The following is a 144,179-nucleotide window of genomic DNA, read 5'->3' as shown; positions in this document are numbered from 1 at the left end:
GTGCAGGTTGGAGGCGCGCAACTTTACAAACCATAAAATTAAATTCAACAGCAATATCTAAAAATAATTTTAACAAAAAGAGCATATCTTTAGAATTTCTGATACACAGTCTCGAGCGCTAAAGATTACTCAACGATTTCAAAGCGAGTCGAGGCAACACTGTACAGAATAAAATATTTCAATCTCCACCTCGTAGGGTAGTCGATTTCTAAACTATGCTGTTTTTAAATATTTTAGCCCAAACGGCTTTAGCCAGAATGCTCTTGAAAGGACTGTCATATAAATTTCAAAAGCACCATAGTTGTACATGCTTGAATTCACGATGCGCCGTAAGTATTGGCATACATTTTTTTGTTCTTTTCAGTCTTTTCTCAGTTAATCGTATGAATTCGGCTTCACGAAACACTTTTTTGTATTTTAATTATTAACGTTCTGTGTGTTCATTTTATTTATTAAATCTCACGCACCTAGCGGTCAAGCCGCATAAAATTCCATTCAACACTAAATTCACAAAATATTTAAAAACAGCACATCTTTATTATTTTCGATAGACAGACTAGTGAGTTGCAGATAAAAATGTTGTATTCCATACAGTGTTGCACAGCTCGCTTTGAAATCGTTGAGTTTGTAAATGAAAAATTCATTATTCAAGGTTTACACAACATGAAATAGATCATAAAACAAATTGGACATTCAAAGTTTGTGCTTCCAGGTGTCCATGTTCGGATGGAGGCCTACGTTACTCAGAATTGGATGGCTCTAGGTACCGTTGTTTTCTCACAATGCGAGAAACATGCAGATTCTTTGTTAATTAATTTCTTTAAATATAATACTTTAAATAGTATCGGGTGACAACAGCTCAGATGAATGCTGAAAATATTGGCAATGTCAGTTATCAGTCAATTAAGTGTAACGTACCGAATTGAATGCATAAAGTAATTAAAATTAATGATATGCCGTCTTTTATGACACTATTTACTAATTAAAGATATGATTATTAAAATTCACATTCATTAAGTGTATTTCATTAAGTAATTCGACTGGTTTAGATAATGAGAAATTAAGGTCAATAGCCTGTTTTACAATTTGAAAAGTGAGCCGACATTTATAGTTAATCGGCTCAAAATGCTGAAACGAAAGTATTAGTTCTTGTGGGCAAATTGTTCCTTTGGACTGAAAATAACATGTCGTCTGCAATTTCCATGGCAACTGATATCGTTTTCTTTTTCTCGGTAGCGCTGCCACAACAGAAAAGTACAACTAAAATATGTCACAAAATGGCATATTTTTGCGAAAATGTGTTTGTTTGTTTTCCTATTTATATACGATTTTCGTTGCAAATTTTCGACTTAATTCTATCATCACCGATACCTATTTAGAGCAGAAACCGAGCTTTTAGTTGTTCGTTAAAAGACTTGAGAGATCAACGTAGTTCCCTTGCTAGATAATTACAATTATCCTGCCCCAATTGAATAATTTCTCATTATTGTCTGCAATAATGAACTCTGTACTATTCAGGCACTAATGAAATTATGTTCTACAATTCGTTAAAATGTTTTGCGCGAGAAAACCTGGGGAAAGTGCAGAATCGCCGACTGCTTGACGCGTTTTTAAGAATTGCACATACTCGGCATCCACATCGGTATCACATCGACCTATTTTCACTTAAAAAAAATCATCCCAGAATTGCACAAAAATGGCATCCCGCACTCTCTTGACTTTATCCATGTACACATCGACCTATTTTCACTTAAAAAGTCAAAGAAAATTGACAAAAATCCAATTCTTCTTACTCTTAAAGAAGCGCCAAACGAACGCCAATCAATTAAGTGGGCGATTCTGCACTTTAGCCGAAAATTTTTTTTTTCCAACATCCACCATTTCTTAAAATATTCTTATATCCGTGATTCTACTCAAGCAATAGTTTTCATTTTTTTTTTCGCCCTGCACCGTCTGCCTACCAGCGGCCGAGCGGTAAAATCGCGGAACACTGGTAGTTCGGTCCGAGGTTCGAATCCTGCGAACGGGCTGTCTGCATTGACGTTTTTGTGGTTTTCCCCATGTGTAACGTGTATACGAGGTAGTTTCCATTAGAAAGTCCTCTGCGAAGGCGTATAGATAGACCTAGGCAGGTGGCCCTGAGGCGTTGCCGTTATCACATATGCCAAATACCCAATGCGCCTCTTTCACCAATACTAGACGATTTCCCTTTCCCATCCTTTCATAAACTCGAAAAATACATAAATTTAGATTCTTTTTATTGTGTTTTATAAACTAAACAAAGAAAAGTGGAAAAGTCTTCATAAATATCAAAACTTGAATAAAAGTAATTTTTTTATATTTATAAATTAAAATAGGTAATTAAAAAGCTCACCGCATTCCCCCTGAAACTATCAAACTTATCTCCCCCAAGGAATATTTCCTTTGTGGTTGAGAACCCCTACATTGAAGTTTTAAACTCATTACCAGAATACAGGTAGAAATAAAAGAAACATAAAGAGCTTCGTAAAATTCTTTGAGAGATATAAGTATATTTTAAAGCAGGGTTTCTTAAACTGCGAGTCGCCAAAAATTTTAGCAGTTTTGATATTTCTTTAACTTATAATAATTTTAGTTACCAAATACTTTTAAGCAATGTAACTGAAAATAGATAAAGATAAGACAATACAGACAAAAAAGAAAAAACGAAAACGTTTCGACGTATTCTTTAAACTGCTTTAAAATATACCCTGCTTTAAAATATAGTTTCATAATATAAATATTCATTTTCTTTGCTTTGCACGTGACGCTGTCATTTCGTCTGTTACTTATTTAAAATTTTCACATTGTTTTATGTCTTAAAGTTAATGACCTGAAACTGCAATAGTATATTACAGTGCAAGTGAAAAAATTCACAGTTTCACTCACGCGCGTGTCGGATTTGTGCAGTACTTATGGGGTCCCACAAAACTATTGTGAATATTATGGGGTCCTGGGGGTCGCGAAGAAATCTCAGTGATAAAAGGGAGGTCGCAACTGCAAAAAGTTTAAGAAACCCTGTTTTAATGTAAAGGTAAAGAAGTAGATTTCTACAAATTATTGCAAAATTCAAAGAACAAATGTAGATGTTTTAAGTTACCTATTTATTCTTTTTTTGTGTAAAACACAAGTAATTGGTAAACTATCATATTAACGAGTAAAAATGACGGTGAATCTTCGGATTATGGTAACTTGGCAAATTTTCGGCGAAACTTTGGCGACCAGCCCTGCTACAGCAACCTGCTAGTTTTTTTTTTTTTTTTTTTTTTTTTTTTTTTAATGAACATTTTTTTCCAACAATCTGCTAGCCGAATGACGCTTATGCTAGAACTTTTATTGAACATAAGTGCTTAAACATGACGAAGATTAGGTGCGAAATTGGGAGAAAGTGTAGAATCTCCCACTGCATGCCGCGTTTTTAAGAATTGCATATACACGGTATCCATGTACACGTCGACCTATTTTCACTTAAACAACATCCCAGAATTGCACAAAAATGGCATTGCGCACACTCTTGACTTTATCCATGTACACATCGACCTATTTTCACTTAAAAAGTCAAAGAAAATTGACAAAAATCCAATTCTTCTTACTCTTGTAAAAAGCGCCAAACAAATAAGTGGGCGATTCTGCACTTTAGCAGCGAAATTGTTTTTAAGTGCTTATTAGCTAAAATCCCGATTGGAATTTTCCGTAAAATGTCACATTACATGTCTCATGATCCCTCATTTCTCTGAGATAAAATAATCTGTGTTTCGAACTGCGTACTTCTCAGATTATTGCTAAAGTCCTAGCTAGTAACGTTTATCGCCTTACTAAAATATTGACAAACTACCTGTTACCATATTTCAAAGATTATCCAAAATGACTTTCAGTGAAAAGAGGACACGCTGTGGAACGAAACACAATTAAATCTCGCACATTCAAATCTATGCGTACATGGGGAGAGGGGGTGATCCAGAGCATTACCTCTTCACACGCATCATAGCAACACGTCTGCACCTGAGAAAACCAAGACTAGAACAAGATGCGATTTCGTGCGTCCAATGCGCAATCAGTAATAACCATGTGAAGAAGCGCATAGCCCAAATAATGGATATTCTGGCACCAAGGGGTCTAAAAACTCTGCAACGAGTGATACTACTCAAATCATTTTGCAAACAGCAGCATCTCCGCACCAGAATGGTACCATGGGCCCTAGGAAGGCGTTGCAACTCTGGATAACTAGTATAAGGGGCATACTTAGTGTAAGTAATAATAGGTGATCCTTACTCTTATACTTAACCTAACATCGAGTTTCAAGTATCCTATAGTTATCTATCAATCTATAAAAGAAAATAAGAATTCACTTCCTAAATTCCGGTTTAAAGATTCTAAATCAGCTGTCAGGGTAATTTGCCCTGAAATTAATAACTCTGGATAACTAGTATAAGGGGTATACTTAGTGTAAGTAATAACAGGTGGTCCTTACTCTTATACTTAACCTAACATCGAGTTTCAAGTATCCTATAGTTATCTATCAATCTATAAAAGAAAATAAGAATTCACTTCCTAAATTCCGGTTTAAAGATTCTAAATCAGCTGTCAGGGTAATTTGCCCTGAAATTAATAACTCTGGATAACTAGTATAAGGGGCATACTTAGTGTAAGTAATAACAGGTGGTCCTTACTCTTATACTTAACCTAACATCGAGTTTCAAGTATCCTATAGTTATCTATCAATCTATAAAAGAAAGTAAGAATTCACTTCCTAAATTCCGGTTTAAAGATTCTAAATCAGCTGTCAGGGTAATTTGCCCTGAAATTAATAACTCTGGATAACTAGTATAAGGGGCATACTTAGTGTAAGTAATAACAGGTGGTCCTTACTCTTATACTTAACCTAACATCGAGTTTCAAGTATCCTATAGTTATCTATCAATCTATAAAAGAAAATAAGAATTCACTTCCTAAATTCCGGTTTAAAGATTCTAAATCAGCTGTCAGCGTAATTTGCCTTGAAATTACTCTTGACGTAGCCTAAAGGAAAGAGGCACTCATAAAGCTTCTCAGCAACAAGGATTTTAATAGCGTGGCTGAAATACTTACGCATTAGAGTATGTGGGCTCACCAGCGACCGAGCGATAAAGTCTCTGAACACTGGTAGTTCGGTTCGAGATTAGGCCTATGGAATTACACCCTCAGTTCGTGTAGCAAAGCAATCACGCAATTCATATTACCCATTCTTCGCATCTGACATATCTTAGACACCAATTTGTAGTAGCAACTGTTCCCCCTCTCTTTATTTTTTAGCTTGTAATAGCTACAGTATTTTCGTTAAGAGTTCTTTCAACTATGTCTTGGAGAAAAGGAGTACCTAAAAATCTTGAAGGGCTAAAGTAGCCTAAGGTATGAAGACAGACCTTTTAGACTGAAACATAACTATAAAAAGGAAATAAGCAGTATGTTTGATGATGAAACGGTTCCAGGGAAAATATTCTTCCAGAAAAATCCCCCGATTCTTTCATAATGATGAGAACTGTAAATAAATGTACAGGACAGGACTAAGGGTGGGAAGCACCAACACATCGCCATTGGCAGAACTGGTGTCGCTCCTTCACACTAACCGTCTTAAGAAGAACACCTCCACAGGGTATACTTACGCCACGCATCGGTGTTAATTGAAACGTTATCATTAAGGCATAGAGAACTTGTGGGCCGAAAGATACAGTTGCTGGTGGCAATAACATTACAATACCATACCTTACAGTCTTTGATGGTGAAATATAACTATCAGTATACGTACACAAATAAACAAATAGAACTGAATGGAAAAACATTAAACATAATTAACTTGGTTAAGTTATTGTGATATTAATGGGATGTTTTGAGGACATTGTAGCAGTTCATAGATGGTTCACAGTTCATTGGCAGTTCATGAAAAGTTCATGGATTGAGTCAGAGTTCATATATACAGTATAGTACACCAGTTCCAGTTATGCGATTTTTGATGTGCATAACTGTGGTCGTATTGTCTAGGTACTAAATCCTTGCTACACTAAGATAATCTATCGCGACAGAGAACGCGACGAATAGATACGAAAACAGAATGTGATTTGGTGATGGAACTTTTCAAGTTTGGTTTATTTAACAATGGCAAAGCTCGCGAGGGGTATTTTCCTAAGGGGAGGGATGTCTTCATGAAGGACTTTTTAAGTGTTGGTTGGGTTATTTTGGCACAAAGCCCATGGGGGTTATGTTGCGCCAAACAAAAGGTTGTGTATTTCCAAAACTTATAAATAAAGACAAGAAACCATGCACTATTCAATGCACACTGCATGGAAATTTAAGACAACATTACATGCAAGTATAAAATAGCAAGTGTATAATAAAACCTGCAAAAACATCAAACACATAAAATTCTTTTACAAAGAACTAGGATATGAAAGAACTAAGACCATGAAATGCAAATAGAAAAACTCTATAGTCAAAGGATAAATTTTCATTATATGAATATAACTAGATCCCGGTGGACTTTCGAAGGAAAACTGGTTCTTATACAAGTTACACATTGAGGAAGCCACGAAGACGTCCCTGCAGCCAGCCGATTTGACTGGAATGGAACACAGGTCAAAGCTACCAGTGTTCAGCAACTTTACCGCTCAGCCGCTAATGAAACTTTCAAATCATATCCATTGCACTTAGGTCAATGCAGATATTGGAAGTTCTGACCGTGGAAATCCATGCAGATATCGGAATTTCTGACTATTTAGTAAATATAATGCTACTTATATAGACGTTACTCACAGACAGGAAAGAACGAAACACAGGAGAGATTTTTCTCTGCATTAAGTAAGAAAATACAATCGTGACAACAAAAATCATTTATAATTGAAGTTAAACTATTAAGAGAAAACTATTAATTATGTCTATTATAAGAACGCTTTCTCTTCCGCAGAAGTGAAGGGCTGCAGCACCCGATCAGTGCTTGAAAAAGATGGTGCAATACTAAGGTTATTGTTAGAAAAGAGTGTTAAAAATATTGTTAGAAAAGAGTGTTTACTGTTAGAAAAGAGTGTTAAATTGTTAAAAACTAAGGCTATGGTGTAGAACTGGGTGCCCCTTCGATTAGCGATAAATTTTGGGTATGAAATCTCATTTCTGGTTACCACTGGGAAAAAATTGCCCCAACTGGGATGGGAAAAAATTGCCCCAACTAGGGTGGGGAAAAAATTGCCCCAATTGGGCTGGGGAAAATGCCCCAACTGGGGTGGGAAAAAATTGCCCCAACTGGGGTGGGAAAAAATTGCCCCAACTGGGGTGGGGAAAAAATTGCCCCAACTGGGGTGGGGAAAAAATTGCCCCAACTGGGGTGGGGAAAAAATTGCCCCAACTGGGGTGGGGAAAAAATTGCCCCAACTGGGGTGGGAAAAAATTGCCCCAATCGGGGGTGGGAAAAAATTGCCCCAATCGGGGGTGGGAAAAAATTCCCGCTGCCAGTTCCTATTAAAACATTTATCAGAACTACTATTTCGCCTAATTGATTTGGCATACATGTGAGTGTTCCGAGTAGAACAATGAGTTTACTTTAAACTATGTTCTTTGAAATTGTAGAAGATAAGACACAGATAGGAAGGGTATAATTACCCTTTATTTTCCCCAGTTTACTGCTATTCCGGCATTTCGGGATACACATAATTGACTGCAATGCCTATTCCAGGAGACCAAGCGAGTTTAGTTGTTATAATACTTAATTTTATGGTTTAAATGCGAAGAACATGATATTTAATAAATAAAGGTAACATACAAAACGTTAAAAGAGCGCCTCTTTAAGCGTGATGTAAAATCTGAAAGACTTCAGATTTTTTTTTTAATATTTATTTGATTTTTTTTCTTTTACAATTATTATTTGAAAATTGTGCTACTAGTTAGTAATTTTCTTTCAAATAATAAACAAAAGCAAAAGATCAGATTTTCACTTTGAAGGTAGGCAGTTAAAAATATGACACACAAATTTTGCAATCGGCCTTTTTTACAGCTTGCTAGAAAGAAACCTTCCTTAGGAATGATACTCATAGGATAAAATAACACTCACTATAAATGTTAAATGATAGTACACAGATAAAATGAATTTTAAACCATCAATTTACGCTAACACACTTTTTTAATAGCACATATAAGTAAAAGATATTTTTTTGCCGTTATAACATAGAAAAGAGATTTTTCTTCAAGATTTTTTTAATGTTTTCCAATTTGATTCTTTATAGCGAAAGCGTATGAACCGTATCCTAAATGATCTAGTTTTCGAAAGATTTCTGTTAATTCCCAACAAATCAAGTGAACTGTTGATTAAACGTAATCGCCTTGAATGAGAAGGAATTAATACATTTCAGTCGAACATATCAAAGAATTATTTGCAATTTCTAATTAACCTCGAGGCATCAAATTTTGAATATTGAACATTTCCACCCGAATATGGACATTTGGAAGCCCAAATTTGAAATTTGATTTATTATCGATTTTACATTTTGTAAAACTTTAACGAATTTTTGATTAACAAAGTCAACGATTTCAAAGCGAGCAATGGCAAGACTGTACGGAAGAAACAATGACACTCCACACCGTGAGACTGGGTTTTAAAATTTTTAGCCCAAAATGAAATTAATAGCCATTTTTGTCATTTTGCGTTGATTTACTATAAACGGCGAATCACTTTTTAAATTGTTGCCACCCAATATTAGAGCCCTGTATTATATTTAAAATATTAAATAATGAAGAATCTGCATATAAATGTATGCATGTTTCTCGCGTTGTAATAAAACAACGGTATCTAGAGCCATCCAATTCTGAATAACGTAAGTCACCACCCGAACATCGGCATCTATCTGAAAACCCAAATTTGGAATTTCTTTTATTATCTATTTCATACTTCGTAAAACTTTAACGAATTTTTGATTAAGAAACTCAACGATTTCAAAGCGAAGAATGGCAAAACTGTACAGAAAAAATCTCCAGCGCGCGAGGCTGTATATCGGAAATTCTAAAGATATGCTCTTTTTAATAATAACCTTATCAGGAACTTTTTTTTTTCAAACTTTGCCTAAAAAGCATTTGTCATTCTATAGAATGCCTAGATATTATACGCAATGCCTAGGGAAAGTATGTAATTATTCTCATATTTCATACTTTGCCTAAAAACGTCTTGCATTATATACAGTGCCTAAGCATTCTATAGAACACCGGCGTTTCATACTTTGCCAGTAACATATATAATACGAAAATGTAAGAATCGAGTTTCATTTTCGTGTTACTATGGAATTTATATTTCATCAATCATCTTCAAGAATTAGATATAAAATATACAAACTAAAATAATATGTATTTGTAAGCCAATGCACATGCGTAATATGATGCGATATAAGGTTTACGTAAAAAGATACTGAATAATTTTTTCGAACAACTTTAAAAGAAAACTAATAGAATATAAAAAAATCTGATGTGTGCACGACATGACTTGCTTGTACGGAATATTAAATTATACGCAGTTTTCTTGCATTTCATTTAAACTTATTGGATTAAATTAAATCTACTTCGTCGATAGCGCATAAACCACAATAGAATAAATAGCCTTTTAAAATTCAGTGCATTTGTTTACTACAGAGACACTCTGTCCCTAGGTTCACTTAACAGCGTTACATTTCGTTCATTCTTTAACTCAGAATGCACAAAATTCATATCATCTTAAGAATTATCTAATCGCTTCCACATGTTCTATTCAAATACCATAATAAATCTAAAACGATGTATAAAAGAAATTAAGCAAAGAACAGCAGCAACAAAAAGAAACAGTTTTTCACAGACGATTCAGTATTTCTCATTCAATTAATTCAGTTCTCACTTCGCGACAAGGCAAAAATACATTAAAACTCAAAATGTCTATTGAAAATTATTAAGCAAATTTTAAACACTTATTTCCTCGAATAAATTTCAGAATGGATTAAGCATGATTTAATTCGCAATAATAAAAGAAAGCGTTATCTTTGTTATTGCGAAGGTTACTTTCTCTAGATTGGCAACAAATCTACTATTCTGCTGTTTCAAATGTAAACAAGCAATGGCTGCCATGGAAAAATTATTAGGCTTAGCGGCACTTAAGCAACTTTTAAATTGTTGATAATTCTAAACATATTGCATACAGATATACTAAATGCATAAAAGACCTTAACCCGAAGATAAGAACAACATAATTCAATCATTTTTAAAGCAAAAAATGCACAATTTACAAACATATAAGAGTAAAAACCTGAGATCACTGAGCCGAGTAACAGAGTGGATATATATATACATATATTTATATACTTCGGGTGCGGCCGATTGCAACCAAAATACGAGGTGCACATCTACATGTTATAGTAGTCCTATATACAAAATTTCAACGTTCTGAGGCTACTCGTTTTTGAGTTATGCGATATACGTACGCACAGACGCCGCGAAAAATTCTCTTCAGAATTAATTTTAAAATAGTTTTACAGTTTTTTTGGAGGAAAAAGAGTCCTTTATCCTGCCCTTACGTGCAGATTTCACGCAAAAACATCGTTAAACTGCATTGGATAGCGGTGAAAATGGATATTTGCCTTGAAATATGATGCCTGAAATTTTTCGCGATTACAATACTTCCTTTTTACTTAAAGGTGCTGTGGCATTCACTTGAGTGGCTCTACATTCAAAGAAGCATTAGTCTGCTGCAAATAACAAGAAATATTAAACGTTCAACAATACAATTGAGATAATCAATTCAACAATACATTAATAATAGTGAGCAGGGTACGTGCACAATTGCTTACTCATCTAATGGAGGCAAGCCTCCAGATACATTGCTCACTCCTGAATGATGCACAAAAAGATGAGAAGTGAAGAAACATATTAAGAAAGCAGGCATATTACGATTAGCAGAATGAATGCAAATTACATAGCTTAGCACAAGAATATGCAATAAGAGGTACCTTTTCTGTTAGTATTTCTATTGGGAATAAGTAAAATTGGTGTGTAATGTACTGAACAAAAATTTTTAAAGTTAAATGTATCTATGACATCTAAAGATAGATTGCAATAACTGATAGCGCTTAATTCGTGGAAATGAATGTAAATTTATTTTATGTTATGAGAAAAATTTGAACTTGATAAAGAAGTACTGACAACGTAAAACAAGTATGTCGTGTGTGATTATGGCAAAGCCTCGAGGGATATTTGCCTAAGGGTAGGGATGCCTTCGTGGAGGACTTTCTAAGGGAAACTGGCTCGTATAGACGTTACACATGGGGAAAACCACGAAAACACCCTTGCAGCCAGCCCGTTCGCGAGATTCGAACCTCCGACCGAACTACCAGTGTATAGCGACTTTTACCGCTCGGCGCTGATGGGCCCGAAGTTTAAATAAAGCCAAAGAGAATCATTATTGGACAGCAGAGATATTTCAACAGTAATCTAAAACACAGAGTAAACATTTGTGTGTTTAATAATTGCTTAAAATTTAAAATGGGAAAATTAACTGACACTACATCTCTGAGAAAACGGAAGATCAGTGCCAGTTTTGATGGAGAACACCCAATTTTTCTTTCTCTACCATCCTCCCCTCGACTGGACATTCGGCTTGCCAGTAATATAAGTGCCACATTTCGGAGAGACACTATCCACTTACAAACATTTAAGTTTCCTCCGGGTTTTGAGCCCAAGAGATTCCCAAATTAAGAAGGCACTGGATAATGCAGTACTTTGTTAAAGGTTTGCAATGAATCCTTTAAAGGTAAATAATTTATTTTTTGCTTATCTCATGCAATGGTCTTTCTTTCCTCTATTTCGTTTTTAATATTTCATCATTTATTTATCCATAATAACAGACTAAGGACTGCCATTGAAACCTTGGCAATAGGCAAATCCGTGCCGATTTTCTCTATAGTAAGTCCGCCCTTTATTAGAAATAATAGAAACTCGGGTCACAAACATTATCTGAGCAAAAGACGCCACCATGATGAACGGTGTCTCAAGTTACGAACACTCAAGTTATGATCTTCAAAGGTGTTTTAATGAATGCATGCTGCTTAATGCTTAAATATTTTTTTTTTTTTAGTCCAAAGGGATTTGAATCCCGAAGGACTATTAGTTTCGTTTTGGCATTTTGCGTCGGACGGATAAATGTCGGTTCACTTTTCAAACTGTTGCCATAAAATGTTAGAGTCCTGCATTATATTTGAAGAAATTAAATAATGAAAATCTGCATAAATGTATGTATATTTCTCGTATTGTGATAAAACAACGGTACATAGAGTCATCGAATTTTGAATAACGTAATCCTCCAACGAATATGAGCATGTGGAAGACCAAATTTGAAATTTGAAATTTGTTTTATGATCGATTTCCTATTTCTTAAAACTTTGACGAACTTTTGATTAACAAACTCAAGGATTTCAAAGCGAGCAATGGCAACGTTGTGCAGAAAAACCATTTTTATCTCCAGCGCGTGAGTCTCTGTATCGGAAATTCTAAAGATATGCTCGTTTTAAAACTATTTTGCGATATTGCTGTTGCACTGGATTTTATGGTTTAAGTGCGAGGAACATGATAGTTAATAAATAAAGGTAACACACAAAATGTTAAAAAACGCCCCTTTGGACGTAATTTAAAATCTGAAACATTTCATATTTTTTTTTTTATTTTTATTTTTATTTTTATTTATTTTTATTTTTTTTTTCAGGCAGACACTGACGCTTGGGTCTTTCCTGTGATCAACGATATTATGTTAATGTATTATGTGAAGGCAAAATGGCAGATGACATTAAAGATTTAAAATTTTATTTGATCCAGTTTAAAATAGTCTTCCCGGGTCGTAGAAGTTCGAATGCACCAGAGAGTTCCCCTACAGTGTTGCCACTGTTTGCTTTGAAATTGTAGTGTTTTTTTTTAACAAAAATTCGTTAAAGGTTTGCAAAATATGAAATAGACAATAAAACAAATTCTAAATTCGGGTTTCCAGATGCCCATATTCGAGTGGAGGACTACGTAATTCAAAATTGGATGACTCTAGGTATCGATGTTTTTTCACAATGCGAAAAACATGCATACATTCATGCAAATTCTGCATTATTTATTTTCTTTAAATATAATACAAGGCGATAATATTTTGTGGCAACAATCTTAAAAGCCATATATCGCATAAGTGATACAACTGAAAATGCCGTTTCGGGACTATTAATCTGGGCTAACTCCCATTTGGACTAAACATTCTCTAGAATTTAGTGTGATAATTAAGTGAATCAAATATTTTAAAATTCTATTTAATAAAAGAACTTAAAGGAAAGCAGAAAACTTTAAATTATGTACGATTATGTAAAAATGGGAAATTTTCCTTTATGAAGCATTCTCTCTATTAAGATATAAGCGCCAACTAGACACTTCCAGCGAAAAAATATACTCCAATCCTCACTTCGATTGAAGTAAAAGTTTTGTAGAAGTAAGAAATATAGGACTGTTATTTCAATAAATAGAGATGAAACTGAATGACATATCTAAAAACTCTTTTTATACACTTATTTGAAATCAAGAACACTGTTATAAGAGGTTAAAAACAACGTATTTCGTTTAACGTTGTTGGCTTATGAACAGCGTTGCTGCCGCAGGTGTCTTGTTGTAGATAATTGTTTGGTAAGTGTTGTGCTTTAATGTATAGATACAAAAGTTTAACTAAAACAGATTTTTAAATGGTAAATAACCTTTAAAGATAGGTGAATTAAAAAACTTAGTTTGGAACAAAGTATATATAGGAAACCTATTTAAAATCTCTATACACAAAGGCGTCCCTTTCCTTAGACAGATGGTTCTCATGTGCTTTGCTGTGTTTAAATAACCTCACCATTAGAATTTAACGATTCGTTTATTTATTTTACAAGTATCTGTACTGCACTTCCTCCCTCCTCCCCATTTCAGACAGTATTAAAAAAATTCAATTGCGGACTTATAGCCCCCCCCCTCAATGGCAAAGTGATTAAAACCGGCGAATGTTGAGAGTTGGACCTGACTTGATTTCAAGGGAGAGAGTTGGTTGCATGTTTACTTTCCACATGAGTAACGTTAATACCAGTTAGTTTCCTCTTGGTAGGTCCTCCACAAAGGCGTCCCTTCCCTTAGACAGATGACTCTCGTGTGCTTTGCTGTATTTAAATAACCTCACCATTAGAATTTAACGATTCGTTTATTTATTTTGCAAGGTGTGTCCTGCACTTGCTCCCTCCCCCCTATTTCAGACTTGGGAAAATAGTAAAAAAAATTGTATCTCATTTAAGAAATTCAAATAATAATAATAATAATAATAATAATAATAATAATAATAATTAAGGTAGGTTATTTGTGGACGTCAGAGTTACAAGAGCTATCTGCCTAAGAGGTGGAATGCCTTCGTGGAAGATATTCGGAGGGAAACCGGCTCATATTCACCCTACACATGACGAAAACCCACAAAAAATTGAAATCCAGGATCAAATCGAAACCAACTACCAGTATTCAGAATCCTTAACCACTCTGTACCTGGTGAGGAAACTTACGAGTTAAGAAGAATAAAACAGCACAGCTTACTGCGACCGGCAATGAGAGTTCTTTAAGATGCCAGTCTGGCATTTCAGTACTTCAGAAATCAGATCAAAAGTGGACCAAAGTCAGAACCTACATTTCGCGTAAATGCTGCGAGATTATTTCAATATACAATTTTAGTTAGTTTAACAAATTGTGCCAAAGCATACTAGGGCTATCTGCTTAAAGAAAGAAATGTCTCCGTGGAGGACTTTCTAAGGAAAATTGGCTCGTAAGCACATTACACATGGGGAAAACCACGAAAACGCCCATGCAGCTCGCCGGAATCGAAGCAGAGTAGAACTACCAGTGTTCACCAGCGGTTTTTCCCAGGACTTAGAAGAGAAGGGCTAGCTCATAGAGCTTTTCCCCCTGAAGCAGAAAGTGAGAAGTGATGACGTAGCCATGATGACACTGAGCGCGCCAATATAATTCACAGCTTGGAAATTAGCGTTTTTGAACCAGCGTTTAAAATGAGCTGTGTGTGAAAGATAGCTATAATTTGGAAGAGGCAATGTTACTGCTTTATGCATTTTAGACTGAACGATTAAAAAATTTAATAATGCTTACTCAATTTTAAAATGATAGATAAAATGTGCTACTCTTTTAACATAAAGTTCCGTGGTTTTTTTTTAATTTTTATTTGCAGGTTTTTTTATTTAATGCACGTTTATTTCTAATCATTTCTTTATTTGCATGCTAACTGAGAGAATTTTTATACTGCTTCTAAGATAACTATAATAGCAGCTATTTAAATTTACTCAAAAAACAACTTTACATTGACATAGGTTTAAACATATATGACATATATGGCAACATTTCTGCTAACCTACGTTTGATTTTTTGCCTAATTGTAAATTTTACATTGTTATAATTCTCTTCCGATTCAATATAATAGATATTTTTTAAATAATTTTGTAATTTATACTTATATCTATATTACAATTAAATAAATGTATATAAGATTGTTACCTTAATTTTGACAAAATAGCTTTATTCAGAGTACCTAAAACAGAATTTAATTTTTCAAAAGTGTGAGTAAAGGAAGCAGGTCTTTTTATACCAATTACTTTGATGTTTTATACTATTATATTTTATCTAGAATGCTAATCTAGCACAAAATCTAATCAATAATTAGTTACAAAGGATACAATAAGAATAACTTTAACAAGTACTTAGCAAAAATTAGTTTGTTAAATACTTGTTATTCTTGTTGGTACTATTTTAGTACTATTCATAATACCGAAGATATTATCGATTAACTCATAGAAGTCAGATGCTTTCTGATTTCCTGTGGGGGTAGAGTATACCTTTTGCGGTATTTTTTGAAAATAATGTTTTCTCTGGAGCGACTTTTTGTTTTTCGTTTCCCTTGACCATTAAATAATTTGGTTTTAGTTTGTGACACAATTTGATTTCTTCTCAATCTCTATTTAAAACCTCTTTAATAATATCAAAATTTAAAACAGTTACATCTTCTAAAACAAATCCTCTATCTAAAACGCGGTTTCTCAGTAATTTGAGGCAGAGCGCGAAATGAGACCTCTGATTAAAACAAACTGCACATTTTGAAAAGAACCAACTTAGTCCAGTTTAGAGTCATAGCAGAGTTTTCAATCTATATGAATTTCGTAGAAACTGAGAACGCATATTTTTTCTACAGAATACAAATATTCGCCTCTTTCCTTCTTTAGAGTAAGAACATTACTTTGAATTCTTGGACTACACTAAAATTTAGAAAACACTAAAAAATAAAATAAACACCATTTCTTTAATTTGATAATACTAGGTAAAGATATTCCAATTTTTTTTTTTAATTTTTTTTATTTCCAAATATCATAGCTTTAAGATGACAGAGCTCTTATGACAATGCAACGTGAAATATTTTCACTAGTCCACCTGATTTTTTTCTTCTTTTTCAGTAATGCATTAATCTGCGTCTTTATAAAAATATACTTTAGACATTTTTCCAAATTCTCCGATTTGTGAGTTTTATTTCAAAATCATTAAAATTTGATTTATTATTGTCATCATCAATTTCGATTTATCATTGTCATCATAATTTACTTTCGGCACAGCATTCCATTTCAACAGTTTCTTTTTGTGGCTATCCAAACAAGCGATTTTTCATATCATCTTCATAAACAATGCATAGAAAATGTTCGCTGCAGATTTTTCCGCTCTTCACATTAATAGAATCTTCTCTTTGACATTTGTGTATCCATTCTTTCGTCAAAAGCAAACTCTCATTTGGATCCTTTGGTTCCATGAAATAAAATATCTCATCCTTTCATACTTTTGTAAGTGCTACGGCACGTTACTGTTGCTCAAAAAGACATATTACGTAAACGATACTTTACAATATAGAATTAAAAATAAAACTGACTAAAATTGCATATATATAAATTATTTTACATATATACATTATTAGAAAACAGATATATATATTATTAAAATTAATTTGGGATATGTAACCTCTAGAAAATCGTCTCGCAGCTCAATGAAACTACTGTTTTAAACGCGGGAAATCAGGACAGGTGGCATCACAGCGACGTCAGATTATTGCCTGTTACGTCCCCCCATCAGGCTCGCGTCGGCGAGGAGTCAAACAAAGAAATGAGCTAGCCCTTCTATTTATCCCTGGGTTTTTCCGTCCGTCGGCTTGTAGTCCCCTGCTTTCAAAGCGAAGCTGTCTTATAGTAATCCAACCATGCAGCCCATTCGCCTCTGTTCGAATCGCATTCCCTTGTTACTCTAAGTATATTTGTTACCGTGAAAGACCGAAATTGGAGAATGTCGACTTTCACCGGAGAATATCAACATTCACCAAATACGTCGGTGAAAGACCGAATATTTCACTACATTCTTGTATATTCGGACCCTCACCGGTGTATGTCGACAATCACAGATATGTTCTGGTGAAAGTCGAAAAGAGAGGTCATAAAGTGCCATAATAGTTTAAGTTGTTGCAATATATAAGATTTGAATCACATAATTTAGTAAGTTTTTTATTACCGTTATTTTATTTTCTCATTTAGAACGCACTGTATAATTAAGTAAGTTTTTAACTTCTATTATTTTCCTTTCTCATTTTGAATGTATTGTGTGTTTTAGGTTCTCATGTTCTTAAGTTCTTATTTCAAGTCTCAAGTGCTTTTATTCGCGACTGAATTGAGGAGAAGAAAATATAATATTGTTATATATTCAACATTCACCATTAGTACGTGGTGAATATCGACATTGACCGGTGTAAGTCAGAAATAAGAGTATTTGGAAAATATTTCGGACGTACACCAAGAGACTGTGTGAATGTTGACATTCACCGGTGAAAGTCAACATTCTCCAGATTTCGGTGTTTCACCGTAACATATTCATCAGACGCATGTAGATAGCCGCATTCAGATAGAAGTATGTAACTACGGCAAAATTCAGCAGGGCAATTAATAATGCTAATATTATTTCAACTATACATTTCCCACACGGTCACATGGTACGCTTCATATTGAGGACTTTGGCGTCTTCCTGTGCAGAGCTAATGCTCTCAAGACACTGTATTAACGTCTTAGTTGTATGTACGAAATATGTTTTTGTAACTCAACGTGTATTTTAGTGTATCATCATGAGTGATATAACTTAGGGCTTCGACTACTCTCATGTATATAATGTTTTTAAATGCAGGTATATTTCTGTTTACCTGAGGGCATCAACACCTCTCCAAACGAACGGTTTGGTTTGGTTTTATGAGATTACGGCTAGTCTCGAGGGCTAGCTGCCTAAGGGATGGGATGCCTTCGTGGAGGATTTTCTAAGGGAAACTGGCTCGTGTACACGTTACACATGGGGGAAAAACACGAAAACGCCCATATAGCCGTTTTGTCCAACAGAACGAATCAGTATAATTCAGTGAATCAACTCTTGGAGAATCAGGAGTTGCTTATGCTAGACACTTGTTGGCTCCGGAAAATACCCGAATAGTCTACGAAAGCCGCCCGGGTCTCCGGACCCGCATTCACCTGTCACCTGTGTTTGAATCCGGAAAAACTACCAGTATTCAGCAGGCTTTAACCACTTGCGCTACGATTAAACTTCACGGTTGCGGTGCCGTGCGCTACGATATAACAAGCGGTAAAGTGTCTCATTTACGCCGCTCCGCGTCTGCGAGTGCAATCCAGAGCTGTAACTCGAGAAATAAACTGTTTGAAATTATTCATTTCTTGACTTATTTAATAACTTCGGACGAATGGTAATATGTTTCGCAGAGAAAACCTTTTTAACTAACAATGAACTTATTTACTTAGCATTCTAAACATTACAAAAAGAATAACATTCCGTGATTTATCAACCTCAAAGCAATATATAAAAAAATAACTGTTGCCACAAAAATCTACATTATAATGCCCCAAAAAATCTACATTATTAAATTATTGTGTATTAACCGAGTTCATGCACGTTCCTAAACATAAACAATCTCGTTGTTAGGCGACGTGTGCACCACGTTATTTTCATTTTTGCGATAAATGCCTATCGACGTGGTGTTCACGTCGCTCGCGGTTTGAGACAAAAGCGTCTCGACGTGCGTGGTAAGTCTTTTTAGCGCAAGTGGTTAACGCTCGGCCACCGATAAGGCGAAAAGGTTTATAAAAATTGAGGTTAATTTGAAAAAAAAAAAAAAATTAGAATGACAAATGATTATTAACTGAGGCATTAAATGAAACAAAAGTTATAACTTCATTAAAATTGTTACTCAATCTACAGTTTAAAAAAAAAAAAAAAAAAAAAAAAAAAAAAAAAAAATTGAATAACGCAAATACTAATTTATAAATGCTTTGCATATTGATTTAAAAATAGTAATAAATCTCCCGGATTAAGACATTTAGAGGTGCTTAAAACATTCTGGTGTCCCCTTATATATTTACGCTTGTGGTCTTAATTTAAATGTACTTGCTCATTTCGTGATAAAACTGGCAATGAAAAATTTTACGAAAATATGAATACAGTACATTTTTGTTGGTCTAATAAAAAAGCGAAGCACAATTTTAGCAACTCCAAGAGATTCAGGCGCATAACTTTGTCAAGTCCGTCAAAGATGAAATATTTTGGTGTTCTCGAGTCCTTTTTGGAATGCCCCTTTTGCTCGATGTTCTAAGCACCTACTTATTTTGCTTAATGGTTAATCGATCAAGAAACCATCTAATAAAAATTTTTGCTTGAAAATACAATGCTGAAAAAAATAGGCAGAGAAAATTTATGTAATTTTAAATGTTACAATTACTTCTAAAGGTTTACCTATTCGTTTCACTTGCCCCAGTGTGACTACTTTGTTAAAATATATTAAAATTCTCTTCTGCATCTCTTGTACATTCGTATTTCAAGGACTAGGCATTCAATCTGCATAACTGCATTTTAATTCATTTCACTTCCACTTTCTTGTTGGCCCACCAGCGGCCGAGCGGTAAAATCGCTGAACACAGAAGTTCGGTCCGAGGTTCGAATCCCGCAACCGGGCTGGCTGCATGGCGTTAACGTGTATGCGAGCTAGTTCCCTTAGGAAGTCTCCACGAAGGCTTCCCTCCTCTTAGGCATATAGCTCTTGAGTGCTTTGCCATAAGCAAAAGCATCCTCTTCCTCTTAAGCTTTCTTAACATCTCTCTTCCTTTGGTCCTTTATTTCAGATTGAAAACCAGTTCCCTGCACACTCTAGGAGGATCTTGTAGATTTTCCGAACCGATTTTCAGTCGCAACCGTTGGAATTCACATTCTGAGTCGAATTCTAAACAGCCTTCTGTATTAGTTTCTAATGAGCATTTCTGATGTTCACTTCCCCGGTCAACTCGTGGTTAAGTTTTCATTAATTCACTTTACGAGTTCTTGTCAAGCTTCGTTTTCTGCACCGACAATATCGAGACAATTTCTTTAAAATTTATTCTTTAACTGCTCACCGTACTGAACTGTGTTGAAGACTGGAAGAAAAGAAATGCTTAATCTTTCAAAATTAAGCATTTTCATGACTTTAAATGAGTCGTTTTTAAGTAATGAATTTTTAAGTAAGAAGTAAGATTTTTTTTAAGTCATTAGAATTTTTAAGTAATTAAAGTGCGTCATTCATTAGCGAACCCACACTTGCCTAGTCTTTTTCTGCTTTTACTTGAAATTCTAGTTTTTATTATTAATTGTTCACATTTCCTATAAAACTGTACTGAAATATCAGGCAATTTTAAGCAATTCGCATTAAACAATTTTTCGTAGAAATACAAGGGTGGATCCAAAAAAAAAAAAAAAAAAAATGTTACAAGGGTAATAAAAATTATTTATTAAAAATAGATACAAAATACAAAAGGAAATTAAGAGGCACACTTGTCTATCATTTTCCCACATAATCACCAAACCTATTTAGGCATTTATATGACCACAGCACCACTTGTTTAACCCGGATTTGCAGAAATCATGTACCTGCCCATTGGTGTATTTGGTGTATATAATTATGGCAAAGCACACGAGGGCTATCTGCCTAAGGGTAGGGATGCCTTCGTGGAGGACTTTCTAAGGAAAACTGGCTCGTATACACGTTACACATGGTGAAAACCACGAAAACACCCATGCAGCCAGCCCGTTCGCGGGATTCGAGCCTCGGACCGAACTACCAGTGTTTAGCGACTTTACCGCTCTGCCGCTGGTGGGCCCCTGCCCTTTGAGCCACTTCAGGGTGGTTATTTTCACATCACTGAAGAGAATCTCATTTCAGATAGATGCTTCTTCTATTCTAAGGAAAGAAACTAACTTGGGCTAAACCTAGGCTATATGGAGGCAGACTCCCGACTTCCCATTTAAACTTTTGCAGCAATTCTTGAGTATGGGGTATCGAGATTGGCGAGCATTGTTCTACAGGTTTGGTTTGGTTTATTAGATTATGGCAAAGCACTCGAGCTGCCTTAAGGGAACTGATACACCTTATAACCCATAAGATCTTCGAATATGTGACTGTTGCAAGAATTGGGATAACTTATTTATTTTAAGAGCAATTACTTCCAACTTTTTACCGGATGACAACATAATATAGCTGCTTTCTGAAATAGTAATCATAAAAATATTTGTGGCATAATGATCTTTCTAATTTAATCCGCTTTGTAACAAACGTTTTCGTCGTGTTTCCACCTTGCTCGCACAGTTTAAAACATTGTGTTGCATAATTTAATTCCATACTTAATATATAGCTCTTATAACATTTGGAAACTACTGTGAACCAAAAATTCTAAGAATTTCATGTTAAATTTTTATTTTATTTGGAGTTCAGTTTATAAAATGTATTTTATTAAAAAAATCTGTAATGTTTTTGTGCGTAAAATTTTTAATATTAAAATATTCGTCAAATTTTGGGTTCAGTTAGAAAATAGTGCCCATATAAAGAATTCCAACAAATTTCAAGTATGTACCATTAGCCATTTTTAAAATATCATGCGCGGCAAAACATGACGAAAAATTTTGTCACAAAGTGGAGTAAATTACAATAATATGTGTGGCAACACAAACTTTCTGGTTACTAGTTCCCAAAGCAGCTATATTATGCAGTCATCTGTAAAAAGTTGGAAGTAACTGCTTTAAAAATAAATGAAATATCTCAATTCTTCCAACAATCACATATTTGAATATCATAAGGAGTTTAAGGTGTATGAGACCCCCTTAACGAAGGGATGCCTTCATGGAGGATTTTTTAAGGGAAACTGGCTCGTATACATGTTACACATGTGGAAAACCACGAAAACACCCATGCAGCCAGTCCGTTCGCGGGATTCGAGCCTCGGACCGAACTACCAGTGTTCAACGACGTTACCGCTCGGCCGCTATTGGGCCCATTATTCTACAGGATGCGTTTACGTTGGATGACTTTACGTAATCTTGTCTGAGAGGCACAGTAACGATCGACAGTCATAATATGTCCACCCTCCAGATACTGAATCAGAACAACGAATTGCGGCTAGCACCTGCAAGCGAAACCACTTTTCTAAAAGTCTTGCGATTTAAATTGCTCTGAAGCTTCTGCGAACTTACTTCACCTACCCCAACAACCGCTGCTAAACAACTAGTTCCATCTGTCTACACTCTGGAAAAAAGTAATAGCTCAAATGCTAGTATTTCAAATGCTGAATGAAAGAAAAGAAAATGCTGAATGAAAAAAAGAAATGTAGCATTTCAAATGCTGACACTCGGCCCACCAGCGGCAAAAGCCGCTGAACACTGGTAGTTTGGTCCGGGGTTCGAGTTCCGAAGAGCGGGCTGGCTACATGGGCGTTTTCGGGGTTTTCCCCTTGTAATGTGCATACTTTGATACATTCGTCTGTATACTGGCTAACAGCAAGAGATATTTTGCCCTACCCTTACCAGTACCTTAGAGATTCCAGTTTAGGGCCTGCATCTGTGAAATCTGTAATTAAATATATCCTTTAAATGAGGTGAATTTGTCGGGGAAGAAGTTTTGAACGCTTTGTTTCTTGAAAGCATACTGAAGGCTCGAGAGCTAGTCAGGTAAGTTTTGTAACTTGGATAGGAGGCGGTTTTCCTTAAAAAGGCCTCCACGGGGCATTCCTCCCTTTTCGTGTAGTGTATTCCTAACGGCGGAGCACGTAATAAGTAAAAAAAAAATGCCGATGATTGTAACCTCTTTTTTGGGGGGGGCTGATTCATATGCGTCTATAAGTAGCGAAGTCATCACAACGTATTACTCTTATCTCTCACAAGCGTATTCTTGTTTTCTAATTAATATTTTTAATAGTGCCATTCTGTTTCACCCCATTTTATTGAAACAATACCCTAAAAAGTGTGTTTGTCATGCTTATGAAAATTATATCACAATCCAAATGAGCTAATGACGAAATTATACTTAATCACAGAAATGGTGATCTCAGGGCCTATATTTTTCTGGAGGAAATTGTTTGGTATGTGTTCGATAAAGGTGATACATTTACAATTCCTTATCTCAATAAACAAAATTGAAATAAAATGATACATTTGCAAACTTTTATATGTACATTCTGAAAACAAAAACGTTGTTGTTCCCCTTAGAAACTGTTAAGAATTAAAAATATTCAGTTTAAAAGATGCGAGCAAGATATGCAATTTAAAATCCTATTTTTTTCTTTCATGGTTATAACTGCAGTCAGTCCTATACTGTTAAATTCGCAGTACGTAACTGAATGTATTGTCAAAAATACAGCCAATCTTTGCTTAAACATTTTAGAATTTTTATATCAAAAACCCAAATATAGTTGTTGAATTATATTGAACTACTGAATTGTAATTAATTGCAGAAGCTGAAAATAGTGTTATTGAGCATTAAGTTAAAACATTTAAACAGTCAGTTAGTTCAGTGTGTAACTCTACCAAATAGTTCAAGACTAATCTTGCATCGAATCTCCGAGAACGCATCGACTGCAGAATTGTTCTCATGATTTTCCCCTTGCATAACGAAATTTTTGGCTCGATTGCCTTAAAATGTTCTACACGGAGTTTTCCATAACATGAATCCTCTCGCAAATTCCCCATAGTTATATAACATATTTTGAGTATTGGACAAACACAAACGTTCAGATAAAGAACATTAAGCAGGTTTATTTATATAACGATGGATTCTTAATATACTGTTCGGTGGGTTATGCATTAGGATTATTCAGATCATGGTACCAATTTTTTTTTTTTTTTTTTAATTTAAAGAAAAAGAAATCCTCGTGCACCACAAAGTATCGCACGAGACTTACAAATCGTAAGTGAAAAAGGCAGAATAGTAAGTAATATCATCAGTTTTCAACAATACAATGAAATCATAACAAGGAAAAAAAAACACAAGTAAATACAAAAGTATAAAAATGTATAAAGAAATCATTAACAGTGTTTAAAATAAAAGTCAACAAAATCATTGAAAGCTCGGTAGGCCGAAATCGAGGATACAAAATCATAACATTTCGGCGGCCAATGAATTTCAATCTACATTTCAAAAGATTTCTTGCTTTATCAAGCAGTGGGCAATCAAAAAGGAAGTGGAAAACACTCTGCTCAACGCTAAGATTGCAATTACACAAATTGGAAGATATCAGCTTAAATCGTTCAAGATAAACATTAAACTTACCATGTCCAGACAAAAATTGCGTAACTTTAAAATTGAGCAACAAGTCCTTACTTTTCAGTCTTTCAAAAATAGTTGGGAAGAATGCTTTTGTAACAGATCCCTTATCAGAAGAGATATAATCACAGTTCCACCGCTCAATCGTTTTAGCTTTGAATGTTTTTTTAAATAAGATTTTGGAATATTTACATCAACGTTAATATCATTTTTAGTTGCATTCTTAGCAAGCCAATCAGCTCTCTCGTTTCCATAATTACCCGAATGACCACGGACAAATGTAAAAAACACTGAAATACCCCTCTTCTCCAGATCTCCGAGAGACTGCTGTATATTGACAATAATATCATTACATAAAGAGGTATTTTTAAGAGATTCCAGGGAAGAGAGTGAATCCGTTCAGATTAAGTAGCTGGAACCACTTCCATTCTGGCTAATTATCCACTTGATTGCAAAATTAATACACAGAAGTTCAGAAATATATACAGTACATTCATTTCTAATGCGAAATTGGTGACACTCAATTTCAATATCATCTTCAAAAATAACATAAGCAAAAACCAACTTTATCATCAATCCTACTACCATCCGTATACAGCACAAATGAGAATGAATTAACATCAGTGTCCGTACTATCCAGAATCTGTACTGGTTGTCTTACAGAAGGATGTGGTAGAACAGACAAGGGCAATAAACGATCAAAGTGAGAATTGGAGTAATTTGCAAGACTATTCTTATAATCTATAAAAGTCAGAATAAACAAATCCAGTGGTGGAAATCCGGCAAGAGAGAAAACAGCATTGTAACTAATAGTTCGGTAACCGCTTATAACTCGCAGCAAAATTCGTCTTTGAACTCGAAGCAGGCGTTTAGAGTTAATTTTCTTTTTTAGAGACAATCCCCAAGCTCTACATCCATATGAAATAAGGGGTACGATGCCTTGTTTATAAATAATTGCGCTAACATTCGATTTAACACCAAAACTATTACAAGCAATTCGATTCAGCCCACGCTGAAGTCTCTCACATTTATTAGAAATGGTACCATAAAAGCCATGTTTGCTATGGTACCAGTTTTAAAATGTGCATAAACGTATGTATGAAAATGTATATAGATTTACACTTAATATCGTTTGTTAAAAAGAATCTGTAATAAGTAAATAACCGAAGATAATCAAATTGTAAGAAAACTAATGTGCTTATATTCGATACAATTTTAAATGTATTTAAAAACCTTGCTTGCTATACTTATCTTGAGGTATAAAAGCCTTGCTTGCTATAATTATCTTGAGGTATATGTGCAAGAACGGTATTAGAAAAGTGAGATATCCAAGAATATCCTGACATCAGATTGAAAGGTTTCGTTTGATAAGGTACAGCAAAACCTCGAGGACTAAGCTAACCCTGAGGGCTAAACCAAGTTAAGCTTAAGGAAAGTGTTGCTTTCGTGCATGTAATGCCGGGAAAGATTGGTTTGGTTTCTGTGATTACGGCAAAGTCTCGACTGTATCTGCCTGAGGGGCGGGAAGCCTTCGTGGTGGACTTTCTAAGGGTTAGGTTAGGTTATTTAATTATGGCAAAGCCTCGAGGGCTATCTGCCTAAGGGGAGGAATGCCTTCGTGGAGGGTTTTCTAAGGGAAACTGGCTCGTTACACATAGAGAAACCACGAAAACGCCCATACAGTCAGCCCGTTGGCGGATTGGATCCTTGGACGAACTACGAGTGTTCAGCGATTTTAAAGCGCTGCTGAGCACAAATTGGAAGGAATGACATAATTTTAAAGGACTTGAATATGCAACATTTATACTTTAGTCACATAGGCTAACTAGGATCATTATGTAGGTTTAATTAGCGGTGTTGAGCACGGTGGCTGATGGAATGATTCTGATGACAGGAATAGAAGAAATTCACAGTTCGTTTCACGATTACCTTTTCCAAATGAACACTATTTCGATACTGATGATCACTAAAATTTGTTCAAATGCGCAACAAATATTTGAGTTCATTATTACTGCAAACATTATTTCTAGATACAAGAAATAAATTTTTCTCAAAATAAGAATATTTTATCTGCTACTAAGTATTTCAGACTTCGGCTTAATACCCAGAATAAAATTAAGATTGCAAGATTTATAGGTAGTGGATGTTATTTTATGGTTAATTAATGCCAAGAATTCTAATTTTCGAGCTTGGCATATAATCGACCAACTAAATGTTTTACATCAGAACATCAGGTACATCTAAATCCATTTAAATTGGATTAAGGTGATAGATTTTTGCTAAAGTTCTATTTCTGTATGAAACTGCGAACTGTTTTTAAACCCATCAGGAACTGAAATTTCTTATTCAGCAAAAATTTTGCAAGTTGAGGTTACTTGAAAAATACTTACCAACTTTATTATTGCAAACATTATTTCTAGTTAAAAGAAATATATTTTCCTGAAAATATTTCATCTGCTACTAAGCATTTCAGACTTCGGTTAATGACCAGAAAATTAAGATTGCAAAATTTAGAGGCAGTGGTTGCTATTTTATGGTTATTTAATGAAAGGAATTATAATTTTCGAGTATGGTATATAATCTACCAACTAAATGTTTTACATCAGAACATCAGGTACATCTAAATCCATTTAAATTGGATTAAGGTGATAGATTTTTTCTAAAGTTCTATTTCTGTATGAAACTGCGAACTGTTTTTAAACCCATCAGGAACTGAAATTTCTTATTCAGCGAAAATTTTGCAAGTTGAGGTTACTTGAAAAATACTTACCAACTTTATTATTGCAAACATTATTTCTAGTTAAAAGAAATATATTTTCCTGAAAATATTTCATCTGCTACTAAGCATTTCAGACTTCGGTTAATGACCAGAAAATTAAGATTGCAAAATTTAGAGGCAGTGGTTGCTATTTTATGGTTATTTAATGAAAGGAATTATAATTTTCGAGTATGGTATATAATCTACCAACTAAATGTTTTACATCAGAACATCGGGCACGTCAAAATCCATTTAAATTGGATAAAGGTGATAGATTTTTGCTAGAGAAGTTCTGTTTCTGTATGAAACTGCAAAGTATAACTTTTTTTTAACCCTATCAGGAACTGAAATTTCTTATTCAACGAAATTATTTGAGATTATTTGAAAATATGTACAATCTTTTTGCTAGAGGTTTTATTATTGTATGAAACTGCCATGTATAATCTTTCAAAGCTATTGAAAAGTGAAATTTCTTATTCAGCGAAAATATTTGAAAGTCGAGGTTACTTAAAAATGCTTATAAACTTAAAACAATTGAATAAACGAGAAACAAATTACAAGTTGTTCAAAGGAAAATGTGTCCCAGATCTTTTGAATTTATAATTGCTTATTTTTACAGGACTTAACAGTGTTCTTTACTGAACTTACTTACTTTCTTACTGTTCCAAAAGCAATACCTAGCCACATAGACACTGTTTAGTTAATAAAGGAAGTGTTTTTAACTAAGCAAATTATCTGATGAAAATATGTTTATTTTATATTTTCATCAGATAATTATTTTTGTTCATTTCATTCGAATGGTTTTATCACATTATTGGTATTTTATTTCCGACTATTAAATCAAATAATTTATTTGTTTAAATTACTTCCATAGGGACTCTTTTAACATTTTGTGCGTTACTTTAAAACTACATTATAATTTTCACCTACCTGTAATTTTAAAGATCTTGGATTAATTAAATAAGTATAAAATCCTAGTATACGGTGCAGCCTTGGCGCGACTTTGAAAATTATCGCCAACACCAAAAATGATCCAAAGAAAGTCTGTATATATATATATATATACTATACACTATATGCTATGTGTGTATATACATAGTATATATACTATATACCTAGTATATACTATGTTTAACTATATATTTTCTTTGAATGACCCGTTAACTACTCATCGTGTATGTCCCGTTTTTACTGATCATAAAGTAGCCAAATCCCGTGTGCACCGGATACTAGGATTAAACCATTAAATGCTAACTTAAAATATCTTGCATATATTTTTTAAATGATAATGCTGTCCACAAGTACACCGCTAAACACTTAAAATGTTAATATATACCAGGTCTAAATGGTTTAAAAGAAACTCTAAAAAGTGAAGTTATAAGGTTAAAACTTAAAAACATTCAAAAATCATACATCAAAATTTCACTTAAAAATACAATGTTAAGAAAAATGGTAAAAATTAATATGGATTTAATGATTGCAGTCTTTCATTAAGATATGGCCATTAGTTTCTGTTAGTTTCACTGCTATTGAACATACCTCTTTAAACATTAAAGTTCCACGAGCTGGTCACATTGCTTCAGAACTGTAATTAAGTTTCACCCTCATTCAGCCTTTTGTAGACTTTCAGAGTCAGCTTTTAGTTGCTTTTGTTTTTCGCCAAAGTCAATTTTTGATTCTGCTGCACTTCACTTTGCCAAGTGTACTTCTGTGACTGACTTTCCGAATTGGTCTTTTTTTCGGTTCCACTTTACTTTCTTGAGCGAACTTTTGACTGGCTTTACGAATCGGTCTTTCTTTCTGCTGAAATTTACATTCCTAGTCAAGTTTCAGTAGCTTCTGCGGTGTTTCGCTTTCAGAGTCCTCATCTGATCAAGATTGTGGTTCAGACTTTAGTACCTCTTGCTGCAATTCACTTTCTGCGTCATCTTCTAATCGAGATTCACACCCAGACCATCAGTTTTTGCTCCGATTCACTTTCAGAGTCCTCTTCTGACTGATTTTTCGGTCCAGGCTTTGTTTCTTCTTGCTGCGATTCACTTTCTGAGTCATCTTCTGACGATTTCTTGATTCGGACCTTAGTTGTTCTTGTTACGATTCACTTTCCGAGACATCCTTTGATTGATTTTCTGATGCAGGCGTCCCTTTTTGAGCCAGTTCACTTTCCGAGTCAGCTTCTAATTGACTTTCTGAGTCGGTTTGCTGAGAACTTTCCTGCAGATTCATTTCTAATTGAGTTTTCTGCACCGAAAATACTCTACATCGTTTGAGCCCGAAATCTTTATTCTGAAATTGCTTACCGTGCATAGACCTTATTAAAGAGTTGTTCAAATTAGTAGATTTGTCGTCGCTTTCAGGATTAAGCATTCTCATGAATTCAGCTTGATTCACTTTATAAGGATATTTAAGTAGGGAAAGTGATCTAGTTTCACGTACCAATTTGCGAACTCATTTTTTGCTCTTCTTTGGAACTCCTCAAAGCCTTCCTTTTCGTTAAAGGATTTGCTAAAATGTTCAACGAAGAATTTAGACCACAAACTTGGTGCTAAACGCAGAACTTGCTTTTGGTTCACATCGCAGTGACTGTACTGATACAAAGTTAATTCAGCGTAAAAGGCTCACGAAGCCGCAATTTGATGAAAAATATCTCGTTTGTTTATAAGAAAATTTACCGAAAATTCATCGTAAACCTTAGCGAAATTGACTCCACCCCCCCCCCGATTTAAGCGATTCTTCAAATCGCAATTTGGCACCTTTCCTGGCAGCTAGCTGAAAGATGACAACCCACCTTCCAATAGGTTCGGTAAATTTAGATTTTGTGGTTTTTATCTCTATGATATATTTCCTGAAGCTGCACTTCCGGTACCTTGAATTTTCTCCACACAAAATCGAATAGATCTTCAGCGCAACAACACTCAACATTTCGCGACGCCATTCTAATGCAGATCAGGATATCGCCGACTGCACAGTTGACCAAAATACTTGTAGTGCTTCCCTTTTAAAAGGTTAGACACTATTTAAAATACCCGGATATGCTTAATTCACTGGTCAAACAGAATGTTCCAAATGGTGTCATGTTCAAATTGCTGGCCTTCATTGATACATTTCTCAGTACGAATCAAGACTCATTCCGTACTTGTCACCAAAATGTGCAATGGGATTTCTTCGCCCTCCGCTTTAATCTGATCCCAAAATGTATCATGGTGACGTGGTTTACGAACGGTACATCTTATCTTCTATCCACCTTATCTCCTATCACCTATCCTCATAAGAAACAAGTAGTATTAAAAAAAAAAAAAAAAATTCCTACTTAGGTCAACAAAGAAAGATTTTTTAAATACAAAAATAATAATAATAATAATAGGTGAAAAAACTGTATTAACATCAAGTGTCATCCACTACAAGCAGAGTCGTAGCTAGGGTTTTCAGCGCCCAGGGACAACTGAAGATTTCGCGCGCCCTACTGCTTGCCAAGGATGGAAAACATTTAATTCTAAAATGTGGTAACATCAGTTTGGCGCCCCTTGGATTCTGCGCCCGGGGACAGATGCCCCCCTTGCCCCCCTCTAGCTACGCCCCTGACTACAAGTCTAAAAAAATGTATTTGAACTTGTGTGGATAAACAAGAAGTATTTTATTAACGATTGAAAATTAATTAATTAATAATTAATTAAATAAAAAGATTTTTAAAGTCAATTCCTACTTAGGTCAACAAAGAAAAATTTTAAAAATACAAAAAAAAAAAAAATAAAATAAAATAAAAAATAAAATAAAATAAAATAAAATAAAATTAATAAATAAATAAATAAAGTAAAAATTTTTAATATATGAAAAAAAAAACCGTGTATTAACATCAAGTATCATCATTCACTACAAGTTTAAAAAAATGTATTTGAACTTGAGTAGACGAATAAAATGTATTTTATTAACGACTGAAAATTTGAACAAGATATAGGGAAAGTGTGAGTAGGCATTTAAAAATCGAACGGCGTAAGAAGCATGGGAAACTCGATTGGTCCCCTGCGTCCTATCCACTGTCCTGGTACCTTATCACTCACCACTAGCACTTACAATACATTCATATGACATTGCCTTTAATATTTTTGTGGTGAACATTGAAACGCTTAGAGCATTGGAGCTGAGGATTCTTCACCACATGCAACCGCGTAAGGTCGGCCTTACTGTAAATCAGACATTGCTCTGTGAACCTCGGATTTTTCTCGTAGACGTATAATTGTTAACCTTGAAGGCGGATCCGTCCCATTATCACATCTCTGTACCTAAGCGTCAACAACATTCTCAAACTTCCAGTACCATTTAATAACCCGCTTCCGCTCTTGGAAGCGCAAACATACCACCCGCCATGTCAACGTTACTCTCTTGGCACTACCTGGATTGCACAGCTCGATCGACGACTCTGCTGCCATATGTGGAGAAAACATAACATTACGTTTCCTTATAAATTTAACCCTGTAGCTAAGAAAATACATTTTATATGATAGTTCAAAGTGTGCATACATTTTTATGACGCACCCTGTATATGACACCAGGAAGGGTCAATCTGGTTCCTACCGTCCACTAATGGGCTATTTAAGCTTTAACGCTTTCGCATCGAAGTCGTCCCAAACGCCCGAGGATTGAGATATCGGCAGGCCGCCCGAATGTCTGAATAAATTTCTACCTAGTGCTTTCCCCCATCTCGTTAGTGCATTGCTTTCGGGAGTTCATCCTAATCATCGACGACCTAACCATTCTTTTGAAGAGAATAAAAGTAAATCTGTTATTTTAATGTACCATCTTTTTCCATTGTTTACTGTCAGTGTTTAGCTGTTGATTCCCAAAGTTGCAATCCTGTCCCAAGGGGAAACTGCACACTGTGGTGAAAGCATCCAAGAAAGAAGTTGTCGCTTTACGTAAGTAAGTTATAGTTAGTTCTGTAGCATTCTACTTGTCATGGGGGAAGGAAAACCATTCCAAGAGATATTTGCCCACACGGGCCTTTCCGATGTTTGACGAAAATAGATTGGATCCTCTTTCGATGCGAAAGAATTAATGGTGGGCGGTAGAGGCTTTTGTGCATCTGGTTCTAAAGTCCGTTCCCCCGCGAGCTGCTCTTTTCTGTTTCCATATTTCTGTTTCCATATTTTCTGTTCCATTTCTGTTCCATTCCTTCGCCATTTCACTTAGGTGTTGTTCTGTGACTATAGCGCGATGATGGGATTATCACATCTTAACAAAGAGTGACGCTAGGAGAAATCTTTTCTAGAAACGAGTTTCTTCTTTTCCTACCATCGAAAGGCTCCTAGCGAAATATTTTCGCTGGAACCGATGTCCCAGCTAGCTACGCGGAACGTAACTTTCTATCTCATAAAAATATGAGCACATATTAATATATAAAGTGTTCTCCCGCCTTCTTAGCGTTCCTTCGTGGTGTAATGGGCAGCACACTCGGTGCGTATCGAGAGGACAGTGGTCCGAGCCCCGGCGAGGGTATAGCTCATTTGTGTCCTCTCCTGCTTTCAAAAAGTATCTAATCTCTCTACACTGGCGCCTGAACTAAAAACGTTGGTGGATGATTATTCTCCACCACCAGGATTTGGCGATTGAGTCCGCTAATCCCCGTTAGCCTTTTAAAACGGGGAGTATATAAGGTTTTTCTCCCACCTTCTTAGCGTGCCTTCGTGGTGTTATGGCCAGTATATTTGGCGTATATCGAGAGGTCTGTGGTTCGAGTCCCGGCGAGGGCATTGCTCATTTTACATGTCTCCTGCTTCAGAATGACCTAATGTTTCTACAAATAAATGGATAAATTTAACTTTATGTATTTTAGTAAAGCTGCACTCAAACATTTACTTTGAATTGACGCTAAATTAGGTTACTGCGAAACCGGTGAGCGGTAAGGGCATTTTACTACCTACAAAGTGGGTGGTAGGTATAGAAAGGTTGACTACCGCTGATATACACGATGTCCATAAGCAACCTTACGCTATCTTCATTTTAGCAATCATTTATTTAGTTCCTTATAATTATGGTTAGTAAAATTTTATGCTCATTCTAAAAAGTGAAACGCAGGTAGTTTAACTCATGTATGATAAATTTGAATAAAATATGTTGTAGAGACATTAGGTTGTTTGGAAGCAGGAGAAAAGGAAAAGTGGCAATGCCTTGCCGGAAATCGAACCGCGGACCTCTCAATTACGCGCTGAGCGTGCACACTACTACACCACGAAGTCTCGCTAAGAAGGTGGAAAAAATACCTTATAATGTAATCATAATACCTTATAATGTAACACCTTATAATGTAATAATAATCTGACAGATACTGACCTTCAGAAAAGAAAACTTATCACTCTCCTCGGACGGTCGATTAAAAAATAAATTAAGATAGTATGAAGTTGATTTTTCTTCCATTTAATAAAAAACAAATGTATGAAATTGATTTTTGTAATGATAACGATGCATGAAGTTGATTACTTTTTTTCTATTTCTATTTTGGGATTTACTTTCATACGTGCTTTTGTGATTTAGTGTTCTTTACTATAAAATTTTCTTGCGTTTGTGTACAGAAAGCACTTTCACACAAGTAGTTTATAAGCATTTTTTTTTTTTTTTTTTTTTTTTTTTTTACGAATGCTTAAAATACTTGAAAAGTCAACTAATTTCCGATCAATGGCAATAATTACTTGCTTTTAATTTAATTTCTTTTTCCAATTGAAATTTTGTTATTCATGATTTTATTCAAGTCCCCGTAAAACATTTTTAACAATTTACATTCAAGTTACTTTAAAACAATTTTCAGAATTAAACTGTGGGTTCTACCTGTGGGTTCACTCTTTTTAGATACTTCTACTAAAATTAATATTAGGAGATAATATAGTCAATATTTCTTTAGTAAATAAACTATTATTATCTTACTTTGCAGCTATTGCGCAAGTATTAGAATAACTTGTTTTCGAACTAAATGAATTTGAGATCATACAACAATATATATATATATATGTGTATATGGTATCACTCTTCCGGATTCAGAAATGTATGTGCGTATATAGGTATGTGCATAAACACATCCTTCGTACGTACATATAATAGAGTGTAGGGGAAAAGTACTTGAACAATGCAAATCTCTGCAGTAATTTTATTTCAAATGGTGTAAGTTAAATTTAATTCCGTACTGTTCTGTTATTAGGACCGGGTGCAGAAATGTATATATGTATATACATTTGTGTCTGTGTGTGTTTACACTTATATACGCACATACATATACTTCTGAATCAGATACTGATGAAAAAAAGAGTACTTTAAATTCTTACATAATAACTAGTTCTCATAACTCATGTAATAAATAAAAAAATACTACTGTTCGTTATCACCCATAACATGCAAATGTCAAGATATGCAAATGTTCAAGGAGGGAAAAGTATTCCAACTAAATGATTGTAATTTCAAATTTAAAGAAACCAATAATAAAAATAAAATTGGTTCTTTTCCATTTTAGGGACTGTAAAAAATTGCAGCGAAAATATATGCGCAAAAGCGCCAAATTTAGTAAACGTGCTCATTTAACCTCGCGCCAAATCTAGCGAATGTATTTTATTGACAATCAAAACATGCCAAGTTATAAGGTATTTCTCCCACTTCCCTAGCGTGCCTTCGTGGCGTAACGGTAGCACGCTGGACTGATGCCCGTGGTTCGATTCCCGGCGAAGGCGGTTGCTCATTTTTTATATTGGTTGCCTGCTTCCAAATAAATCCTAATGACTCTACAAGTGGCGCCCGAACTAAAAGGGTTGTGGATGATGATTCTCCGCACCCAGGATTTGGCGACTAGGTTCCCTAAAACCCTAGTCGCCCTTTAAAATGGAGAGTATATAAGGAAGGTATTTCTCAAACTTCTGTAGCATGCCTTCGTGGTGTACTGGTTCTGCGCTCTGAACCGGTATTTCAAAGGTCCGTAGTTCGATTCCCGGCGAAAACTGTTGCATATTTTTCATCTTTTCTGCTTCCAGTTAACCTAATGACACTTAACCTAATGTTAAAGTTAGAAATCCGATATCAAAATAAGTCATATTTTTTTAATGAATTGAAGAACGTTGTACATTCTTACGGCCATGATTGAAAGAACTGCTATAAAGGCCGCCGCATGGGGGTGGCAAAATTGTTCACTGTATAAGGGAGCCTAGGCCAGAGGGGCGCCGAAATTTATTCTTATCACAAGAATTAAAACACAATGCTGGATTTTTCCTCTTAGATATGCGCACAATATCACGCAGTAGTTACATTTTAAACTACTAAAACATCAAATAAAACGCAATCCAAAGCTCAGAGAAAGCTAATCCGATCTCACTGCAAATTCGCTACACTCAACAAAACAGTTATGTAAACAACTGAACTGAGATATTTCTCCCCGGCGTTTTAAAACTTTTCAATCGTGCACCAGTTTCTGTAAAGCAAAAGATTAGAATTAACGGTCACAGCTAGCACAGTAGTCAATTACATTTATTCGGATTAAATATACTCGTACATTACCAGATATCTATTATTACAAGCACCGCGTGCTCCAGTATTTTTACTTTTTCGGCGTAGCTTCTCTTAAAACTCTTCATACGCTGCATTACACGGTGAAATAAAACGATTTTAATTAAAATTCTACTAAAAATTGCTAACTAAAACACAAAATCCGGAACAATATATTCGTTATTCTCTCCAGATCTAGGTTTCATATATTATTCTGTTGTCTTATTCATCTGTATTAATAGCTCTTATCTGTTGCTGAGGTATTTCCTTACTTCTGCAAGCCTCATGACCTATCTGGTGGAACAAGTGAGGGGGGGGAATTTTTTATTATAAATTAATTTTAAGAGAAAATATATTTTAACATGTGTGCGTTTAAGAAAAAAGAGCAGCGAAAATTTCGCAAAATCACAAGCACATAAATTTTGGCAGCATAGTTTTGTCAAAAGTAGCAAATTTCCAAAAAAATTGCGCGATTTGGCAACACTGCGTTGCAGCGTAAAGCTGATTCGCCGGTTGTGGTTTTGGTTACACCAAAGAACAAATCTGTTGTGTACCGCGGGCTTTTGATTTTAAAAGTTCTATAACTTCACGTGTGTCTTATTAGCAGATGATTATGGATATGGAGAAGGAAGCTTCAAAAGGCTTGTTTTGTATGTATTCACTTATATATTTTTTTTCAACTATACAAAATATTAATATTTGTGTTCCGTTTGTACACAGGAATTCAATATACGAGTAAATTAAAATTTTTGATGTGCAAATGTAGTCGAATATGTTTAGTTTCCTAAAAAAGTGCCAGAATATTTAAATGTGCGAAACTAAAATTATAAAACGTTAGTTTCCTTGAATTATGCGTTTTCTTAGTCTTCAATACAATAAATCCAGATGTAAAGTATAACTTCAAAAATAGGCTGACCATATTTTCGTCATGTCACATATTATATTAAGTTGACCATTATTCTTCAGAACCGTGTGCTTAAAATGCTCGTTAAAAATGGGACAAAATGCCATAACGCACAAAATACCTTAGACGGAGTTCACGCTGTAAATAAACTAGAAACTCTTAAATTTGTTTTTGGTTTGCAAGTAGAAAAAGGAAATTTTTTAGTAAAATTTCTCAAATGATCTTTCTGAAAATTTCTAAAATCATGTATTTAACAGCTTTTGACACTATAACATATTTTCTGAAGCAGGACAGAATTCGAAAGGAAAAACCTCTTGGAAAACCAACAAAGATATCCTGTAGAATATAATACAGTATTATCAATTAATTACATAACTGGTTTTCTCTTACTTGAAGCAGAACTTTATTAATCTGGTAAGATGTTTAGACCAAGACAGTTTAATTATAATAATGTTTTTCAAACTTTTAATATTAGGTATATTTGATAGATAGTAAGAGTTAAGGATACGGTGAATATTTAGCTGAAATATGCTAATCAACCTAAATGCTACTATTTATCCAGTGATGTTAAATATTTAAAAAGAGAAAAATTTCCACACTTTTTTAAAAAAATTCAGGACTTTTATTGATTATTTATAATAGGGGTATTTCCATTCCATTTTATTTCTCTCTTCCTGTTAAATAGTCTTAAAATTTGTTTTAATTAAAAATAAATAAAAGTTGTAGAATGATAGAAGCTTTTCCTAATGTGAAATAACCCTTCCATGAATATGTTTCTTATCATAAAGTTATGCATATGCTTTAAAATATTAGATTATGTTAATTAAAAATTGTAAAATAAACAGATTTTTTTTGCTTTCACAAAATAATAGAAATGTTCAAAGTTAAGCTTTCCTGAAAATTCTTTTTCTTTTTTTGCTATCTTTAGAACTGATAAATTATGACATAAAAATAGTAATCATTAATATATTTAGGGAAAATTTCTTTTCATAAAACATATATGCTTCTGCAGAGAGCCTCTTTCTGTAACTGTTAACTGGAAGTCAATATTTCTTATTTATTTTGAGATTAATTAATATAGCAATTGGATTATGTGGATGGTCTTTCACTTTGTTAGAGATTTCTTACTGGTAACTTTATGCTTCCTAGTTTTCAATTTTTAGCCTTTATTAAGGAAAATGTTTCCTAGAAATAAATAAATTTCATTGAATGAATTAAACTTAAACTCTGTGGTTTCAAAGCCCTATTTCTATATCCGGGTAAAAATAAACATTCCTATTTGAAAAGCAAGCGAACGTCATTGAGAAACAAACGCCAGTGGTTTCAAGGCGTGACCACCAAGCCTCTAGAGGATTGTAAGCATTGTGACACAATGCTCTAGTGGTGCAGTGGTCGCGCCCTGAAACCACATAGCAAATGCCACATATATAGAGGTTTTTTATATATATGCAGTTTAATTACTGCAATTATTTATTGTTTATGACAGAAATCCTGATGTGCGATGACTAACTTTTGAAATTTAAAGTTGTATATATTAATAAAAGGAAGTTATTTTGTCTCATCGAAAACGAATTTTAAAAGGCATCCGATCTGAAGTATTAATACCTAAAACATATATGATTTTACAGTCATTTTGTGTTATTTAGATGTAAAAGATCAGTAATCAATTCATTTTCACTCAAAAATTTCGGAAAAAAGAGGAGAAAAAAAAATCTGAAAATGGTGGTTTCAGGGCACGACCACCGTGCATCAAAGGGTTAAACGAGGGTACAAAGAAAGACAGCTGCCCTCTTCCTAAAATTGATTATATTCTTGGACACCATTTGGATTATGTAATGCGTTAGCGACATTCATGTGCCTCATGGAGACTGTGCTGAGAGGTCTTTCCTGTGAAGCTTGTCTCATATACTTGGATGATCATCATCGTCGGGAAGAGTTATGAAGAACATTTAGAAAATCTTAGAAAGGTACTTCAGAAAGTGAACGAAGCCAGTCTAAAGTTGAGTCCTGCCAAATGCAAATTATTCAGACAAGAAGTGACTTACATCGGACGTGTCATCTCTGCTGAAGGTGGGTACACATCCAGAAAAGGTGTCAGTGGTTGAAGGCCGGAGACACCCCGAAAATGTGCATCAGCTGAGAAGTTTCCTGGGTCTTTGCAACTACTATAGGAGATTTGTGAAGAATTTTTCATACATCGCAAGACCACTTCACAGACAGCAAACAAAAAGTTTGTGTGGATTTAGCATTTAGCAACCTGAAGGAGGTTCTAACATCTGTTCCAATCCTAACACGTGTTTTGCTTGCCATAGTTAAGGCTATAGGACATTTCCATCATTATCTCTGCAGCAGAAAATTCCTGCTCCACATGGGATCATGCATCATTGACCTGTCTTTTAAATTTCAAGAATTTTGAAATCCAAATAGCCTGGTAGATACAGACTCCAGGAATATGACATGACTGTCTGTCATCAGAAGGGATCATCACATGTAAATGTCGATGTGCCCTGTTTAGAAGACCCTGCCCTAAAAAGCTGCTCATATTGTGTCAAGGTCAATGGGAAATACAAGCTGCTTAAACCGGTCGTATGAAATCAACATCGGCTGATTGAGACCTATGCAGTGACAAAGAAGTCAGGAAAGACCAGCTGCAGGACAGTGACATTAAACCTATAATTGACTTAATGGAGTTTTCAAACACAAAACCTACCTGACAGGACATTTCAATCGATAGTTCTACGGCAAAATAATACTGGGCTTTCTGGGACTCGCTCCATATTTGAAACAGTGTCTTATACCAGAAATTTGAATTGGACCACTTTGGGTACATCCAAGATGTTCAGGCATGGTTCAAAATGATACATGATTTTGCACAATAGCGAATTAACTTTAACAGAGAAGACTTTGCAGAGAGTTCAAGAGTTCTATTGCAGTAATGCAAAGGATGACGTGCAAAAGTGGTGCCGATCTTGCGATGCCTGTGCTGGTCGGAAAGAACGAAGAAATGCAACCAAGGGAAGCTACAAAATTACAATGTAGGAATACCTTTTGGATGTATTGCCTTTGACATCCTGGGACATCTGCCACAAACTGTTGATGGCAACAAATACGTCCTTATTGTCACTGGTTACTTTACCAAGTGGCCTGAAGTGTATCATCCTATTCCCGATCAAGAGGCTATCACGGTAGCAGATGTAATGTTACAGCACTGGATTTCCAGATTCAGATTGCCTCTTCAGTTACATTCCTGTAAAAGAAGAAATTTTAGCTCAACTGTAATTAAAGAACTCTGCAAGCTACTTGTCGTCGACAAAACCCAATCGACACTTTTACATCCTCAGTCAGACGGTATGGTAAAGAGGTTTAATTGAACCATCCTTAATAACCTCTCCCTGATGGTTTCCAAAAACGAAAAGGACTAGGACAAGACACTACCACTATTCTTACTGACCTATTGCCAGTGCTGTCCATGAGACCACTGGCTTATTTCTCATCCCATATGCTCTTCAATTGCGACCTTCGTCTGTCTAGTGATCTCTTGTTTGTTGTCCTTTGGATGCGCCTTCATTCCCTGAAGAGTACATCCAAGATGTCCAGCTATGGTTCAAAATTATACATGATTTTGCACAAGAGTGAGTTAACTTGGCAACAGAGAAGATGAAGACTCGATATGACACGAGAGCTACAGGACATCGATTGAAGGAAGGAGACAAGGTTTGTTTGAGGAATCCGATTTGATGGAAAGGACTCTCTCCTAATAGTCACCTTGGGATGGTACTTACACAGGCTGAACAATGTTGTAGTTCTGATCCCTAAGTCATCAAATTCCAAGCCTAAAGTCGTTCATTATAACAGGCTAGCTCCTTACCATAGTCAATATAGTGATATGTTCTATGGGAAATAAAAAGCCATTTTGGTAATATTTAATAACAGACATTTGCAAGTAAAGGTGAAAAGCATAAGTGTTAGAAAACAAACGTGAGCCACTACACTATAGGCATATTCTATTATCAATAATTTGGCTCTACAAACAGCTTTTTGCTTGGCATATGTCGCAAACTGAAACACTAAAGTTCTCTGCCAAATTTACACCTACCAAATAACTTATAACCCTGATGCCAAACTGGGAAATAATTTTTCATTATTTTAAGCTTTCATCACCAAGTATTAACTCATGACATATTTCATCAGTGAGTATTAACTTATGACAGTTTAGAAATAACTTATACCAAATAACTACCAAATAACTTATAACCCTGATGCCAAACTGGGAAATAATTTTTCATTATTTTAAGCTTTCATCACCAAGTATTAACTCATGACATATTTCATCAGTGAGTATTAACTTATGACAGTTTAGAAATATCTTGAGCAGCAATACCTAAGATTTTTTTAAAAAAAATACTAGTAACTATATACCAAACAGGATGGTAATCGGCTAATCTTTGGAATATGGTAACAGGTAGTTTGGCGACATTTTGGTAAGACGATAAAGGTTACTAGCTAGGACTTTAGCAGTGTACATGGATAAAGTCAAGAGTTTACGCAATGCCATTTTTGTGCAATTCTGGGATTTGTTTTGATTGAAAATAGGTCGACATGTACATGGATACCGTGTATGTGCAATTCTTGAAAACGTAGCAAGCAGTTTGCGATTCTGCACTTTCTCCCAATTTCGCACCTAATCTTCATCATGATTAAGCACTTTTGTTCCATAAAAGTTCTAGCATAAGCGTAATTCGGCTAGCAGATTGTTGGAAAAAATGTTGAGTAAAAAAAAAAAAAATGCCTTTACTTCATGAAAACAAAATGGCGTTCAAACAAAAACTAGCAGGTTGCTGTAGCAGGGTTGGTCACCAAATTTTCGCCAAAAAATCACCAAGTTACCATAATCCAAAGATTGACCTGGTAATCTTTTATGTTGATATTAAACTGGTATATTGGATATTGATGTTATTCATCTGTGATCACAGTGTCCCAATCATTAATCAACTAACACATGGCGGAATCTAGTATGGTTCTAAATTCAGAAAATATCGCTACTGATAGTGGAAAAAGTAGAGAGGTTTACGAGAATGAAAAGATTTCAACTGACGATTTAGTGGGAATTTTCGAGAGGGCAGTTGGAGGACTGGCAATTGAATAAAGAATAATATCTATCTGTAAAAATAAAGAGAAAGTGACAATGCAACTTAAATAATTTACATTTAGAGAAATGTTTAATATAATAAACATTTCTCTAAATGTAAATTATTTTAAGTTTCGATGGTTCGCTAAAACCATTGAAACTAGTCCTGTGAAAATTTGCAGATGTAACACTGATTTTTTTTGTTTTGTTTGAATCCTAAATTAATACTTGCTCAGCGGGTTATTTTATCTTAAGCAAATAAATATCGAAGTTTATTTATTTATTGTAAACTTTCATTCTCTTAAAGTCATAAATGCATCATTATTTTGTAAACAACTATTCATACTTTTAATTTGATAATTTCTACATGTTTTCTTACTAAATGTAAACTGATGACCTAAAATTTGGGATTGCAGACGAGTCCGGATCTCGGACTTTATACTGTATTTGATAATTTGTCTTTACCTGATTTTGGTGACTAATTTTTCCTTCTAACTTAAAAAGATAGGATTGATTGTGAAAAGAGTTCTAACTTTAAATTTTGCTCATTTTCTTATTTTGCTAAGTCAATTAATTTCCCAATAAATACACTAGAAGAATGGTAAATTAATTAATATTTGGGTAAAGCCATGCTGATAATTACCTTGAATGAAGTGAATCTTTAAATTTAACTTAGAATTATATGTATGTAGAGAGGAATGTTTGACACTGTATAATATGAATTTTTTATTGTAATTTTTGAGAGTTTTAATTTGTTTCATTGTGCTTTATTTTTTAATTTATTCGTTCTGACTGGGAATAAATATTTAATGTAATGTTTCATCAGAAAAAGAGCACTATTTCCTTTTAATTTAAAAATTTTAAAACCTGTTTTATATTTTGGCAGCATCTGTTTCTATTGATATTGTAAATTTTATTATTTTTAGCTTGTTATCAATGCCTGTACCTCTTTATGCATATGAAAATGAGCCTGCCCATGTTGAATTCTGTGAACGGGAGTCTGATGAAGATGATGAATATGAAAATGTTGAGTTTTTTTTATTGAAGAAGATATGGATACAAATGCTGATGAGTATGTTCTTTCCGCAGTACATTAATGTTGGCATATTCTTTATTGTATTGCCTCACCAGTGGCCCACACTACTGAATACTGACAGTTTGATCCAGTTTGGGTCAAAACTCATGGGGACAGGCTGATAAATACAAGCCAGCTTGTCTCAAATTGTCCTCCCTCTTAGGCAGACAGCCCTTGTAGCTTTCCCATATTCAAATAACCTAACCTACCTTTATCATATTATTTAATAATGTGTTACTGCAGTTGGTTTATGTTTTAAAGTTTACAAAATATATTGTTTAAGCATCATTTAATGCATACGGTACAAGCTTAGCATAAAGAACATAACTCATATTTTTAAAACATTGTAGTAGATGATGAAATCAGGCTTGTGTAAATCGAATTCAAAACCATAATATTTTATTCCCCTTTAGGTGATTGGGTAGTGTTCAAAATGTTTTGTTTCTGCACTTTATATAATGTAGGATATAATGGCTGTACAAGCTGGATCCTAAGATCACTTCTGTAATTGTAAATGTAAGCAGGATCATTTAGTTTGAAATATTTGTATCTTCATTTTTTCATAAGTGACTGGCAGAGTCAGGATCAGTAATCTTAAGAGTGGGTTAAGTATGTAAATGATGATGCTTATCTTGTCTTAACCATAAATTAGAACTATCTTTTGGTCCACATCTTGACACAATAAGTCTGATATAATTCTTTTCAGTCTATATGTTGGTTAATGATGTTTTCAAACTTGTTTTTCTTAACAGTATTTAATTTAGCATACAAATTCTTGACTTGAACTTTTTAATACTTTTTTGAAGGATCTTGGGACTTAAATGGTTGTCCTGTTTCCCATGAATAATTCAGAACTCAAATCCGCTATTATGATGATGTGACTGAGTTTTGGTCTAAAGTTAATTTTATGCTTTTTAAGATATGACAAAAATTGCTACAGAAAATTCCAAGTTTGAGTCAAGTGACTACATGAGTAAGCAAAAGTGATTGATAAACATGTATGATTGTGTTGATGTCATGATTAATATGTGTTACTGGCTGCAGCAATTGTACTGATAGAGTAGAATTGGTTTGTCACAGTTAAATCATTATGCTGACATCGCACTGTGCGAGTGTTATTGGACTCTAGTACTGTACCTGTTGAAGCCATTGAGCACATGTGTTTGGTTTTTGTGTGTATTTTTATTTAAAACTATGCAGTAAGCATACTTAAGTCATTTTGGGAGGAAAAAAAAAAGTTCTTCCAAAGTGCAGATAAAGTGGAGAAAGGCAACTTAAAAATTTTCAGAAAATTGTGTATTGTCTTCTGTGTGCAATTTTGACTTTTCAGTTACTCGTGCAAGCCATGGTGACTGAAGGTGACATATGGAGTCTAATTAACATAAAAACTGCATTAAAAATAAAATCTACTTCAAAAGCAGTGCCCTCATTTTTCTATAAAAAATTATGGCAATTTTGTTACAAATGCAGGGTTTTCATTCTCATCATTTCTGGTGAAGCACTGATCTGTGTTTCGATCAGTGTTTGCCAATTCTGTCATAGGAAAAAAATTACATGCAGAAGGAGTAAAGCAACTGCTCTGGTTAAGTGCATAGTAGATTGTACAAGAAAGGAAGCTGAGCATCATTGCAAAACAAATGGCTTGCATTGTGGATGGAGTTCAGATTACAATATAGGTTACGGTATGAACAGCATAAAGGGAATTAGTTATAGCTTTCAGTAGAGAAATTCAGTCTTCTATACTTCTGTAAGGTTTTTTCCCTATTTCCTTCACATAGCTGCTCAAAATGTCTAAAAATAGCCTTAAATGTTAAATAGCTTTTAATTCATTTGTACACTCTAAAAAGTGACGCATCAATGTGGTATTATATGAATGGGGCGCAATTGTATATGCCCATACCTTATGATAACTTTTGGCAGCTAATGACTGACTAGTTGGAGCTCCAGCTCATTACTACAGAGCATCCGGATGGTATATAAAATAACAGGGCATTCTAATGCTAAGGCATAATTTCCATGCCAGTCTGTTCTGTCAACCCACATGGACTGTACCAATGCTTTGCAGATGGCTTCTCAAGCATTATGAGCAAATGTCACCATTTGAGAGAGGACCTGCAGTTGTATTAACAACAGCAAGATGGTCAAATAGCAGGGGTTGCTAGGAAATTGGGTCAGAGCGATGTTACCATTTTTGATGATGTTGTTAGGAACAGGCGAAGCATGGTTGTACGGAGCTTCAAAAAAGTAGCGGTTGACTGAGAGTAACAACAGAATGCGAGAACAGCCTGATTGTCCAATCGGTGCTTATGAATGATTCAACAAGTAACCAGAACATCAGAGTGACTGTTAATATAAAAACTTGGTAAATGGGGGCTGAAATCATGGCACTGACTGCCCCTCACTGTTCCACACCGTCAAGCATGTCTGCTGTGGTGGGAAGTGCATTTGGCCTGGGATCTCGCAGACTGAAATAGAATTATATTCAGTGATGAACCCCAATGACCAGTGAAGATGTTTCTGGAGATGCCCAGAACGGTGGTGGCATACTCACCTAATTGTTGTTCTCCACAGAGTCTATCAGCCAGAAGTTATGGTATGGTTATTTCATTTGTTAGCTGGACCTCGGTGGTTGTCATTACATGACATCCTTACAGCATCGAATACAAGATTCAGCACCCCATAGTGTTGCCATTCCTTTCACGTACCTCTGAACATATATTTCCATAGGATAATGCTCAACCTTGCACCTTTTTACTTATGGTAGTCTTTGTGTTTTTTCAACACTTCTATGGCAGGCATGGTTGCCAAATGTCTCTTTTCAATAGAGTATGTCTGGGCTCTGATGAGCAAGCATCTTGTACCATTGTAGATCAGAGTGATCTAACTTGAATATTGGAGCATGTATGGCAAACAATCTTGCAGGGGGACATTCACCAACGCATCAGTGCCCATCCGGGTAACAGCTTGGGTGCTACTTTGTTAGACGGTTGCACAGATTTTTGGCGATTTACGTTGGCGCATATGTTGGCACGATTTTTACAAACGTCAGCCATCTTGAAAAACGCTGTTTTCAAAGTATTCGAAACTTAAAAAAAAATAAATATCGTTAGAAGTAATAGATTAATTTTTTGTTGAAAATGCCGTTTTTTAAGATGGCAGGCAAGTGTAAATAAATACATTTACTATGAGTATAAAATACTAAAGTAAGGTTATTACTTTCGGTTTTGGTTTGGTTATTACTTTCATATAGCAAAGAAGAGAATAAAAACACTGCTATAAAACATTGTGCCAACGTTTAATTAGATTAAATTATTACTGAAATTGAATATCGAATTAAAAACCATCATCCAACATTTAAAAGAATTAGAATATTATTAAATTCAAATACTTTAAAATACCTTATATAAAAAAATATAAAAATATAAATGTATAGAATATAATTAACAGTAAAACATATGTGACAATAATTATCTCAGCAATTTTTAAAAATAGTGTATGAATTTTTTTAACAAAAATTGAAGTATACAATTATAAAATAAAAGAAAAATATGTACTTACATTTTTCTTGAATCATTTAATCTGTTGTTTATTGATAAGTATCACAAAAAAAAAATCGGAATCATAATTTAGATATCAATGAAAAAAATTTGGAAAATGTAATATCAAGGGCAGGAATAAAAAAATTAAAAAAAAAAAAAAAAAAAAAAAAAAATTATAAATAGATAAAGCAATTTAGAGCCAAATTAATGGATCATGAAGATGAAAAATAACAAAAAAATTTGAAAAAAAAATCCAATAATAGGTATTGTTTTTAAGATTTCGAAGATCCTTTAACCGCCCCTCCCTGAAGTACATGCCAATCTTCCCAGTCTATGTCTCTAATAATTTCAAGAAATTTAACATATGGATGCTCATTCAATGCAGAGCAAATTTTCCTAAACAAATACCAAGCTATGTATCCTTCAAAATCTCCTCGACGATTGTAAACCGGCAAAGAATTTTTGAAGTCACGCCATTGTCTTTCAACTGTGTTAGTATGAGCTCCGGTTTCAGGATCTACGAAATGGAGCGAATGGTTAACTTGCAAGTGATTAAAACCTTCTTTGCTCAAACGGTCATAAGCTTTCCAGCAGTCCGAAATAATCTGGGTTCCCGGTTTGATCCAATCCTTAATTAAAGCGAGAAGAGTATCCGCTGTTCTGTCTGGCACAGCAACTAAAAAACAGCGACCTGATTTGTGCTCTATTCCCCCAAAAACCCACTGCCCTTCAAACACGTGAAGAAGAAAGTCAAACACGTGAAGAAGATATTGCAATTGCTGTAATTGGATGTATTCATAAACATCATATTCCACTCGATAAACTTGTCTCAATTGCAACAGACAGGGCAAAAAGAATGACCGGCGTAAGAAATGTATTTGTTATTATTTTGAAAGGAAAAATCAGTAACAAGATCTTACTTACCCTCGTATCATTCATCAAAAAGTGCTTTGTGCGCAGACATTTCCAGAAGAAATTTGCAAAGTTATGGAATTCGTGATTATATTATTATGAACCCCATTATAACTAAAGTTTTTAATCATCACCAGTTAAGGAATTTTTAGTTGAAATAGAGAGCAAGTACTCAGATCTTCTGCTGAATAATAAAGTGCATTGGTTATCAAGAGGAAATGTTTTGAAACATTTTGCATCCTTATTAACAGAAATTAAAGCATTTCTCCTTGAAAACAGTGTTTATAATCTAGAACTAATGAATGATCAGTGGATCCAAAAATTTTATTTTATGGTAGACATTACATCTCATCTAAATCAGCTTAATGAAAAAAACTACAGAAGAAAGGAAACACAATTTTTCTGATGTTGTAAGAAGCTATTTCATTTACGATGGTAAGTATTTCATTTAAAAGCAAATTATCTCTTTTTGCTCAAGATTTTGAAACAGAAACTTTGATTCACTTTCCAAGCCTGTTGAAACATCCCCAAGAAAATAGATCTAATATTGACATTTGCTATTTCAAATTAACAGTTTTAGATACGAGAGAAGTTTTTCTCAGCAGGTTTCAGGAATTCAGAATTAGCAAAGCAACGTTAGCCTTTGTTTAAAAACCCCTTAATACTAGTGAAACAGAATTGAATTTTTCTGTTTAGTATTCACATTGGCAACTCTGAAATCAATTGCTGGATTAAAAAAAATATATATATATATATATATATATACGGAACTTGAAATTTGAACATCTCAGACACAGAAACATTGAGAAAAATAATGTGTGCTTAGTTCACAGCACGAGTAACCTGGAGAAGGAAGATATGCTGATTTTTAACATGTGGAATAATATTATTCCCGACACATATAATCAGCTTAAAAAACTAACGTTTGATGTTTTCCTTATTTGAGTCTACATATTCATACGAACAATCATTTTCAAACATGAACTTTTTGTCAAGAGTAAATCGAGAAGTCCTCTTATTCATGAAAACTTGGAATAATGCTTAAAATTAAAAACAACATACAAAATGCAAACTTTTCAAGGAGATGCAAGGCCATTGTTCACATTAGTGTTCTGTTAGTCATTATTGTGATTTAAGTTTTTTGCTATCTTACAATTCTCTTTTATCAATAAATAGTATCATTATTAAGTATAATATCAAATTTTATTCAACATACATATATAGTTTAACTAAGACTTAAAAACTGAAGTATTGAGTTAATTTTAGGGAGTGTTGTGGAGCGAAAAAAGATGTAATATTGAGAAAGGTACAAGATGATTTAGACATATACAGAGAATGAATGGAAGAAGATACACGAAACAAGAATACAAGTTAAGTATGGATGGGAGAGTTGGAAAAAAGTCGAAACTTAGCGAACGTACCTTAATCAGATCGAAAACGTTCTCACTAAAAGCCAGCATCTAATTAAGTGTATAACAGTATAAATATCTATGTAATTTAAGTTTAAAAAATATGGCTTTGTAAAGAGATTTCAGTGTTGAACTGTTGATAATTGACTCTGTTGACTAATGAGTTTGCCTTCACTGGCCAAAGGAACTGGTGAACTGAGACAACTTTGTGTGCCATCTCAAACCTTTCCTGCAGCATGCACTATGCCCTAAAAGGCTGAATTGCTATTATGCCCAAAAGTGTGTATACATGTAAAGGTTTGAAACACTTTTTTTATTACTGTTTTTGAAATTATTAACTTTGTGTTTCATGTTCAGTTTCAGCAGTTTTCTTAATGTTGATTAAAGAGTTACTGTTTATTACATTTGCTATTTCGTATTACTGCACTAGAGGTTATGATTCTGTGTACATTAATTAGCAGCATGTTTAAATTCTTGGTTAAAGGTCTTCAAGTTAGTTTAATAATTATTTATTGTGTACCTTTTTCATATTCATCTTAAATTTCAGAAGAAATTTACGTCCCAGTTTAGTGCTTTGAAGCAACATATATGTAAATATTGTATAGCATATTCCGTTATGTACTGACTATTGAAATGCATTTTTATTTCTTTTTTGCAGGACATTTTGCAGTTTGAACTCTATGTACTACTGAGGGGGGAGGGGAATTGATATCTAATCTGAAAATGAAGTATTTTTTCATAGGCAATGATTCAGTTTTTGACAATTGCATTCTAAATTAGAATTTTAAGCACATGTGTGAAAACAGGAAAGTGCTTTCCAGGATTTAATTTTTTAAAAAGTGGAATTTTTATTTTGAGAAATCATCTTAAATTTATTTAATAGAGATCATGGTAAATGATTCCAAAATTTTTTGTGTATATTTTACTTGTTCCCAGAACTTTCTGAGTTGTCCTGCTGCGGATAGTTTCTACATAACCACTAAACTTCTGTGATTCTGATTAATTCAGGCTCCAAAGAATGTGATGTTTGTGTCATTATTTGATTTTTAGGAAAGTGATTATTCTAAACCTCATGTTTATATAAAAATTAACTGTAGTTTGAAAATATGAGTCTTGGATGATAATATCAGTGGCTCTTTTAAATAGAAGCTACAACTTGCTTAAAAATATCTTGTGCAGTTAATGCCACTAAATACCTTTCAACATAAAAAATGTCTTCAGAATTATTTTTATTTCTTGCATTTGCTGCAACCGTGAAAGAAAAGAAAAATCTTATTATTAAATTTTGTTGCTGTTAAACATATCTGTAGTAGAAGATAAGCATGTTTTATTTATATTTTTTATGTATTGTTTTATATATTTAGAAGTATTAAATATGTATATGATGCACAATTTTGAAATCTACAAAATAAATTTTGTTGTATATAAAATTAAGTAAAATAACAGACAATAACATTGCAAAATTAAAAATTTACTCTAACAAACACTTAAAAAAAGTGAAAATAAAATGCATTAAAAATTTGAGTAATATTCTTAAAAGTATCTCTTCATATGGTATTAATAAATACAGTACAAAGTCTGAAATCCGGACTGGTCGGGACTTCAGCGATTCCAGATTTGGGATTTTTCTGGATAATAGATCATCAATTTAAATCTGGTAAGATGGCATGCAGAAATTATACAATTAAAATTCAATACAATTCTGTATCAATGATGGAGTGTGAATCCATTGGAAGGAAATGGGCCTGTTCAGGAACGTGCACGAACTCAGTTAATACACAATTTAATATGTTCCTTATAATGTAGATTTTTTGTGGCAACAGTGATGTTTTGTTATATACAGTCAAAAGCCGTTAATACAGACTCGTCGGGACTTCGGCGATTCCGGATTATAGATCATCAGTTTAAATCTGGTAGGATTGCATGCAGAAATTATAAAATTAAAAATATGAAACCGTAATTTATGAAATAAAGAAGAATTATGATCTAAAGGGTATTAAAATTTACAAAAGAAAGCTTAATATTCATTTGTTTACTTTATGAAACATTTCTTTCAATGCAAGTTGTTTAAGATGCTTCCACAAAAAATTCAAAAAGTTCCTTTTTATTTTTTCTTGTCTCATATATAGTGGACTTTCCAATGCCATATTCCTCGCATAATTTTGAGACGGATATGCCTTTATCCATATTTTGCAGAAATTCCACTTTTTGTTTAATGGACATGAAAACTTAGTTTCGCTATGGATATCCTTTGGCAACTCCAGAATTGGAAACACTTTTCGACTTAATTGAAAGTTCAAGCTTAGTTTTTATAAAATTGCCGTAATAAAAAGAGTCTGCAAAAAATAATAAGCTGGATCAAATTAGAAGAGCAGAGCGCAGCGCAGTCTGCTGCATTAATTGAAATGCCTTAGAATCAGTAAAGATAATTTTAGCCTAACTTAATAGCATCGATTATACATTATTGGCTGTGTATCACAATCTTGACGACGAAAGCCAAGCTGTTTCGCTAAATTTTGTCTTGCTCCTATAGAGTACTGAATTAAGCCTGAACTGTATTAGTTTAGTTATTTACTATTCTAATAATTTTGTGCATCTCCAAGTCAGATAATGGTGATTCAGTGGGTTTACTAATTTTAACACTTTTTCATTTTTAACAATATTTTAATTACTATATACAGAGCGTATTCTTAGGCCGCCGCCTTCAACATGAACAAACTTTATTCTCTTACAACTAAGCGAGCAACAGCGCCCTCTAGCCTTTTTCTTCAAATTACACAACACTCCCCACCTGAACTCGGTGGAGAGTTCATCTTTCAATAATAAATCCTAGAATATTCAATTAATATTTCGACAATAAATCCTGGAGAAATGGTTAAATATAACAAACATGCATACATAATTATAAGCACATAAAATTTTACAAAACATTAAATGATACCTATCAGCAAGGTCAGGAGAATCAAACCTAAAAATACAAAATACAAACATTAGTTAAGTTCCATATTATATAACAATTGTATAGGCTTTTTTTAAGGTACCAGTAGGTGTTTTAATTATGCAAGATCTTATTTTACCATCTCTGCCTGGCATTAATTCCAAAATTTTACCTATTGTCCAAAGATTTCTGGGATGTTTGTCGTCAGGAATCAAGACAATATCGTTGATTTTAAAGTGAGATGCGTTAGAGTGTGGAGGACAAATATTGGCAAATCTCAGATTAAAAAGATACTCTGATCTCCAATGCTTCCAAAAATGATTTAAAATATCTTGATGGTATTTATATCGTTTAATAATTGAATTTCTTGACCCAATCAAATTATTTGATGTTATTTTATTAGCAGGCAGAGATAGCAATCGTCTACCAACCAGAAAATGAGAGGGTGTTAGTGGAGAAGGTTCATTGGGATCGGTAAACACGTAGGTAATTGGTCTACAATTAATCATTGCCTCGATTTCAATGAGCACTGTTTCAAGCTCTTTCACAGTAAGGGATGATCGACCAATAATTTTTCGCAAGCTGGATTTTATGGTTCGTACCATACGCTCCCAAAACCCTCCCCACCATGGACCCCTCTCAATAATAAATTTCCAATTTATGCCTCTAGCAGAAAATAATTCTTTCACAGATGAGTCACTCAAAGTTTTAAAAATATGTTTTAGTTCTCTATCAGCTCTTTTAAAAGTCTTGGCATTATCGGAGTACACGATGGTACACAGTCCTCGGCGAGCTAAAAATCTTTGGAAAGCTAGCAAAAAACTTTCAGTGCTGAGATCAGTTACTATCTCTATATGTAAGGCACGAGTGACCTCACACGTTAACAACAGCATGTAAACTTTACCTTGCCTGTCTTTCGTAAAAAATGGACCGGCGAAGTCCAACCCGGTCACAGCAAATGGAGGCGACTCTTGGATTCTGTCTGGAGGAAGTGGAGCGATATCCTGTACCCCAGGACGAGCACTATATCGTTTGCATATCACACATTTGCTGATGATAGTCTTAACACGCTGTCTTCCCTTAATGATCCAATATTTGTCTCTGATCTGAGTTAGTGTCGAATTAACTCCAGCATGGAATACCCTTTCATGCGAGTCCGTGATGATCAACTCGGTAAACTTGCATTTTGAGGGTAATAGAATAGGATGTTTTAAATTCTCGTGACAGTCTGCAAATTGAATGCGACCTTTCAACTGAAGAATTCCCTCCTCATCAAGCCTTGGATTAAGGGAGTAGATGGAAGAATCGAGAATTGATTTTTTATCTGATAACTTAATTATTTCCGCTTGATACGATTCTCGTTGCGTAATTTTTACCCAATAATGTTCAGCTGCTTTAATCTCAAAAGCACTTAAAGGTCCATTCTCTGTAGACCTTTTCCGAAGTCTCCCAATAAATCTAAATACATAGGCAGTAATTCGAAGTAATTTTCCTAAAGAACTGAATTTTTCTATATGCAAAATTGGGGATTCATTGTTAATTACAGGTGCAGTCAAAATAATACTTTTAAGAAAAAGTATTATTTTGACTGTTTAACTATTTGACTGAATTAAAGTATCCAACGATTCTGAATTTGGTTTTAATTTCTTTTGTTTTGGAAAGTTTTCAGTAGGAAAACGTAACCAGTGTGGCCCATGCCACCACAGATCATTCTTAATTAGTGACTGAGCACTAATTCCTCGACTCAGTAAATCGGAAGGATTTTGTTTTCCTTCGCAGTGGTTCCACAATTTGTTGTTGCATATACTCTGTATTTCTGTAACACGATTGGCGATAAATGGTTTCCAATTATTTGGCGAACCTTTAATCCAAGTAATGGCGATTTCGGAATCACTCCAAAAATAAACATCCTCAATTAAATCACCAAACAATTTTTTCAAATATTTATACATTCAAGCAGCCACGAGTGCTCCCATTAACTCTAAACGAGGAAGCGTGATTGCTCTTAAAGGTGCAACTCTGCATTTCGACATGATAAAGGAAGTTTTAATTTTAGAATCACTCGTACAATATCTGAAATATGCGATGGCCCCATATGCTTTAGGACTAGCGTCCGAAAATAGGTGAAGGCTTATATTCATTGGATCGTCATCAAAGAAATTTCGCTGAATCGATATTTCAGTTAAATCATTAAGTTCCTCCCGCCAAATGTTGAATTTGTCCTTAATCTCTGCAGGAAGAACCTCATCCCAGTCAGAACCGGAACACCAGATTTCTTGCATAATAATTTTTGCCCGAATAACAAAGGGTGCAATAAATCCAAATGGATCGTATATTTGGGCGATACTTTGCAAAAGTTTCCTTTTTGTAGCAAAATCGTTTCCAGAAGAAAAGTCAATTAAATTTTTTAAATTTAACTTTATATTGTCTTCAATGGAATTCCAAATCATGCCTAAGAAATTCGATTCACTAGTTAATTTGTTATCTGATTCCTTAATCCCATTTAAGACCCATAAATCGTTTAATGCTTTAGAATTAGTTCTTAATTTTCTGAAATTCATCCCAGCATCCTTAAATATATTAACCGCATCTACAGATAACCGATATGCATCTTCAACCGTTCCTGCTCCAAAATATAGGTCATCGACATAGACAGAAGAATTTAACATTTGGAAACTGTCTGGCATTTTATCTTTATATTTTCGAATGTGATATTTTATAGTGGCGACCAAAATGAAAGGAGATATAGTCAAACCGAAAGCTACGCGACACATTTGCATAATCTTAAAGGAGTCATTATTTTCATTAAACCAAAGAAATTTTAGAAATTTTCTATCACCTTCAGCAATTCCTATCATCAAAAAGGCTTTTTCAACGTCTCCACAAAACGCTATCTTAAACTTACGAAAATTTAACATAATGTCTAGTATATTTGGATTTAGATTAGGTCCCGATTCAAGGCAGTCATTTAACGAATTCGTGTCCTCTGTCCTTGAGCTAGCATCGTACACAATTCTTACCTTAGTAGTTTCACTAGGTCGTATCACTGCTCGGTGAGGCATAAAATATCCCAAATTTGTATCATTATTTGGACATTCCTCCACAATTCCTTCTAATATCTGGTTCTCAATTATATTTTAATATTCCCGAAAAATCTCCGGAGTTTTACTTAGTTTATTGTGAAAGTTTGCGAATCGTTTCTTAGCTACCTCAAAATTATTTCCTAGATTATTCGGACTGTATTTCCAGATTAAATTTGCCTCATATCTTCCGTTTTTAAACTGCAAATTTCTTTCAAACTGGTCTGTTTCGCAGTCAATATCGGAATAATCATCAGAATCATTAATTCCCATATGTTCTAATTCCCAAAAACCTTTTAAATCTTTCAACACAACAGTGTTTGTCATTACCGCTAAATTTTCAGAACAATTTTTGTTTGTTTTATTTTTCTGGATTCCTGCGGCAACCCAACCAAACACAGAACTGACTGCGTACAACCCTTCAGATATTTTAATTCTTTCAGAATAAACTACATTCCAGAATTCATCCCCTCCAATTAATATCTCAACATCTATTATTTTTTCTTGCACAATCGGCGATCTGCAACCCCATATGCTCCATGAAGTCTGCAATTTGTTTACTAGGCACACTGATGGACGCCGAGGAAATAACATCCGAGATCAAACATTCAATTTTTATTTTATTATTTTGTTTCCAATTCTGAATTTCGATTTCAACGACCGGATAGGAATGATTCATTGCCTTCGTCGCACCAAATGAATAAACAGAAAGTCTTTCATAACGGATTGGAGTAAGTTTTAAATGGTCGGCCAATTTTTTCGTTATAAAGGATCTGTGACTGCCTTGATCAAGAATTAATCTAGTTAATTTTGATTTATACTTAGAACAAGCATAAACTGTACAAGTTTGTAATAATATTTCCCTAGAATTACAGTCATTATTATTATCACCTTGAGGAACAGAAGCAATCAATTTTAAGTTTTGAACTTTATTTCTTTCCTCAGAATTCAAAGTCAGAGATTCAGTTTCATTTTTGGAATAACCTTGTTCCAACTTTTTGTTTACAAGGGATTTATTAGTACAAATCGATTCATTGTGATACATACCGCCACATTTATTACATTTAGTTTTATTTCTGCACCTTTCTGATGTATGGAATTTTTTAAAACAAGAAAAGCAGCGGTTTTCGAATCTTAGTTTCTTTAATTTATCAGAAACACTCACTTCGCATTTAAATGACTCGTGCAAATTATCACAAAAGATGCATTTTTGGTTAACTGCAGTATGAAATGCAGCCGTGGGTGTATTTTTTATATATTTTCTAGTTTCATATTTTGATTGATAGACTCGCGGAGGCACAGGATTTTTCCTTTCGCTTAATACTAGATTTGAAACTTCCCTGCATTCTATTTCCGTTTTAATAAATTGTGTTAATTCCGAAACTTCAACTTTATCTTTCGATCCTCTTTGCCGATTAAATTCCAAAACTAAATTGTCCGGAATTAATTTTAATAATATTGGAATTAACAAATGTCCATATGAGCCAGAAGTTACTTCTAAAGTTTCCAAATTACGAATCGAAACTTCTAATTCGTCATATAATTTACGTAAAGCCTTTACGTTAGCAGAATTTTTAACAGCTTCTAAATTGAGAATTTTATTCATGAATGAATTAATGATCAGGTCTTTTCGACCATATCTGTCCTTTAGTAATGCTACACAACTATCATAATTACTTTCTGTTAACTCAAAGCCTGACACAACATTCGAAGCTTGTCCCGTTAAGAATGTTTTTAAGTATACAAATTTTTGTATTTTTGAAAGCGTTTCGTTTTTATGTATCGAATTTTCGAAACTATTCCAAAATTCATTCCATTGTTTGGGGTCTCCCCAAAATTTATCAATCATTAATTTTGGTAATTTCAGCGTACTACTCCCACTAGAACTGGAAATTACATGCAAAATTCCATTACCACTAGACTGGTTTAAATCAGAACTTTGGGGATTCCTCGCTGGCGGTACTGCGGTAACCGCACCTAGAAACTGCTTAATTTGACTACAAGCAATTATACATTTGCCATTGTATTCTTCGCTTATACTACAATCTTCTTCAATTAAGTTAACATCAATTAACTCTTGTATTTCATCATCAAGCGTTCTCAAATTATTTTTCTTTTCGGTTAATAATTCAAACAATTCTCGTAATTCTTTAATCAAATTTTCATCCCCTTCAATTTTTAATTTATCTTCAATCACTTTAATTAACCTACTAACAGACGATCTCAATGTGGAACGTTTACGTTTCAATCTATCTAACTTCTCTTCCATTTTATTTAATTTAAATACACCCACGACAGCAATAATAAATACTTACTAATGTACTACAAATAATCACTAAATAATTAATTTAAGATTTCCCTACCTTTATTTGGAATTCCATTGTCCCTTGAATATGAAATATCCATTGAAATCGAAACACTTGGATCGAACACCTAAAATCTTCACAAAGCCTTAATTCCTTACGCCGATGCACCATCTAATAATTTTGTGCATCTCCAAGTCAGATAATGGTGGTTCAGTGGGTTTACTAATTTTAACACTTTTTCATTTTTAACAATATTTTAATTACTATATACAGAGCGTATTCTTAGGCCGCCGCCTTCAACATGAACAAACTTTATTCTCTTACAACTAAGCGAGCAACAGCGCCCTCTAGCCTTTTTCTTCAAATTACACAACAACTATACCTATGTTTATTTCTTGCACATGCTTCAAAATAATCTGAGTCCTGAATAAATAAACTTCCACATATACTTAAGGCTTTATCTAGGGCCGGCACTCGATACCGCCGTTACGTGATTGTTTTTCCATAACAAGGTATTTTATTTAGTGCCTTAAGGGAAATTAAGAATTGGAATTTTCAAGTGAAAATCTCCATATTTTATTATGGAAGAAAAAATCAAATTCGCATGCGTAAAGCATTAAAAAAAAAAAAAAAAAATGTTTGTGGCTTTGGGGTCCAGATTTTAGATCATTCCGGATAATGGACGTCTGGATTTCGGACTTTGTACTGTATTTATTGTTCAACATAAGTAAAATTGAAAGGATTTCATCTGATTAATTTTCTGTAAAATTGTTTTTGGAATTGCTAAGTTAAAAATAGATGTGGAAACTCATTGAAGATCGTAACAAAATTTGGAAACCATAGTTACGGGTAATGTCTCCCTCCCCCCGCCAAAAAAGGATGTAAAATTTCAAAGTGCGGCCATTATATAAATTCATATGTGTCTTCAGAAATGTTTAATAAAAAACTAATATTTTTGAAGATATACCTAGAAATACTTCTACTTTTAAAGATGATCGTAAAAATTTTATAGGTTATAATTCAGATTTTTTTTCAAAAAATTTATAAAAATTGTTAAGAAATACAAATTTAAAAAATAAATCAGAAAAAGTGTGCAAATTTTATTTGGATTGAAACTAAATTTTGGATTGTGAAAGAAAGAATCAAGTAAATTTAATTTTAGAAAAATCAAGTAAATTTTATAAATATCTACCAAATTCAATTAACAGTGAGTAGCTAACATTTTAAGAGCTGATTTTTTAAAAAACTATGCATGATATTTTTACAAAATTTGGCATTTTGGCATAATTTGAGGTGTAGAATCGAAATATAGAAAAAAAATTGTATGTTTTTTCAGAAAAGTCTGATTTTGTGTTGAAGTTATACCTTTGTTAGAACAACTGTTAAGTCTTGTTTTTTAAATGTAAGAAAACTCAATCTGAATTTTGTCAATTGGCCCAGTAGATAAGGAGATATAGCTACCCCATTTTTCCCCTTTTGTGTGGTTTAAAATTTTAGTAGTTTAAAATAGTCCTTTAGATCTGAATATCTGGATGTTGCGAAAAGCGCAATATTGTGAATCCTTGTGTCCACTTCCTTGCATGAATGTTACTGATGTAACATTATTCTCTACACTTATCTACTCCTAACTGATTCATGATTACCAACTATATATATGTATGAAGGTAACCACCAAAATTTTAATCATGTTATTAAAATGATAGTTTAAATGTGCTAAATAAACCTTTTAATAAATTTCGGATTCTTGTTGAAGGAACATTCTTTAAAATAGTTAAATTATTTCTTAATTATTTTGTTTTTCATATAAAACTCTTTGAATAATCACATTTTTTATGACTTACAGCAATTTTTCACTTTCTTTCTAAGTAGCTAAGAATATTTAACGATTCCATGTTTAAATAACACCCATTCTTGTGGCATGTTTATGATTAATTCTTGCTATTAATTATAATTCCTTTTTTTCCTACAGTTACGAATGGCTTGAACTGAAAATGTAACTATCAAAGGAGCAGATTGGTAAGCATTTTAACTCTATATGCTTCCATTTTAATCATTTAACTTCACATCAAACTTTTTTTTCCTCCTTACTTATAATGAAACATTTCTGTACTATGATATCCTGTGCTTATCTTATTCCATTATGCTAATTATCATCAAATTGTATTAATTAAAACAACTATTAGATTCATATCATACCTGAATATTTTGCTAAATACTTGCATCTGTGTAGTGTGTTTCTTAAGGTAATACTGATTTATAATTTCTTCCTCGGAGAAAAGAAATTAGTAAGACATGCTTTCTCAAAAACTGTTTTTTAAGGCATTTATCCCCTTTTTATTCAAAGTAATTAATGTTTTTTTGTTTTCTAAATGTCATTAAATGTTTGATTTGTAGTCGGTTTCATGCTTTTGAGTTCCATTGGCTGTAAAACATGCATTAATTTTATTAAAACATTTTTCTGATTTTGGTATAATGAAAAAATTATGTAAAGCCATGTAAAATCCATGTAGTATTACATGCTCGAAGCTTAGCATTTTTTACCCGATTATTATCTTTTCAACATGATTTTCAGAACTCTTAATTTTAAGCTGTTTGAATTGCTTGTAGAGTTGTTTAGTACTTTAATTTTCCTGTTGGCCATTTTTCGTAAACAGAAACTTACCAAACGCATAAAATTTTTTACTTTGATTTCATGTAACCATGAGTAATCCTTGATGAGCCTAGTTTTGTTATTGAATATAATAAATTAACAACTGTTCCTCTTTCTTTCATTCTGTATTTTTAATGTATTTTTAGCTGGTTGTCCATACCTTTGGATATTGGACGTCCAGATTTCAAACGATGTATTGTAATACAAAAATATTTCAAATGATGCTAATATTTGGCACTTTTAAGTTTTTAAATCCAGTTTAGTATGTAAGTCCCTCTGTCCCTGTAGTTAAATTTAGGAAAATTTTTATACTCACAAAAAATAAATTGCTGCAAAAATTGAGCAATTTATTTCATTTTAAAATTGGAGATTTTTGGCATCATTTTTGGCTTGCCTTGGAGTATAAATTTAATTAAAATGATTCAACATGGATTTTTCCCTTCAATTGTAGTTCTATGAAGTCTTTTTGAGAATACTATATAATAAAAATTTTTCTTACTGAGTGAAGGAATGAAAAATTCAGTGGAAAGTACAAAATCTGGATGTCCGATACCCGGAGTGATCTAAAATCCAAATATTTCGATCACCAGCAACCTTCCCCTCTCTTCACTTTGTCATTTTTTATGCTTACAAATTTTATATTTTTTCATAATAATGCAGCAAAATTGACGAAGGTATTTCATTTTAAAATTTGAGATTTTTGGCAAAAAATCTCAAATTTTAAAATGAAATATTTTGAAATATTTAAAATGAAATATTCATGATTTTTGGCCTTAAAGTATAAATTTAATTAAAATGATTCAACATGGATTTTTCCCTTCAATTGTAATTCTGTGAGGTCTTTTTGAGAATACTATATAATAGGAAATTTTCTTACTGAGTGTAGGAATGAAAAATTCAGTAGAAAGTACAAAATCTTGATATCCGATACCCGGAATGATCTAAAATCCAAATATTTCGATCACCAGCAACCTTCCCCTCTCTTCACTTTGTCATTTTTTTATGCTTACAAATTTTATATTTTTCCATAATAAAATATGTGGAGAATCCTAATTTGTAATATCATTTTGGCACTGATGCCAACCTGGCGAATAATTGTTTTTTGCTTCCATCACTGAATGAAAGTATCAACACACTGCAACTTGAGAAGTGAGGCAGTGAAGTCTAAACAATTTTTTTTTTTTTTTTAATATATTAGAAACTGAATACCAAAGAACATGGGTAACCTTTTTATATTCACTCCGCTGTGAAGTACTGAGTCCATTGATGAGAAATTTAACAGAAATTTCTTTCCATATGCAATGATATTTATATGCTGAAAGATTTCATTTACTGCTACTTGAATTGAGAATTATTCACTGGTTATTCAGGTAAGACCAGGAACAATGCGAGCTGGTGTAGTCGCTCTGGGCAGCAGAATATAGGAGAGGCAAAATTTTTAGAGTTTAGAGAAGCACAAAGCAACAAAATTAAGGAATGGCAAACATTTTACGGGGGGGGGGGCAAAATTTTCAGAATTTAGACAGAAGCTTGGCAGTGGAATTTCAGACCCACAGAGACTGCATTGAGCCACAAAATGTCTAGCACTGGCCCTGGATAAGCCTCAGCAGAGTTCGTACGGTCCTTAAAGAGTCCTTAGATTTTTTTGGAATCTATTCCTGGTCCTTAAAAGTTATTGATTTCGACCAAATTCGGTAGGAAGTCCTTAATTTGAATTCCTCGCATTCATATTCATATTCATATTCATATGCCAAGCCCTTATGAATTCGCATTCATAAGGGCTTGGCAGTCGGTAATAATTGTAAATTTTATGCTAATTAAGAACTGTTTTAACCTATCTAACATCCATACGATTGCTATTAACTCCAATTTGCTGGAATGGTACTTCTTCTCTGCTTTTGTTGTTTTCTTGTTAATGCAACAAAACAAGATTGCCATTTTCCATCTTCACCATGTTGCATACTTCGGCACAAATCGTCTGAAAAATCCAGTTAGACCCGAGAACCTTCGCACTTCGTGTATATTCTTTGGTTCTGGAAATTATGTTATGGCTTTTATTTTTCAACAGTCTGGTCTTACACCACCTTCGTTTTGTAATAAAACCCAAAAAATCAACTACTCACAAATTCGCATGTTAATAATTTCAAGATTAAATTTGCCCATCTTAGGCATTCTAGTACCTCTTGTAATTTGAAAATCATCTCTTCCCAAGATTTTGCAGGAATAAGTATATCATCTACATAACGTAACACCTTAGTATTCAACAAGGGGCCTAGGACATGCGACTTTTGATGCTGAAACTGAGCAGGAGCATTTGCAAACCCAAATGTCATTCTTTCGGACTGTCCTGTTTCATCAGGAGTACTGAGCGTTGTCTTCAATGTCTTCTTCTAAACAGTATTTGCAAATAGCCATGGATTAAATCCACAGTAGTGTAAATTTTACATCCTCCTAAACACTCTAAACTATCAAATATTCGAGGGAAAGGGAACTTATCTTTTATTGTCTAATTGTAAAGTCTGCAGTAATCAATCACCACTCAATGTTGTCCGGTTGTTTCTTTACTAGTAACGCTGGATAAGGGGATCTAGTTTCGGAAACTATCCCATTATCTTTCCATTTAGCAATTTCTTTTATCACATTATGTTCAGCTGTATTTGCTTTGTAGGGGCGAGAAGCTACAGGCTTCCTTCCGTCCGTTTCCTTGATGTCCATTTTTATTACATCCATGCATCCTAATTCATTTAAATTAAGAGCAAAGCAATCTCTAAATTCATTTAATAACTTCAAGATATCAGTTCTTTCATCAGCAAATTTTATATCAGCTATCTTAATTGGTTGAATATTTTGAGAAATAGAATATACATGGTTTTGTTCATCATCTTTGTTTATACTAGGCATATCTATTTCCTTTAATTCCCAATCTTCTGTTATATCTATTACCCTGGTTTCCTTTTAATCTGCAATTGTGTCCTGTGTTCATAACTGGGAATATTTACCCTACCAATTAGTAACTTCCTTTACTGAATCCGGACTTCCATGTGTGTTTTGAAATAATATCAGTTCATGATTTATATATGGGGTTACAGCATGCACAAAGTTTATCCTGTTACTTCCATTGGTTTCTTAGCATATAACATTCATAGCATTGGTTTCTTAATGTGTTCACACTCCATTTCGTTTTTCAGTTGCACAAATGGAATTTTATTAGGGTATCGTATGTTAGACATATCACTTTATTGTGACATAAGCCAACCCTTATGTTAAAATAATGACATAAATGTTGGCTGCATGGCATGTATCGGGAGAGATATTTATAAATTAAAATATCTCTTCTGATACATGTCATGCAGCTGTGTCTGATCATTTAGGATAAACAAATTTGGGGTTGTTTTGATTTTTGTTGATAAACCTGAGCTTTAACACGAGGTCACTGCAGATGTGGGATATACATTCTCGATTCCAAATATTTTTTTTTTCCCTTTCCGTTTGTATCGGCAATCGTAATTTCGAAGACGGAAGTCTTCATTAGAATAGTACTGCATCCCGTATCTATAAAACATTCAATAGACTACTTTGATCTTTTCTTTTATCATTCATAAATTCTTTGCGACTCTTTGTGTGGCCCTCAGGGTTTCTACAATCCTTAAGAGTCCTTAGATTTTTGGAATCAATTTTTGGTTCTTAAAAGTCCTTAATTATGGCCAAAATTAGCAGAAGGTCATTAATTTTAATCATCTGAAATTTCTCTCTGTTTTTACGACTGCCATTTTGAAATTAGCATTTTGGAGGAATGTTTTTGGCGATTCACTGCTGTATATATGGTTATCTTTTGAATGCGTTCATGAGTTACAATTTGTTTCTATTTCTAATATAAATGATGGGATACTCGAGTTTCTAAGCAAGAAGTGAAATATAAGCATTTCGAAATTCATTTTTTCTAATAAAGAGCTCTTAAACAACTTTTCACTTTTGGAAATGTGAATTCTTTTATAAAACGGTTCTAAATTTGGCGACTTTTCAACATTTTGGCGATTTTAAGCTTAGTTTCTATAGAAACTTTTTAATTCCGAGATTTGAGGCTTTTTCGACGTTTTTTTTAAAGCATTGATAAATTTCAATAAAATGATGGTAATATATTGAAATATTTAAAAAATAACATTAAAATAAAACATTTTTATTTTTTGGTGTCATATTATAAAGTTTCATTTTGGCAACTTATACAATATTTTGAATCTGAAAAATAAACTAGGTATAATGCTATAAAGCACAATTTACGAAACAGCTCTTAGCAAAAGCAAAATTAGTTATGTAATTAATTAAACATGTCTTGTTTTTAATTTTTTCTTAGTAAGAGTTTTTCCCATGTAATTGTCTCAGAATATTCAAAATTCTCAGAATGTGCATCAGTTTTCTCTATAAAATTAATTTTATACTTCTTCCCTCCTCCTTTTTTTTTTTTTTTTCCCCCCCAAAAAAAAATTATTTCTGATTTTTTGCTGTTACAGAAATGGTAGGGATAATTTTTTTTAGCGTTTTAGACATTGCAGTTTAGAAGGATTTGAAGGCAAGATTTATAGACCCACGATTCTAGAAGATTTAAAAAATGTCTCCATGGTATCAACACGTAATGGATGTATTTTACAGAAAGTTTGCAATGAGTTTCTTACTTTTTAGAGAACATCTGGAAGAACAACAACAACAAAAAAATATATAATATCTGAATGTTTTACTTCTGATATTAGAATCTTAACATGTTTATCTTCTCTTTATTTTCTCTACTTTTCACTAGACACAAGCATGTAAAATATCAAAAATGCTTCTAATCTTTTCACATGGGCAGGCATTATAGAAAGGGATTTTTTTATTCATAAAGAAATTGAAAACTTGCAATTTAAAAGATTAATCTAATATGTCTTAATATACCATACACATAGGCAATAAAATTGCAACCATTTGCTCTCGTAATTTTGTGTTTGTTATGTTTCCTTTTTTAACCTTTTTTGTTACTCGGGTCTCGGGCTTTGGTTTCTCGGTTGTTTAAATATTAAGTCTTTTCAGGTAAATTTTGAATTGTGGTTTTCCTTGTGTAAATTTTGAGCATGGCCGGCTCGGTGGCTTCTCGTTTTTGTGTTGGACAAGCCTGTCCCGTTTTGGCCATGTGGCCGATTTAAATCGGCTAGGGGGGCCGGGGCTGCGCCCATGCAAAATACAAAATACACATAGGCATTTTCCCACTTGATGCAATCTCTTTGGATATATATTCTGTTGCCTAGTGCCTTTCTAAATGCTTCCAATGCCAGCTCTAAATTCTAAAAGTTTTGCCATTTCTAGATTTTGTTGTTTGGTGTGTCATTTAATTCTAAAAATTCTGCTACATCAGCTCTGTAACTGGCCTTTACCATATATATTTCACATTTCTTCTGAGTATTCACGTTACTAAAGAAATAAAATTAGCCACTTTTTCTGTACATTCTAAATGCATTTAGTGTTTTTTAGAATAACAGAAATCCTTAATTAAATCCAAAAATTCTAAAATGAAAAGGAAACGTGTTGAAGAAAGAAATTGAATACATAAAGAAAATTATTCTTCAAAGATACGTGCAGTTATTATTATGTAAATTACCCAATTATTTATGATTTCAGCCTTTACTATAATTTTCCATTTCTATTTCATTATATGGTAGAGTTACTGAGCCAGATTAAATTAAATTGTATAATCTTTGACCACTAATCCACATTTTTAGTTTGAATTTGACTGTTCTTGTTTAATTACGTCATTGTGATTGACTTTGTTAGCATCAGAACATGCCTTTATGTTTGTTCGAAGTTCTTTTTAAATAAGAGGCTTATTTAAACCTTTGTCTGATATTGTAGTTACTTTCAGACATAGTGATAATTTGCTTCACATCTATCGGGGTTTGGGACTATTTAACTTTTACCAAATCAAGTAAACTCTCATAGGTACATGATGGAGTGGTTGACAAGTTAGGAGATAAAGCACGCAGAAACTAGTGAGAGCATTGGTTTGCATATTGAGGCAAATCTTTAATTATTGTTAGAAAAGATGCTTAAAGAGAAGGAAATCGATATAAATTAGCCAAAATGTTTTTGAGAAGTCTTCAAATTAAAATGACGGATAAATATTAAGTGTTATTGTTACAAAACATAAGTGTTTTGTAGCTTTTAATGTGTAATTATTCTAATATCATTTAAGAATCAGTGTCATAAATTACATGTATTTTAAACTGTGAAATTTTATTAGATTTTGATTTTAATAGGGCTTTTTTAACAAATATTGTTAAAAAATAATAATAGTGGCCATGTAAATCCATAATGACTAAGGTTACCTATTTACCTAATTTAATTATTTATAACTAACTGCTTACCCTTAAAAATTATCTCTACATATTAAAGCGAATTATTTCCTTTCATTAATATTCACTGTGGTTACAAGATAAAACACAGAAATGCATAAATTCAAGTAAAACTTATTCTTTGCATCTAGTAAGACTTAAAATAATACAAAATAAGTTATTACCTCTGGTGCTTGAATGGCTTATTGGAACCTGAAAGTATATTAACTGTGTTACAATCCCTGGAATTCTGCACAAAGCTATGACACTAACTGCATCAAACAGAGTCTAAATAACTTTCAACACTTGCTAACCGTGCCTACACCAGGTCTTTCGAGTTTGTTCTAATTAGCAGGTCTCTCTTTAGACAAGCAGTAGCGGTGATAACATTCAGTCTTTTGTTATGAATCATGCTGATTATGATCTTTCTTCTCATTTTAACTTATGCCGTTTGACATAAAATCTACCTGCTATTTACTAAACCTCTAGACCAGCAGTTCTCAACCTTTTGACTAATGTGTACCATCTAAACAAAAATTGAAAACCTTTAGTACCACCACTACAAAGTACTACTACCACCACCAATCTTGAACAAAGCTCAGATCGCATAAATTTACGAGTGTTAGAGAAAAAAACTCAATTAGGATGTTGGGATTTTAATTTTTGAAATAAATAGTTAAAAATATTTTTCTTCTTTGTGTACCACCTATTTTTTTTCTTGCATACCACCGGTTGAGAACCTTTGATCTAGACTTATCAAGTATGTGACAAAATAACACATAAAAAAATCAACATACAGCTAACTATTAGTAAAACGTAATTGTCACTTATCATCTTTCAAATATGTCCAACCTATTATAAGTGTAAAATATTTAATGCTACTTGATAAACTGCATGAACTTTATTTTATTCTTAAACTTATTAATAATTATGTTAATTCATGTTTAGTAATAATGCATACTACTTGGGGATCTATTTTATTTTTAGGATGGTATTACAAAAGTGAAATTCAGGCATAGAATAATATTTTTAATTGAATTTATTCAGTTCCCATTTGCTCATAGGTCCTTAATTTTTTTCATTAATGGTCCCTAAAAGTGCTTAATTTCCATGTGCAGAAATGTGTACGAACCCTGAGTATACTTAATTTCAGAAAAAATTTTCTAGCATTGAAAAAATATTAAATTATCTATTACCTTTAAATTTCTAAAGCAATATTAGAAATTTGTGCCAAATGAATCACTGAATCTCAAACCCTAAGTAATGTATTTACTCACTTATTTCTTCCTAGCTTTCTTTTTATCACAGGCTTCTGAAATTTTTAAAATTATTTACCTAATTTTCACCTTCCTTCAGTCTTTCATACAGTGAGTTTCCCTTAAATTTTAAAACATTCATTCATGTAGGTGTCGTTTTCATCTTAATAACTAATTTGCCTTGGATTTTGGGTGCATGGGCTCTGATTAATAAAAGAATAACAGTGAACAGCTTCAAGAAAAATGGGGCTATCTAATGCTGTTCGTGCAGTATTCCCTTTTTTTTTTTTTTTAATAATATATATATATACTAATTTTATCATCTGAAATGGAGAGGGGAAAATTAGGAAAAAATTTTAACTTCCAAAGAAAATTGTAAAGTAAGAATATAAATGCAAAGTAATCATGGATAAGCTACTAGTAACTATCATAATTTTATTTCTTTAAAAAAAACTTGCATTTCAATAAGAATCCACATAATTACAACATTTAATAAGTTATCTCATTTCTACTTCTCTATAACTCTGATTTCTCCCATTCTTGCTGTCATCTTTGCTACTCATTAGGCCTCAAATCTTATATAAATAATTAGAGAATTTGACTATGCAGCTGATGTGGCAAAATTGCAGAGTGAGTATCGATTGGTGAAAATTGCAGAGTGAGTATCGATTGGTGCTTGCTCACTTTAAGGGTAATTTTTTGTATTAGGCTGGCATAAAATCCAACACTTAGATATGACAAGGTTCAGCATGGCCTTTGCAGGTAATAAGCAAAAGTTTGTCTTTCTTAGCATGACAAAAACAATGAGTATGTGGACGAATCCATTTTAAAAGTTTGAAAAATTATTGCATGTGGTAAGACAGACTGAATGGTGATGACTTGCATGCTTCAGAAGATGACACAAACTGCAATTTTAGAAGTAGTAAATGCTTTGAGATGTAGGGAATAGCCCTGGACAATAATAGCAGTGGATGAAATTAAAAGCAGAGGGAAGCAGGAATGAAATTATCTTATTAGGTACTGAAATGCTAATATTACAAATGCATTAAAGTAGGTTTCTTTTAAATAAATAATTAGTTACAAAATCCTTAAATATGTTTTATTTGGTATATTCTTACTGTAATCACGTCTTTCAAAATTAAATTGATAGAACAATTTTCCTCTCTCGATTTTCTTACTATAAAATTAATAAAAAAAAGGGAAAAAATTCTGTGAGTAAACATGGTAATACCTCTATCTCCCCACATATATAAACATGTATCTTCATGAAAAAAATCTAAGGAAAACAAATGACATTTATCTTTAAAAAATTATTTCAGTAAACAGGATGAGAATTAAGTTTATTTTTAGACTTATGTTATATGAAATATACTCAATTGAAATAAATTAGAAAATTAAATTCAAATAAATTTTAAGCCAAATTATGTATTTAAATCACAGTAATTTAGTTGTAGTAATTAATATTAATAAAAAATAGCGTATTTCATTCAGAAAAGTATAAAAAATTTTCTAAAAAATTGCAAAAATTACCAACATTGGGGTTTATCTGATAATTTTCAAATTTATTCCTTCGTTTTGCATTTAGAATTATAATTTTAATTTTTCACAGAAATTTGTTTTCAGCTTTAAAAAAAAAAAAAAAATTCACTTGTCCTAATAGATAGAGTACATTTTTGTTCTTTTTGAAATATTCCAGAATTTCTACTTTACCAAACAGAACATTTGAATTTATATATAAAATTAACATTACAAAGTTAAACTCAGATCAGAAACTGCATAAAATTTAACTAATAATTATTACCAGTGTTATGCAAAATACTATTAAATTAATTAATAAATTAAGAGTGATATTCCACATCTACAAAGTTTGTAAATTTTATGTTTAAATATTTTTTTAAATAAATATTTTTAAGAAAGGTCCCTTGGAATACTGGACATTCTGCAACTGCAAATTGCTTAAATTATAAATACACTTCAGGTCTTTCATACCGTTGCTTTTCTTTTTGCATTAGCAATAACAGAAGCAAGAAATATTACCTTCAGTTACTGTATAGGTATTTTCTCCCTCCTCCCATCATGCCTTTGTTATGTAATGATAGCACACTCGATGCGTATTCGAGAGGTCTAAAAATATCTAAAAATCAGACCCTTCTAATTTTCTTTTATTTAAAAGATATTTGCATTCTACATTAGTTGTTACTAGCAAATCATTGGATAACTAAATACCAAGCTGTAAGTAAACTAATGTAGCTTACAAATATGTAGAATTTTATATCTTGCATTAACTTAAAAGTACAGTTTTTTGCATATTTGTATAATTTGGTTTGCTGGAACATGGCAAAGCATGTAAAGCTAGTTGCCTAAAGGGACGCATGTACTTATGGAGGAATTTATAAGGAAAAGTGGCTTGAATTGACATTGTATTTATGTATGTTTATATTGTTAATTCTAAAATTAATGTTTTATTAAAAAATTATTATTATTAATTGATTTTTAATACTGACATACACATACAGAATGGTTTAAAATTCCACATAGTCACAATTTGTTTTTTTAAAAGAAGTTACTTTATGATTTGCATGTTATATTATATGTTTAAAACATTATAAATATGCAATGGCAGTTACAGAGTTTAATAAAACTTGTAGTTTATAAAATATTAATGAAATGATATTCTGGGGAATAAAGTGCAATATGTTGTTTTTGTTCACAACTACCGTTACATTAATGGAGCGCTAGGCATAAATGGGTTAACGTATTGCTAGAAAAATATTTTAGGTCATTTTCACTTTTTCCCTGTTGATATTAATATACTAAAATATATAGAATAACGAAGTTGCCCCTAGGCAGGAAAACAAAACATTACGAAAATTATCATATGATAAATTTTTAATCAAATGTAATTACTTCATTTTGGAATTATAAAATTTTCATACGAAATTAATACGATATCACTGTTTCAATTAATTACTGCTGGTTGTATAAAAAATACTGGTTATAAATAAAATGGTCAATTGAAGGCTGAATTTATTGGATTCACAATCACAAATACTATTATTAAATCTATATTTAGAATAAGTATTTTGCACTATATTCAATGTAGATAGTGCATGTGCTTGCTAGATACTCGTTCTAGTACAAATCATCCTGCCGTTAGACCAAAGAATATTTATAGAACACATATTCTTTGGTTAAGTATAAAGAATAGAATACATATTACGAGCATCTTAAATAGAATACATATTATGGGTATTGATATGTACTAGTAGCAAGGGCTAAATGTTAAAATACTGGATCAATATATATAACAGTGTAAAGTGCATAAGAATTATCCATAAAATAAATAACAATACTTCAAACAGTAATTATGAAAGATTTACTTAACGCTCAGGAACGTTACAAACACACAGGCAGCCATGTATATATCTGCTACTATCTTTAAAGTAATTATTGTTGTTTTCTCCTGATTGGCTGAGATCCCCCCGCTCCGCTCTCCAATCGGTTACCTGATCCAAGTGTTCCAAACTGAAACCTTAGTCTTTGCCTGTAAGTGTACTCTTAAATCGTCTGCTTCCAACACAGTTATATTTCGGTCTGTTTACGTTTCAGGAAATTCTCATGTAACGTTTTAATTTCTGTAACTTTACAAAACTTTTGCCTGTAAAGAGCGACCTTTTTTTTTTTTTTTTTTTTTTTTTTTTTTTTTTTTTTTTTACAGTGTGCAATTTAAAAACTTTTTAAACAATTTGAGGGGGATATGAACACATAGAACAGTCATTTGTATGGGATAAAATTTCACCTGTTTTATAAAAATAGTTTTGTAAAAAAACAAGTTTCAAAACTACATAAATAGTTTAATTTTTGTGTTAATTTTGAATTATTGCTTTTAAATTAATTAATTAATTGGTAGTTATTATTTTACATTGAATGTTTAAAACTGATATCGTTTGTAATAAAACTCGAATGTGCTTGGAACGAAAATAATTTTAATAAGTTGTGAGTACTGTACTACGTAAAGATTTTTGTCGATATGGTCTATATGTGTGTGTAATGGAAATTATATATAATAGAAATTCTACAAGATTTTGTATACGAGATCTGCATTTTGCAAAATTTTATATTGATCAGTATTTTTCAGAATAATATCCATAGAAATGCATATTAATTAAGAATCTTTTTCCTAACTGAAATTTTATTTTTAGTTATGTACAAATATAAAAATTTTGTTTTTTCATTTGTGTACAGCTCCTCATTAGGATCTCCGATTTTAATATCGAATATCTTTATCAGTTTTGTTGTATGAGATTCAAGCATTTTTTTTGTTTTATTCTGAAATTTTTCAAACAAGTATAGGAACTGGAGGGAGATATGAAAAGTAAAATTTCATAATTTTTACCAAATTGATGTCTTTCAACTTTAAATTGCAAAATATGAACACTTGCATCATTTTAAACAGTTTTGTAGTTGGAAGTATATGTGTACAACCCACACAAAAATAAAAGCCAGGTAAGGACTTTTCAGGGCACAGAGCATTAAACCATTATGATACAGCTATTAATTATTATAAGAAATAATGGTTAGAAAATTGTATACTTAAATTATGCTTTCCAAAAACAGAGGTGCTAGATCATTAAGGCAGGGAAGAACGCTCGTGTTGTTTTCATTTGATGGTATATTAATGCTTATAATAGAAATTGTTTTGATTTATAAATAAAGAAAGATTTACTTATTCATGAAATTTGTTACATTGAAAAAATTTTTTAATAAATTTTACTTTTATGGTAGAAATCTGAATAATTTTTCTTTTACTACTACCGAGTTCAATAAATCAGTTTAATTTTAAAGTTAGAACAAGTATATTTTCCTTTATAGATTATATGAAACGATTATATGAAATTCTTTTATAGAATGGTTTTTTTTAAAAAATTTCTTAATTACATTTCTTCCTCAGATAAGAGAATAAATTTTCGTGTGTGTTTAAAAGATCTTTGTGAAACGGAGAAAGCGAAATGTTTGCCATGCAGCCATTTTTATCCTAAGGAACGTATTCTTCAGTGGTTTAGAATGGTAAGTAAATGCCATCCTCGTTTAAAGATAAATGTATGTGGATATTGTTCATACATCTGCTTGCATATGCAATCTCATGTATTCAATGTATTTTGTCTGTGTTCTCCCATAATTTTTTTAACCATGCTTAAGTATATTTTATTTATTATTTTGTATAATTTAAATCTCAATTACAGAATGGTACTTGTCCCTTGTGCAGAAAATCTGCGGCAGCCTTCTGAAGCGGGAACTGAAACTGTTATGATGTTTCGAACAAGACTTGTATATATAAGAATTACTTCAGTTATTGGCCTTAACTTTTCCATGTAAATAAATTTTTTATATTTATCGAATACTTTGAAATTCTTTTATAACTGCATTCATTTAAACTTCGTTTCCCTTTCAGAAAGAAAGAAAAAAGTCCATATTAGACCTAAAACTGCAGTATCCAATAATGAAAAACAATAATGTGAAAAGTCTAAAATAAAGTTAAAAAGAAGTGGTGGTACTTAAAGAAATCTGCTCAAAAGTGTTGCTGCAATTTCAAAGAGAACAACATCGTTAATAAACTGTTCTGGTGTAAAAATTTAAATGTATTGGGTTTTAATGAAAGTTTTCTGCCACCACAAATATCGACTGCACAGACAGTTCACGTTGGCGTACAGACACTTATGCCTGTAGTACAATTGCCAATAATGGGAAATATTTAGTAATTTTTGTTATTTCTACAATTTTGCATAAAATTGCATTTCTTATCAAATTTATTGATTCATTTTGTATATTATTGCTTAAGCCACAGATAATTTAACAGACTCGCCTCTAACTCTCCTGTAAGTGTTGTATCAAATTAAAAAAACACTCCATGAATTCAGATCTGGGTATGCAAGGCCATTTTTCGTTCTATATAAAACTACCGGGCTTCCGTAGGAGTTGCTAATCGGAACAATTATTTTATTTGCCAGCATCTGTTTAATATGCTGTTCCAGGATTTCTTCCTTCACGTGGTCTTATCGCTAAGATCACACCTTAGACCGGACTGGGGGAGTGTTTCCTACATCTGTCTCGTGCTGCACGACCTGACAGAAACCAGGTTTCTCATCGAATAATTTACAAAATTTTCTTACCAAATTTTTCATTTTCTTTTTCTCCTCTTCCTGAAGATGGTTGAGGTCAACATCTGGCATGGCCCGCTCTTCTTCTTCAACAGTATCCATCTGGACCTGTAAAATAGAGTTCTTAAAATTAAATTTTGCACTTGCTGTGCATTAAAAGTCAACCTCCAAAATAACTGAAGTTAATAGGTCTTTCACTACCAGAAAATTAACTTTTCATATCTCATTCTTTGTTTGCATGTGCAGCCTTACTTTTCCAATGCAGACAACACTGTTTTCCTTAGGCAGCAATTTCCCTTTGTCTTGTAGTTTTAAACTATCGTAATGGCGAAAATTCCTTTTAAAGAAGTCTTGCTCCAAAAAGCTGCATTGCGCTGCAGTGTCCAGTAAGGCAGTAGTAGGGACGTTGTTCAATAAAATATGAATTTCCGGCAAGGAACAATTTTTGTATAACTACCATATTTAATTTAATTTCCAATGGTTTTTTTTTTTTTTTTTTTTTTTTTTTTTTTTTTTTTCCCCTGTTGTTCCAGGGGTTGACCTGGCCCTCTTCTCGGCTGCCCTGATCAGTTTAAATCCCTTGCTTCTGCAGCTTCTTACTGTAATCTCCAAATACTTTTGACTAACCCGTCTTCTTGTTATCTTCTTTTTCAGCTTTCCCCGCCTGCCAGTAAGAATTCTGCTTACTTTGAGGTTTCTGTTAAGGCGAAAACCTCGAATACTGGCGGAAGTTTTCTGAACATGTGTTTTCAGCAGCTCATTTACTTTGGAACTTCACAGCCAGCTGAAATAGGTTTTCCAAGGTCTGGCCATTTTTCTACCTCCGGGAAATCTTGAATCGACGGCAGCAGGCTAGGCAAAATCACTTTGATTAATTCCTTATCTGGCTTTTTTCCATACAATAAATTAAATATTTTAATTTTTCAAAGAATAAAGTCCATCAAAGCTTCGACGCTTGTCTGATATTTACTAACTAGCTCTGCCTCCAACTTTGCTCGGTTCCCTTGAACGAGCAATACCCTTGAACCTGATACCCTTGAACCGATACCCTTGAACCAACTCAGGGCCTGGCATTTTAGGTTAGCTGTAGCAAATGTAACTTTCTGCAGCTGGTTTTTGGGATGTAAAGTAAAATGCTGATTCAGCTGCTCTAAGAAAGTCATCATGGAACATTGGCCATCGAATGTTATTGCTAGCTTCATAGCTGCTCACATGGTTTCTACGATGAAACATAATCCCTCCATAAGGTTTGCTGGTGACTGCAACATTTGGAAGGTCTTCATTTTCCAACGGCATGGTTCATCAAAAATGCTTAGGGCATCACTGTAGGTTTCCTTGCTTTTATCTATTAACTAAGTGTTGAAAAACCTAGTGAACTACTAAGTGAATAATTGCTCAAGTCTAAAAATAGAAACTTAAACTCAAGAAGGGTTAATTATCCTTTATTGCTCAAAATAAAATTGGTCCTTTTCTCAGGACGTACAACAAAGCCTTAGGCTTAACTCAAAAATGTAAGAAATAAGAACTTAGCTAATGTCTAACTAAAGAGATTTAGCCAAAGCTAACACAGTTTCTAAGTTGGCTTCTAATATTAAATTAGCTAGCGAAGCTATCAAGGGCACGTAATACGGGAGCATAGTAACAGCTTAGAGAGACGTAAGCAAACACACGCTATTCAGGAATTCTAATTCTCTCTCTCGAAGTCAGTGGAACATCGACTTAAATAGTACTCCTTGTAATTTGTATTTAACATGATTCTAAAAACTCAAGCTGAAGCTGCAAGAGACAGGAGATTAGCTTTAACTTAAAAATAACTGTTATAAAATTAGGATATACCTTGCAAGTGCTTAAATTTTGAAGACGTAAAAGCAGCATTTCTATCACTTAAAATTTTCTTTGGTATTTGAATTTGAAAAATTTGTCTTAAACAATTTGTATAAGAATCAGTAGTTACACTTTTGGAAACAAAAGTCCAAGTATACTGAATAGCATGGTCGATAATAATGTTAAGTTTTTAGTAGAGTTATAATAATTTAATCCACCAACAGTATCAATAGACAATATTTCAAAAGGTTCCTCAAGGGATGGTAAAAATTGTATTAACCCAATTCTTTTTTGTTACTTTTCTTATTAAACTGACATACTTCACAATGTTTACAGTAATTTCTAACATCTTGAACAGTTCCTGGTCAATAATTGAAGAGATAATAAATTTGACATTGAGGACACAATATCACCAAATTGTAAGTGAAACCTTTCGAGTAATTTAGTTCTGAGAGATATGGGTATTACAATTTTATATAATCCTTGTTTTTTAGTAATTAATACATCATTAATTTTCTTATACTTAGGATTAGAGACATTATCTAAATTTTGATGTTCTTTAATTTCTTCTAATGATAATAAATTAACCTGCAAACTTAAATGTTGACAAATAAGGTTTCTAGTTAACGTATCAGCTTCAACATTAGTAAAACCTTTTTTGTACTTAATATCAAAGTCATACATAGATCATTTCGAAGACCATCTGAATAACCTACCTGTAGGATGTTTAATATTATTAAGCCAAACTAAAGCAGCATGATCAGGATGTACAGTGAAATGATTATCATGTAAATAATAATAAAAATTATCTATGGCATCAATAATTGCTAAAAATTCTGATTCAGTAATTGCATAATTTTGTTCATAAGACCTTAATTTTCTAGAATGGGAAGCAATTGGATGTAGGTTAACATCTGGATCTTGTTCTAAAACTGCACCAGCAGCTTCTTTAGATGCATCTAAAAATACATGACAGGGATATTTTGGATTAAACAAAGCTAGACTGGGTCTTGAAATGAACACATCTTTTAATTTTTGAAAAGCTATTTGACAGTCGTTAGTCCACTTATAAGGAGTATCTTTTTTAAGTAAATTTGTTAAAGGAGCTCTAATTATTGCATAATTTTGAATAAATTTATGATATACTTTTCCCAAAAATCTTTGTAATTCTTTAACATATTTAGGGGGGTTGTAATTTTTTTAATAACCTCAATATTACTGAGCTAATATTTTCCTGTTTGAACGTCATATCCTAGAAAATTTATTTTTTCTTTAGCAAAATTACACTTAGTTGTTTTAATTTTATATTCTGTTTTTCATATATATCAAACATTATTTTAAGATGTTCATCAAAATGTGCGGAAAACACTATAATGTCATCAAAATAATTTAAAGGAAATTGAATCTGACATTTGTTTAAAATTTGTCCAAGAGCTGTTTGAAAAACAGCTGAGAAAATTTTCCAACCAAAAGATAATCTAGTAAATTCATAAATAACAAAATTTGTAGTAAATGCCAATTTTTCAGTAACTTTATCATTTAATTTTATATGCTAATAACCTGATGTTAAGTCCAATGTGGAAAAAATGTTTGCATTTGTTAACTTATCTAACACAACATCAATTCTAGGAATAGGTTTACAGTCTGTTTTGGTAATTTGATCAAGTTTCAAATAACCAATACATAACCTGGATTATACTTGTTCATCTCTCATCATCAGTTAACAAAGCTAAAGTTACAGGTGCAGCATAAGGACTAAAAGATGGTTTTCATGATACTAGCAATGTAATAATTCATCTATTTATCTATTAATTTCACTATCTTTAGGGGCTCTATAGGATCGAGAGGCTATGGGTAATTCTGAAGTTAAGAATACTCATGGAGGTTCTATATTCATACAGCCACATCATATTTGTTTTTAGCAAATATATGATTATAGTTACTTAATAATTTTTGCTATTGATCAAATTCACTATTTTCAGCATAATTATAAAAATTTTTAGTACTTAACACTATTCTTACATACAAATTTAGTCTGAGAATGTTTATTTAATTGAATAACTTTACTTATCATGCATTTAAATTGATACACTTCATAATTATTTAAATTTAATTGCTATTTAAATAAGGAAACACAAGATAATGATAATAATAAATAAGATAAATTAGAATTCACAACATAAAATACTATAGTATTACTAATTTTACCTATTTTGCATAGTAATTTAATTACTTTAGTTACAACAAGACCTGTGGATAATAAACATAATTTAGTATTAGGATTATTTTGAGTAAGTTTAATTTTTGCATCAATAGAATTTTAAATATTTTCAGATAGCACATTTACCTGACTGAGACCCTGTGCCCAGAATTGCGAGGACTTCTTTTTAACTAATTTATACCTTAACTTTAAAATAATTTCACTTCTTTTTTTGGTTTGATTTGTTGACAATTTTGATTGTTTAGACTTAAAGAAGGAAATGATCTATGCAGATAAGACAGTTGACGTGGCTGGGAATTTCTCGATGTTTGTGGAACATTATACCTAGGATTGAAAAATGGTCTTAAAAACCTACATCTAAACTTGTAAAAACTTGGATGTATACTTGGTCTTGGAATTGCAAATTTTTGTTCTCCCAATGAAGCTGAGGTAGACAAACTTGAACTAAGAAACAATTTCCTAGCAGTGTTGATCTAATCTTGGATTGTGCTTACATTTTCTGCTGTTCAGGCAGACCCTGATTTAACATATTGATGATAATTTTGTTATCTAATTTTAGACTTTATGCCAATTTTAACTTTTGTCTATAATATTTGTCAATCTCAGTGAATTTGGAGTAAGTGCAGTTAATAAAGTCACTAAAAGTGATGGTTTCTGCACTAGCAAAATACATAAGAAATTTATTCCTTACTTCTTTCCATTCTAACTCAACATATTCTCTTAAATAAAATGCTAAGGGCTCGTCTTTTAAACGTTCAAAAAAACAGTAAGGCTTTATCTTTCGCGGCGACATTTTTAGAGTCACATTTCTTTTCAAACAATAAAAAGTATTTATTTATTGGAATGTCATGATTTGTTCCATCGAATATGGCTCACGGAAATTTATCCACACTGATTGTGTCAGTTTCAGTTTCTTCTTCATTTTCTTTTGAATGTGATCTTGTTTTCATTATTAAATTTTACTTTTTTCTGAAAACTGAACATTGAAAAATTTGCAAAATAATTACCATTGAATTATAATTTTTCTGAAGAATTTACAGTACTAAACACAAAATTAAAGCACCAAACTTGAATATTCGCTGACACTTTTTTCACTATAAACACTGTTAGAATCTTTCAGAAGATGTGCACACTTTTCAGTATGCGCAGACACACAAAATCGATGTGAAAAGTAAACTCTGCAGCAAGGAGGCACAGTCTTCTGGAAGCAGAAGGGATGACAGAAAAGAGAGAGTTGCAACGCATTTAAGCTTTTATACAGCATTCCATTTCAGATCACATGGCAGTTTAATGTACAGGTGTTGGGTTCAAACTTCATCGATGAGTGCGCAACGCAGATTAGATGACGGATGTTTTTTTGATTAGTTACAAAAATTATTGCTCTGTTATTTTTGCCTTGCCACAGAGATTACTTTTCTAATTTTCATCCTTTAAAATGATGTAATCTGTACAAAACTGGGAGGTGCATACTGCAATCACAGTGATAATATGCATTATCCAGAACTAAAATTATTTGTGGAATTTAGGCCATGTCTGCAAGTTTTTTTTATGCATCCATTGTTCTAACTATGCAATCATGTCTTCAGGTTATGATGCAGAGAACCACCGCCAGTCCATTGCAACTTACTTCTACCAAGTCATCTTATTACAATAAAAATGCAGTCTTATCACTATAATGGAGCAGTTTTACTACATCTATATGAGGTAATTATAAGTAATGAATTAATTGCCTCTTGCACTAAAGCTGCAAAGTAATAAAATCGTAATTTGTTTTCTAGTATATTGTTTATTATATTATCTTCTTTGAAAACAATAGTTAGAATTTTATGAACTGAATTAACTCATTAGCATATTTAAAATAGAATTATTAACCTTTTACATGCCAGTGTTCCTTTTTTGGAACATCATGTTTAATATTTTTTAAAAAATAAAATATATCTGTCAGTTTGAAAAAATTGCCGTTTACTATAGAAGGTATGATTTATTTTTTAAACATGAATATTTCAGCATAAAAAAATTTCTAAAAATTAGCTTTTTTTACGATTTTTACAGTACTTAACAAAAATTTTTTATAAAATTCCTAAAAATTCAAATCCACCCAAACATTTCCCCATCATACTTGAAAAGGACAAGTTTAATAAGTTAATAAAAGAAATTCAAATAATAATGAGAAATATTTCCTCAAGACTGTGTAAAATTGGCACGTAATGATATGCAAAATCAGTGATATCACACGTATATTTTTCTTTATTACATTTTTAAATACATTCAGTGCTCGTATCTCGTAAACATGCCCTTTTTTAGAGGCATTAATGGTGTGTCATTTATTTCTGTAGAAAGGATGGGGCAGAGGACTGGAAGAGGGTATGACCTCTCTCACCAAGGAGGATGTGGTAATTGGTTTCAGCTGTAGTTCCCTGTTTTGAGCTCCGATATCTGCTTGTTTCTTTTGTTAGAAATGACCACATCTGCTTCATAAGGATTTATTAGGTTCTCCGAAAAGTTGAAAAATGTAAATTTGCAGCTTAGATCAAAAGTTGTCTTTGAAATCTAGAGAAACAAAGTATTTTTCCATAATTTTTTTTCATCGCACAGTCTGCTGACAGATTTGTCTAACAAAGGCAAATGGCACAGTACAAGATTCGAGAATGGAACAAATTCCTCTTAAAACAGCAAAAGAAATGTCAAAATTTCAAATTGGGTAATTTGTATATATGTGCCGTTGAAACTACAGTTCTGTTGTAACTATTTCATCAAATGTTATCACTCACAAACCATTAGAAAGAGCAAAAAGATGTGTCCAAGCTTAAAAAAAAGGAAGTTTATGTTCTCCAACCTCACATTATAAAATTATATAATGAAGGAATGGGTGGAGTAGACCTGTTGGATTGACTTCTTAGACGTTATCGACCAGTTTCCTAGCAAAAAATGGTATTAGAACTTATTTATCAAAATGCTGAATATGATTGTGGCTGCTGAGTGAATTTTGCACACATTTACACAAAAACTCCATATTAGAAATCATTTGCATGAATTTTAGAAGAGAAATCGCTTTGAATTTACTTCGAACGAAACCTAAAATTCACAATATACCTGGACCCCGAGCCCATCAGCCAACGTCTGCAAGAAAATCAGATGCACGTTATATACACCTATCCCTCGATTTACATGGAAGATGGTTTCCGCACAAAACCATGTAAATCGAAATCTTGGATTTTGCTATGTAAAATGAGAAAAACATTAAATGTGCATAATTTAGTTAGATAAAACAAAATTAAGACATCTTAAAATAAATAGCATTATTCTTTGTTCATAAAATAACAAATATATGTAGATAATAGAAGTGCATATTTAATTTATTTTACATTAGGAAAATATAAGATCATTCAAAAAATTATTATAAGTTTAATCACTTTAATGAATTAATCACTTTTCTTCTTGATTGGTACGATGTCATTTTCATCACACGATCATTCTTGATAAGATTCTGCTTCAATGGTTTGACGGATTAGGGAAGATTTCAGATCAACAAGACTTTGTAGTGAAATCCGTAATTAACAATTGCCTATGGTTTTTCCTTAAATCTTTGTAAACCTCCTCATATTGATTTAAGCACTTACTAAGCTCCCATTGGAATCGGAGAGCTCATTCAACATTTGTATCATATTGTAAAAAATGATTACCTAATTTTCTTCCCAATTCAAGTCCTACGCTGATGGCTCTTGCTGTGAATGCAACTGGTTAAGATTGCTCTTCATCAGAATCATTGTCTTCATCATGTTTGTTTCATGAATTATGTTAACTAACTCATCCTCATTTAGTTCTTCACCAGCCATTATTTCTTTAATATCTGCCTGAGCTAAATCCTCAAAACCTTCTTATTAGTTTGGACCAATTTAGGTCTGAGAATATTCGTGATCTAATGGTAATCTATCATTCTCGTCTTTAGCACCATCCGACCACATTGCTTTCCAGCTTGCGTTAAGCGTTGATTGTTTAATCTAAGTATATGACAGTCCAACATGCTTAACACAATCTAAGATTGTAAATTTCTTTCAGTCATCCATAAGAGTAAGAGATTCATCATTCTCCATTTGTTCTAAAATATACCTGAAAATTTGTTTGACATACAATGCCTTAAAAGTCAAAATTATTCCTTGATCTAATGGCTGTAATAAGGAAGTTGTATTCTTTGGTAAACAGACAACTTCTATATTTTTGTGTTGTAAATCTTGAGGATGATAGGTACATTATCAATTAATAGAAGAGCCTTAAAAGGCAATCCGTTTTTACTTAAATAAGTTTTAACATCTAGGACAAACATGTTAAGAAACCATTCATTGAAAGCTATGGCTGTGACACATGCTTTTTTTATTAGCCATCCAATAAACGGGAAGGTTATTTATGTTTATTCCTTTAAATGAGTGTAGTTTTTTTATTTGTTAATAAACAATGGTTTCATTATATAATCGCCTGAAGTGCTGCAACAGAAAACAATTGTAATACGACTTTTCGCTACCTTATGACCACTAGCTGATTTGCAAGCTTTAGCTAATAAATTCTTTCAGGCATTTTTTTCCAGAACAACCCAGACCCATGAGCATTGAAGATCTGATCAGAAGTGTAGGAGTTGACACCAATGATTTCACCAAATTTTGCTGGATATTGTTGTGCTGCATCCGAATCAGCAGATGTGCTTTCTAATTTCAATCTTAGATTATGTAAAGAATGTCTTTGTTTAAATCTCTCAAACCAACCATGACTTACAGAAAAAGATACTTTCCTTCTCCGCCCTCCTAGTGAAGTCGACTGTTACTGGTTCTTAAGTGTTTTATAAATCTTTATTTGTAATAGCATTAGTATCAGTTGGAATCCATTTTTGATTTTGGTCTTTTATCCATATCACTAATGCCTTTTCCATATTCTCTATTGTATCATCGCTTACGTATGAAATTAATCTTAAATCTTATAATTTGCACTGTGTAACTGTAGTATTATGTGAAATTTATGGATGCTGAGCTTCGAACATGGAACTTACAATAGTTTTGTGCAGTAAAAAATGGTAAGTAATATGGGAATAAAATGTCAGTAATTCGTTGTAATAGTTTGCGTATGAAAAATATAAACTTCTATTTTCGGAAAAAATACGAGAAATGTATCAAATCATGTAATAAATCTGGTTGGTCTTCAAGTTCGACTGAAGTGATATAACTTCGGATATAACTTTACATAAGAATATCTAAAATTTCCAATGGAAATTCATATTTTGGAAAATAGTTTTCTATTTTTGATACAGTTTCATTGCACTAAGTCTTCTAGCTCTTATGAAATATTGTTATTCAAAAATTTTCATGAAAGATGAAAATTATTTGATTTTTTCCTTGAAAGGTTTAGCGTCATTCAGTAAGCACCTGCAATTAAACTCGTATGGCACTCTCTAATTAATGTGAAATGATATATATTCTTTGAAAAAGATTGGGCTATGTTCTTAGAATCTACGAAATAGTGAAATGTTTGGTATGAAACGATAAAAATCTTGCATGAAGTTCGGTATATGTTCACTCTCATTATTGAAGATCTCTTCCTAAATTCTAAAATAGTGATGTTTTTACTCTTATTATTTTCAAAATTTGGTACTTCATGAATTAAATAACTGTATAGATAGATGTACTAAACTTTATCAAAAATTCAAATATGTTATTAATTGTTTGGTTTTATTTAAATGGTTTAGAAGTAAATGAGCAGTATGTTAGGTAGTTTCTTTCAGAAATATATCCGCGTTTGAAAACTCTGTAGATAATTTGCCTTACTGAAATTGTTCTAAATTTTTAAAAATATATGGGTGATATGTTATCATCTAGAGTGTATTTTCTCTTTGAAAATAGTATATAGAGTTATAATAGGAATTGAATCTTCTTTCTATAGCAGAATTTATTAGTATCTCTAGAAGAGAAAAAAAAAAAAAAAAAAATGTTCATGTTTTTGTAAAAAAAATAATGTAGTATCTGGTTGTCGTTATGATAGAAAGTATTATTAAAAAGTTTCAGAGTGGTAAAATATGATTGTGAAATGACGTTTCCTGAAAATAATCAATGTATTTCTCAATATTAGAAATAAAAATAGTCAAAACTAGAAGTCTTTTACACATTGTGAGTATGAAAGTCATTGAAAAATCTGTTGCAGTCGTATAAAATTTAACTCGAAGGTGAAAATTGTTGCTTGCAGGATTAAACAATATCAAAATTTGGTTTGAAACTAAATCACTGAGTGCTACATACAGATGTGATCGCGATTTTTTTCAAGGTCTTTTAGTAGAAGATATTCTGTTTTTTAAGTAAAATTATTTTCCTTTTCCTATGAAAGTAAGTCTAAAGCTAAATCTTTGGAAAAGTGAGATATCTGGATTTTCATCTGTTAGGAGAAATGCACATGCTACATAAAAATAAAATAGGGGTATCACTGAATTTTCTTGTTACTACAAAAGGGTAGATTTAGAAAATAAAAGAGCATTTCTAAAAAGTTGGTTCATTACCTTACTCTTACTTCTTAAAAGTTGATAAGTTATAAGAAAATTCTTTTTAACCGTATACTGCTTATAAGATATGATTTGTTACTCAGGTTTTATATTAATGCATTACACGATTTTACATTTCGTTTAAGTATTGGTAAGGTTTTACTGTTCCTAACGAGTGGAATTTTCTTAGTGTGTACGTGAATATTTAATTGCATTTTCCTTAACAACGCGTGGGAGTAATTTAATAATGCATCGCATAAGTATTCTTTTCTTTTAAAAATCCTAGTTGAAAGTTAATTAAATTATTTAGATTAATATTAAACGTATGTAAAGGGCTAATTGTACTACAGAAAGGTTCATGACTTTTCTGTGTATACTGACGAGGGTATATAAAGTGAACTTCAGGTTTTTCCCACTGATAGTAAATCTGGAACCAATAAAAATGTATTAAGACTCATTTTTAGGTAAATATATTGCTTTCCATCGCACATTTTCTTGGGAATTCTGGGTAAATAACTTAAATTCAGTAAAGATTATATTCTGATTTGGGTAAAAGCTTAAATATTCTACAGTGAAAAATGTTTATTTCATATTTAGTTCTTAATATTAAGAAAATAGTTCTAAGATAGTTATTGTGTACTGTGGGAATACTGCAGGAAAAGATGAATGATTTAGGTGGTCTTTGGAGTTTTTCACTCAGAAAAAGGTAATATTTAGCAAATTACAGTTCTCGAAAATGCATAGAAAGTTCCTGTAATGCAAACATATATGTACAATTATAAGAAAACGTAATACTTATTTGGGTGTAATTTTTTATTGAAAATGAGTTATTACTTGTTAAATGTGTATTAGTAAGGAATGTTTAACTGCTATGGTGAGTATTGTACGAAGAAATTTCTGTATTTGTGATGAAGAAGGTTAAAATATTCGAAATTGTAGTAGAGATTTGGGTAAAATGCCTCTTACTCTTTGGTTCCTTCTGTAAATATTGGTAATGATATATGTTTTGTAAAGTACTTCAAAAGATTTCATTCATAAGAAAATAAATTAATGCAAACTGACATTTGCGAAAAGAACATTTTAGTCTAAGAAATTGAAAAATAGTCTATATATGAAATTGTCTAGTGAATTAAGTTGGAACTGGGCTAAGTTAAAAAAAATGTATTAACACTATGCGTTAGAAATAAATGCATATCAATAAAACAAACTTTCAAGAGATGAAATTGTAACCAATGGGTAAAATCGATGGTCATTCACCTCTTATTCAATACTGGAAATATTTATTTTAGAAATTTCTTTTATACATGTAACGTCAAATTTCGTCCATTTCACATGAAAGCCGTTCATGAAGGCAGAAATATCCGTACTTAGTGTAGGGAAAGGTAATAAAGTGAAAATTTACATAGTCAAGACATTTAAAGTGATGTAGAAGGCATTCAATTAGTACAAATTACTGAATTAAAAGGTACTGAGCGTTCAAAATAATGAGAAAGAATTTTCTATGAGTACATGAAAGAATGAATATGGGTCTAAAATTATGGATGAAAGTTGAGATTTCATTCTAAAAATTCGGAATCTATCAAACTAGCTTAATGAGAATCAAGATTCAAAACTGAACATTGGTAACACTGAAGAGCATAAAAACATATATTCAGATATAAAGGGTATTAAGAATTAAAAGGAAATGCCAGAATATGCAGGAAATGTTAAAGTTTGAAAATGCGAATGAAGTTAATAATGAAGTAAAGTAGTAGGATAAGTCATGGTAAGAGTACTACAGAATGATAAATTGTAGAATTGGCAAATTAAAATAGTACTATAAAATATGGACTAAGTAAGGGCTATTCAACGAATTGGATATGAATAACAGTTAAAGGTTGTAAAATAAAATGCTTAATTGAAATCGATCTCTATTTTTAAGAAATTTAAGCGTGTTAATTTAGCTGAAATAGTAATATCACAAGCGCAATTACAATAAAAAATTATAAAACAGAGTTAAACTTTAGAGTATGTTGGAAACTAGAAAGAAACCCAGTGCCGGAAAAGTATGAAAATTACATCTAAAATTAACTAAAGTTCATGCGTATGGCAGGAAAATGTAATAAAAAAGTTCAAAATTAGAGTACTCTAAAAATTATGAAGTTATAAAATGTACGAAACATGTTAAAAATAATATCTAAAATTAAATAAAGCTCATATACATGGTAAGAAAATAGAGGAATTAAGCTAAAATTAAGAGCCTGTTTGAAATTAGGAAGGTTAAAACGTATGAAAGTCGTTACAAATTAAAGGAAAGTCATGTGAAAATATAACAAATTAGTTAAAATTCTTAGAATGTTGAAAACTAAAAGCGATAAAAAATAGAAAAGGTGTTAAAATTTACATCTAGAATTAAATAAGTTAGTTATATGGTATTAAAATGTAATAAGCAAGTTCAAAATTAGAGTACTTTAAAAATTACGAAGGTTTAAAATGTACGAAACAAGTTAAAAATTACATCTAAAATTAAACAAAATTCATATATATGGTCAGAAAATATAGGAATTAAACTAAAATGTAAAGTATATTTGAAATTACGAAGGTTAAAACGTATGAAAGTAGCTATAAATTAAATGAAAGTCATGTACATAGTGTAAAAATATAGCAAATTAGTTAAAATTCAGAGTATGTTGGAAGTTAAAATTTACACCTAAAATTAAATAAAAGTCTATATGATGTGAAAATATAGCAATTATGTTAAAATTAGGACTATATTGGAAATCATGGAGGTTAAGATGTATGAGAGAAATCAAGTAAAAGTCATGTATATAGTGTGAAAATATAAACTGGTTAAAAATTTGAGTATATTAAATAGTGTGAAGGTTAAAATGTACAAAACAAGCTAGAAATGTTACATCTAAAATTAAATACAAGTCATCTATATGATTAGAAAATGCATGAAATAAGTTAAAATACAGAATATGTTGAAGATCGCTAACGTTGAAAAGAACGAAAAAAGTTAAAAATTACATTGAATAATATAATACACGAAAATGCGTGTTTTAGTAATTGCACTCATAAAATATAACGAGTAAGTTAAAAGTATTGCCTAACAAGTCTGAAAAAACTCTGGGTAAAATGAATTTAAGAATAAAAATGAGTAATGTAATGAAGATTACGGAAAGTATATGTAATATTATGAACAGAAGATTTAAGAAATAAGGTAAAATTCTGAGTGTATAGGATCACTCAATCATTAAATTCGAAAATAATCCTCGTTCAGGGTAACTAGGAGATAATCAATACGAAGAAAAAACACAAAGGCTAAAAATTTATTAACGAAGGGAAATCACCTCCGATAAATCGGTAAAATATAATCTCTTATTAAATTGTGATGACATGTAGCAGTTTTGCATATATTCAGTCATAGGATAAATAAAAGTAAGAAAATAATTATCTTCGGAAGAGGTTACACTGTGAAGGAAACATTTTATTATATGCTAATATCTGTTTCAAGATAATAACTGTATGAGTCACTTAAAACACCTACTTGATATACGTTTTTAAGAACTCAATATAAATAAGCAAGTTTACAAATTATCATATAACTACTAAATGCCTATAATCACCAAATTAAAAAAAGAAAATAATCTAAGCACACGTCCTTTTTCTGTGATGTAGCAACTACTCTACTCGCATCCACTTCCTGATAAGGCTCCTTGTCCCCATTTTCAGATAAGCGTCCCTTCCACGGCTGAGCCTTCCTTCTCGGGAGCTCTCTCAACTCCCGCTCCCTAAGCTCCCGATCCAGAACTCTCATTTCCTCTACTAGCCTCCATTTGGCCTTCTAAAGCAAGCTCTAAGAAAATAACCTAACACTAAATTAAACAGACGTAGCCGAAGCTAGACACAATAACCCAACTAGTTGGCCCTAAATTAAATTAGCTGGCGATTATCAACAGATACGTACAATACGGCCGAGCATAGGATATTGGGCTTAATAACTGAGTAGCCGGACGGCAAACACGCCCCACTAAGGTCTAAGCTCTCCTGCTGAAGTTCAAAGTTCCGCTAGTCACCATGATTAACTTGCTAAATGCATGTTGTTTTCCGGCTGTCTTGGTGTGTACAAGTGGGCGCTTGAATTAGAGCGATTACTTGGTCAATGAGTCTAGGAGGACAGTTAGGATGGATGGAGGGTGATTAATCTCTTCTCTACTAGAGGCCCACCAGCGGCCGAGCGATAAAGTCGCTGAACACTGGTAGTTCGGTCTGAGGTTCAAATCCTGCGAACGGGCTGGCTGCATGTGCTGTGCATGGGCGTTTTCGTGGTTTTCCCCATGTGTAACGTGTATACGAGCCAGCTTCCCTTAGAAAGTCCTCCACGAAGGCATCCCTTCCCTTAGGCAGATAGTCCTAGTGTGCTTTGTCATAATTAAATAAACCAAACCAAACCTACATGTAATAAAAGAAAAAAAAAAGAGTTTGTGTGTGTGTCTTTTGTTTGTGCTGCGCGTAAGCTGATAGATCCAGGGCTATGAAATTTGGTACATCGGTGCATCTAGACAAGAGCCAGTGCACCTCGAAGCGATTTTTTCAAAATTCAAATCAGATTTGTTTTACTTTATCTTTCTTGATGAAATCGCATAATTTTGAATAGCTTCATTCTTTTAGAAATGTGGTTTTTCATTCAATGCTTTGTATACTGGACTGCTGATTGTTGAAAATATGAGATTAAGTGCTGCTTATTTTCTTTTGATTTTTGGACGCCCAACACTCACATCGCAATCTTCTTATTCTCGCGAGGCACAACAGAAAGAATTTCCTTTTCTCTCTCTCTCTCTCTCTCTTTATTAGCTAATGGCAAAGAGGTTTGTATATTTTGAATCATGTCATCTACAAAGCAGAATTTAGATTGAAAGCTTTTTGATGATAGTTTTATTCTTTTGGAAATGGGGTTTTGGCAACAGTTTTTCATTCATTGCTTTGGATATTGGACTGACTGTTTTCTCTTGAAAATATGGAGATTTATTGCTTATTTCATTGCAATTTTTTATATTATGTTTTAATTATATAAAAAGTTTTGCATGATTTTTTTATGAAACATATTTTTTAACAAATTGAAATAAAAATGAGCTCTATGTTGTTTTATTAAAACAAATTAACTTCTTTTTATTATTGATTTTTTTAAATTTGAATTAGGCATGTATAGGTACATATTTATGATTAATTTGTAAAAGTTTTGTTTCATTTAGTTTGGATTTCATAAAGATAGAAAAAATTCAAGCTAATGAGATGGATGAATTTGCTTTTGTTGAACAAGCAAATCGATATCGGGTTCAATAGACGAGGTTGCAATTCTTAATGCATTTTCAAGATGTTTGTCTGTCCTATTTTTGTTTTTTGTATGCTTCATTTTTGAAATAATTGTTCACAAATATAGGTACTTCCAAAAGCTGAAGACATTAATAAAGCATGATTGTGAAAATTAGGATATTTATTGTGGGGTAGGTAATCTTTATAAAATCAATGTGAATGAATCGATTATATATGAATCAAATTCAAACATTTTTAAAAATAAAAATGTGTAAATTTAAATACTTTCATAATTTGCGTTTGGGCCGCACTTTACACACCCATGCTTTATACCATTTGAACTGTTAGGATTTTGCAAGGGTATCAGGACTGGTATTCCTCTTTACTTGCTTTGGAAACATGAACTGTCCTGACTCGGAACAGGGAGCTTACTCAAGCTATGTTCGATAAATTGTGAAGTAGACAATACACACAGGAAGGGTATACGAAACCCTTTATTTTTCTATCTTTACAGAGCTTTCCGGAACTTCGGAATACAGAGACCAACCACTTGTGGTCTGAACGTAAGAATATAAAAATATTAACTAAAACTCTAACTAAACTAACTTTGGATTAATATACAAGTGCCTACTTTAAGATTGGCCGTTAATTAACAAAAAGCCGTATGTAGTACAAAGAGCTGCTAAAACTACGATACGTTTAAAATTATCAAGAGGATTAAACCTCTGGCCTTGAAGGCAACCAGCAAACGAGTAAAACTACTATGGCCAGCGGCCTGCTTCTAATAACTCCTTCCTCTCTCTTGCTTGGCAAAAAGCCACAACTTAAGTACTTGGCGTTAGCAAGACAAATTTGCATAAATAAGTTAAAAGCTTTTAATTCTGGCCGGAAGTAGAAAATAAGAAATGATAGTAAAGATTTAAAATAAAATAAACGTTAGTAAAACTTAGGATCCTTACAAGGGAAGTTGGTTAATTTATTTATTAGGATAATTAATGTCTGTATTAAGGGGTATTGCTTATTTCATTGTGATTTTTTATATGTAATACATTTTAATTTAATTTTTTTTTTTTTGTTTTGTTTTTGATAAAGTTGTTTTTCCGCAGAGTAAAATTCTGTGCACTTTTTAAATATAATGTTTGGTGTTTCCGTTCGTTGGCTAGTTGATACATAAGCCATACATAAAACAGTCTTAGAAGAGTAGAAGAGTTAGTTCTAATGGCTATGCAGATTAACTTGGACAGCGTAATAAATCATTACTGATGACAGCATATCAAATCAGAGTTCATGATCGCGTGTATCACGCGATTTGGATTGAATTCATCCAAAAGTGCAGTAAGCAAAATACATTACAGTGTAATAAATAACAAAAGAAGATTATATATAATGTATGCCGCGATTAGACTGAACCTTCTTTAAATACTCCTTCTATCTCATTTACATGCAACGCGTTACTAAAAACTCATTCTGGTAGGGGGTTTGTAATGGGGAAACAAGAATTTAAAGGAAAGGGTTTAAAAATTAAAAATAATTGTTATAAAATTAAAATAAACTTTACAACATAATAAAATGAATTAAAAATTCGGGCTTCAAGGTGCCCCTGTTCGGGGGGGGGGGGAATCCGACTTTATTTTGCCAATAGCACTGCTTGTTTCTTGTCTCCGAGTCCCATTGCATTTATACCTTTATGTTTTGAAAATGTGTACGTTTGAGAATTTCAGGCTGTCTTTAAGATTATAGTAAAATTAGTCCAAATAAGAAAACTAAATTTAATATTTTTTTTTAATTAAAAAAAAAATATGACCTTTCAGAATTTACATTACTCTCAAAGGGGCGTTTTTTTTTTTAACGTTTTGTAGATTGGGGCGTTTTTTTAACGTTTTGTGGATTACCTTTATTTATTAAATATCGTGTTCTTCGCACTTAAACCGTAAAATTCACTTTGACAGCAATAATGGAAAATAATTTTAAAATGAGCATATCTTTAGAATTTCCGATACACAGTATCGCGCGCTGGAGATTTTTTTTTTTTTTTTTTTCCCGTACAGTGTTGCCATTGCTCGCTTTAAAATCATTGAGCTTGTTAATAAAAAATTCGTTAAAGTTTTACAAAATATGAACTAGATAATAAAACAAATTAAAAATTCCGGTCCGTGTTCGGTTGGAGGACTACGTTTTTCAAAATTATATGGCCCTAGGTACCGTTGTTTCTTCACGATGCGAGAAACATTCATGCAGATTTTTCATTATTTAGTTTCTTTAAATATAATACATTACGATAATATTTCTTGACAACAGTTTGAAAAGTGAATCGATGCAAAATGGCGTTTTGAAATGAATAGCCCTTCTGAGCTAATAATCTTACGAATATAATATTTAGCAATCATAAGTATAATTTTCAGTTTCGGTTTTTCAAGAAATCACAGAGTTCACAGGATTTTGCAAGAGAACAAACACATGATTTAATACTTTCCAAATGAGTCGAGTTTGATCAAATATAAGGGCTGAAGGCTTATAAATAAGCATTCAGGAGTAATTTAGTCTTGTAATAGTTTTAAATGTTAATAGGTAAAATGTAGTATTAATGATAAATATGCATAAACTTTACACCCGATTTTATTTTAACTGTGTAAGTAAGCAAGTATTCGAAGTAATATGAATTAACTGTTTTTTATTATATAAATTTTAAGGGGAAAATATTTTACATTAAGCTGGAAATAAGGTTTATGTAGTCTACAGTAAGTATTTACATCCATTCAAATAATGATTTATGTATACTGAAAACTGTTTCTTTATTTTATGGGAAATTTAATCTGCAAAAGTGAATCTAAAAATTTTCTGCACTGGCTGTAATTTTCTCCCTTTTGCAGGAGATGAATACATATTCTAGTTTATTATTATGGCAAAGAACAGTAGGGGTGTCTGCGTAAGAGGAATGATGCCTTCGTGGAGGACTTTCCTAGGGAAACTGGCTCGTATGCATGTTAAACATGGGGAAAACCACGAAAACGACCATGCAGCCAGCCCGTTCGCCTGGATTCGAACCCAGGTCGGAACTACCAGTGTCCAGCGATTTTAGCGCTCGGCCGCTAGTGAGTCGATATTGGTTATCTGAGCGAGACACATTTTTGTGGAATGTCGAATTACAGCACTGGCGTAGAACAATGTACGTTTATTTAAATGGCTTTACCATCATGATGGTTTGGTTTATATGATTACGGCAAAGCCTCGAGGGCCGCCTAAGCGGAGGGAGGCCTTTGTGGAGGTCTTTCTAAGGAAAACTGGCTCGTATACACGTTATGCATGGGTAAAACCACGAAAACGACCATGCAGCCAGCCCGTTCGCGGGATTCGAACTACCAACGTTCAGCGACCTTCACCGCACGGCCACTCGAGGCTCTTGGCCATCATGAACTTTTATTATTCTCGAACTTTTTGGGGGCGGGTAATCCTCATGAGTTCATAAATTCAAATATTTAGTGTGCTATTACGTAAATTATAGCCTGAAATGAAGGTAATTAAATTGAATCCAAATTCAACCAAAATATTTACATGTCTTTTCACACATATTTTTAGTAATTTTATTTTTATATGAAACGGTAGAAGACTTTGGTGATATAAGGAAACTGAAGGTCATTTGTGTTCTAAATTCTTAAAGAAAATACATACCCATCAGCGTTCCAGCGGTAGGATCGGTTAACACTCTTATAGTTCGACCGGGGTTCAAATCCCAGCGAACGAGTTAGTTTCAAGAGAAATTTCGTGATTTTTCTCATATGTAAGTAAATGCGAATAAGTTTCCTCCACGAAAGCATCCCGCGTGTGTTTTGCTATGATCCAAGTAACCTGAGAAGAAACGAGGGGAAAATGCAGTAAATATTAGCTAGTCAAGTGATTGAACATTGGTTCTCAATTGGGACGATATCGCCCCCCGGGGAGGATGCTGAGGAGCGGTGAACTTGTTTTTGACGGTGGGCATGTTTTGCAAGGTACAAGTGATTGTTTTTAAAGTACAAATGCACATTAATCTATAGGAGACACATCAGGAGATTTGGAGGATATGCATCTAGAGGGAATAGCTTCAATTCCGGTTTCATATCTCAATTTTTTCAAAATATAAAGAGTAGATTTAGAGGTATGGTTTCTAGCCTAATCCTGATGGAACTTAATACCGTCAAGATTGTTTGGATAAAGAGATGAAATTTTGTCTTTTAATATAGGTGTTTAAAGTTATTTCTGATTGTAATCCGAATTGATTTTGATATTTTTTTCTACTTTCCTTATTTTAAATTTTCCCTTATAAAAGAACAATAAAACCAGTAAGAACAATAAAACCTTTAGAAAAAAAATTTTTTTTTCTCTGAACCAATATATTAAGTCTTTTGCTCCTCTTTTTCGGCAATAAATTCATGTTTATCTCTTGCAATCGTTACACGTATGCCCAAGCTTCATGAGTTGTAACTACACTGAAGTGCCACTAAATTAGGGATAGACATGGCTATGCAAATTGAATAGCGCTGCGCCGCATCTGGGCTTACGTGAGGGAGTTGTGATAAATGCACATACACTATGCTTCTCGATAATCAGTTGTTTCTTATACCAGTATAGGTAAAATTTCAATATCGGGCAGATAGTAATCTCTCGTCGCTTGGGCCATACAATTTCTATAATCCTCAGCGGGATAGGATTTTAACGGTCGACAGTGTCAAGAGCATACCGAGAATACACGGATGGTGGGAAAAAGAAGTAGCGACTCTGCAAAGTGCAAAGCACATTTAAGTTAGAACAATCGTGGTATGAGAAGTCTCAGCCGTATTGTACATGGTCAATGAAGCCAAATATTAGCCCAAATTACCACCTAGCTAAAGCAAGCGACAGTCGTACAGTCAGTAAAAAGATCGTGTATCGCTCCCTTCACCATATGGGCTTCGGAAGCCGTAGACACACTAGGGTACCTTTCCTAAATGCATGCCATCGAGTTGCCATTCTTACCTGGGCAAGAGAATATAGAGAATAGACACTAGTGGACATGAAATGTGTAGGAGTGATGAGTCTCGATCCTTCTAATTAATACCGATGGGAGGCTCAGAATATGGCGAGAGAATCATGAATGTACGAGTATGAATCCGGTGTGACAGATTGGAACTGTACAAGGCCTGGAGGCTTAATCATGGTCTGGGATGCTTTCTTCTGGTTGTGTTTGGGATCTTTAGTACTTGTTCTTACCTCCCTCAATATGATTCTGTACGTGGAGTTGATGAGCTATCATCTCCATCCATTTATGTCCCTGTCATTCACACGGAAATGGAGTATCTCAGAAAGATAACTGCGCCTCTCAAAGGTTACGGTTGGCTACTAGTTGGTTGGATGGAAGAGCATTCCTCTGACTTCTCTGTCATAAATTGGTTACTTAAAAGCCCTTACTTGAATTCTACTGAGCATCTTTCCAAATTAGTATATCTTATTATTGAGGAATGTAGAGAATTGAAGTGTTATGTTCTATTCACTCGTTTTCCATGTTCAGAATGTCTGTTATGATGGTCGTATGAAATGTCGTCTGCTGTGATAGTTTCGTATGTAAGCATATGATTGAGCTTATTATTTATAAGGCTTCCTAGCGCTAAATACATTTCCTCTAACAACATATAGGTCATAGTTCATAGGTCTTTGCTCATTTAAGAGGTACAATACCCTGAAATCGTTACCTATCTATATCTGTCCTTAGTGGGTATCATATAAAAGTCAAAAATAAATCCCAATGTTGGAACAGACCTTTTCACTTGAAGTTCGGAATAACATCCAATGTGGCAATATGTAACAGTGGGATAACTTGTGTAAAATAGCGATTTAAAATATCTGAAGCGTAACTTTCACATCGTAAAAGCAAATTAGCACATCTGTAGCATAAACCCGTTGGCTTAAATTTATCCTCGTTAGTGCTACGGCTGTAGCGTCCTTCTTGCTCCGTGTCTTGAAGCTAACGGAATATCGTGGCCGTAGCTGTTGAGGCATGTAACATGAGTGAGCGGAGCATAGTTGCACAGACCAGTTGTTGAAATTTTTAACTCATAATAAACATCAATGTGCTGCCCCAAGGTTTCGCAAAGTCCATATCGATTTATCAGCAATAATTAAGTAAATGTAATAAAGGGTAAATAATGAAAAGTAGAAAAAACACTATGTACACTCAGTACATCGATCACCAAAACTCATTTTGGTGTATCGTTCTCGCTAATTGTATAACGTAAGTTCATGTTACGCTAACCAGTTGATTTTATCTTAAAGAGGTGACTATTAAAGAATTAAAAATAGTTTTATATATTTTTGTATTGTGCATATATTTAGCTTCATTTTTACCCAGTCAAAGGTAGATGAAACCCTTTCCATCAGAGTGGCAGGTAAACATGATTCTCTGTGCTTTGCACTAATAAATCCAAGACAAATTCATGTTTTGAAAGTACTTTTTGTATAAAAAATATTTTCTCAGAGTATTCAAGTATTTTCGTTTTAATAATATTAATCTCTGGTTATATATATATATATATATATATATATGTACATATAAGTATTACGTTTATGCTTTGTATTGCAAGAAACTCCCCAAAAAGAAACATTTATTTGAATATGTATGGCAGCGGCAATTTAGCGTTGGTTCGTTTTCCGCTTCCACTTATATCCCAAAAAATAGCAAAAAGCAGAGATATTAATTAAAAGTTCTTAAAACGCTAATTTTCGTCCTCATTTTTCCGAATGGCAACAGTGCTGATATCATCAACAATGGCGGCAGAGATACAACAGCAATAATGGTTGCGTGCCATTATTGCTGATGTAATGAGAGAGAATTACCGATTTTATCAAAAAAATGAATAAAACAAAAATAAAAAAATAAAATTTAAAAAGTCATTCGAATTTTGGAAACCTCGTTTCGAGGTGCACTGGCTCTTATCGCGATGCACCTATGTAGCAAATTCGTAGGCCTGGGTCTATCAGCTTACACGCAGACCGAACGAAAGACAGACTCATAGAATCTTCCCTCTATTGTGAGTAGAGTTATATATCAGAGTACCTTTCATTGTTACATATTCAAAGAATCCTTTTAATAACGTTCGAAACAATGAATTTACCAATAATTGTTTAGGCTTTGTTTAATTAAAACAAAGTTAATGTATACATTTTTAACAACGCTTATAAACCATAATCATTAGAGATATCAAATCTAGTGGTGCTAAAATCTTACGTGTGGAGCTTATTTGCTTGTTATTTTTAATGCTGAAATCGCATTCGAACCATTTTTAGAAATGGAGTTCTTTTTTTTGACAGTATTGTGTTACGTTTTTATACCAACACCCTTTATCGACAGCCTATTGGGCATACTTATTTGTTTTGCGACTGCCTTCCTTTTGTTTTCTCGAAGAGAAGAGAGAATTCGAGAAAATAATGAGGAAAACTTTATTAACCGTAATGAACACAAGTTTAATGCCGGAAACACGGTACGTAATTTAGATTTCCTTGATTCATATGCTGATATTAATGAATTTAATGATGATTCCTTTGATGTGGACATAGACAGTGACACCGATCTCCTCGAAGCTTTTGATAATAATCTTCTTAAGTTGCATATTGATAGTGATACTGACCACATCGGCCATTTTTCCAAAGATTTGGATAATAATTCTTATGATGTGCACAATATCAGCGATGAAAAGCAATTTGATTACCTCCAACAGGAAACAGAAAAGGATTTTGATTTTCCAAAACCTGATAACTCAGGTAATCAAATAGGCACGAATAGCAGTATAACCATCTTGAACCAGGAAGAATTCAGTTTGAATGCCTCTATTGAATCATTGGATGCTGAATGCATTGTATCGCATAACGATCTTGGAACACAAAGAGACATCGATTCTGGTAATCTCCTTAACACAAATAATGAACCAAAAATGAATGGCAAACTGGATCAAGAAGACAGAACAGAACTGAAACCAACTGAAGATTCTGAAGAACAGCTCGTTGATCTCGTCGTTGGTACCGTCCCTGTTATCTGCTTTGATGACCAGTACACTCAACATCCTTCTTCGAATCATAGCTAGCGTTTCAAAATTTCAAACATAAGAAAAACATTACTGAAATATTTCTGCTTTAAAAAATTAAAAATAAACAAAGGACTTAAAACATATTATATAGATCTGAGATAAGTTTACACAATTTCAGTTTGTATACGTGATAGATTTGTTTGCCATGACACCAATCTCGACTGACCAGTACTTGCCTAAAAATTGGACATTGACCAGTGACTGACTAAATGACAATCTCATTGAATAAAAGTAGGACATTGTCTGACCAGTGACTGACTAAAAATTAGACATTTTCTGACCAGTCACTAACTGACGATCACATTGACTGACCAGGGCCTGCCTAAAAATTGGACATTGACTGACTATGTGACGGTCTCCTTGATTGCCCGTTGACTGACTAAAAATTGGACATTGTCTGACCAGTGACTGACTAACTGACTATCTCTTTGACAGGCCGGAGACTGACTAAATTTGGACATTGACTGAGCAGTGACTGAATGACGATCTCATTGACTGAGCACTGACAGACTAAAATTTGGACATGCACTGAACAGGAACTGAGAAAGTGAAGATCTCCTTGCCTGACTAGTGACTGAATAAAAATTGGACATTGACTAAGTGACGATCTCATTGACAGCCTAGTGACTGAGTGACGATCTGATTAACTGACCAGTGACAGAATAAAAATTGGACATACACTGAAAATCGACTGAGAAAGTGAAGATCTTTTTGCCTGACCAGTGACTGAATAAAAATTGAACATTGACTGACCAATGACTGACTAAGTGACGTCCTTGTTGACTGAGCATTGGATTTGGACGGAAGAAATTGCCTTTTTCGATAAGAGAGAGGAAAGATGTTTTCAGTCCAATCGATTGCGCTACAGCTGAAATGGAAACAGAAAATCATTTTAAAATTCTTTTCTAGAGCTACATTTCAGAACTGCAAAATTTAAATTAAATTATATGGTAACCTGAAATTAAAATATTATTTTCAGTTAAATGCCGTTGCTAAATTTGTTTTTCTTGTGCTCTTAAATTAATTTACTAGTTTACACACCATATTCAGTTATGATTTACCAATATGCTCTATTTTAAATATAACTTCTCATTGAATTAAGTTAAGCTGTAGCTATTATTGAAATTTTTCTTAGGCATATTTTCCCTTGTTGTCTGCTACTTCCTTTTCGTTTTTCCTATGTGATTTGTCGGCATTTCGTATAAAAAACCTCCAGATTATCATTAAAACCCGAATAAGGATGTTATTTTGTATTTTACATTTTTTTCTCTCTGTGGCCTTCATGTCAAAACTTACTAGAAATAATAAATGAGAATATACTGCTTTCTTTTCAAACGAAGTATTTTCAATATGTGTCCTATAGCAATATGCCCTCTGTTTAAGAATGCTGAAAGTTTTACCCTGTTTGATTCCCCGCCAACGTGCTGGCTGCATGGTTGGATTCTGCAGTTTTCCTTATCTCGATATATATAAGAAGATTTCCCATAGAACGTTCTCCGCTAAGCCATCCCTCGCGCCAGGCAGGTAACCATCCTTTTCTTTGCCCTTTTCAAATAACCTAACTTTTACTCAAACAAATCAATCATGACATGAAATTTGGAAGAAAAATTATTTAAATAACTTTTATAAAAATGTCTCGATTGGATATATACTGGAAGTTAAAGAATTTTCACCCCACAGATACACCCAAAACAAATATTAAACTGAAAGCTTTCAGACTTTGTATTGCGCCCAAAGGCATCATTTTTTCATTTGCAGACATAAACATTTGGACAGAATTCGGGCTAATGTCCCTCTGGGTTAAAAATATTTAAAAACAGCGTATTTTATAAATTAGAAAATGAACCTTTCATATACTTTCATATATTTGAAAAAATATTTATGAAGCATTATTAATAAAAATGTAAATAAAGGAAACTATGAATAATCCTGAAATGTTTAGTCTGAAGTTTAAAATTTAACGTAACTATCGCAAATGACTGAGTGCAGGGGGTTTTCAGGTATCCTTTTAAGGATTTTGCAAAGAATTATATATATAAACAAACGTTATAATTTCATTTTCTAATATATTCCGGCTGAGAGCCCTTTTGTTGAACCATCATATTACATCTTGATTTGTAAGAGAAAAGCCTTTTCCTGAAAACATCAAGGTTGATTTTATGCCACTTCTCGTTCAGAATGTTCCACAGTCCGTCCAATGTTTGGGGATGCCACGTATAAAGAGCTTGTTTTAAAAGTACAAATGCACATTAATCCATAGGAGACACATCAGGAGATTTGGTGGATATGCATCTAGAGGGAATGGCTTCAATTGCGGTTTCATATATCACTTTTTGCAAAACATAAAGCGGTAGATTTAGAGGTATGGTTTGTAGCCTTATCCTGATGGAACTTAATACAGTCAAGATTGTTTGGATTAAGTGATGGAATTTCGTCTTTTAATATAGGTGTTTAAAGTTATTTCTGATTGTAATCCGAATTGATTTTGATATTTTTTTCTACTTTCCTTATTTTAAGTTTCCCCTTATAAAAGAATCCAGTAAGAACAATAAAACCTTTAAAAAAAAAAATTTTTTTTCTCTGAACCAATATATTAAGTCTTTTGCTCCTCTTTTTCGGCAATAAATTCATGTTTATCTCTTGCAATCGTTACACGTATGCCCAAGCTTCATGAGTTGTAACTACACTGAAGTGCCACTAAATTAGGGATAGACATGGCTATGCAAATTGAATAGCGCTGCGCCGCATCTGGGCTTACGTGAGGGAGTTGTGATAAATGCACATACACTATGCTTCTCGATAATCAGTTGTTTCTTATACCAGTATAGGTAAAATTTCAATATCGGGCAGATAGTAATCTCTCGTCGCTTGGGCCATACAATTTCTATAATCCTCAGCGGGATAGGATTTTAACGGTCGACAGTGTCAAGAGCATACCGAGAATACACGGATGGTGGGAAAAAGAAGTAGCGACTCTGCAAAGTGCAAAGCACATTTAAGTTAGAACAATCGTGGTATGAGAAGTCTCAGCCGTATTGTACATGGTCAATGAAGCCAAATATTAGCCCAAATTACCACCTAGCTAAAGCAAGCGACAGTCGTACAGTCAGTAAAAAGATCGTGTATCGCTCCCTTCAACATATGGGCTTCGGAAGCCGTAGACACACTAGGGTACCTTTCCTAAATGCATGCCATCGAGTTGCCATTCTTACCTGGGCAAGAGAATATAGAGAATAGACACTAGTGGACATGAAATGTGTAGGAGTGATGAGTCTCGATCCCTCTAATTAATACCGATGGGAGGCTCAGAATATGGCGAGAGAATCATGAATGTATGAATCCGGTGTGACAGATTGGAACTGTACAAGGCCTGGAGGCTTAATCATGGTCTGGGATGCTTTCTTCTGGTTGTGTTTGGGATCTTTAGTACTTGTTCTTACCTCCCTCAATATGATTCTGTACGTGGAGTTGATGAGCTATCATCTCCATCCATTTATGTCCCTGTCATTCACACGGAAAGGGAGTATCTCAGAAAGATAACTGGGCCTCTCAAAGGTTACGGTTGGCTACTAGTTGGTTGGATGGAAGAGCATTCCTCTGACTTCTCTGTCATAAATTGCTTACTTAAAAGCCCTGACTTGAATTCTACTGAGCATCTTTCCAAATTAGTATATCTTATTATTGAGGAATGTAGAGAATTGAAGTGTTATGTTCTATTCACTCGTTTTCCATGTTCAGAATGTCTGTTATGATGGTCGTATGAAATGTCGTCGCCTGTTATGATGTCAAAATGTCGTCTGTTGTGATAGTTTCGTATGTAAGCATATGATTGAGCTTATTATTTATAAGCCTTCCTAGCGCTAAATACATTTCCTCTAACAACATATAGGTCATAGTTCATAGGTCTTCGCTTATTTAAGAGGTACAATACCCTGAAATCGTTACCTATCTATATCTGTCCTTAGTGGGTATCATATAAAAGTCAAAAATAAATCCCAATGTTGAACAAACCTTTTCACTTGAAGTTCGGAATAACATCCAATGTGGCAATATGTAACAGTGGGATAACTTGTGTAAAATAGCGATTTAAAATATCTGAAGCGTAACTTTCACATCGTAAAAGCAAATTAGCACATCTGTAGCATAAACCCGTTGGCTTAACTTTATCTTCATTAGTGCTACGGCTGTAGCGTTCTCCTTGCTCCGTGTCTTGAAGCTAACGGAATATCGTGGCCGTAGTTGTTGAGGCAGGTAACATGAGTGAGCGGAGCATAGTTGCACAGACCAGTTGTTGAAATTTTTAACGCATAATAAACATCAATGTGCTGCCCCAAGGTTTCGCAAAGTCCATATCGATTTATCAGCAATAATTAAGTAAATGTAATAAAAGGAAAATAATGAAAAGTAGAAAAAACACTATGTACACTCAGTACATCGATCACCAAAACTCATTTTGGTGTATCGTTCTCGCTAATTGTATAACGTAAGTTCATGTTACGCTAACCAGTTGATTTTATCTTAAAGAGGTGACTATTAAAGAATTAAAAATAGTTTTATATATTTTTGTATTGTGCATATATTTAGCTTCATTTTTACCCAATCAAAGGTAGATGAAACCCTTTCCATCAGAGTGGCAGGTAAACATGATTCTCTGTGCTTTGCACTAATAAATCCAAGACAAATTCATGTTTTGAAAGTACTTTTTGTATAAAAAATATTTTCTCAGAGTATTTAAGTATTTTCGTTTTAATAATATTAATCTCTGGTTATATATATATATATATATATATATATATATATATATATATATATATATATGTACATATAAGTATTACGTTTATGCTTTGTATTGCAAGAAACTCCCCAAAAAGAAACATTTATTTGAATATGTATGGCAGCGGCAATTTAGCGTTGGTTCGTTTTCCGCTTCCACTTTTATCCCAAAAAATAGCAAAAAGCAGAGATATTAATTAAAAGTTCTTAAAACGCTAATTTTCGTCCTCATTTTTCCGAATGGCAACAGTGCTGATATCATCAACAATGGCGGCAGGGATACAACAGCAACAATGGTTGCGTGCCATTATTGCTGATGTAATGAGAGAGAATTACCGATTTTATCAAAAAAATGAATAAAACAAAAATAAAAAAAAAATAAAATTTAAAAAGTCATTCGAATTTTGGAAACCTCGTTTCGAGGTGCACTGGCTCTTGTCTGGATGCACCTATGTAGCAAATTCGTAGGCCTGGGTCTATCAGCTTACACGCAGAGCGAACGAAAGACAGATTCATAGAATCTTCCCTCTATTGTGAGTAGAGTTATATATCAGAATACCTTTCATTGTTACATATTCAAAGAATCCTTTTAATAACGTTCGAAACAATGAATTTACCAATAATTGTTTAGGCTTTGTTGAATTAAAACAAAGTTAATGTATACATTTTTAACAATGCTTATAAACCATAATCATTAGAGATATCAAATCTAGTGGTGCTAAAATCTTACGTGTGGAGCTTATTTGCTTGTTATTTTTGATGCTGAAATCGCATTCGAACCATTTTTAGAAATGGAGTTCTTTTTTTTGACAGTATTGTGTTACGTTTTTATACCAACACCCTTTATCGACAGCCTATTGGGCATACTTATTTGTTTTGCGACTGCCTTCCTTTTGTTTTCTCGAAGAGAAGAGAGAATTCGGGAAAATAATGAGGAAAACTTTATTAACCGTAATGAACACAAGTTTAATGCCGGAAACACGGTACGTAATTTAGATTTCTTTGATTCATATGCTGATATTAATGAATTTAATGATGATTCCTTTGATGTGGACATAGACAGTGACACCGATCTCCTCGAAGCTTTTGATAATAATCTTAAGTTGCATATTGATAGTGATACTGACCACATCGGCCATTTTTCCGAAGATTTCGATAATAATTCTTATGATGTGCACAATATCAGCGATGAAAAGCAATTTAATTACCTCCAACAGGAAACAGAAAAGGATTTTGATTTTCCAAAACCTGATAACTCAGGTAATCAAATAGGCACGAATAGCAGTATAACCATCTTGAACCAGGAAGAATTCAGTTTGAATGCCTCTATTGAATCATTGGATGCTAAATGCATTGTATCGCATAACGATCTTGGAGCACAAAGAGACATCGATTCTGGTAATCTCCTTAACACAAATAATGAACCAAAAATGAATGGCAAACTGGATCAAGAAGACAGAACAGAACTGAAACCAACTGAAGATTCTGAAGAACAGCTCGTTGATCTCGTCGTTGGTACCGGCCCTGTTATCTGCTTTGATGACGAGTACACTCAACATCCTTCTTCGAATCATAGCAAGCGTTTCAAAATTTCAAACATAAGAAAAACATTACTGAAATATTTCTGCTTTAAAAAATTAAAAATAAACAAAGGACTGAAAACATATTATATAGATCTGAGATAAGTTTACACAATTTCAGTTTGTATTCGTGATAGATTTGTTTGCCATGACACCAATCTCGACTGACCAGTACTTGCCTAAAAATTGGACATTGACCAGTGACTGACTAAATGACAATCTCATTGAATAAAAGTAGGACATTGTCTGATCAGTGACTGACTAAAAATTAGACATTTTCTGACTAGTCACTAACTGACGATCACATTGACTGACCAGGGCCTGCCTAAAAATCGGACATTGACTGACTATGTGACGGTCTCCTTGATTGCCCGTTGACTGACTAAAAATTGGACATTGTCTGACCAGTGACTGACTAACTATCTCTTTGACAGGCCGGAGACTGACTAAATTTGTACATTGACTGAGCAGTGACTGAGTGACGATCTCATTGACTGAGCACTGACAGACTAAAATTTGGACATGCACTGAACAGGAACTGAGAAAGTGAAGATCTCCTTGCCTGACTAGTGACTGAATAAAAATTGGACATTGACTGACTAAGTGACAATCTCATTGACAGCCTAGTGACTGAGTGACGATCTGATTAACTGACCAGTGACAGAATAAAAATTGGACATTCACTGAAAATCGACTGAGAAAGTGAAGATCTCTTTGCCTGACCAGTGACTGAATAAAAATTGAACATTGACTGACCAATGACTGACTAAGTGACGTCCTTATTGACTGAGCATTGGATTTGGACGGAAGAAATTGCCTTTTTCGATAAGAGAGAGGAAAGATGTTTTCAGTCCAATCGATTGCGCTACAGCTGAAATGGAAACAGAAAATCATTTTAAAATTCTTTTCTAGAGCTACATTTCAGAACTGCAAAATTTAAATTAAATTATATGGTAACCTGAAATTAAAATATTATTTGCAGTTAAATGCCGTTGCTAAATTTGTTTTTCTTGTGCTCTTAAATTAATTTACTAGTTTACACACCATATTCAGTTATGATTTACCAATATGCTCTATTTTAAATATAACTTCTCATTGAATTAAGTTAAGCTGTAGCTATTATTGAAATTTTTCTTAGGCATATTTTCCCTTGTTATCTGCTGCTTCCTTTTCGTTTTTCCTATGTGATTTGTCGGCATTTCGTATAAAAAACCTCCAGATTATCATTAAAACCCGAATATGGATGTTATTTTGTATTTTACATTTTTTTCTCTCTGTGGCCTTCATGTACTAGAAATAACATACTAGAAATAACATGTACTAGAAATAACTTACTAGAAATAATAAATCAGAATATACTGCTTTCTATTCAAACGAAGTATTTTCAATATGTGTCCTATAGCAATATGCCCTCTGTTTAAGAATGCTAAGAGTTTTACCCTGTTTGATTCCCCGCCGACGTGCTGGCTGCATGGTTGGATTCTGCAGTTTTCCTTATCTCGATGTATATGAGAAGATTTCCCATAGAACGTTCTCGCTAAGCCATCCCTCGCGCCAGGCAGGTAACCATCCTTTTCTTTGCCCTTTTCAAATAACCTAACTTTTACTCAAACAAATCAATCATGACATGAAATTTGGAAGAAAAATTATTTAAATAACTTTTATAAAAATGTCTCGATTGGATATATACTGGAAGTTAAAGAATTTTCACCCCACAGATACACCCAAAACAAATATTAAACTGAAAGCTTTCAGACTTTGTATTGCGCCCAAAGGCATCATTTTTTCATTTGCAGACATAAACGTTTGGACAGAATTCGGGCTAATGTCCCTCTGGGTTAAAAATATTTAAAAACAGCGTATTTTATAAATTAGAAAATGAACCTTTCATATACTTTCATATATTTGAATAAATATTTATGAAGCATTATTAATAAAAATGAGAATAAAGGAAACTATGAATAATCCTGAAATGTTTAGTCTGAAGTTTAAAATTTAACGTAACTATCGCAAATGACTGAGTGCAGGGGGTTTTCAGGTATCCTTTTAAGGATTTTGCAAAGAATTATATATATAAACAAACGTTATAATTTCATTTTCTAATATATTCCGGCTGAGAGCCCTTTTGTTGAACCATCATATTACATCTTGATTTGTAAGAGAAAAGCCTTTTCCTGAAAACATCAAGGTTGATTTTATGCCACTTCTCGTTCAGAATGTTCCACAGTCCGTCCAATGTTTGGGGATGCCACGTATAAACAGCTTGTTTTAAATGTACAAATGCACATTAATCCATAGGAGACACATCAGGAGATTTGGTGGATATGCATCTAGAGGGGATGGCTTCAATTGCGGTTTCAAAAATCACTTTTTGCAAAACATAAAGCGGTAGATTTAGAGGTATGGTTTGTAGCCTTATCCTGATGGAACTTAATACAGTCAAGATTGTTTGGATAAAGAGATGGAATTTCGTCTTTTCATATAGGTGTTTAAAGTTATTTCTGATTGTAATCCGAATTGATTTTGATATTTTTTTCTACTTTCCTTATTTTAAGTTTCCCCTTATAAAAGAATCCAGTAAGAACAATAAAACCTTTAGAAAAAAAAAATTTTTTTTTTTTTCTCGGAACCAATATATTAAGTCTTTTGCTCCTCTTTTTCGGCAATAAATTCATGTTTATCTCTTGCAATCGTTACACGTATGCCCAAGCTTCATGAGTTTTAACTACACTGAAGTGCCACTAAATTAGGGATAGACATGGCTATGCAAATTGAATAGCGCTGCGCTGCATCTGGGCTTACGTGAAGGAGTTGTGGTAAATGCACATACACTATGCTTGTCGATAATCACTTGTTTCATATACCAGTATATGTAAAATTTCAATATCGGGCAGATAGTAATCTCTCGTCGCATGGGTTATACAATTTCTAAAATCCTCAGCGGGATAGGATTTTAACGGTCGACAGTGTCAAGAGCATACCGAGAATACACGCATGGTGGGAAAAAGAAGTAGCGACTCTGCAAAGTGCAAAGCACATTTAACTTAGAACAATCGTGGTATGAGAAGTCTCAGCCGTATTGTACATGGTGTAATGTATTTTGCAGTAATTTACAAAACAGACAATCTTCTTAGTAGAACATAAATTTTATTTCTAGTTCTCGGTGATAGACAAATTTTATACAATTTTTGGTACTTTTCCGTTTCGTTGCCGCAAATCTCGCCAAGCAGAATTTATTGCGACAGCATACAGTATACACATAAAAAAGATTTAAAAAATGTTAGTTCTAAGAATTCTTTTTTTGAAGGCATAAACATTTTAATATCACTTAAAATTTTATAAAAAGCCAATAAATAAAGACAATAAATTTCTAAAAAGACATCAATAAAAAATTTACTATGCTTTCATGGTTCAACATTCTGATTCGCCCGTTCATATCACGTGACCCCAAGCGATCTCATCTCACGTAAACTACTCTACAAAAATCTAATGCTCTCAGCAATTATCTACATTAATTTCAAGTTAAATCTAAATTTGGAAATTAAGTTTAAATGCAAGAAATATTCCAATTCGTACGAATAGCTTACTCAGAAATTATGTAAAACTGCAGTGCTTTACTTCGCTAATGCATTCTCATTAGAATTGATGAATTTAACCCTTGACTTTACCTTTTCTATATTTTCGGCTTCGGGTAAGCGCTGTGATTGCATCCTAATTGACTTAATTACCGAAAATGGCCTTAGACATAAAACTGAACTATCTGATAAAAATTCTGTGTAATTATATGCCAGTATTGAAAGAAACAATCAATCTGATAAGAAAAAGCTGCGACTTGTTTTCAAAATGAGGCGTAAAAGGTTACCAGCGAAAATATTCCGTTTGGCATCGGTTGTATCATTATTGGCGACTTTATCGCTTGCACCGGCAAAACGGAAAAGTACCCAATTTTTAAGTGGCAAAATTTCATACTACTCCTAGCTGTAAAATCTTCAGAATACAAAATCTTTTTTAAAACAATATGCCTCGTTGCTGAGTAACGTTTTGATACAAATATGGCGTTGCCACTTCAACAATAATTATATTTATTTATTAAATAACAAGATATTACAACGTCTCCCGCCTCCAGATAAACTTTAATTTATATTTTTATAAATTAAAGTTTACAGTTTTTAAAACAATAATATCAGCACAACACAGAATTAAAATACAAGCATTTAAAGGAGAATTAAACAAGAAATAGCATAATAGCATACACTGAAGAAGAGAGGAAGGAACAAAATATTTTTTTATCTATATAGAGAAACAAATTATTTAATCAGGCCAGGGAGTACGACTTAATGCGTCTACATTTTTATGGTTTTTACCACTTCGATGAACGATCGTGTAATTGTAGGGTTGTAGTACTAGTGCCCATCTCATAAGTCGTGGATTTAAACTCACATTATTTTTGAGCCAAACTAAGGGATTATGATCGGTTTTGATGAGGAATTTAGTATGGCCGTCTAAATAACATTGAAGTTTCTTTACAACAAATATTATGGCGGCGCATTCCTTTTCTGTGGTAGAGTACTTTTTTTCAGTTTCTGTAAACTTCTTACTGAAATCTGGTGAGTGTGACAGAGGCTTTTGTGGCAGTTTTTCTTCTTCAACAACTCGCTCTTGTGTGTTTAGTTTCTTTAAAAACTTCTCTTTGACTGGCATCTCAACTCCAAAACTTGGCAATTCATCTGGAACTTTTAACTGAGAATCGTTTAATTTTGTCAGTTCTTTCTTGTAAGATAGATTTTGCTCTTTGCGAGATGATTCTTTGTTCTTATCTGCTACTTGCATTCTCATTGAATGTGGCAACTTTGAGTATCCTCTATCATGTTTATGCCTCTTTGCTAAGGTTTCTGACGCGAGCTTATATTCTGAATTTATTTCTAATTTCTCAGCTTTAGAAGCACCTTCATGAGTTCTTTTATAAGAATATCTTTGATCTGCTCCTAACGAACTGTCAAACACATCTTTACTTTTCGGAGAAGAAGGAACTGGGGAACTTGTAGAGGAATAATCATACACATGATCCATAGAAGATGAATCACCAGGTAAATAAGGTGAGTCAACTTCCATATAAATAACTTCAGTTTCCTCATCAAGAGATGAACGCTTAGATTGTTTGTCAGGTTTCTGTGAAGCATTGACAGGAGCTTGACTTTTAGGAGGGTGAGTATTGACCCAATTACCTTGAGTTTTAGTACTATTATTTGTTTGGTTCTGAATAAAAGTTGTGTAGTTCTGCATTTGATCCCTATATTTTTCAGGAATAACAATTACTTCCCTTTCATTTCCATTTTTATCTAATTTCTTTTTCTCCTTTACTTTGAAATCATTTTCGAAATTTTCACCTTTAGCTTCGCTAAGCATTGAGGCTAGATCTCTGCTTTGATGCTGAGATTCAATTAATTCCTTTGAATTAGAATTAATTGTTTTCTTAATTTCCTTGTCTTTCTCATCAGCTTGCGGTAAAATAGCTTCGTCAGACTCAGTAACAGACAGTTCTTCTTTTTTCCCCATTTCGGTGTCTCTACTTCGATCTCCTTCTCGAGATCGTTTCACTTGAGATCGTGTCAAAACCGCATTTATTCTTTCTAAATTTAAGAACTGTTTATCTTTGAACAACTGAGCAGTTTTGTTACCCAATACATATCTGCCAGGATCATTTGTAACAACAGCTGCTTTTGTCTTTATATGACCAAGTTCGCCATTAATTTCAATTTCAGCTAACGGGAGACATACTAAATGGTCATTTAAGAGATATTGTACCCAGACATGTTCTCCAATCATTTTTGCTTTATCTACATATTTTCGAGATATAACATCTACTGTGGCTCCTGTGTCTCGAAGAATAGGCATTTCATACCCATTAACTAAACCGTTAATTGTATACGTCTTTAACAAATCATCATTCGAAAATACGCAATTTATCTTTTCATTTGGTTTTAAGCGAGGGCACTGAGGCTTAAAATGTTCATATGATCCATACTCGAAACAACGTGGTCGGTATCTTTTGTCATATAAATTCTCTTGGTTTTTGTTTTGGAACTGATTCCTTTGCTGATGATCTTTCTTGTATTTTGAATCATCCCATCTATCAGAATGCTTTAAATGAAGCGGTTGCTCTATTTTTTTCACAAAATTATCATAACGCGGTTTAAATGATCCTTTGTTAAATTTCTCAGTCTGATTGGTAGAAAATTTCGGTTTTATTGTTTTTCTCACATCTTCAAAATCTTCAATTTTCTTAACTATTTCAGTAGGTGAAATGATGGTTGTCCATTGATCCATAAAATGTTCATTGAAATCAGGAGAGGTACGCTTTTTTATTTGATCAACCAGCATGAGATCTTTTAGCTGTTCAAAAGTTTTAATGTTTAATCCGTTAAGCCATCCTTTTAAATAATTTTTTAATTCATAGTAGAAATCATACCAAGTACTTTCAGTAGATTTTTAATGTTTATTAAATAGTTGTCGAAATTTTTCCGCACTTAATTTAAATCGTTGTAACAGTAAAGTTTTTACATATTCATACTTTTTCGCGTCCTCTTCTGGTTCTCTAGCAATAAGCTGAACAATGTCGGGAGGCAGCAATGAAATAAGTTGAGTCACTTGATTTTCAGCAGGTATATTCATTATTTTAGCTTGACGCTCAAATAACACCAGAAATAAACTTATTTCATCTTCTTTAGGGTTGAAACGTGGCATGACATCGTGAATTCTGATTTTTAAAGGCTGCTCAGGTAACTGCGTTGTTTGTACCGGTTGCACTGTTGCAGCCATTGCTTCCAACTGAAGTTTCTGTAGCTCAAAGGCTCTAATTCGCTCTTCTCTTTCACGCTCTTCTTTTCTTTCTCTTTCTTTTTTTTTCACGCTCTTCTTTTCTTTCTCTTTCTTCTCTTTCGCGTTCCTTTTCTCTTTCTTCTCTTGCGCGTTCCCTTTCTCTTTCTTCCCTTTCGCGTCCTTCTCTTCTTTCTCTTTCTCTCTCTTGTCTTTCGCGTTCTTTTTCTCTTTCTTCTCTTTCGCGTTCTTTTTCTCTTCCTCTTTCGCATTCTTCCTTTTTTTCCCTTTCTTCTCTAATTGCAGCCAGTAGTTCTCGAGTTAACTCCTCATCATAACCGGGACTTTCAGTAATCAGTTTATGCAACTGAGCAATCTTAAATTCAGGTTACACGGTTAAACCTAACTCTGCTGCTAATACTTTTAAATCCTGTTTTTTACTCCCAGCTAAGAATGACATGTTGACACAAGTTACCTTTAATAGGCTTCCTTTTGAAATAAAATCTAAAAGCTCGTACTTGTATTAAAAATATATAATTTCTGGCGAGATTTAATTTCTCGAATACGAAATTCACACTAACCAATTGGAGAGAGCTATTTAAACAACTTTGCCAGGTTGGCACAAAATACTATAATACAACGTCGGGTTGACGTTTTAACTCACTATTCACAAGCCTCGTTAGTTATAACTATATAAACACCTTTGCCAGTTAGGCAATACAATGGAATTTTACCCACGTCAGTTTGACGACTTTACTATCTATCTCCACGCCTGGTTGGCGATAACAAAAACAATTTTTGCCAGTTTGGCAATACAACTTTTAGAATATACAATCTGTAATACGTCGGGGTGACGTTACTATCTAATACACGCCTGGATGGCGAGAACTCAGACTTTGCCAATTCTGCAATATAATCAATTCACTCTACGTCAGTTTGACGTTATTACTTATTTTCACGCGCCTGATTGGCAACAAATTCAAAAATTCAGCTAGCAGTTCTTTTTTTTTATAAATGCCGGGATGGCTTAAAATATCATTTATCAACATAAAAATTCAATACAAATAAAAGTAAAGCATAAATAATAATTTCAAAATACTTCTATACCACAAATATCAATTATAAATTCAAGCTGAATAATTTTGGGGTCAGTTATTTTAAACAAAATCTTACACGATAAACTATAATTCTGAAATAAAGTATTAAAATTCAATAAAAGCTTTTTTAAGAAAACCAAAAGTTAATCTTATCTTCAGAGATCAGCAGTATCCTATTTTTGACAGTTTTTGTTCGGACGCAAGTTACAGAAGCACAGAAGATAACCTTTGAATGATCCGCTTTAAATCTGGCTTTATAACGGCAGACTTCTTACATCCATTTCTCCTTGAAATAAAAAAAAACTTGGCAATTGGTATTAGCAAACTTGTTCTAAAAAATTCAGCAAATTTCTGGGATTAGGAGACCAGCACCATCGAAATTGATAATTGCACTCCTAATTTCCAGTATCTCGGTGGAACCTCCAATTTATTAAGACTGTAATGTATTTTGCAGTAATTTACAAAACAGACAATCTTCTTAGTAGAACATAAAATTTATTTCTAGTTCTCGGTGATATACCAATTTTATACAATTCTTAAGTGGCAAAATTTCATACTACTCCTAGCTGTAAAATCTTCAGAATACAAAATCTTTTTTAAAACAATATCTCTCGTTGCTGAGTAACGGTTTGATACAAATATGGCGTTGCCACTTCAACAATAATTATATTTATTTATTAAATAATAAGATATTACAATGGTCAATGAAGCCAAATATTAGCCCAAATTACCACCTAGCTAAAGCAAGCGACAGTCGTACAGTGAGTAAAAAGATCGTGTATCGCTGCCTTCACCATATGGCCTTCGGAAGCCGTAGACACACTAGGGTACCTTTCCTAAATGCATGCCATCGAGTTGCCATTCTTACCTGGCCAACAGAATATAGAGAATAGACACTATGAAATGTGTAGGAGTGATGAGTTTCGATCCCTCTAATTAATACCGATGAGAGGCTCAGAATATGGCGAGAGAATCATGAATGTATGAATCCGGTGTCACAGATTGGAACTGTACAAGGCCGTGGAGGCTTAATCATGGTCTGGGATGCTTTCTTCTGGTTGTGTTTGGGATCTTTAGTACTTGTTCTTACCTTCCTCAGTATGATTCTGTACGTGCAGTAGATGAGCTATCACCTCCATCCATTTATGTCCCTGTCATTCACACGGAAAGGGAGTATCTCAGAAAGATAACTGCGCCTCTCAAAGGTTAGGGTTGGCTACTGGTTGGTTGGATGGAAGAGCATTCCTCTGACTTCTCTGTCATAAATTGGTTACTTAAAAGCCCTGACTTGAATTCTACTGAGCATCTTTCCAAATTAGTATATCTTATTATTGAGGAATGTAGAGAATTGAAGTGTTATGTTCTATTCACTCGTTTTCCATGTTCAGAATGTCTGTTATGATGGTCGTATGAAATGTCGTCGCCTGTTATGATGTCAAAATGTCGTCTGTTGTAATGGTTTCGTATGTAAGCATATGATTGAGGTTATTATTTATAAGCCTTCCTAGCGCTAATTACATTCCCTCTAATAAAATATAGGTCATAGTTCATAGGTCTTCGCTTATTTAAGAGGTACAATACCCTGAAATCGTTACCTATCTATATCTGTCCTTAGTGGGTATCATATAAAAGTCAAAAATATATCCCAATGTTGGAACAAACCTTTTCACTTGAAGTTCGGAATAACATCCAATGTGGCAATATGTAACAGTGGGATAACTTGTGTAAAATAGCGATTTAAAATATCTGAAGCGTAACTTTCACATCGTAAAAGCAAATTAGCACACCTGTAGCATAAACCCGTTGGCTTAACTTTATCCTCGTTAGTGCTACGGCAGTAGCGTCCTCCTTGCTCCGTGTCTTGAAGCTAACGAATATCGTGGCCGTAGTTGTTGAGGCATGTAACATGAGTGAGCGGAGCATAGTTGCACAGACCAGTTGTTGAAATTTGTAACGCATAATAAACATCAATGTGCTGCCCCAAGGTTTCGCAAAGTCCATATCGATTTATCAGCAATAATTAAGTAAATGTAATAAAGGGTAAATAATGAAAAGTAGAAAAAACACTATGTACACTCAGTACGTCGATCACCAAAACTCATTTTGGTGTATCGTTCTCGCTAATTGTAAAGCGTAAGTTCATGTTACGCTAACCAGTTGATTTTATCTTAAAGAGGTGACTATTAAAGAATTAAAAATAGTTTTATATATTTTTGTATTGTGCATATATTTAGCTTCATTTTTACCCAGTCAAAGGTAGATGGAACCCTTTCCATCAGAGTGGCAGGTAAACATGATTCTCTGTGCTTTGCACTAATAAATCCAAGACAAATTCATGTTTTGAAAGTACTTTTTGTATAAAAAATATTTTCCCAGAGTATTCAAGTATTTTCGTTTTAATAATATTAATCTCTGGTTATATATATATATATATATATATATATATATGTACATATAAGTATTACGTTTATGCTTTGTATTGCAAGAAACTCCCAAAAAAGAAACATTTATTTGAATATGTATGGCAGCGGCAGTTTAGCGTTGGTTCGTGTTCCGCTTCCACCTTTATCCCAAAAAATAGCAAAAAGCAGAGATATTAATTAAAAGTTCTTAAAACGCTTATTTTCGTCCTCATTTTTCCGAATGGCAACAGTGCTGATATCATCAACAGTGGCGACAGGGATACAACAGCAATAATGGTTGCGTGCCCTTATTGCTGATGTAATGAGAGAGAATTACCGATTTCATCAAAAAAATGAATAAAACAAAAATAAAAAAATAAAATTTAAAAAGTCATTCGAATTTTGGAAACCTCGTTTCGAGGTGCACTGGCTCTTGTCTGTATGCACCTATGTAGCAAATTCGTAGGCCTGGGTCTATCAGCTTACACGCAGACCGAACGAAAGACAGACTCATAGAATCTTCCCTCTATTGTGAGTAGAGTTATATATCAGAATACCTTTCATTGTTACATATTCAAAGAATCCTTTTAATAACGTTCGGAACAATGAATTTACCAATAATTGTTTTAGGCTTTGTTGAATTAAAACAAAGTTAATGTATACATTTTTAACAGTGCTTATAAACCATAATCATTAGAGATATCAAATCTAGTGGTGCTAAAATCTTAGGTGTGGAGCTTATTTGCTTGTTATTTTTCATGCTGAAATCGCATTCCAACCATTTTTAGAAATGGAGTTCTTTTTTTTTGACAGTATTGTGTTACGTTTTTATACCAACACCCCTTATCGACAGCCTATTGGGCATACTTATTTGTTTTGCGACTGCCTTCCTTTTGTTTTCTCGAAGAGAAGAGAGAATTCGGGAAAATAATGAGGAAAACTTTATTAACCGTAATGAACACAAGTTTAATGCCGGAAACACGGTACGTAATTTAGATTTCCTTGATTCATATGCTGATATTAATGAATTTAATGATGATTCCTTTGATGTGGACATAGACAGTGACACCGATCTCCTCGAAGCTTTTGATAATAATCTTCTTAAGTTGCATATTGATAGTGATACTGACCACATCGGCCATTTTTCCAAAGATTTCGATAATAATTCTTATGATGTGCACAATATCAGCGATGAAAAGCAATTTAATTACCTCCAACAGGAAACAGAAAAGGGTTTTGATTTTCCAAACCTGATAACTCAGGTAATCAAATAGGCACGAATAGCAGTATAACCATCTTGAACCAGGAAGAATTCAGTTTGAATGCCTCTATTGAATCATTGGATGCTGAATGCATTGTATCGCATAACGATTTTGGAACACAAAGAGACATCGATTCTGGTAATCTCCTTAACACAAATAATGAACCAAAAATGAATGGCAAACTGGATCAAGAAGACAGAACAGAACTGAAACCAACTGAAGATTCTGAAGAACAGCTCGTTGATCTCGTCGTTGGTACCGGCCCTGTTATCTGCTTTGATGACGAGTGCACTCAACATCCTTCTTCGAATCATAGCAAGCGTTTCAAAATTTCAAACATAAGAAAAACATTACTGAAATATTTCTGCTTTAAAAAATTAAAAATAAACAAAGGACTTAAAACATATTATATAGATCTGAGATAAGTTTACACAATTTCAGTTTGTATTCGTGATAGATTTGTTTGCCATGACACCAATCTCGACTGACCAGTACTTGCCTAAAAATTGGACATTGACCAGTGACTGACTAAATGACAATCTCATTGAATAAAAGTAGGACATTGTCTGACCAGTGACTGACTAAAAATTAGACATTTTCTGACCAGTCACTAACTGACGATCACATTGACTGACCAGGGCCTGCCTAAAAATCGGACATTGACTGACTATGTGACGGTCTCCTTGATTGCCCGTTGACTGACTAAAAATTGGACATTGTCTGACCAGTGACTGACTAACTGACTATCTCTTTGACAGGCCGGAGACTGATTAAATTTGGACATTGACTGAGCAGTGACTGAGTGACGATCTCATTGACTGAGCACTGACAGACTAAAATTTGGACATGCACTGAACAGGAACTGAGAAACTGAAGATCTCCTTGCCTGACTAGTGACTGAATAAAAATTGGACATTGCCTGACTAAGTGACGATCTCATTGACAGCCTAGTGACTGAGTGACGATCTGATTCACTGACCAGTGACAGAATAAAAATTGGACATTCACTGAAAATCGACTGAGAAAGTGAAGATCTCTTTGCCTGACCAGTGACTGACCAATGACTGACTAAGTGACGTCCTTATTGACTGAGCATTGGATTTGGACGGAAGAAATTGCCTTTTTCGATAAGAGAGAGGAAAGATGTTTTCAGTCCAATCGATTGCGCTACAGCTGAAATGGAAACAGAAAATCATTTTAAAATTCTTTTCTAGAGCTACATTTCAGAACTGCAAAATTTAAATTAAATTATATGGTAACCTGAAATTAAAATATTATTTGCAGTTAAATGCCGTTGCTAAATTTGTTTTTCTTCTGCTCTTAAATTAATTTACTAGTTTACACACCATATTCAGTTATGATTTACCAGTATGCTCTATTTTAAATATAACTTCTCATTGAATTAAGTTAAGCTGTAGCTATTATTGAAATTTTTCTTAGGCATATTTTCCCTTGTTGTCTGCTACTTCCTTTTCGTTTTTCCTATGTGATTTGTCGGCATTTCGTATAAAAAACCTCCAGATTATCATTAAAACACGAATAAGGATGTTATTTTGTATTTTACATGTTTTTCTCTCTGTGGCCTTCATGTCAAAACTTACTAGTAATAATAAATGAGAATATACTGCTTTCTTTTCAAACGAAGTATTTTCAATATGTGTCCCATAGCAATATGCCCTCTGTTTAAGAATGCTAAGAGTTTTACCCTGTTTGATTCCCCGCCGACGTGCTGGCTGCATGGTTGGATTCTGCAGTTTTCCTTATCTCGATGTATATGAGAAGATTTCCCATAGAACGTTCTCCGCTAAGCCATCCCTCGCGCCAGGCAGGTAACCATCCTTTTCTTTGCCCTTTTCAAATAACCTAACTTTTACTCAAACAAATCAATCATGACATGAAATTTGGAAGAAATTAATTTAAATAACTTTTATAAAAATGTCTCGATTGGATATATACTGGAAGTTAAAGAATTTACACCCCACAGATACACCCAAAACAAATATTAAACTGAATGCTTTCAGACTTTGTATTGCGCCCAAAGGCATCATTTTTTCATTTGCAGACATAAACGTTGGACACAATTCGGGCTAATGTCCCTCTGGGTTAAAAATATTTAAAAACAGCGTATTTTATAAATTAGAATATGAACCTTTCATATACTTTCATATATTTGAATAAATATTTATGAGGCATTATTAATAAAAATGAGAATAAAGGAAACTCTATGAATAATCCTGAAACGTTTAGTCTGAAGTTTAAAATTTAACGTAACTATCGCAAATGACTGAGTGCAGGGGGTTTTCAGGTATCCTTTTAAGGATTTTGCAAAGAATTATATGTATAAACAAACGTTATAATTTCATTTTCTAATATATTCCGTTTGAGAGCCCTTTTCTTGGACCGTCATATTACATCTTGATTTGTAAGAGAAAAGCCTTTTCCTGAAAACATCAAGGTTGATTTTATGCCACTTCTCGTTCAGAATGTTCCACAGTCCGTCCAATGTTTGGGGATGCCACGTATAAAGAGCTTGTTTTAAAAGTACAAATGCACATTAATCCATAGGAGACACATCAGGAGATTTGGTGGATATGCATCTAGAGGGAATAGCTTCAATTGCGGTTTCATATCTCACTTTTTTCAAAACATAAAGCAGTAAATTTAGAGGTATGGTTGTAAGGATCCTAAGTTCTACTAACGTTTATTTTATTTTAAATCTTTACTATCACTTCTAATTTTCTACTTCCGGCCAGAATTAAAATCGTTAACTTATTTATGCAAATTTGTCTTGCTAACGCCAAGTACTTAAGTTGTGGCTTTTTGCCAAGCAAGAGAGAGTGAAGTGATGCACAACTTTGCACAAGAGCGAGTCAGCTTGGCGACGGAGAAGATGAAGACCCGATACGACACAAGAACTACTGAACATCAATTCCACGAAGGAGACAAGGTGTGGTTGTGGAATCCGACTCGACGGAAGGGACTCTGTCCGAAATTACAGTCACCTTGGGATGGTTCGTACCAGTACCTCCTATAAACGAAGCCACGGCACGCCGCACACTACGTCACTAAAGTCGTCCTTATGTACAGAAAGCATGGTTGCCACATGAAACCACTTATCGCTGTTATTCCTTTAAGAGGAGAGAAAATGAAAAGTAGTTTTTATTTCCTTGCATAAGGCTTACTATATCGTTTGGTTTTAAATATATATATATATATATATATATGTGTGTGTGTGTGTGTGTGTGTGTGCGTGCAAATATATATATTCCGATTTGATTTCATCGACTGCATTTTCTAATTTCAAATACCTAACCTTACTTTCCTTATATATTTTTACGCTTAAAATAATAACAGTATAGTAAAGAAATTAATTCAACATACTTCAGATTAGTAGTAATAAATATATACTGAATATCTGGCTGATGCTGGTTTGCTTTCTGAAGAATATATATTTTATTAAATATTTTCTTCCTTAACAAAGAGGATAACGCATAATTAAGCAAGTTTACAGTTGATTAACACTAAAAATCCTTAAATTAATTTTAATCAATTTTTAACGGCACTTTCTGTTTCTCGTAAATACAAATTTACACATAATTGTTTAGTCATTTTCCGCTTTTTTTTCACTTCAGTGTGGGACTGAATTTCTTAACAGATGAGAAACCTGGAGAATGATTTGAAAAATACTATTTTTTAGCATCTATCAATATTTATTCATTGGTAGTTTTAAAATACGGTAGCAAAACATTTCATATATTTAGGCATTTTAAATTAGATCATTATTTGAGAATACATAACTGCATCTTCCCCAATAATAAAAAAAAAGAAAAATTGTAAAAATTCAACAAACTTGACACTTGCTAGGAATTCAAAATTCTTATGTTTCATTCTTATTGTTTCTTATTCTTATTTGTAACATCCCTTTTGTCTAATTATGTGCATATAATTTTTTTTGTAACTTGTAAATTTTTGTTCCTGAAAGCATTTCATTGTAACTTATTTGAGAATTTTTTAGCAAATGATAAATATGAAGTTTATATATGTACTTACTGGAATTTTTATCAGGGTAATCAGTAGGAACTTTTAAAACATCTAAATAGATCAAATGTCCTCAATTCTTAGAATTGAAAGAATAACAAATTTTATGTATTTTCCTATTAGAAATGAAAATAAATATAGCCTGATTGTTAAGATGTAAAGTAAGATTTAAAATTTTCAAAATAATTCAGATTTTTATTAAAGGAAAGCAACACAATTAGGATGCAAAACATATAAAAAGGATTTTATTTATTTTTTTTGGCCTGAATTTTTTGTACTAGTAAATTTATAACTGGAAGTAATAGGAAATGGCATTGCATACTACAGTGGGAAAAAGGGTGGGATGACTATTTATTTATGTAACTTGATGCTACTTATTTTTTATTACAGTTAAGTCTTTTTAATATCAAAATAGTTTAGTATAACTGCATGAAGCCTTACAGCTGAGAAGGATTAAAAATATTTTTTTACTCAATTTATTTTTGATAAGTTTTCCCCTGTATATGTACAACCACATCATTAGAAATTTTAATTCCAAAGTATTTAATTTTAGTTTTGACAGAATTTAGCATGTATTACAATGAAAATATTGTATAAGAATACAGTGAATTTCCTCCATAAAAATGCATGAATATCTATAAAAATGACTCGTATGGAATTGTAGGTAAAACCAAATTGTATTTATTTTCTTCTTACAGTGTAAAATTAATGTAATAAACATGTCTGCTTCAATTAAAATAACATTAAAAATTGCAAGATACTGATTTCAAAATCTAAACAATATTAATATTAATTGGCAAAGTATTTTATCTTCAAAAATCAATATTTCTCTAGTTTACAATAAATACACCTATTTTGCACAAAATGATATTATATAAGAGACTTAACAACTTTAGCACTTTACTGTCATAATTAGTTAACTATTACAAATGCTTTTTTTTTTTGTGTGTGTGTGTGTGCATGCATTTTGAAAGAGTTGGTAAAGATTTCACAACACAAATAGAAAAAGCACTATTTTTTTATTTAACATACTATCTACATTCTGCAAAAAATATTCATTTAAATAAAATGAATTACAAGTTAAGTCTGAAGATAATAAGAAACAATAGATTAGTGTCACTATCTTATTTTATAAAGTTTACTAACTTATAAACATAGTATATGTCATTTCTGCTGTATGCATAAATTATTTTTTTAATGTTTTCAATTTCCGTTGCTTATTTAAATTGTTACTTAAAAGATTATCATTCAACTTTTTGCAGTAATTATTTAGAAAAATATTCGTTGATGCTTGTATGATGTTTTTCAAAATAATTTGAGGGTCATGAAGTTTAGGACAGTCATTCAACTCTAAAAAAAATTTTTCATGAAGTAAATTTAGAGTAATTTTACACACTGTAACTCGTGGATTTGCCGAAAATAAAAATTTTTGCTCATATTCATCTGAAATAAGTTTCTTAACAACAATAAAATTGTATGTAACAGCATGTAAAATATCAGGATGAGGATACATAAGACCTCTATCAAAAACCTTAATCCATGAATGAATATTTTCATCGTTTTCTAAAGCTAACTCCTTATCAATAGTAATATTGGATTTACATACATCACATTTTAACTTTTTTAGCATACTATAACAGCAATATCCAGCTATATAAGTCAAAATAGGTACATCCAATTTTATGTTGTGTATATCACTATCTTCAACTGTTATTTCATCTATGAATGTTTGTACATCATGTCATCAAAAGTTTGTTCTTCAGTGTCTTTAAAATCAGATACATGAAGAGGAATATTTCCAAATTTTGAAGAATTTATTAGGGTTGGTAATGTACTCTGAAGTCTTAATTTACCCTCTATTTCATAAACCTGTCTGATAGAAATATTATGGTGAGCTCCAGCCAGTTGCCTGTACTTACCAAATCTAGCCTCTAACATATCTGTTTGTATTTTTCCAAGTAAAAGGTATTTAAAACCCAACTCATTTATACAATACCTTGATATCTCAATTAAAGCATACGTTGTATGGTATACTGCAAAGTGAGTTTCTTTGGTTAGGCAACCAGAGGTTAAATTCAAATTTTTCCAACTATCTAGCCAATTCAAAAAGTTATTCATAAAAACATATTTTTCATCATTTTCTGCCACAGTGAAAGGTGTTTCAAATACATTATTTTTATGAACCCCTTTAAAAATAGATTTCACATTTACAATTGACCACCATATGTTTATTATTTTAATAAAGTTTCCAGATAATGCTTCAACAACATTATCATTAAAAATCTGCAATGCAAGCTTTACACTTTGTTTTTCTAAGTTAGTTGGGTATAGAGCTTTTATTGTCAGACCATAAGCATACTTTAATAACTTACCAGTTTCAGATTCATGTAATTTTTTAATACAAGAAAAAGATGCAGTTTCAATATGTGAAGCATCATGAAAACTTGGGAAAAACATACTCTGATTATTATTTTTTTGATTTATCCAGTTATTTCTAATGCATTTTAAAATATGCACTGTATCAATAATAAAAAACATTGGCCTAGATTTGTCAACAGGGTTTTGATAAACAATACTAACTTTAGGTTGTTCGGAAAACAGAGACGACAGCCTTTTTATTAATCGAATTATTGTCAGTGACAATAGCAATAATTTTAAACCCAATATTTTCTATCCCACAACAATTTTTTTAATATAAATATACAAATTATCCGCACTAAGTGTTTTCACCGGCAAAATATGTCCAACATCCTTATAAACAGATAATAGGCTGCGAATCATGAAAACATATGCACTAGATGCAGCATTTTTGCAATTATATGCCATTCCACACAAATTACCACCTTTATAATCAAATGCTTGATTTAGATGAATTTCATCAATCATTAAAATAACAAGCAGATCTTTTTCTGATAGTTCTTGAAATTTAAATTTTATGTAGCTTAGGAACTTTTGGTTGTATTGTTCATTTATTGGATATATATTAAAATCTGAAAAAATTTTCTGAATGGTCTGTGGATGAGGCATAATAATATTTTCTGAATTTCGAATAAAATTATATGCATGTGGTGAAATTGTGTGAAGTAAAGTGGAAAATATTAGAAAGTCTGCAGAATACCTATATTGTTGTTTTTCTGAATTCAAGTTTGATAGTTGCTCAACGAAAAAATTTATTTCATTGTTTTTATGTGGAATTTTCTCTTTTAAAATTGTCATTAATTCATTTACAATTTGTAAATAATTTTGAATACTGTCTTCAGATGAATCATTTGAGGCAAATAGGTCTAATTTCTCTAAAATACTTAAAAGATCTTTAAGGTTGTTAATTTTTGATGGGATTACATATTGCTTCAGTGATTTAATAGGTATATTTCTAATTGCTACAGATATATTCAAATTACAATCAATAAATAATGATTTTAGAATTCTTGGATGATTGTCATTAGAAATATTAAGAATCATAGTATGTATAGGCCTGTGTATAACTATCCAGTTATCTGGTAAATTCACAGTATTAAAACAAATTTTTAGTTCATCTAAATTATAAAACATTTGTTTTCGTTCATACTCTTCCTTTTCAGCTAAGCTACAGGCTAAGGATTTTCGAGTGCATCTTGTTCTCTTTTGAGTCTTTTATGCTCTGGTGATTCCCTTGATGAAACACTGGAACTAAGATGACTCGGACCATCAGGAAACAGACTTGGAATTGCACCATTCTTTAAACGAGGATATGACAATGGTATAATGATCTTATTTCCAGTTTTCTCATCAAAGAATTCAGTTTGCCTCAGAACATCCTCTTGCTTGAAGTGAAGTTCACACACCTTTTAATATGAAAAAGAACAAATAAATAAACATGCATCAAAAGGTTAAACAATTATAAAATCTTAAGCATTCGCCATCCTTTAAATACATGCACAGTCTAATAAGGGTTTTAATGTATTTTTATTTAATCATGGCAAAGCACTCAAGAGCTATCTGCTTAAGGGAAGGGTTACCATTGTGGAAAACGTTCATCATTTAATTTCTTTAAAAATAATACAGGGCGATAATGTTTGGATGGTAACAATTTGAAGAGATATAGCCATTTAAAGTGCACAACGCAAAAAAGTGATGCAGCCATTTAGAGTGAATAATGCAAAATCTTAAAACAAAACTAACTCTTTTGGGCTAAAAAGAGCCATGGATGCTGTCAAAAAGTTTTGAAAAGTGCAAATAATTAGCACATGTTTGTTGTCATATGTCAAATGCATATAACATAAGTAATATTTAATTGATACATCCTCAGGTAACATACAATTGCTCATGTATATATAATTGCTACATCCTAAATATTTCTTTCTTCAGTTATTTGAAAACAACACTTGGTTATGGAATTACATTCAAAATGGTGATAATACAATTATAAAAAGAATAAGATTAACCATCAGTTGATGGATAAGAATAAGATTAACCACATTCATTCGTACCATTCAAATATAAAGTTACTGGCTCTTTTTCTAAACATTTTTACAAATGATATATGACTAAATATAATGATAAATGATTTTTACAAATGATATTTCACAACCAGAAGTACAAATTTACTTGTGTGCCTATGAATGTTTATATTTAAGAGCATAAAACATCATTAGTCATTAAAAAAATTCATTTTTCTTGAATTATTGAAAACATGTATAAGTGCTAAAATATGATACACAAAGAAAAAAACAAGAATTTGTATATTTAACAGTTTATTTGCAGTAATTAAATATTTTAGGCTATTCTTATGTAATTTTGGAGTGAAATATTCACATTCATCAATCGTGTTTGACATTATATTACTGTGGAAGGCTCACTAGATTGCTTATTTTCCATATAATTTTCTTAACTTTTTTCAAAAATTTTAAAAGTTATATAACTTATTAATACAATGAAACATTTTCATATTCCACTGCAACAAGTATAAATAAACAAAACCCCTTATATAAGTGTTTTTAGATAAGAAATTAATGTAAATTTCAAGCCCACAAGAACTTACTGCCAGTAGCAAGTGAACCACTGTAACAAGGTAGGTGTTATTGGCATAAGAAACTCGTACTTTTATAGATGTGTGTGTGCATGAAACAATTTAATAGGCTAATTAGGATTTATGCTAACATGTAGTGAAAACTAGTAAGCTTACAATCTTAGGCAATATTATTTGAACAAGACAGTTTAATTTAAACACCTTGTAACTTATTCCAGAAATTAAAATAATTACTGTCAAAACTAGTCCATTTATACGATTGTTTTCTTTTACATATATTTCATAATTTTTTTAAGGATTTTAGAATTAATAAAGTTTAGAACATTGCATAATTAGCATTAATTTCCTGTTCACATGAGTTACGAGCAAAATGCATTCTCAAATGCTCCTAGCATATAATAAAGGGGCATTGCATACATTCAGTTTTAAAAAGAAAAAAAATAAAAATAAAATAGGTGAAACGAGACTTATCTAAATCAAAAGAAATAGTATACCCAAACAGTTAAATACTTATATCTAAAACAACTTTAAATTAACGGCTTTAAAATTACGACTTGAAGCATTTTATATTTATCTACTTAAAGTTATAATATGAACTTTATAAGGTTGGTGGATTTTCTATTGACTAGTTATTGAGAAAAGGGTCCATTTTATAATCACTTTAAAATTCAGTATAAGCTCTGTATAACATAAATTCCTGAAAGATTAATCAATCCCAAATCAATGTGCGTGTTATAAAGATCCCGACGCCGAAAATATAAATTACTGAAAGAATTCATTAATAATACTCATTCATAATGGGATAAGAGAAATTTCTGCCTAGTAAATAAATATATAACTATGCTTGTATAGAAAGTAATTAAAACTTCGTTTTATTTTCTATGGTTGAATACAATGGAACTTTAGTAAATTATTTCCCTTGCATTGAGAATTTTTTGTTTTCGCATTTTCAAGTCATGTTTCTTTCAATGACATTAATCTTTCAGGAATTTTCTAATTTAAAAATGAAATGCATGCTTACCTTTGAATGTTTCGTAGGCTTGAATCCATCTTTTCGTTTGCAGTTCCAAATCCATTGTTTTCTCAGTTGTTCTTCCGTAGGAAAACTAAATACAGCCACCTTCGGGCCATTCTTATAATTTCCTTTGCATGTTGCAACACAGCATTTATGTGGCATAATAAAAAATAAATAAATTTAAATGAAAAATGTTCTATTAGAGCACACTACACTTTCAAACAACAGTCAGTTCACTACGCTACGACACCGAAGTATATTCTTTCATTCTTTGCCGCGAGGAAGATGGTAGGAATGACGACTTAGATGACGTCAGACCGTTCAAGCAACCCTAGAGGCTTGGCTTCGTATATAGGAGGTACTGTCCGTACACGGTCCTAAACAGGCTGAATGACGTCGTGGTTCGGATTCGTAAGTCTTCGAACTCTAAACCTAAAGTAGTTCATTACGACAGGTTAGCTCATTACTATGGCCATAGTACGTAATGTAAATAATTGTAAATAGTATAAGACCATGGTCCTTTTTGTTTTTAGATGTGTTTTTGATTTGATTTGTATTTAGTATTTGATTTGTATTTGATAGCATTTGATTTGTTTTATTTATTGTATTTATTGTTCATGTTGTTTAGTATTGTAATGTAATGCTTATTAATGCATTTATGCCACAGTTGTAAGTTTAGCTTCCTGTCCAGGGATTGTACTGCCCGGGACGTGCAGTCCTTGGGAAGGGGGCAGTCTTACGAATTTGGTATTTAAAAAGCTAATGTTAGTTCAATTATAAATTAAATGGTTTTATTTCCCGCGCAGTGCAGCGCGTGACGAATATTAAAAGAAAGCTAAGCCGGAAAAATTGAAAATACAAGAACACGTGCATTTAACATTAAATAAATAAATGTCTTTTTGATTTCGAGAAAGTACCAGAAAATTCTCACACGCGATTTAAAAATCTTATAAAAGGAGGAAAACCTCTCAGTTCGTGGTAATTACTTAGCTTGTTGTTTAGAAAACTGCTCTTGTTGACTGTAGCGAATTCGCGGATTAGCTTTCTTTAGCTGTTTTGGAATTCAGTTCTATTGGACATTTGAGTAGTTAAAAGATAACTACTGTGAGATATTGTAATATTGCATGATAATTTGAGAAAATTTAAGCATTTTTGTTGTGATAATAATAAATTTTTGTTCATTTTTCATCGGACTTGTGCATTCATTTCATAACGTACCCGTACGCACGCAACAATAGGTTTTATATATGAAATAATCACAGACAAGACTTGCAGTCTGCCTGCAGCACAGTCTAGCCATGATTTCCTCCAAGTGGTTCATAGTCCACAAGTCACTTGCCAGAATTTGTTAGATTCAAAGCCAAGGTAAATATTAAGAAATGTAATGCTGATTTTTCAGTTACTGATCTTACCTTACAAAGTGCCAATCTGTTCATAAAATTTCTCGAGTGGATGAGATCTTTTAAATCTGGTAATTCGACCAGAGTTGAATTCCTGGCGAATGGGTTGTATAATGTTTTCATAGTTTTCTCATGAGCCAGATTTCTTCAGAAAATGTGCCACTAAGGCATCGCTCCGTTTAGGCAGATAACTCTTACGTGGTGTGCTTTGATCTGCTAAGACTTTTAGACTGTTATTTTACTAACCAGCCTCAAAGAGAGAAAAATTCACAGAAATGGGCTGAAAGAAATAGTTTTACAGAACTTTGATTTTTTTAATATTGTTGTATGTTTGTAGGGTAACATAGCTTTACGAAAGATTTTATAAACAATTACATTAATTAATAGTATTATACCGTAGGTTGCTAGTGAGATTAAGAACATTCCGATTCCTCTTCTTTTCTTTTTATTCCAAAGGGCGTTAGCCCAGAAGGGGTATTAATTACGTTTTGGTATATTGCGTTGATTCACTATAAACGGGTAGTCACTTTTTAAATTGCTGCCACCAAACATTAGTATCATATTTAAAGAAATTAATTAATGAAGAATCTGCATCAATGTATATATGTTTCTCCCATTATGATGAAACAACGGTACATAGAGCCATCCAATTCTGAATAACGAACGTCTCCACTCGAATATGGGCATCTGGAAGCCCGAATTTTGAATTTGTTTTATTACCTATTTCATATTTTGTAAAGTATGAGTTTTTGATTGAGAAACTCAACAATTTCAAACCAAGCCATGGCAACACTGTACGGGGGGGGGGTATCTCCAGCGCGGGAGACTGTGTATCGGAAATTTTAATGCTCTTTTAAATATTTTGCGATATTGCTGTTGAATTGAATTTTATGGTTTTAGAGTGGAGAACATGAAATTTAATAACTAAAGGTAATACACAAAAAGTTAACCCCCCCCCTTTGGGCGTAATGTAAAATCTCAAAGCTTTCAGACTTTTACTTCTTTTTTAATTAATTTGTCACTTATTTATTTCTGTAACTTGTCGTATTTTACAGAGTTTGTGACACATTTGAGGTGATAAAAACTAGACATGCAAGAATTTTTGCATAATAATTATTATACTGTTTCCTCCGGAACAAAAATACAGTAGTCGCCGCTTTACGTGATTGCGGTTAATCTTATTCGGATATTGTTATCGAATTGTCGACGTCCTTTCCATTTTTATACGAAAACAGGTAACACACAATAAAAAACTACATCGCTTATTGTGATCAACAATTCTGTTAATGGGATCAAAACATCGATTTTTTAAACCGAATTAAACAAGTAACCAAATAAAAGTTAAAATCATGAAATAAATATAAAATACAGAAATTGCTAAATGACAAAGACATGTATCCAAATAGTGGATCTAAAGTGGGCTTAATAAAGATGAGTTGTTAGAATTTAACGCTAGGCCGGATTTTAATAGGGGGAGGGATTCTGAAAGATTTCATATTTTAAATTATGTCCAAAGAGGTCTTTTTTAAATGTTTTGTGTGTTACCTTTATTTGTTAAATATCGTGTTCTTCGCACTCAAAACATAAAATTCAGTTCAAGAGCAATATCGCAAAATAATTATAAAATGAGCTTATCTTAAGAATTTCCTATACACGGCCTGGCGCGCTGGAGATAAAAGTTTTTTTTTTTTTTTTTTTTTTTTTTTTTGTGTGTGTGTGTGTGTGTGTGTGTACAACGTTGCCACTGGCCACTTTTTAAGCCCTTGAGTTTGTTAAAGTTTTACAAAATATGAAATCGATAATAAAACAAACTCCAAATTTGAGCTTCCAGATGCCCATATTCGCAGGAGGATTACGTTCTTCAAAATTGGATGGCTTCAGGTACCATTGTTTTATCACAATGCGAGAAACATACATACATTTATGCAGATTCTTCACTGTTTAATTTCTTTAAATATAATACAGAACGATAATATTTGGTGGCAAGAATTTGAAAAGTGAAACAACGCTTGTAGTGAATCAACGTATGTGTGTGTGATTAAGGCAAAGCCTCGAGGGCTATCTGCCTAAAAGGAGGGATGCCTTCGTGGAGGGTTTTCTAAGAGAAACTGGCTCGTATACACGTTACACATGGGGAAAACCACGAAAACGCCCATGCAGCCAGCCCGTTCGCGGGATTCGAACCTCGGACCGAACTACCAGTGTTCAGCGACTTTACCGCTCGGCCGCTGGTGGGCTGTAGTGAATCAACGAAAAATGCTAAAACTTATGGATGTCAGTGACGGTAACATCCATAAACATCATGAATATAAACAGTTCATAAAGGAACTTTAGCCTAACATTTTCAGACTAAAGACTTTTTGCTTATCGAAATGTTTCTAGTTATATTTAAGATAAATTTCCGTGGCTGTTTTGAAAAGCATTTTTTCTCATTCCTTTAATGTTATCAAAATGGTGGTGGACAAACGTGATCACAAACCAAGCATCCTCTACTGTAATGAACCTCTTTCATTCTGTTTTCGAATAACTTTCCCACATGAATGGTATGGGCAAAGGTTAAACCTTTATTTATTAGTTTTTTTTTTTCATTAGCTGAACACGCATCAAACAGAATGATACTAGATGCGCCATCATTCCTACGCCATGAACGACAGGGAATACAGTTGGAAGTCGGTATTTTCGATGACTCCAGATCTAATTTCGTCTCCAAATACTAGTAATTTGTATTGTCTATATCTCCTCCGCCAAACCTGAAAGCAAAAATGAATAACGTTTTTTGCAGCTGCTCTCTGAAACAACTCGTGTTGGATCTTTTTCGTTGCGGCGCAAAATTAGGCGGCGTATCCCTTCTTAAGACTCCTAGCTAGAAATTATACTTTCGTCATCAGTTCATTTCGACTGTTGTCAGATTTTTCTAAATTTAAGAAACATATCTTGGGTTAGTTATTTCAGTTAAAAAAAAATCTGAAAGCTTTTTTATTTAACTGAAATTAAACAGATTTTATATTATGCTCAGGCGTTTTTTTAACGTTTTGTGTGTTACCTTTACTTATTTCAATAACATGTTCTTCATACTTAAAAGCACATAAAATTCAATTCAATAGCAATATCACAAAATATTTAAAAACAGCATATCTTTAGAATTTCCGATACACAGTCTCACGCGCTGGAGATAAAAATTTTTCCTTACAATGTTGCCATTACTCTCTTTGAAATCGTTGAGTTTCTTAATCAAAAACTCATAAATGCTTTACAAAATATGAAATAAATAATAAAACAAATTCGGGCTTCCAGATGCCAGTATTCGGGTGGAGACGTACGTTATTCAGAACTGGATGGCTCTAGGTACCGTTGTTTTATCACAGTGCGAGAAAAATACATACATTTACGCAGTTTCTTCATTATTTAATTTCTTTAAATATAATAAAGGGCTCTAATATTCGGTGGCAACAGTTTAAAAAGTGAATCAAGGCAAAATGCCAAACGAAATCAATAGCCCTTCTGTGCAAATCGCCGCTTTGGGCTTAAAAGAATGAAAAACGAAAAAAAGCAACCTTTTATTAGATGTTTTCATGGTTCCCCCCAAGGAAGAAGGAAAAGGGAGGAAAATTCTACTAAAAGTTTTTTTTCTGCTCCTGAAGAAAAGAGACTTCAGTCTGAAAGCTCACAAAAATCAATGTCAAACTAAGGTTGCTTCTTTTGCTTAATTTTAAATGGTTTATTAAAATCCAAACCAAGCTGTTAGGTCATCTAATTCCTTATTTGGGGACATTTGTCTGTCGCGTGGAAATTTTTGTAATCTATTTTAATCGTATTTGACAACTTCACTTCAGTTTGAAAAAATAATTCTGTAATATTTGATCGTACTAACCGAACCATTGATCCCAGTAAGCAATGCATTTTTCTTATTTTCGTATACAAACGAAGAGGCGGTTGGGATGACAGTATCCGAATGATGATATTACCCGCGATCACATGAAACGACGTTTACTATAATCGAAAACGTAATTACACTAATAAAACAGTTCGGGTCTTTCATGTACTTTTCGTACATTCAGCAGCTGTCAGTATTGTAATAGTAGCTATTAGTATTGTAATAGCTGTTAGTATTGCAATAGTAGCTATTTGTATTGTAATAGCTGTTAGTATTATAATAGCAGCGTCACAAAATTCTTGCCATTAGATATGCAAAGCTAGAGTTTTAAACATGCGTTTAAGAAATATAAAATTCTACAGTAGCGGTATGTGGAAAGCTTCGAAAACTGTACATAAATATCGTTTCGGCCCATACACGTGTGTTCGCTGGGCTGTATGTGGTCTGTAGATTGAGTATGGATGATCTAATGCCTCTTCTGTGACGTGCGGTGTGGTGGAGTATTATTTGTTATTTGGTCGAATGGGTTTCTCGCCTTTCCCATTCTTGTTTAAGGAAATGAGAATATAAAGATTTATCGCATCTCGCGTCCTTCCCCGTTGTGTGCATTTATGGTGTGAGTACAGTGTGGAAAATTCTTCGTTTGAATCCTGACAAGGACATTGCTTATATCTAATGTTTCCTGATCTTAAAAGGGTCTAATATCTGTCCATGGCATCCGAACTCAAATCTGGTGGACCTAGATTTTTTGGCCCTGTCAGCTCTAAAATATGTTGCCAGATGCCTCATTAACTTCTAACATCATCGGTTTCACCGACCCTAGATGGATGATAACGCCTCACCATTTGGTCAACTGGGTCTCGGGCTCTCCCCGGTTTGCCTATAAAGTTGGCGAAAATGTAAGAAATCATTTCATTCTCTGTGTTCGTGGCTTCATGGTAGTACATCCGGCTAGCAACCGGAAGATCCGCAATTGGAATCCCGACGAGGAGATTTCTAATTTTTCAAATTTCTTGCTGAGGAAAATAAACTCTAAAGGTGTAGGATTTTACGTTAAGCAACCAATTGTTATGATTTAAATTTTTCCGCATTCCTCGTCAGAATAAAAAGGAATTGTTTTATATTGAAGCCGAAGGTTTGAAAAGCTTCAGGGAGCCTCCGCGTTGCAGTTACGTACTGCCGCCAGCTCTGCCAAAATTTGATTGCGGCTTTAGCCATCGTGGTAGCCGACTTTTAAAATACGCGCCGTTCATTACCTGAGCTATCTTAAGCGTGTAGTCTCAGACTGCATTATGTAATTTTCAATTTAATGTTACGTTAAATACCGCAAGTAGCGGAGGTTCATATGTAGCACAAGTGGTGCTTTCTGTTGCTTTCGAGCATTAAATAAGAATGTTATTTGAATCTTCTCAGGACTTTGTCTTTGCTTCATACTAAATAAACTTGCTTTTCAGTTTTAAAGCTTCTACATTCATTAGGCATTACTCTACAGTCTCCCCAACTAAGTTTAATTTAGTTTACGAGTATGCTGCAACCCTCCTGGCCGACAATAATCGGCCTCGTGGTTAACGCAGCACACCCGACGCAGACAAACAAACAAAAAAGATTAAAATATTAAAATATTTAATGTCCTATTCCTATGATAGTCTTGTTTTCATTCACAATCCTCATAATTTCTGTTGCCTAGCTATTCAAGAATTTTCTTTTTTCAATTACATTCTGTTCATTTATTTTTCCAAATCTCGTCCTCACACTCTCGGTCAGTTTACATTCTTCCACAAAATGAGCTACATTTCCGTACTTCCCACAAGCCAAGCATTGATCATTGCCCTGGAGATTAAAACGTTTTAAATAGGCCGGGAATCTACCATGATCCGTGATAACTTGAATAGTATCTATATTATTAAATAAATCCATTTTTCTTTTTTATGGTCAAAATCCTCAAGTAACCCTTATTTTTATTTGAACCATTCCATTCCCGAGCCCATTTCTCAATTATACTTGCTTTTATTTTTCTCAAGGAATCATTCTTCTTCTGGAATCATTAATAGCGTCATAAATATCACCCTCTCCCAGGGCTGCCTCTTTTTTACATATCCGCCCTCTCATTCCCGGTAACACCAATATGAGCCTTGACCCAATGAAAATATGTACCATTTTTCTCTCTTATTTTGTTATAAATGTTTTTTATATGCAAAAGAAGTCTATTGCTTGTTTCCGGATTTGCCAAGCTTTGTAGGGTCGAGAGAGCATCAGAATAAATATGTATTGTAAAGTACTGTTTTAAGCTTTTATAACTCCACCGCAATGCCCAACTAAGTATTCACTCGTTCTGCCTAATATAGGCAAATGTGCGGTACTGTGTGCGACAGGCTCAACTTTATTTTAGGCAGGAAAAGGGAGTTCGCTATCCATGCTGTGCTTTAAGAGGACTCATACACCTTAAAACCCATAAGATCTTCGAATAGGTGACTGTTGCTAGAATTTAAATAACTTATTTATTTTAAAAGCAATTACTTCCAACTTTTTACAGCTGACTACATAATATAGCTGCTTTCTGAAATACTAATCAGAAAGTTTGTGTTGCCACAAATATTTTTCTTCTTTAATCCGCTTTGTGACAAAATGTTTCGTCAAGTTTCCACCTTGCGCGCACAGTTTAAAACAGTCTGTTGCATCATTTAATTCCATATTTAATATATAGCTTTTATAGCATTTGGAAACTACTCTGAACCTAAAATTCTAAGAATTTCATGTTAAATTTTTATTTTATTTGGAGTTCAGTTTATAAAATGAATTTTATTTAAAAACATCTGCAATGTTTTCGAGCATAAATTTTTTAATACTAAAATATTCATCACATTTTTGGTTCAGTTAGAAAATAGCGCTCATATAAAGAATTCCATTAAATTTCAAGTATATACCATTAGCTATTTTTAAAATATCATGCACGCAAGGTGGAAACATGACGAAAATTTTTGTCACAAAGAGGATTAAATAACAAAAATATTTGTGGCAACACAAACTTTCTGGTTACTAGTTTCTAAAGCAGCTACATTATGTAGTCAGCTGTAAAAAGTTGGAAGTAATTGCTTTTACAATAAATAGAATATCCCTATTCTTGCAACACTCACATATTCGAAGTTCATAAGAAGTTTAAGGTTTAGTTGTAGAACTGCATTATTATCATTTAAAATCAATGCAAAGCACTCGAGAGCTATCTACTTAAGAGAAGGGATTTCTTCCTTATTATTGTCGCAACTGGCAATCTATCGAGTTTCGTGAATTAGTTTTATAATAGACAATATCTTACAAACAGTGAAATAAGCAAAAAATAACATGAAAGAAACTCAAAATTAAAAAAAAAAAAAAAAAAAAAGTTTATAAAAACAAAATCTGAAATGTTTCAGATTTTAAATTACGTCCAAAAAGGCGTTTTTTAACATTTTGTGTGTTACCTTTCTTTATTAAATATCATGTTCCTCGCACTTAAACCATAAGATCCAGTGCAACAGCAATATCGCAAAATAGTTTTAAAACGAGCATATCTTTAGAATTTCCGATACAGAGACTCACGCGCTGGAGATAAAAATGTTTTTTCTGCACAACGTTGCCATTGCTCGCTTTGAAATCCTTGAGTTTGTTAATCAAAAAATTCGTCAAAGTTTTAAAAAATAGGAAATCGATCATAAAATAAATTTCAAATTTCAAATTTGGTCTTCCACAAGCTCATATTCGTTGGAGGATTACGTTATTCAAAATTCGATGACTCTATGTACCGTTGTTTTATCACAATACGAGAAATATACATACATTTATGCAGATTTTTCATTATTTAATTTCTTCAAATATAATGCAGGACTCTAACATTTTGTGGCAACAGTTTGAAAAGTGAACCGACATTTATCCGTCCGACGCAAAATGCCAAAACGAAACTAATAGTCCTTCGGGATTCAAATCCCTTTGGACTAAAAATAAACATTCCGCGCACAATTTTACTCTGCAGAACAACTTTATAAAAAACATCAATAAAAATGTATTATACGTATATATAAAAAATGACAATGAAATATGCCAATCTCTTAAAAACACTGACATAGAAATACTATGAAAAATTGTTGAAACCCATATTTCTAAAAGAATGAAACTATTCAAAATGATGCGATTTCATCAAAAATCTATCAACAACAATAAGAAAGAAAATTGATGCCAAAATCACAATTTTAAAGATGTGAGAAGTGTACTCGGAAGCTTCATTTAAAAAAAATTTTTTAAATACAAAATATTATCATTTTTCCAAAATTCTTTTTTGTAAAAGCAGTCGCAAGGATGAAAGTTTAACGTGTCCAAAAATCAAAGAAAAATAAACTGTACATTTTCAAACATAAACTTTTTTAGAAAAAATCCCGTTGAAAAGGTGTTAAGCTCACTTTGTTAAATAAATTCGTATTAAATGGATTTATTGAAACACGAAATTTATTTTAAGTTCGTAAAATAGCCCACGTTTCATGACGATGTGGAAATGGAGTGTGTAGAGTAAAATCTCGCTTTGCTATAGCCTATTATGTCTCAAAATGACGCGATTTCGTCACAAAACATAAAATAAAAAAATTCGAATTCGAATTTCGAAAAAAATCGCTTCGAGGTGCACTGGTTTCTTGTCTAGATGCACCTATGTGCCAAATTTCGTAGCAGTGGGTCTATTAGCTTACGCGCAACGCGAACGAAAGACACACACACAGACAGACAGACTCTTTCTTTAATTATACAGCCCACCAGCGGCTGAGCGGTAAAGTCGCTGAACACTGGTAGTTCGGTCCGAGGTTCGAATCCCGCGAACGGGCTGGCTGCACGGGCGTTTTCGTGGTTTTCCCCGTGTGTAACGTGTATACGAGCCAGTTTCCCTTAGTAAGTCCTCCACGAAGACATCCCTCCCCTTAGGCAGATAGCCCTCGAGGCTTTGCCATAATCACACACACACACCTTGACTTTCTTTAATTATACGTAGAGAAGAGAAGATGGCGCTACCTCTTTTCCATACATACATTTTATTTTGTTTGTTTCATGCTTATCGTTTCTTTCACATGCAATTTTTCCGTTGAATTTGGCAAGAGTTTTTAAAATGCCCTCTTCGAAAATTTGTTGACAATTTACTTTCAAATAAATTTCACGTTTGCGTTACAAAGAAGAAGCAAATGAACTAACTATTGTCTCAATCGCCAGCAGTATTTAATTTACCTCTCTTAAATTCGTTATCTCTGTTTTTTACTTCTTTGTAACGAATTAAGTTGCAATCGAAACTACGTACGAAGTAAGTTGTAGGTAAATCGAACGAAGTAAGTTACATTTTGGTAAGAAGTGTTGCAATCGTGAAAATTTTCGGGTATCCTATTTCAATGCAAATACCCATATTGACTACTATCGGATACAATTAACGATGTTTTTGCCTGACATCTGTAGGTGAGAACAGAATAAAGGACTCTTTTTCCCAAAACGGGTTACAAAAAGGATTCAGGACAGATTTTCTTTTTTGTGACGTCTGGACCGAACGTACGTACGCGCGTATGTATGTGGTATGTATGTAGGTCGCATAAATCAAAAACGAGTAGACTCAAAAACGTTGAAATTTTACATATGATATAACATGTAGTTGTGCACCTACCTTTTTGGTTGCACCAAAAGTAAATAAATATGCAGGTATACCCACTTTGTTACTCGGCTGCGTGAGCTCAGTTTTTTTTTTTTTTTTTAATTATTTTTATACGTTGGTAAATTTTGCATGTTTTGCTTTAAAAATGAATGAATTATGTTGTTCTTATCTTCCAGTTAAAGTTCTTATGCCTTTAGTTAATCTGCATGCAATAGTTGTAGAATTACTAGAAATTTAAAAGTTTTTTTAAGTGCGGCTACGCCTAATTTTTTTCCTATAGCTGCCATATTTGTTTACATTTGAAACTTGCAAAATAGTGAATTCAGTTTCTGCACCTTTAGTGTCTTTTTCCTGTGTGGGATCCAAAGTAAACTCAGTTTTGTGCACCGAAAAATCTGCCTTCTTGCTCGCTGGCTTAACTGCTTGTTTTTGCGTAGAAACAATAATTTTTAATTGTAAAAATTGTTTTAATTGTATTTGGTGTTTTAAGTTTCTCTATATTTTTCAGTTTTTAATAAAGATATTTTGTGGTTTTATGTATTTTTGTCTTGTCGCGAAGTGAGAACTGAATTAATTGAATGAGAAATCTATCTCTAATGAGATTCGAGGAAATAAGTTTCAATGATATGCAGAATAAAATATGCGTATAATTTAATATTCCGCTCAAGGAAGTCCACATGATTTCCTTGCGCGGAATCAAATAAACCAAGTCATGTGCACTTCAGACTTTTTAATGCTGTGCTTACAACAAATTGTTTGTAAATATAGAGTTTGACAACTAAATATAACAGTACAGAATCGTGTGTGTTTCATTCACTATAGGAGCGAAGTTCTTGATATAATCCATATCTATAACATTTAGGAGCTCACTATCAGTTATATTAACATCGATTAATTGATATTATATATCTCAAGTTTCATAAGCGATAAAAATAATTGATAATTCTCCCTGAATAAAACAAAAGTCGGCTGCGTTTTCTTCCGATCTAGTTCCTTTCAATTTCGTAGAATTAATAACTAAATTACGTTTTTAAAGGTTCTTGTAACGAGCAAACTTTTTGTTTACGTTTGAACGTAAAGAGCTCTTTGTCCCCGCTAAGGTCTTTGAAATATTAAACTGTAATCTGTTAGCTAAAAGTTGATTACGTTCGATTAGTAATTTACTTAATTAAGTGATTAGACGGAAATTATAATTATTTAATCGTTTATGTTTAAACATTAAAAAAGTCGCACGACATATTGTTTTTACTTATTACGTGCTCCGCCCTTAGTCACTACACGAAAAGGGAGGGATGTCCCGTGGAGGTCTTTTTAAGGGAAACTGGCTCGTATCCACGTTGCACATGAGGAAAACCACGAAAACGCTCATGCAGCTAGCCCGTTCGCCGGGACTCGAACCCCGGAACGAACTACCAGTGTTCAGCGGCTTTTACCGCTCGGCCGCTGGTGGCGCTGGACGACACATTAAGTAGCAAGTTTTCTGTTTATGCTTCAACCTAAGACACAGAGAAGTCTTTCTGCTCGCAGGGTGTTGACTTTGATTAATGTATTGAGATTACGGTAAAGCACACTAGGGCTATCTGCCTAAGGGAAGGGGTGCCTTCGTGGAGGACTTTTGAAGGGAAACTGGCTCGTATACACGTTTACACATGGGGAAAACCACGAGAACGCCCATGCAGCGAGCGAATTCAAACCTCGCCCGTTCGCAGGATTCGAACCTCGCTCGAACTGCCAGTGTTCAGCGACTTTTATCGCTTGGCCGCTAGTGGGCCTCTGCCTGCAGGTCGAAAGATCAAGCTTAGAGAGAACAAAGGGAAATGGAAAAGGGAAATTTTGTGTGAGAGAAAGCTAATTGCGCAGCATTTTAATACGAAATTTTGTAAAAACCAGATAAAAATACTGCGTTAAAAAAAGCCTAAAGACTTCCTTGCCAATTGTGCACAAGATGCCGTTAACTAGAAATAAACCATTTGCCTAGTTAACCTTTAATTAAGTGGTTAATTAGCAGTTGAAAATAATTCTTTGAAATGTTCGACTGCAATGTATTAATTCCTTCTCATTCAAGGCGATTACGTTTAATTAACAATTCACTAGATTTGTTGGGAATTAACAGAAATCTTTCGAAAACTAGATCATTTAGGATACGGTTTATACGCTTTCGCTATAAAGAATCAAATTGGAAAAAAGTTAAAAAATCGCGAAGTCTCTCTCTCTTCTGTGTTATAACGGCAAAAAATATCTTTTACTTATATGTGCTATGAAAGAAGTGTGTTGCTCAATACAGCGTAAATTGATGGTTTAAAATTCATTTTATCTGGGAAGTATCATTTAACTTTTATAGTGAGTGTTATTTTTTATCCTATGAGTATCATCCATAAGCAAGGTTTCTTTCTAGCAAGCTGTAAAAAAGTCGATTGCAAAATTTCTGTTTCATATTTTTAACGGCCTACCTTCAAAGTGAAAATCTGATCTTTTGCTTTTGTTTATTATTTGAAAGAAAACTACTAATTAGTAGTAAAATTTTCAAATAATAATTGTAAGGAAAAAAAAATAAAATAAATATAAATTTAAAAAAAAAATCTGAAAGCTTTCATATTTTACATTACGCCCAAAGGGGCGCTTTTTTAACGTTTTGTATCTTACCTTTATTTATTAAATATCATGTTCTTCGCACTTAAACCATAAAATTCAGTTCAACAGCAATATGGCCCACCAGCGGCTGAGCGGTAAAGTCGCTGAACACTGGTAGTTCGGTCCGAGGTTCGAATCCCGCGAACGGGCTGGCTGCATGGGTGTTTTCGTGGTTTTCCCCATGTGTAATTAAATACGCCACCACACCACTATCAACAGCAATATTGCACAATAATTTTAAAGTGAGCATAGCTTTAGAATTTCCAATACACAGTCTCGGCTGTGGAGATAAAAATGATTTTTTCGTACAGTCGGAGTTTGTTAATCAAAAATTTGTTAAAAGTTTTACAAAATATAACATCGATAATAAAACAAATTACAAATTTGGCCTTCCAAATGCCCATATTCGGGTGGAAATGTTCAATATTCAAAGCTTGATGACTCTAGGTACCGATGTTTATCACAATGCGAAAAACATACATAACATTCATGCAGATTCTTCATTATTTAATTTCTTCAAATATAACACAGGGCTCGCCGCCCACTCGGTATAGTGCTCAGGGAAGCTGACTGCGATGCCGAAGGGCCTGTGTTCGAATCCCGGAGAAGGCATGGTTGTAACTGTCCGTCCCTTCATAGGAAAGGCGATGGTGGCCCACCTATTAGGTGCCTCCATAATAAAGAGACCACCATATCCGGCCTTGTATAGATTAATGGACTGGGTTACATTTGTAATTGTTCACAATCTGTCATTTGGAAAAAATAAATAAATAGAAGTAAATAACACAGGGCTCTAATATTTGGTGGCAACAATTTGAATAGTGAGCCAACGCAAAATGCCAAAACGATATTAATAATCCTTCTGGGCAAATTGCCCCTTTGGACGAATGAAAACACAATTTATTACAATGATGGGAACGAAAAGCGGAATATTGGGACATTCATTTATGCAGAAATGCTTTATTAATGTCGCTTTTAAATTGGATGATTTTGTAGAGTAAACCAGTAAGCCAAATTTTGTCAAACGCCTTTTTCGAAGTCCAGGAAGCAAGCAACGAAACAGAATTTATTATTAAAAGCTGCAATTTTTTCTACTAAACTTGAGAATTAGTTGTTGAATGTCCTTGACGAAAGCCGAATTGATTATTCTGAATGTTTGGAGTGGAATCTGACCTTTGTGTTTTCACTCCTCTCATTTTAAACAAAGTTGCTGCCGTGGACAATTTTTCACCAAATATAAACAAATCTTTCACTCCCTTTTCCGATGATTCACTCTTCCCGCCCATTTTTGTTTTGCGAGTAGTTCGTTTTATGATACTGGAATACTTGGGGGAAAAAAAAAAAAAACCTTCGAAATGTATCTGTTGACCTTTAATGCAGGAAGTAACTGCTGATTTGACCTTCCTTCATTTTCTTCCCTCATTGCTTTTGAAGCTGCTTCCCCCCATTCTTCTCAACCCTGCGTTTCGTCCATGGAGGTAGGAAGTAAGGATGTAAATAATTTGTAATTACGTCGTAAATATACATATAAATGTATATATTTTCTTTTTCTACAACACTTCAGAGTCCTAAGTATGTGAAAACAACATATTTTTAAACAACATTTCATTCTGAACGGAATTAAATGCTATACATTTCACAGGACAGTTTTCTCAGAATGGTTTAATTTGAATGAAATATTTTCACAAGTTTTCGTTAATTACATTAAAAAAAATTAAAGTAATTCGATTTTATTCGGTTAAGGTACAAAAATTAAGATCAAAGTTTATTGTATTATTAATATTAAAATTATGCATTATTTCTTTTCTATTTATAGAGCTTCTTCCTAAAATACTTTCTTAAATATGACATGATTTTTGGGCTTCTGAGGCATCTTTTAAATCGAAAAATGTAAGTCAATTTATAATTAATCCTCTATTCGGTTCATTTTAAATTAGAGAATTAAATAGGTATTAAATAGTACTTGACTTTCTCTGAACATTTCTGAAAGGGAAAAAAATAAGTTTTTTATTTATTTATTTATTTTTTATTTTTATTTTTTAAGTATTATTTAAAACTTGTAACTGAGTTATAAAATGTAAAGGGAATAATTCTTTTAATTATACTTATCAGATTTTTTTTTTTACCCTTCATTTCAACAATACATATTCCAAAACTCTTTATTACGTTCTTAAGTGCGCATCTCATAGCATTTGCTTTACAAAACCTTTTAACAGATTGCATTCCAATACGAACAATTCTTGCTTAAATAGTTTTATAACGTATTTGTCAACAGGATTTCAATTTATGTTTACAAGTCAATATTAAGGTTATTATATACTTAGATAACATTTATAATCATTATAAATTAGATACATTTAATAATTAGATTTCTTCGCATTACTTTCACAGTTGTTTATAAGTGAATAAATTCATTTCAAATACATTTATAAATAATTTAATGAATATTTAAGTATTTTGTCAAAGCTTTTTGCAAGCACATGCATAAATACCCATACATATTTCCTATTTTTCATTTCCGGCATGTGGAAATCTTTAATTTCTGTGCATTCACTATATTTTTCGTGTAAAGTAATTTACACTAATTTAGCATACACCCGAAAGTTTTACATAAAAAATATATATGAATATAATTTGAATGAAAATTATAAGTATTATTTTTAATACCCACTCAAAGGTCAGTTTTTCTTCAAAATTCCTCCACGATTGCATCTCTCTCTTTAGGCAGATAGCCCTTGCATGCGTTACTCTATTTAATAAAAACTTAATCTGACCTATGTGCCTAATTACAAATATTTTAACATACATAATTTTATATTTATAAAACGTGTAAGCCCAAAGTGATTATTTTTCAGATATATAAAATTAAAACGATGGGTTTAAAATGAGCAGCAGTAAAGCCTTTCCTCTAAAAAATTTTAAAAGGTACATGTTACAATAATATATGGATGTGAAAAAAATTTGTTTTATTTAAAACATTTTGACGTTTGGAAAATAAAATAAAAGTAGCGAATACTCTATCAAGGGTATCGAAAGACGTATACAATTTTAAATGTACCGTAAGGTATTTTTCATTCTTTAAGCATAACATTTTTCTTAAAATATATATTTTTGTAGTGCAACAGCTTATAATTTTATAAAACAAATTCATAATCAAAATGGCTGTTGTTAGTTATCGGAAAATAACCAAGATGTGATTTTTGCGTAAATGTCACTAAACTATACAAATTGCTATTATCCATCACACTATGAATGTTTCTTTCATGCGAAAGTGTCCCTTTTTCGATTTCTATGGAACTGTCGTGTGTCGAAATACTATCAGAATCTTGTCAAGCGAGCTTCTGAATGTAAACAAAGAACACCCCAGCTGGTGACCCAAGCTTCAAAGCAGTGCTTCACTTTTAGCGCGGGTTGGCCCCTCCTCCCTTTCCTACCTCCATGGTTTCGTCGCCTTTTGGATTACCCATGCAGATGAAACTTTTAAGTAACGTAACAAGTTAATTATATCCAGGCATCGGGTTTAAAAAAAAAAAAAAAAAAAAAATCTGAAATTTTTCAGATTTTAAATTACGTCCAAAGGGGCGTTTTTTTAACGTTTTGAGTGTTACTTTTATTTATTAAATATCGTATTCTTCCCACTTAAACCATAAAATTCATTTCAACAGCGATATCGCAAAATAATTTTAAAATCAGCATATCTTTAGAATTTCCGATACACAGTCTCGCGCGCTGGAAATAAAAATGTCCTTTTTTTTTTCTTTTACAGTGTTGTCATTGCTCGCTTAGAAATCGTTGAGTTTGTTAATCAAAAATTATTTAATGTCTGACACAATATGAAATAGATAATATAAAAAATTACAAATTAGGGCTTCCAGATGCCAGTATTCACTGGAGGATTACGTCATTCAAAATTGAATGGTTCTAGGTACCGTTGTTTTATCACAATGCGAGAAACGTGCACACATTTATGTAGATTCTTCATTATTTAACTGAAAGCTTTCAGATTTTATATTACGGTTTTTAAAGTTTTGTGTGTTACCCTTATTTATTAAATATCCTGTTCTTCGCACTTAAACCATAAAATTGAATTTAACAGCAGTATCGCAAAATATTTAAAAGAGCATATCTTTAGAATTTCCACAACACAATCTCACGCGCAGGAGGGTTTTTTTTTTTTTTTTTTTGTTGCCATTGCTCTCTTTGAAATCGTTGAGTTTCCTAATCAAAAACTCTCATAGATAATAAAGCAAATTCCATATTCACAATTTGGGCCTCCAGTTGCCTATATTCGGATGGAGACGTGCGTTATTCAAAATTGGATGGCTCTACGTACCGTTGTTTTATCTCAATGCGAGAAACAAGCATACAGATTCTTCACTATTTAATTTCTTTAAATATAATACAGGGCTGTAATATTTGGTGGCAACAATTTAAAAAGTGATTCGCCATTTATAGTGAATCAACGCAAAATAACAAAACAAAATTAACAGCCTTTCTTGGCTAACCCCTTTGGGCTAAAATTGTGTTTATCTCTAGGAATAAGCGCGTTTGAATAGAGGAAGTTAAAAAAAAAATTCAAAAGGTTCAGATTTTAATGATTGCGCAAATGGACTATTTTACAGTTTAATATTTTTTAGTAGTAATAATTATCGATCGAGATGTCCCAGACAGAAATACAAAACATTTGATAAGAAATTAGATGGATATGCATTTAGACTAACATGGGAATGATATGTATCTTCTCTACATTAAAAAAGTTATAAGATGTGTAAAGCAATTCTATAAAAATACTGAATGTTTTTAATTAGATATATCGTAAACGAAATGCTTATTTTTTTAAATCAGTCGAGTTAAAAAGGGAGGGAAGTAACATTTGTCTTAAACAGTTTAGTTTGTTCATGAAATAACAGATACTAGATTAAATCTGAAATAACAATGTCACGTTTGCGAACGGGAACAGACTTGAAACAAATAGA

The 144,179-nt window shown here is 33.0% G+C and overlaps 1 protein-coding gene and 1 long non-coding RNA gene across 4 annotated transcripts; one reads left to right on the top strand and one right to left on the bottom strand.

The window, feature by feature from the left end:
* The first annotated feature begins 36,488 nt into the window (after positions 1–36,488).
* On the top strand, positions 36,489–98,361 carry LOC146995566 (uncharacterized). Of its 3 annotated transcripts, none has more exons than XR_015043150.1 (7): positions 36,489–36,649; positions 42,958–43,103; positions 59,260–59,306; positions 72,504–72,619; positions 72,796–72,924; positions 79,342–79,459; positions 98,093–98,361. It is a non-coding gene; the product is annotated as an uncharacterized LOC146995566 (long non-coding RNA). The 3 variants fall into 3 exon arrangements; XR_015043151.1 differs by lacking the exon at positions 98,093–98,361 and adding an exon at positions 80,092–80,106; XR_015043152.1 differs by lacking the exons at positions 79,342–79,459; positions 98,093–98,361 and adding an exon at positions 73,005–73,023 and having other exon boundaries at positions 36,491–36,649.
* A 23,716-nt stretch (positions 98,362–122,077) lies between these two features.
* Positions 122,078–125,990, bottom strand: LOC146995565 (THAP domain-containing protein 2-like). Its single transcript, XM_085824382.1, has 2 exons — positions 125,655–125,990; positions 122,078–123,449 (listed from the first exon to the last, which is right to left on the bottom strand). The coding sequence occupies exons 1-2, from the start codon at positions 125,808–125,810 to the stop codon at positions 123,219–123,221; spliced, it is 387 nt and encodes a 128-aa protein (XP_085680508.1). The 5' UTR covers positions 125,811–125,990; the 3' UTR covers positions 122,078–123,218.
* Between the last annotated feature and the right edge of the window lie 18,189 nt (positions 125,991–144,179).

The sequence above is a fragment of the Stegodyphus dumicola genome, chromosome 9 (assembly GCF_044657685.1).
Source record: "Stegodyphus dumicola isolate Sdum_Otavi_A_Nest chromosome 9, ASM4465768v1".
Lineage (NCBI taxonomy): Eukaryota > Metazoa > Arthropoda > Arachnida > Araneae > Eresidae > Stegodyphus > Stegodyphus dumicola.
This window is presented reverse-complemented; position numbering and strand designations above follow the sequence as displayed.

Excerpts from the sequence above, each read along its gene's own strand:
- LOC146995565 (XM_085824382.1), bottom strand. The coding sequence starts at position 125,810 with ATGCCACATAAATGCTGTGTTGCAACATGCAAAGGAAATTATAAGAAT. Across the intron at positions 123,450-125,654 it reads AGCCTACGAAACATTCAAAG|GTGTGTGAACTTCACTTCAA; the intron begins GTAAGCATGCAT and ends TCATATTAAAAG.